The sequence below is a fragment of the Mesoplodon densirostris genome, chromosome 4 (genome assembly GCF_025265405.1).
Source record: "Mesoplodon densirostris isolate mMesDen1 chromosome 4, mMesDen1 primary haplotype, whole genome shotgun sequence".
Classification (NCBI taxonomy): domain Eukaryota; kingdom Metazoa; phylum Chordata; class Mammalia; order Artiodactyla; family Ziphiidae; genus Mesoplodon; species Mesoplodon densirostris.
Genome location: NC_082664.1, coordinates 179,898,723 through 180,031,076, shown reverse-complemented (window position 1 = coordinate 180,031,076; position 132,354 = coordinate 179,898,723). Strand labels below are relative to the sequence as shown.

The following is a 132,354-nucleotide window of genomic DNA, read 5'->3' as shown; positions in this document are numbered from 1 at the left end:
TGTCCAGGAGAAATGGTGGGTGAAGTGTAGAAAACTGCACCCAGATAAACTGAGCAGCACAGGAACACACAAAACACATGCAGGAATAGGCAGAATGCACACGCGTGCACACCTCACACCACCAGCGCCCCCAGCTCACCCAGGTCTGGTGTCACAACCTGCCCTCTGACACCAGCAGGCCCTCCGCCCACCTTCACAGTCAATCCACAAATACAACCCTTCCCACACCCACTCCCATAGGCATGCCTCAGGTCTTTTTCAAGGTAAAGTGCCATATTTATTGTAATATTCATGTATCTAGAAACCGTTTAACATGTAAAACAGTTAATACTATTTATATTAGATTTTTGGGGTTTTTTTGGCCACGCTGCACGGCCTGCAGGATCTTAGTTCCCCAACCAGGGATCGAACCCGTGGTCCCCTGCAGTGGAAGGTCAGAGTTCAAACCACTGGACCACCAGGGATATCCCTATATTAGGTTCTTATCTTTACTCTTTAGTATGTCATTGCTGAACTTTTGGAATGTTGTGCCTCTAACCAGTTTTCCCCACAAAACCTAAGGCTTTTTTATTTTGCAGTTATGCACAGCACAGTGATTTTTAGAGCACATACGTGAAAGACAGCAGAATTCCCTGTATTCTATTATGAGCTCCAGGTCACCAAAATTACAACCATTCAAGTCCAATATACAGGAGTTATCTGCTAGACAACGTTAAGGTTGCCCTTGAATTGATTTTAAACATTATGTCTAGAATTTTACATTTCTCAGACAATAGCTCTTGTTGTAAATACCCAGAAAAAAAATGAGTTATACACAGCATTTGATTAATAAGCTGTGAATTACTAGATAAAAAGAATATTTAGAAATATGACTTTCAAAACATACTACACACAGTAATTTAGATCATGCTAGTCAATTTTAATTTAATGACGCTTACCTCTTCGTCAAAAATGGAAAATAATACTTCAAAGTTTTGAATCTCAAAGCGTTTTTGACAAAACTGTTAAAAACAAATATGTTTTATGCCTAAACTCAGCTCCTTTAGCTATTAATCTATCCTTCTCTGCTTAATTTTTGAGAACAATTTCCCTGACCATTGTGAATTATAACATACATAAAACAAACATTTAGTATAAACTGGACACTTACCCAATGTTAATGTTCCCCACTGAAAGCATAAACAGAGTCATGTTGCAAATAAAATAAAATGTGGGGGTGTTTTTTGCTTTTCAAATAGGTCCACAGAGTTAAATATATACAAGGGCTGGAAAAGAGTTAAAATAAACACAGAACTTTGCTCCTATCATGCTAAAAACCTTAAAGAAATTCTCTTTCAAATAAACGAAAGGCATGCAGAGACAAAATATTCCTTAGTTTAATGGAGTTAAACAACAGCACAATAATTTAACTTGCAGCCTAATATAGTTCCATTCCAGATACTAGAAGTCTTCCTATTTAAAATGCATATTTAAGTTAACCTGAAAGGAATCCACTGGCCTACCTGCTCCTCCTCCAAGTAAATTACCATTTGGCAACCATGAATGAAATTAAACTATCCTGATGTTTTGATATTAAATCATTTCACTAGGACCAATTTGAATCTAAGTAATCTTTTAAAAATAAAAAAACATTAACTGTACAAACACAAAATTGATTTTTACTATGACATAAAATAAAGAACTTTCTTTTGTTTGCTTGTTTCTCTGTTTTGCTAAAACTCAACCAGTATTCACTCCCAGAATTATTCTTGAAAAAATTAGCATGAGACAGCAAAAAAGATTCTGAAAAGTCAGTGACGAAAGTCTGCACGGGGCCCCGCGAGCTGAGGTGTCTGCCCAGCCATTTTGCACCAGGAAATCGGGTCTGAAGTACCGGTGCGGGACCTCTGCATGCGGAACCCTAGGAGCACGTGAAATTAGACGAAGCACAAAGGAAAAAAAGGAGTTGCCAGGCTGCCACATGCTAAAGAAGAGGATGTGTCACCCATACCTGCCGCTGGAATTTCTCCCCTGGCAGAGAAATAATCTCTACTAAAGCGGCAGAGAGGGGGAAAGATGGCGGAAGAGTAAGACGCGGAGCTCACCTTCCTCCCCACAGATACACCAGAAATACATCTACACGAGGAACAACTCCTACAGAACAACTACTGAACGCTGGCAGAAGACCACAGACCTCCCAAAAGGCAAGACACTCCCCCACGTACCTGGGTAGGGCAAAAGATAAAAGAATAAACAGAGACAAAAGGATAGGGACGGGGACTGCACCAGTGGGAGGGAGCCGTGAAGGAGGAAAGGTTTCCACACACTAGGAGCCCCTTCGCGGGCGAAGACTGCGGGTGGCGGAGGGGGAAGCTTCGGAGCCACGGAGGAGAGCGCAGCCACAGGGGTGCGGAGGGCAAAGCGGAGAGATTCCCGCACAGAGGATCGGGGCCGACCGTCACTCACCAGCCCGAGAGGCTCGTCTGCTCACCCGCCGGGGTGGGCGGAGCTGGGAGCTGAGGCTCGGGCTTTGGTCGGAGCGCAGGGAGGGGACTGGGGTTGGCGGCGTGAACACAGCCTGAAGGGGCTAGTGCGCCACGGCTGGCCGGGAGGGAGTCCGGGAAAAGTCTGGAGCTGCCGAAGAGGCAAGAGACTTCTTACCTCTTTGTTTCCTGGTGCGCGAGGAGAGGGGATTAAGAGCGCCCCTTAAGGGAGCTACAGAGACGGCCGCGAGCCGCGGGTATCAGCGCGGACCCCAGAGACGGGCTTGGGACGCTAAGGCTGCTGCTGCCGCCACCAAGAAGCCTGTGTGCGAGCACAGGTCACTCTCCACACGTCTCTTCCGGAGCCTGTGCAGCCCGCCACTGCCAGGGTCCCGGGATCCAGGGACAACTTCCCCGGGAGAAAGCAGGGCGGCCTCAGGCTGGTGCAACGTCACGCCGGCCTCTGACGTCGCCCCGGCATGAGTGAGCCAGAGCCCCGGAAGTAGCTGCTCCTTTAACGTCGCTCAGCTCATTTAACCCCGCCCTGTCTGAGCGAAGAACAGACGCCCTCCAGCAACCTACACGCAGAGGCGGGACCAAATCCAAAACTGAGCCCTGGGAGCTGTGCGAACAAAGAGAAAGGGAAATCTCTCTCAGCAGCCTCAGGAGCAGCGGATTAAAGCTCCACAATCAACTTGATGTACCTGCATCTGTGGAATACCTGAATAGACAACGAATCATCCCAAATTGAGGAGGTGGACTTTGAGAGCAAGATTTATTATTTTTTCCCCATTTCCTCTTTTTGTGAGTGTGTATGTGTATGCTTCTGTGTGAGATATTTATTCTGAGCCGTGTGAATGAAAGGCTCTTGGTGCTGCAGCCAGGAGTCAGTGCTGTGCCTCTGAGGTTGGAGAGCCAAGTTCAGGACACTGGTCCACAAGAGACCTCCCAGCTCCACATAATATAAAACAGCAAAAATCTCCCAGAGATCTCCATCTCAACACCAACACCGAGCTTCACTCAACGACCTGCAAGCTACAGTGCTGGACACCCTATGCCAAACAACTAGCAAGACAGGAACACAACCCCACCCATTAGCAGAGAGGCTGCCTAAAATCATAGTAAGTCCACAGACACCCCAAGACACACCACCAAACGTGGACCTGCCCACCAGAAAGACAAGATCCGGACTCATCCACCAGAACACAGGCACTAGTCCCCTCCACCAGGAAGCCTACACAACCCACTGAACCAACATTAGCCACTGGGGACAGACAGCAAAAACAATGGGAACTACGAACCTGCAGCCTGCAAAAACGAGACCCCAAACACAGTAAGATAAGCAAAATGAGAAAACAGAAAAACACACAGCAGATGAAGGAGCAAGATAAAAACCCACCAGACCTAACAAATGAAGAGGAAATAGACAGTCTACCTGAAAAAGAATTCAGAATAATGATAGTAAAGATGATCCAAGATCTTGGATATAGAGAAAAAGCAAGAAGCATTTAACAAGGACCTAGAAGAACTAAAGATGAAACAACTAAAGATGAAATACGATGAACTAAAGATGAAACAAGCAACGATGAACAACACAATAAATGAAATTAAAAATACTCTAGAAGGGATCAATAGCAGAATAACTGAGGCAGAAGAACAGATAAGTGACCTGGAAGATAAAATAGTGGAAATAACTACTGCAGAGCAGAATAAACAAAAAAGAATGAAAAGAACTGAGGACAGTCTCAGAGGCCTCTGGGAAAACATGAGAGAGTTCAGCACCACCAAACCAGCTTTACAACAAATGCTAAAGGATCTTCTCTAGGTAAGAAACACAAGAGAAGGAAAAGACCTATAATAACAAACCCAAAACAATTAAGAAAATGGGAATAGGAACATACATATCAATAATTACCTTAAATGTAAATGGATTAAACCAAAAGACACAGACTGGCTGAATGGATACAAAAACAAGACCCATATATATGCTGTCTACAAGAGACCCACTTCAGACCTAGAGACACATACAGACTGAAAGTGAGGGGATGGAAAAAGATATTCCATACAAATGGAAAACAAAAGAAAGCTGGAGTAGCAATTCTCATATCAGACAAAATAGACTTTAAAATAAAGACTATTAGAAGAGACAAAGAAGGACACTACATAATGATCAAGGGATTGATCCAAGAAGATATAACAATTGTAAATATTTATGCACCCAACACAAGAGCACCTCCATACATAAGGCAAATACTAACAGCCATAAAAGGGGAAATCGACAGTAATACATTCATAGTAGGGGACTTTAACACCCCACTTTCATCAATGGACAGATCATCCAAAATGCAAATAAATAAGGAAACACAAGCTTTAAATGATACATTAAACAAGATGGACTTAATTGATATTTATAGGACATTCCATCCAAAAACAACAGAATACACGTTTTTCTCAAGTGCTCATGGAACATTCTCCAGGATAGATCATATCTTGGGTCACAAATCAAGCCTTGGTAAATATAGGAAAATTGAAATTGTATCAAGTATCTTTTCCGACCACAATGCTATGAGACTAGATATCAATTACAGGAAAAGAGCTGCAAAAAATACAAACACATGGAGGCTAAACAATACACTACTTAATAACAAAGTGACCACTGAAGAAATCAAAGGGGAAATTAAAAAATACCTAGAAACAAATGACAATGGAGACACGACGACCCAAAACCTATGGGATGCAGCAAAAGCAGTTCTAAGAGGGAAGTTTATAGCAATACAATCCCACCTTAAGAAACAGGAAACATCTCGAATAAACAACCTAACCTTGCACCTAAAGCAATTAGAGAAAGAAGAACAAAAACATCCCAAAGTTAGCAGAAGGAAAGAAATCATAAAAATCAGATCAGAAATAAAAAGAAATGAAGGAAATGATAGCAAAGATCAATAAAACTAAAAGCTGGTTCTTTGAGAAGATAAACAAAATTGATAAACCATTAGCCAGACTCATCAAGAAAAAAAGGGAGAAGACTCAAATCAATAGAATTAGAAATGAAAAAGGAGAAGTAACAACTGACAATGCAGAAACACAAAAGATCATGAGAGATGACTACAAGCAACTCTATGCCAATAAAATGGACAACCTGGAAGAAATGGACAAATTCTTAGAAATGCACAACCTGCCAAGACTGAATCAGGAAGAAACAGAAAATATGCACAGACCAATCACAAGCACTGAAATTGAAACTGTGATTAAAAATCTTCCAACAAACTAAAGCCCAGGACCAGATGGCTTCACAGGCGAATTCTATCAAACATTTAGAGAAGAGCTAACACCTATCCTTCTCAAACTCTTCCAAAATATAGCAGAGGGAGGAACACTCCCAAACTCATTCTACGAGGCCACCATCACCCTGATACCAAAATCAGACAAAGATGTCACAAAGAAGAAAACTACAGGCCAATATCACTGATGAACATAGATGCAAAAATCCTCAATAAAATACTAGCAAACAGAATCCTACAGCACATTAAGAGGATCATACACCATGATCAAGTGGGGTTTATTCCAGGAATGCAAGGATTCTTCAATATATGCAAATCAATCAATGTGATAACCATATTAACAAACTGAAGGAGAAAAACCATATGGTCATCTCAATAGACACAGAGACAGCTTTCGACAAAATTCAATACCCATTTATGATAAAAACCCTCCAGAAAGTAGGCATAGAGGGAATTTTCCTCAACATAATAAAGGCCATATATGACAAACCCACAGCCTACATCGTCCTCAATGGTGAAAAACTGAAAGCATTTCCACTAAGATCAGGAACAAGACAAGGTTGCCCACTCTCACCACTCTTATTCAACATAGTTTTGGAAGTTTTACCCACAACAATCAGAGAAGAAAAGGAAATAAAAGGAATTCAAATTGGAAAAGAAGAAGTAAAGCTGTCACTGTTTGCAGATGACATGATACTATACATAGAGAACCCTAAAGATGCTACCAGAAAACTACTAGAGCTAATCAATGAATTTGGTAAAGTAGCAGGATACAAAATTAATGCACAGAAATCTCTGGCATTCCTATACACTATAATGAAAAATCTGAAAGTGAAATCAAGAAAACACTCCCATTTACCATTGCAACAAAGGGAATAAAATATTTAGGAATAAACCTACCTAAGGAGACAAAAGACCTGTATGCAGAAAATTATAAGACACTGATGAAAGAAATTAAAGATGATACAAATAGATGGAGAGATATACCATGTTCTTGGATTGGAAGAATCAACGCTGTGAAAATGACTCTACTACCCAAAGCAATCTACAGATTCAATGCAATCCCTATCAAACTACCAATGGCATTTTTCACAGAACTAGAACAAAAAATTTCACAATTTGTATGGAAACACAAAAGACCCCGAATAGCCAAAGCAATCTTGAGAACGAAAAACAGAGCTGGAGGAATCAGTCTCCTTGACTTCAGACTATACTACAAAGCTACAGTAATCAAGACAGTATGGTACTGGCACAAAAACAGAAATATAGATCAATGGAACAGGATAGAAAGCCCAGATATAAGCCCACGCACATTTGGTCACCTTATCTTTGATAAAGGAGGCAGGAATGTACAGTGGAGAAAGGACAGCCTCTTCAATAAGTGGTGCTGGGAAAACTCGACAGGTACATGTAAAAGTATGAGATTAGATCACTCCCTAACACCATACACAAAAATAAACTCAAAATGGATTTAAGACCTAAATGTAAGGCCAGAAACTATCAAACTCTTAGAGGAAAACATAGGCAGAACACTCTATGACATAAATCACAGCAAGATCCTTTTTGACCCACATCCTAGAGAAGTGGAAATAAAAACAAAAATAAACAAATGGGACCTAATGAAACTGCAAAGCTTTTGCAAAGCAAAGGAAACCATAAACAAGACCAAAAGACAACCCTCAGAATGGGACAAAATATTTGCAAATGAAGCAACTGACAAAGGATTAATCTCCAAAATTTACAAGCAGCTCATGCAGCTCAATAACAAAAAACAAACAACCCAATCCAAAAATGGGCAGAAGACCTAAATAGACATTTCTCCAAAGAAGATATACAGACTGCCAATAAACACATGAAAGAATGCTCAACATCATTAATAATTAGAGAAATGCAAATCAAAACTACAATGAGAAATCATCTCACACCAGTCAGAATGGCTATCATCAAAAAATCTAGAAACTATAAATGCTGGAGAGGGTGTGGAGAAAAGGGGACACTCTTGCACTGCTGGTGGGAATGTGAATTGGTACAGCCACTATGGAGAACAGTATGGAGGTTCCTTAAAAAACTACAAATAGAACTACCATATGACCCAGCAATCCCACTACTGGGCATATACCCTGAGAAAACCATAATTCAAAAAGAGTCATGTACCAAAATGTTCATTGCAGCTCTGTTTACAATAGCCTGGAGATGGAAACAACCTAAGTGTCCATCATCCGATGAATAGATAAAGAAGATGTGGCACATATATACAATGGAATATTACTCAGCCATAAAAAGAAATGAAAGAGCCTCCCTGGTGGCGCAAGTGGTTGAGAGTCCGCCTGCCGATGCAGGGGATACGGGTTCGTGCCCCGGTCTGGGAGGATCCCATATGCCGCGGAGCGGCTGGGCCCGTGAGCCATGGCCGCTGAGCCTGCGCGTCCGGAGCCTGCGCGTCCGGAGCCTGTGCTCCGCGACGGGGGAGGCCACAACAGTGAGAGGCCCGCATACCGCAAAAGGAAAAAAAAAAAAAAAAAAAGAAATGAAATTGAGCTATTTGTAATCAGGTGGATGGACCTAGAGTCTGTCATACAGAGTGAAGTAAGTCAGAAAGAGAAAGACAACTACCGTATGCTAACACATATATATGGAATTTAAGGGAAAAAAATGTCATGAAGAACCTAGGGTAAGACAGGAATAAAGACACAGACTTACTAGAGAATGGACTTGAGCATATGGGGAGGGGAAGGGTAAGCTGTGACAAAGTGAGAGAGTGGCATGGACATATACACACTACCAAACGTAAAATAGATAGTGGGAAGCAGCCACATAGCATAGGGAGATCAGCTCAGTGCTTTGTGACCACCTAGAGGGGTGGGATAGGGAGGGTGGGAGGGAGGGAGACACAAGAGGGAAGAGATATGGGAACATATGTATAACTGATTCACTTTCTTATAAAGCAGAAACTAACACACCATTGTAAAGCAATTATACTCCAATAAAGATGTAAAAAAAAAAAACCTCAGTGACTATTCCTGCTTACAAAGGGAGAATATGACACAACCAATAATAACAATTGGAAATTTTGTCTTTTCCCCCCTTCTGAAAAAGCTTATCTACCTTATTGAATACTTGATATAAGCCTTTTAAATCAGATTCAGCATAAACTAATTTAGGAAAGAATTTTCTTTAATGCCAGCAGGGTATGTAATTTCCTAAAGTGCAAAGAAGAAAACTAAAAAATATATATTTTACCCTTGGAATTTTTTTATATAACTATATAAAATAACAGACACATGTAACTGATTGACATATAAGAAAAAAGTTGACTAGCAAAAAAAACTTTAATAGCTAATGTTTGTGTATTAATATTAATAACTTGTAACAATGTATAACGCCATTTTTCTAGGCCAAATATTTGTGATGTAAAAAAATGCCGTTGCTGATTGTGTACCTTATTCGGAATATCAGAAAAAGACTCACTCGGCCAGCCTCAAAGATGGAAACTGCTACTTTCCATAGTTCTCTAACATTTCAGGTAATCTGCTTACTTAGTAAATAAAAGAGCCAAAGGATGGCAAGTATAGTATGTTGGCTTCATCATCATTTTCACGTCAATAAACCCAACTCTGCCTACAAGAACATCAAAAACGGTAAAATTTCATATAGTCCAATGCTACCTCTCTCCTTTAGCTTGAAGCAAGATATGAAAACAGTATATGCTTCAGAGTCGTAATTATTTAATTTTTCCCCCAATGAAAGTGAAAGTACTATCAAATGAAAGTGCAGATGTTCCTGGTGGGGTCACTCAAACATCAACAAAAGGCTCAGGAGTTTACTAATGGACATCAGGTATCCCCAGATTACTCACAGGGAGTATACTGTTATGACCATGAGCTGGAAACATGTTCCCGAGTTTCAGTACCTTTTCCTTCTCTGAGCCATGAGGTAACTGCAGTGGCACAGATGAGTTATTCAGGCTGAATGGCAGGAAGGCTGAGGATCTGAAGCACAGAATTTCTGCAAGCTTCAAAGGATCATGTAACAGTTACACTAACACTACCATTTATAAATAAGTAGAAGGCCCCAGAGATTCATGGAACTGCCCAGGATCACATATCTAGCAAGATATTCTTTTGAGAAAAGATATATCTGGGTTAAAATCTAAATTCCTAGGGCAATGAACTGAAATTTCCACTTCATAGCAGAATAGAACTCCAATAAACTCCCATAACATAATTTAGTTCTTATTCTTTTTCTCAACCAAAAGTATTACCACATCCTTTGCAAAAAAACCCCATGTGGTCAAAACGGATACATTTTACAATGCAAATACTGAAATCTTTCGTTTTATCCTGTGCCGTCTGACATTTATAGAAATGGACTTGTTATAATGAAGCTTCTTTGGTAATTATTAAATGAATTTACCTGTATTCTTCACTACAACTTCTTCAGTCATGTTTCAGAACTAAGTGTTATCATTGTATTTTTAAATTACAGAATATCAAAGATATTAAATTGAAACTTTTTTTTCTCTGAGGGAAAAGGAACAAAATCCAAAACCAGTATATAGGTATTTTTTGTGTGTTTTTAGTTCTGAGGAAAATAATCATACCGTATGGACGTTTCACATTTGGCATCTTAAATGCCTAACATAATATTACACATAATTAATGAAAAACATTCTCAATTGTTTACATCTTTTTAAAGTAACAAGATATGTAATTATCCTGCACTTAAGAAACTTCATATATCCTGCCACAGAAACAATGGATTCCAAACATTTATTCTATTTTCTTTAAAGCCATTAACCAACTGAAATAATGTAAGGGCTTAAACAAGCTATTTCACAACCTGATAATGTACATTATTGTAACTTGCATGTGTTTCTAACTTGACTGTGGGTATAAATTTTAGTTGGCCTGATTCCAATTTGGCAACCAATTTGAGGTAAATAAGTAAAAACTAGAACTTTTAAAAAGAAAGGATTTCCCTTCCTCTGAAGTGATTTCAATATCTTAATAGAAGATATGACTAAAAGGTAAAAAGAAGAAGTCTTTTTAAACAAACATGCCAAAATGTACACATCCCAAAACAAAGTCCTGTAATTGTAGATGACATTTCTAAAATACCTAAAAGCCATCCAGAGTGAATCAGGTACATGAACAAGCTTGAGAAAAGCTCATTTGGGTTTGAATGGTGGAGAAGGGGAGCCAATTATTGTTTTCAAGGGCACAAATTTTCTTCAGGTGCTCTGAATGCAATTTGAAAGGAAGAACACAAAACTGTCCTGAGCCATGGTAGCATCAATGGCCTGAGCACACGGTCTCTTATACAGAATAACCATACTTTAGGCTAACAATGTTCATTTATATGTACAGTTTTCTGATACGAGCTTGAAAAATTTAGATTCATCCCCTGTAACCATAAGTCACATAGTTCTGACTGCAATTTGGGGGGATTAATTAATAATAAAGAGTACTATAATGAGAACAGTGCATCAAGTTAATTAAATAACATCATAAAGAAAGAAGAGATAAATCCAGAATGTGGGACGCACTATGAGACAACTGGTGTAGACCTTTAAAAGGCAGGGAAAAAAAGAAGAGATCAATCCAGATTAATAGAGAATAAATGGACATTAAAAATGTGATATATTTCCTGGATTTTTAAAAAAACTGTCCCTATAAAACAGTTTGGGGATGTTTGGTAAGAAAAATATTACAGAATTACTGTTAATTTTCTTAGATGTGACAAAGGTTTAGGTTATGAAGGAATATGTACTTATCCTTACAAAATACATGATGAAATGCTTAGGTGTATAGTTTAGTGCAAAGTCTGTAACTTTGTCTATTCACACAATAAAGAATATGTGCATATGCACATACAGACACACCTGTGCACAAACATGGATACACACACACACACGTATATATAAACATACATAAAGAGATAAAGCAAATGTGACAAAATGTTAATGATTAGTCAATCAGGACGAAGTGTACTCGGATGTTCAATATATTATTTCAATCTTTCTGTAAGTCTGAAAATTCTCAACATAAGAGTTGCTGGGAAAAGCACCACCTGTAGTATCAGATACTGACTTCAAAGGGCCAACTTAGTAACATCGTACTCCCCTCTGCTTAATCTTAACCTCTAAAACAGTGGTCTCCAAATGGGGCATATACATCCTAGGGCACAGACTAAATGAACCAGAGATACGGGAAGAAAATGTTAGAATTTCTATTAATAATTTATCTCTTGCCCTGTAAGATTTCTATTTTTGGTGTGTTTCATAATGTACTATATGTATTACTACAGTAGAACTTCTATAATTTGTAAATACATAGACACATTTTGAGGCCATAAACTCAAAAGATATTTGTTACTGATGAGGGCAGATCAACGAATTTGTATATACTCTTTTCTAAAATAGACATAACTTTTTTTTTTAAGTCTCTGAACATCAAACGATTATTAGAACCAGTTGCTTTCGCGTTTATACAAGGGCTTACCGACACAATAATTTAATCTGCAATCTTTATCAGAAACTCTTGACTCTAAAAGAAGCAGGAAACAGAGAATAATGGCCGAGGGAAGTATTAACATAAAGCTAGGGAGTTGAAAAATCAACAAAGAACAAACAGTATGACCACAAGTTATCACCAATAAAATGTTAGGTTTTGTTCAATAAGGAAACCTAATATTTTAAACACTGGAATTTAAAATGCTCTAGAATATTATAAGGAAAAAATATTGCTGAAGCTACAAAACTTCAGGGAAAAAAATTACTAAGTATTATAATTTCAAAGGAAGACCACACTAAAAAAGAATACATAAAACTCAAGGCAGGGCCTCCCTGGTGGCGCAGTGGTTGAGAGTCCGCCTGCCGATGCAGGGGACGCGGGTTCGTGCCCCGATCCCGGAGGATCCCACATGCCGCGGAGCGGCTGGGCCCGCGAGCCATGGCCGCGGGGCCTGTGTGTCCGGAGCCTGTGCTCCGCAACGGGAGAGGCCACAGCAGTGAGAGGCCCGCGTACAGCAAAAAAAAAAAAAAAAAAAAAAAAACCTCAAGGCAGCTTTGCTTAAAAACCAGGGGGGCATGTAATTATAAACAGCATAGAAAATAATCTAGATATTTGACTAGAACACTTAATCGAACCATGATTCTAAAATAAAAGATAACTGAACATAAGGTCTTTGAGAAAATATTTAGGTAAGTTTCTTTTATGTATTTATTCTAAAGGGTACAAGGATTCATTGACAATGAAAAAAATTTTTTTAATTAGAAAATGATGAGTGAAGAATTTAAACTATAATTTTGTTATTAAATATTTAAAGAGTTATATAACAGGATGGTATATAATTGTTAATATAATCAGTAAGATGAGAAAAAGAAAACAGTAATTTTAATGTATTAAAGAAATAAAAATTTGACCAATTATACCAATGGACCTCATTTTAGAACATAATTATATAGTTTTTGCAGTCACATGGTTTATCATATAGGACACTAATTTATCTTGTATAAACTTGAAGCTTGGGACTAAAGCTAGTTTCATGCTGAATTATACACATGTCATATATGAAAATTGTATCTATCAGAAAAGAATGTTAGGGGGCTATTAAGCATTCTAATTACAAAAATTAAGAGGTATAGAAACAAGGTCCAGAAGTTTTTAATATAAAGAAGGGAATCTCTGGGCACAGGAAAAGGTTCATCACTGAGTAGGAGAGACAGGTTAACGGTGAAGCAGGACCAGGGAGTTAGAAAAGACTGTAAAATCATGGTAAGGACATACTACATATTATTCTTACTAGGTAGGTTTAGGGCACTGATATATTGTCCATCCAACTGACTGTGGGGTTTGTTGGCTACTCAAGCTAGATAGTATATAACTGGGCTGAATTTTTCCATTCAAATGTCACTGGCTTATGGATACACAAACTTTATAAAGGAAATAAACGGAGAAGTAAAATTTGCTTCACAGAAATTCATATTATAGTTAGTTCTTTTTATAAATAATCCTATTCCCTTTAAAAAGGGACAGCTATCTTTTAAAGAAAGATTTTACGGAAGTGCAACACATACACTGGTTGCAGAACAAAATCACTGTGCTCCTAACTGGTCCTTTCCTATTTCCGTCCTTGCCATGTCATCTGAAAGATGGAAAATACAGTGGTTCCTTTTCAGTGGAATTTTTTCCGTCTGCTATTTTTATACCTAATAAGTGAAAACTGCAAACTAATATAGTATCAGTTTTAAGTATTCACCATTTAAATCTTTATAAAGGTAAAGAAACTTGCATATGCATTGTAATAAGGGTAGTCTTTTTTCATTTCACCATTCTTTGACTTTTACAGGGCAAAGTACATACTAGAGAATATATCATTAATTTTACATCATGAAACATATCAAAATAAAATGGGAAAAATGATACATGTGCCATTGGTAAATAGGAATTCATCAAAAGACAAAGAGAAAAATACAATATGACTTGAGACGAAGGGTATCACTTAAACTCGAGTATTCAAATTGGAATGAGAAAGAGTACAATGTTTTGACAATGTTCCTCAAAAAACAACGTATTAAAAAAATTTTAATGTAAAGTTTGAATTCAAATTTTAAAATTACTATTTGAGGGCAACGTACTCTAAACTCAGGAAAACACAACACTGGGTGAAACACCCTAAGTTGAAGATGAAGATTTAAATTCGAAGCTACCTTGCCAAAGATGGAATCATTTGTCAAAAAAGAAAGCAAGTACCTGATCATAATAGTCTCAGAAAATATAAATGAAATCTTCATTTATGGTGTGACACCTGTTACTAAATCCATGCATGTACTACGATGCTCAACTCAATTTTTCAGTTGTTTAAATAACAGCACAAAACTAGGGAAATTATAAATATTTAAGGAGATTAAAATGTCAGTAGAAAACGTATTACATATGGATTAAAAGAAAAGCACTCGGGCTTCCCTGGTGGCGCAGTGGTTGAGAGTCCGCCTGCTGATGCAGGGGACACGGGTTCGTGCCCTGGTCTGGGAAGATCCCACATGCCGCGGAGCGGCTGGGCCCGTGAGCCATGGCCGCTGAGCCTGCGCGTCCGGAGCCTGTGCTCTGCAACGGGAGAGGCCACAACAGTGAGAGGCCCGCGTACCGCAAAAAAAAAAAAAAAAAAAAAAAAGAAAAGCACTCATTCAAACTACTCCTGAATAAGAAGCCAAAATAATTCCATTTAGAACTTTAGAAGAGAGAGAGCAGCCCATAAATCCAGTTTGAAAGACAAGAATAAATAAACAAACTGTTAAGCAGAGCCAGGAATCTAGATGACTTTGAAACATCCACTTACATCCATTTTAATGAAGAACTGAAGGATACACTGTATTAAAGACATATCTAAAAGACTAGCAGTGGAATAAGACCGATGAATCAAATTTTGTTAGAGCCTAACTAATTACAAGAGACTGAAAATGTAGTGTAATTCATGTTTTCTTTCCAGTTTCACAGCTTCTACCCACTGCCTCTATCTTTGGTGTCACTGCCACCAATAAACACAGTATATAGCTTAGAAACCTAATTACTATCTTCAACTAGGAAAAAGTAAATTAACATTATTTCTTTAAAAGTAAGATATAAAGAATGTGGTCCAGCTTAATTTTGTCTCATGGTCCCACAGGATGCTGAGCTATCATGCCAAAATGTAAAAGTTTAAAAGGGAACATCATCATTTCCTATAAATGCACCAAAAATTTAGCTACTGTACGCTGGTGTGATGACAGCTAGTAGTATACAGAGGCCACACAACAACATAACATACGTGTGTTCAGCGCACAATTACTCCAAGGAAGTTTCGGTTTAATGGGAAACTGAAACACAGACAACATAATGCCTTCATGTACATATGCTACAGCGTTGTTCTCTTGCAGTTCAAAAGGACAGTGTAATTCTCTTAAATTTACACAAAACATTATGAAACATGGTAGTTGCTCATGATTAAAATAAAACAGCAATGTCAATTAAGTTAACAGTGTTAAATATATTCACATGATCACCACCGTGGTTCAAAGTGGCCGTGAGTGAGGTTACACTGCGATCTATGCACACATCTGCCACAACGGTGCTTGCCAGTTTGACTTTCTGCAGACCAGGTAATTTTAAGAGACAAATAATCTTACACTGATTCTTCCATATTACGAAAGGAATTAGATGCTGTAAGTAGTTTCATTCCTCTGGGGGAGGGGGAGGGGAGGACCTCTAAAAAGTCAGTGCAAATTGAAGAGAGGTCACCCTTCTTGAATACTGGAACTTGCTGACCAAGATACGATTCCTATAAGCTGAGGATAAACAAATCTTAAGATATCAAAGAATCTCATGACATGGTCGTCGGCGTTTAGCAGGCATTTGCCACAAAGAGGCATCCCAGCCCTACAGCAGGGCCTTCGGAGAGTGTGGCTGCTGGGGCGGAGGCGGTTGGGGCAGCGCTGATGTGAAAGTATAGTTCGGCACCTGGGACAGGCTGCTCCCTGCGTTCTGGTATATGGTGACGTCGGGGGCGGCGGCGGCGGCAGGAGGAGGACTGTACACTGAAGCCTGGCTGGGATACGTGCCTCCTTGAACGGACGTGCCCATGGTGCTGTGCAGGGGAAAGAACACTCGGTTAGATCAATACTGATTTACCCAGCCGTTTAGAGATGAACAGGAAAGCTGTTCATGAAACAGTTACTCATTCATGCAACGCATTCAATAAATACTTAGTAAATAGCTATAACGTGCCAAACACTGTTATTTGAGGCACTGGGATATCATCAAGAAAGAAGGGGGAGAGGCTTCCCTGGTGGCGCAGTGGTTGAGAGTCCGCCTGCCGATGCAGGGTACACGGGTTCGTGCCACAGTCCGGGAAGATCTCACATGCCGCGGAGCGTGGCCGCTGAGCCCGCGCATCCGGAGCCTGTGCTCCGCAACGGGAGAGGCCACAGCAGTGAGAGGCCCGCGTACCGCAAAAAAAAAAAAAAAAAAAAAAGTTGTACCATCCACCCAGCTGTTCAAGGGTTAAACCCCAGCAGTTCTCTCATATCTCTGCTCCGCACTCTCTCCCCGCCATGTCACCCACAGGCAATCACTGGCTCATCTCTACATAACCCTTTCTCACCCCTGTCTTATAGTTATAGACACTCATCATCTCTTGCCTAATATACTAGCCGCCCAGCTCCTAATCTCGTCCCTATGAATCCATCAACACTATCACCACCTGAAACTCTTTACGGGCTTTCCCAGACAAGACCCAAGCTCCTTAACACGGTACCTCAGACCATCCATTATCCTTGTCAGTAAGTCCAAGCGTCTCTCTCACTTCTCCCCCCAGGGACTTTATCCCTTTAGTAACACTGCACCACTGGTAATGCCCAACAAGCACCGCGCGTTTTCACTGCTCCCCATTTCACCCATTCCATGGGTACCATGCATTTCACAGCATGTCAAGTAAACAAAAGCATGAGAACCACGTCTTTGTTCATGACAGACAATCATTCTTACTTTTTCCTCCAGTCTTAAGAGCATATTTTTCTTGGAAATCTTCCCTGAACCCTGAGGCTCCTCAAGCACTCTGCATATACCTTTATTTGTAATTTGTGTTGTAACAACATTCTTTGTGTGTGTTTGCCTCCATTACCCCTAAGAACCTTGAGGCTCAAAAACTCCAAATCAGGGCCTCCCTGGTGGCGCAGTGGTTGAGAGTCCACCTGCCGATGCAGGGGATACGGGTTCGTGCCCCGGTCTGGGAGGATCCCATATGCCGCGGAGCGGCTGGGCCCGTGAGCCATGGCCGCTGGGCCTGCGCATCCGGAGCCTGTGCTCCGCAACGGGAGAGGCCACAACAGTGAGAGGCCCGCATACCGCAAAAAAAGGAAAAAAAATAAAAAAAAATAAAAAAACTCCAAATCAATGGTCAACTAATATCTGCCAAGGGAGCCAAGAATACTCAATGGGGAAAGGATGGTCTCCTCAACAAACGGTGTTGGGAGAACTGGATAACCACATGCAGAGGAATGAAAAAGGTCCCCTGTCTTACACCACACACAAAAATGAACTTGAAATGGAATAAAAACTTAAATTTAAGACCTGAAACTGTAAAACTCCTAGAAGAAAAGACAGGGGGGAAAGGTTGTTGAGACTGGTCTCGGCTGCGATTTTCTGAATATACAGCAAAAACACAAGCAACAAAAGCAAAAATCAGTAAGTGGGACTACATCAAACTAAAACACTTCTGCACAGCAAAGAAAACCATCAACAAAACGAAAAGGCAACCTATGAGATAGGAGAAAATATTTGCAAATCACATTATCTGATAAGGAGTAAATATCCAAAATACATAAAGAACTCATACAATTCAATGGCAAAAAACCTAACAATCCATTGCTTAAATAAATCATCACTTTGCTTTCTTGACCTCCCTCTCTGTCTCTGAATTCTTTCTGCCACAAGAACCTACCCTGGGAACCATCCTTGTTGGAACCATCCAGGAGAATTCAAGAGGACCTTCAAGATAGCGGAGGAGTAAGATGTGGAGGTCACCTTCCTCCACACAAATACATCAGAAATACACCTACATGTGAAACAACTCCTACAGAACACCTAGTGAACGCTGGTAGAAGACCTCAGACTTCCCAAAAGGCAACCAACTCCCCACATACCTGGGTAGGGCAAAAGAAAAAAGAAAAAACAGAGACAAAAGAATAGGGACAGGACCTGCCCCGCTGGGAGGGAGCTGTGAAGGAAGAAAAGTTTCCACACATTAGGAAGCCCCTTCTCTGGTGGAGATGGGGGGTGGGGAGGGAGGAAGCTCTGGAGCCACAGAGGAGAGTGCAGCCACAGGGGTGCAGAGGGCAAAGCAGAGAGATTCCTGCACAGAGGATCGGTGCCAACCAGCACTCACCAGTCCGAGAGGCTTGTCTGCTCGGCCGCTGGGGCGGGCGGGGCTGGGAGCTGAGGCTCGGGCTTCGGTCGGAGCGCAGGGAGAGGACTGGGGTTGGCGGTGTGACACAGCATGAAGGGGGTTAGTGTGCCACGGCTGGCCGGGAGGGAGTCCGGGAAAAAGTCTGGACCTGCCGAAGAGGCAAGAGACTTTTGCTTCCCTCTTTGTTTCCTGGTGCGTGAGGAGAGGGGATTCAAAGCGCTGCTTAAAGGAGGCTCCAGAGACGGGCGCGAGGCGCGGCTGAAAGCGCGGACCCCAGAGACGGGCGTGGGACGCTGGGGCTGCTGCTGCCGCCACCAAGAAGCCTGTGTGCGAGCACAGGTCACTATCCACACCTCCCTTCCGGGGACCCTGTGCAGCCCGCCACTGCCAGGGTCCTGTGATCCAGGGACAACTTTCCTGGGAGAACACACGGCGCGCCTCAGGCTGGTGCAACGTCACACCGGCCTCTGCTGCCGCAGGCTTGCCCCGCATCTGCACCCCTCCCTCCTCCCAGCCTGAGTGAGCCAGAGCCCCGGAAGCAGCTGCTCCTTTAACCCCGTCCTGGCTGGGCAGGGAACAGACGCCCTCAGGAGACCTACAGACAGAGGTGGGGCCACATCCAAAGCTGAACCCCGGGGGCTGTGCTAACGAAGAAGAGAAAGGGAAATCTCTCCCAGCAGCCTCAGGAGCAGCAGACTAAATCTCCACGATCAACCTGATGTACCCTGCATCTGTGGAATACCTGAATAGACAACGAATCATCTCAAAATTGAGGCAATGGACTTTGGGAGAAACTGCAGGCTTGGGGTTTGCTGTATGTGACTGACTAGTTTCTGATTTATATGTTTATCTTAGTTTAGTTTTTAGTGCTTCTTATCATTGGTGGATTTGTTTATTGGTTTGGTTGCTCTCTTCCTTTTTTTTATTACTTTATTTCTTTAATTTTTTTATTTTAATAACTTTATTTATTGTAATTTTTTTTCCTTCTTTCTTTTTTTTCTCCCTTTTCTTGTGAGCCATGTGGCTGACAGGATCTTGGTGCTCCAGCGGGTGTCAAGCCTGAGCCTCTGAGGTGGGAGAGCCAAGTTCAGGACATTGGTCCCCCAGAGACCTCCTGGCCCCACGTCATATCAACCGGTGAGAGCTCTCCCAGAGATCTCCATCTCAACGCTAAGACCCAGATCCACACAACGACCAGCAAGCTCCAGTGCTGGACACCCCTATGCCAAACAACTAGCAAGACAGGAACACAACCCCACCCATTAGCAGAGAGGATGCCTAAAATCATACTGAGTTCACAGACACCCCAAAACACACCACCGGATGCGGTCCTCCCCACCAGAAAGACAATACCAGCCTCATCCAGCAGAACACAGGCACCAGTCCCCTCCACCAGGAAGCCTACACAAGCCACTGAACCAACCTTACCCACTGGGGGCAGACACCAAAAACGATGGGAACTATGAACCTGCAGCCTGTGAAAAGGAGACCCCAAACACAGTAAGCTAAGCAAAATGGGAAGACAGAGAAACATGCAGCAGATGAAGGAGCAAGGTATAAACCCAACCAGACCAAACAAATGAAGAGGAAGTAGGCAGTCTACCTGAAAAAGAATTCAGAGTAATGATAGTAAAGATGATCCAAAATCTTGGAAATAGAATGGAGAAAGTACAAGAAACGTTTAACAAGGATCTAGGAGAACGAAAGAGCAAAAAATGATGAATAACACAATAAATGAAATGAAAAATTCTCTAGAAGGAATCAATAGCAGAAAAACTGAGGCAGAAGAATGGAAAAGTGACCTGGAAGATAAATAACACTACCACAGAGCAGAATAAAGAAAATAACACTACCACAGAGCAGAATAAAGAAAAAAGACTGAAAAGAATTGAGGACAGTCTCAGAGACCTTTGGGACAACATTACATGCACCAACATTCAAATTATAGGGGTCCAAAAAGAAGAAGAGAAAAAGAAAGGGACTTAGAAAATATTTGAAAACAATATAGTTGAAAACTTCCGTAATATGGGAGAGTAAATAGTCAATCAAGTCTAGGAAGTGCAGAGAGTCCCATACAGGATAAATCCAAGGAGAAACACACCAAGATACATATTAATGAAACTATCAAAAATTAAATACAAAGAAAAAATATTAAAAGCAGCAAGGGAAAAACAACAACATACAAGGGAATCCGCATAAGGTTAACAGCTGATCTTTCAGCAGAAACTCTGCAAGCCAGAAGGGAGTGGCAGGACATATTTACAGTGATAAAAGGGAAAAACCTACAACTAAGATTACTCTACCCAGAAAGGATCTCATTCAGATTCGACAGAGAAATTACAACCTTTCCAGACAAGCAAAAGAAGAGAATTCAGCACCACCAAACCAGCTTTAAAACAAATCTAAAGGAACTTCTCTAGGCAGGAAACACAAGAGAAGTAAAAGACCTACAATAACAAATCCAAAACAATTAAGAAAACGGTAATACGAAGGAAACATATCGATAATTACCTTAAATGTAAATGGATTACATACTCCAACCAAAAGACATAGACTGGCTGAATGGATCCAAAAACAAGACCCGTATATATGCTGTCTACAAGAGACCCACTTCAGATCTAGGGACACATACAGACTGAAAGTGAGGGGATGGAAAAAGGTATTCCATGCAAATGGAAATCAAAAGAAAGCTGCAGCAGCAATTCTCATATCAGACAAAATAGATTTTAAAATAAAGACTATTACAAGAGACAAAGAAGGACACTACATAATGATCAAGTGATCAATCCAAGAAGAATATATAACAATTGTAAATATTTATGCACCCAACATAGGAGCATCTCAATACATAAGGCAAATGCTAACAGCCATAAAAGGGGAAATTGACAGTAACACAATCATAGTAGAGGACTTTAACACCCCACTTTCACTAATGGACAGATCAAACAAAATGAAAATAAATAAGGAAACACAAGCTTTAAATGATACATTAAACAAGATGGACTTAATTGATATTTATAGGACATTCCATCCAATAACTAACAGAATACACTTTCTTCTCAAATGCTCACAGAACATTCTCCAGGATAGATCATAGCTTGGGTCACAAATCAAGCCTTGGTAAATTTAAGAAAAGTGAAATCGTATCAAGGATCATTTCCGCCCACAATGCTATGAGACTAGATATCAATTACAGGAAAAAATCTGTAAAAAATACAAACACATGGAGGCTAAACAATACACTACTAAATAACCAAGAAAACACTGAAAAAAATCAAAGAGGAAATCAAAATATACCTAGAAACAAATGATAATGAAAACACGATGGCCAAAAACCTATGGGATGCAGCAAAAGCAGTTCTAAGAGGGATATTTATAGCAATACAATCCTACCTCAAGAAACAAGAAACATCTCAAATAAACAATCTAACCTTACACCTAAAGCAATTAGAAAAGAAGAACGAAAAAAACCCAAAGTTAGCAGAAGGAAAGAAATCACAAAGATCAGATCAGAAAAAAATGTAAAACAAATGAAGAAAACGATAGCAAAGATCAATAAAACTAAAAGCTGGCTTTTGAGAAGATAAACAAAATTGATAAACCATTAGCCAGACTCACCAAGATAAAAGGGAGAAGACTCAAATCAACAGAATTAGAAATGAAAAAGGAGAAGTAACAAGTGGCACTGCAGAAATAGAAAGGATTATGAGAGCTTACTGCAAGCAACTATATGCCAATAAAACAGACAACCTGGAAGAAATAGACAAATTCTTAGAAAAGCACAACCTTCCGAGACTGAGCCAGGAAAAAAGAGAAAATATAAGCAAACCGATTACAAGCACTGAAATTGAAACTGTGATTAAAAATCTTCCAACAAACTAAAGCCCAGGACCAGATGGCTTCACAGGCGAATTCTATCAAACATTTAGAGAACAGCTAACAGCTATCCTTCTCAAACTCTTCCAAAACATAGCAGAGGGAGGAACATTCCCAAACTCATTCTACGAGACCACCATCACCCTGATACCAAAATCAGACAAAGATGTCAAAAATAAAGAAAACGATAGGCCAATATCACTGATGAACATAGATGTGAAAATCCTCAACAAAATACTAGCAAACAGAATCCAGCAGCACATTAAAAGGATCATACACCATGATCAAGTGGGGTTTATCCCAGGAATGCAAGGGTTCTTCAATAAATGCAAATCAATCAATGTGATACACCATATTAACAAACTGAAGGATAGAAACCATATGATCATTTCAATAGATGCAGAAAAAGCTTTCGACAAAATGCAATACCCATTTATGATAAAAACTCTCCAGAGAGTAGGCATATAGGGAACGTACCTCAACATAATAAAGGCATATATGACAAACCCACAGTTAACATCGTTCTCAGTGGTGAAACACTGAAACCATTTCCACTAAGATTAGGAACAAGACAAGGTTGCCCACTCTCACCACTATTATTCAACACAGTTTTGGAAGTTTTAGCCACAGCAATCAGAGAAGAAAAAGAAATAAAAGGAATACAAACTGGAAAAGAAGAAGTAAAACTGTCACTGTTTTCAGATCAGATGATAGTATACATAGAGAATCCTAAAGATGCTACCCGAAAACTACTAGAGCTAATAAGTGAATTTGGTAGAATAGCAGAATACAAAATTAATGCACAGAAATCTCTTGCAGTGCTATACACTAATGATGAAAAATCTGAAAAGGAAATTAAGGAAACACTCCCATTTACCACTGCAACAAAAAGAATATAATACCTAGGAATAATCCTACCTAAGTAGACAAAAGACCTGTACTCAGAAAACCATAAGACATTGATGAAAGAAATTAAAGATGATACAAAAAGATGGAGAGATATAGCATGTTCTTGGATTGGAAGAATCAACATTGTGAAAATGACTATACTACCCAATGCAATCTACAGATTCAATGTAATCCCTATCAAACTACCACTGGCATTTTTCACAGAACTAGAACAAAAATTTCACAATTTGTATGGAAGCACAAATGACCCCAAATAGCCAAAGCAATCTTGAGAAAGAAAAACGGAGCTGGAGAAATCAGGCTCCCCGACTTCAAACTATACTGCAAAGCTACAGTAATCAAGGCAGTATGGTACTGGCTCAAAAACAGAAATATAGATCAATGGAACAGGATAGAAAGCCCAGAGATAAATCCATGCACATATGGTCACCCTATCTTTGATAAAGGAGGCAAAAATATACAATGGAGAAAAGACAGCCTCTTCAATCAGTGGTGCTGGGAAAACTGGACAGCTACATGTAAAAGAATGAAATTAGAACACTCCCTAACACCATACACAAAAATAAACTCGAAATGGATTAAAGACCTAAATATAAGGCCGGAGACTACAAGACTCTTAGAGGAAAACACAGGCAGGACACTGACATAAATCATAACAAGATCCTTTTTGACCCACCTCCTAGAGAAATGGAAATAAAAATAAAAATAAACAAATGGGACCTAATGAAACTGAAAAGCTTCTGCACAGGAAAGGAAACCATAACCAAGACAAAAAGACAACCCTCAGAATGGGAGAAAATATTTGCCAATGAAGCAACTGACAAAGAATTAATCTCTAAAATATACAAGCAGCTCATGCAGCTAAATATCAAAAAAACAAACAACCCAATCCAAAAATGGGCAGAAGACCTAAATAGACATTTCTCCAAAGAAGATATACAGATTGCCAACAAACACATGAAAGGATGCGCAACATCACTAATCATTAGAGAAATGCAAATCAAAACTACAATGAGGTATCACCTCACACCCGTCAGAATGGCCGTCATCAAAAAGTCTACAAACAATAAATGCTGGAGAGGGTGTGCAGAAAAGGCAACCCTCTTGCACTGTTGGTGGGAATGTAAATTGATACAGCCACTATGGAGAACAGTATGGAGGTTCCTTAGAAAACTAAAAATAGAATTACCATATGATCCAGCAATCTCACTCCTGGGAATATACTCTGAGAAAACCATAATTCAAAAACAGTCATGTATCACAATGTTCATTGCAGCACTATTTACAATAGCCAGGACATGGAACCAACCTAAGTGTCCATTGACAAATGAATGAATAAAGAAGATGTGGGACATATATACAATGGAATATTGCTCAGCCATAAAAAGAAACGAAATTGAGTTATTTGTAGTGAGGTGGATGGACCTAGAGTCTGTCATACAGAGTGAAGTCAGAAAGAGAAAAACAAATACCATATGCTAACACATATATGTGGAACCCTGAAAAAAAAAAAGGTTCTGAAGAACCTAGGGGCAGGACAGGAATAAAGATGCAGACGTAGTGAATAGACTTGAGGACACGGGGAGGGGGAAGGGTAAGCTGGGACGAAGTGAGAGAGTGGCATGGACATATATACACTACCAAATGTAAAACAGATAGCTAGTGGGAAGCAGCCGCATAGCACGGGATATCAGCTCGGTGCTTTGTGACCACCTAGAGGGGTGGAATAGGGAGGGTGGGAGGGAGATACAACAGGGAGGGGATATGGGGATAGATGCATACGTATAGCGGATTCACTTTGTTATACAGCAGCAACTAACATAACAATGTAAAGCAATTATACTCCAATAAAGAAAAAACCTAACAACCTGATTAAAAAAAGGGCAGAGGACCTGAATAAACATTTTTCCAAAGAAGACATACAAATGGCCAACAGGCACATGAAAAGGCGCTCAACATCACTATCCACCAGAAAAAGAAAATGAAAACCACACAGTATCATGTCACATCTGTTGGACTGGCTATGATCAAAAACACCAGAAGTAAGGACTGCTGGCAAAGATGTAGAGAAAAGAGAACACCTATGCAGTGTTGGTACAGTCAGTATGGAAAACAGTATGGAGGTTCCTCAAAAAATTAAAAATAAGAGTTACTATATGATCCAGCAATGCTGCTTCTGGGCATATATCCAAATGAACTGAAATCAGGACCTCAAAGAGATATCTGCATTCCTATGTTCACTGCAGCATTACTCACAATAGCCAAGAAACAGGAAAAGTTAAGGGTCCATCAAGGGATAAATGGGTAAAGAAGGTGTGAAGCAGAGATGGAGATACACACACACATGAATAGTATTCAGCCGTGAGAAAGAAGGAAACCTTGCCCCTGCGACAGAGAAGGACAAATACCGTATGATCTCACTTGTACCTACAACGTCAAACTCAGACACAGAAAACGTGTGTTTAACAGATGTAAAATGAAATAACTGACAAGTAAGTACCTAGCTTTGGTCACCTTAGTATCATCGTGGCCACCATCACTCAGGTAGGTCTAGAAAACTGTATCAGTACCACCTTCCCCAGTTATCAGTAATATCACCCTAGGGTGACAGAAGTCTGGAAAAGTGACCACGCTAAAACGAAAATTCTATGTAAAAGAATAAGAAATTGCCTCCTAGATACAAACTGAGGGACATGAAAAAAACCTGCCTACCAAAAACGGGGGGAAAAATTCCTCCTTGACCTCGATTTGCAGTTAGAAAGCTTGAGTAAAACATGCCGTACACCTCTATCAAGTACACTTCCACCCCCAGTTCTCACTCCTTCCAATTTTGTGAGCCGACGTTTGTTTTGCCATCAGTTTTCTCATTCAAAAACACACACATGCACACTTACACACACAACTGTTCCCAATATATCTTTTTAAAAATTGCCTCAAAGCCTGTGTGAAGCCTTTTCAAGGAATTGAAACATTTATCTCACCGGCCTAACACAGCCCTTGAAATTACCATCAAAACATTTACTTATCAAATATTTACTGAGTTCCTACCAGGTGTAAAACTCTGTGCTACATAGTGTGGCTCTAAAGGTGAAAGACGCCGCTCCAGCTCTCAAGATATGAGAGTTTAGTGGAGGTAAAGAGGACAACACGATGACACGACGTGCTGGGGGCCTGAGACAGCGTCAGAGGAGGAACAGTGCCGGCGAGGTGGGAGGGCAGGACAAGCTTCTACCAAAGACGAAGCTAAGCGAAGACCTGAAGAAGAGCAGCGATTAGCCCAGTGAAGAGGGCTAAACGTTTCAAGGAAACGCTCTGTAAAAAGCACCTACTGAAATGTACTTGTGTTTCTGGAGAGGTGACATTTACAGCTACAGCACGTCAGTAGCCAGGCCCTAGAACACAGCGCGGGGCCTGCACGGGGGTCTCGCAGCCAAATGGCAGAAGAGGACAGAGCAGCCCCCAGCAACCAGCGACAAGGTGCTCTGGCTCTACAGCACGTCATGGTTTAAGAACCTCCCAACAGAGGATCTCACTTACAAGGATAATTCCTCAAGGCTCTGAATTAAGAATGGATCCCAAGGAATCTTCAGTAATGAGACATCCAGTGCAGTATGTGACATGGTAACAGAGGACTAGCTGGGACAGAGGCTGCACTTCTGGCTAATACTAAAGTATCTGAGAGGTTCCTATATAGACGACTCGAGTACACTGGCTAGCTTCTCAGCAATACCAACCTCTACTCACTTTATCTAATTTTAAAGCAGCATGTTACTTTCCTAATAGTTGCTCCCTATCTATTTCTATGTAAGGGTATTCGCTTTTTTTTTTTTTTTTTTTTTGCGGTATGCAGGCCTCTCACTGTTGTGGCCTCTCCCGTTGCGGAGCACAGGCTCTGGACGCGCAGGCTCAGCGGCTATGGCTCACGGGCCCAGCTGCTCCACGGCACGTGGTATCTTCCCAGACCAGGGCACGAACCCGTGTCCCCTGCATCGGCAGGCGGACTCTCAACCACTGCGCCACCAGGGAAGCCTGGGTATTCGCTTTTTACCAAACTGAGACTTAAAAAAAAAAAAGAAGAAAAGAAAAGAAAAAGAAGTCCTTAGACAAACAGAGTTAGACCTAACGTTTTTCCTAAGCTATATAACCCAGTAGGGAGCGCTGTTTTCTTGTTGCTGCTGTTTGATGCCTGTAACAGGCTTCCGCATCACCATCCGTCTTAAGGTCACTTCAGAATACGAGAAGTGACCACAAAATCATGTTTGACAATCCCCAAGCATCCCTAGAGTGTGACTCTTTGGAGGATGAACAGTACAATAGTAAGGGCAATATAGGAGCATTCTGGGCAATTCCAACATTGATGGAAAGGTCCCTAGAAATCCCTGTACCACCAAGAAACTTCTGTTGTGAGTCAGAACATCATGACCTCTGGAGTTACACACTACTGAATTCTTAAGCCTACCCATTCGATTCAAAGTGATGACTTCAGCTTAGATGCCCACTGAAGTAGAAAAGGCATTTATAAATTATGAATAATATAATGTATAAATATAATCATTTACATGATAGGGGCATTCTAAGTAAATGACCAGAACAATGGGCCTGTCATTTCATATTCAGCTACTTGCCCCGTGAACCACAGGGGCGTACAGCTTCTTGTACTGTCTCTTTTCATGTGGTTTATCATGCTGTGAGATATACTAAATTCCCACACGGGGTAAAAAGAAGGGAATATTTGTCTTTAAGAGACAGCCCAGAACTATAAATTCTAAAATAATAACCACAGGAACATTCAGCTTTTATGTGACATTTGTGTAAAGCATTAAATTATAGTTACCAAAATAAATTTAAGTTACATTGAAGTTCTTAACAAATATTATCACAGACTCAGATAAAAACAAAAGAAATCATGATAGGAAGGAATATAAAAAACACAAAGCTAAAACCAGAATGCAGCAGTTCAAGGACTCAGCAGGACAGAGGACTGGCACGCTGGCTAAGACTGCAGCCCTGCAGGGGGTCCTACAGAACCCACCTGCCACCACAGACGGGGCTGACCGTCTGGCATCAGTGATGACACCTACCCTGGATTTTTTTTTTTTTTGCGGTACGCAGGCCTCTCACTGTCGTGGCCTCTCCCGTTGCGGAGCACAGGCTCCAGACGCGCAGGCTCAGCGGCCATGGCTCACGGGCCCAGCCACTCCGTGGCATGTGGGATCCTCCCAGACCGGGGCACGAACCCGCGTCCCCGGCATCCGCAGGCGGACTCTTAACCACTGCGCCACCAGGGAAGCCCTACCCTGGATTTTTCTTATCCATTTTTTATGATTACAGACAACCAAGGGCACCTGAGAGTTCTAACAGCGCTAAACACAAACAAGAGCCAATGATCACATTACTTGGGGTAGGAAGCCTGAGCCTGCTGACTGGGAAGGGCGGGGCTGGCAGGCAGCACGGCTCCTTGGCTGAGAGAAGACAGCTGCTCGGGGGGAAGGCTGTAGCTCGGGGGCTGGCTCAGCTGTGCGCTCCCTGCGACCAGGTAAGCACCGCTTTGAGGAGGGCCCGGGTACACCTAGGACAGTCAGAGACAAAACACATTAGGGCCCCTCGGATTTCAACAGGCATGCGTTCACTGACAAAAGCACAACAATTACATCTCTGAAATGGTTTTCTGAGTTCCTTCTGGTGACAGGCATTTTATTTTATTTTTTTATGTAGATTTTATTTATTTATTTATTTTTAATTGGGGTACAGTTGCTTTACGACAGGCGTTTTAAAAAGTGCTTTTCAGTGAAGTGGGCTTCTGATGATTTTTGTTTTCAGGGAAACATTAGCTAAACTCATGTCTGTCTCCATACAGAAGCAGTAAAGAAACTTACCTTGAAATTTTATACTAATATAATCCCTCTTACTACGTTGATACTGTATCTCCCTAAAAGGAACCCTCAAATGCTGAAGAAGTGTCTTTGAATTCACTGCATTACAGCAGCAGTCTGCATTTGTTTCTAGGCATCTACACGGAGATATATCTCCAAAGTTACAGCTTACTGAACATAGAGCAAGCTATCCTCCTAAAGCAAGGTCAGCAGACTTCTTTGTCCAGGGCCCAGACAGTAAACGGGGCGGGCTTTGTGGGCCATGTGCGCTCTGTTGAAACTACTGGGCTCTGCCCATAGAGAAAGCAGCCAGCAACGATGGAGAGAAGAATGAGAACGGCTGTGTTCCAGTAAAAATTTATTTTAAAAAAGAGGTGGGAGGCTGGACTTTGCCCTTGGGCCACTGTTTGCGTACCCCTGCACCTAAAAACTATACTTGTTGTAAGCTAAAGAGATTAGTCTTAAGTGTCCCCCGAATCTTAAACACACAGAATATTCTAATTTTCTGTAGTATATCCGTTAGATCCTTCCGTTTCACATGTTTGAAAACAGAACTCCACTGTCCAGAGAGTGAGACTTGTAGCAGCTGTTAGCACAGTAACACACTCATCAGGAAACAAAACAACAATCATCTGAAGGCTGTGTTAAGCCACATGAGACTCACTACACACAGAATCCAAAAGGTCTTCATTATGGACGCGGCTAGTCCAGTCCTCACAAATACAATTGTTTGAACTTTGCAAACTGAACGTGAAGGGTTTCTCTTCGCCTGCTGGCTCACACTGTCATCGAGACTCATGGGTAGGTGTCATCCAGCCCCACGTTTCTCAGGCCTGGCTGCTCTTCTCCAGGGTGCTGGCCCCTCACTCCAGAAGTGGACTGCGTCCAAAAAAAATTCATCTGCACAAAGCTTATGCTACCCTATGTGGATAAAATGCTGTGTCTGGCTAACTACTCCCTATACCCTGAACTTAGTGAGTTTGTGGGAAATGGGCTCTTGAAATAGTTGCTGGGCATGACGAGAGGAAAAAGGGCTCTCTGTTGCATTATACACGTTCTCATGTAAAGGAATGGAAAAAATCCAGATTAAAGAAAGTCACTATAAAACTGAAAATGGTAGATACTCAAAAGAATTTAGTAATAATTAGGAATTTTACTCAGACAGACAAAAATTGTAGTTCTTAACCAGATAATTAGATATGAAGCTTTAAAAATATACAGATGTTTGGGCCTCATGCCTGGATTCAATAGGTCTGGGTAGAGTCAAAGTATCTGTTTTTTGTTTTTTTTTAAAGCTTGACAGTGATTGATGTGCACCTCTGCAGAAAAATAATATTTTAGAACAAGAACTATTAGCTAGCATACTACACATTGTATTTGTCAAGTGAAAAAAATCTTTTTAACTTTATTTTTACTCCAAACATCACTTTTAGAAAGTTTCACGTTTTACAAAAACACAGCTATTCCAAATAATCTCAAATATATTTGAGAATTTAAAATGAAATACTTGCATTTTTAAAAGCTTACCTGAGAACCAGAAACACCAGATGACTGAATATAATACTGCTGATTCTGTAATTTTGCATACATGGAATACATTGGATCTTCATTCATTAACTTGGTATACAAGGACAGGGCCTCCATCACTTTAACATTGAGTTCTGAGAGTTCTGAATGTTTTCTGAAATATTATACAATAATGTGACACATAACTGCTATTTAAATGATATAATGTTCTAAATAACAAGATGCATCAAAATAGCAAAAATGGCAAAGAGTGGTATAAGTAGACATTATTAAAAATTTAACCTTGTAACGAAAAAAAAAATCCTATAGTTTAGCTCCAAGGCAACCAAAACTGTTTCAGATTTAGGTGCTGTGCTGGAAGGACTCTAGCTTATTGTACTTGACTTTACCTCAAAATATCCAGGTTTCCCTCATTAATAACAGATGGGTCATGTGTGGGCCCTGATGATGCCACTTACAGCAAATACGATTATAATAGTTAACACTTATTTTTAAAACAGACTAACATAGTGAAAGTCAAATAAACCCTCACTTAAAAGCGGGAGTGGGGGCAGATGGGTCTAATTTTAATTCCCACATGAAGTAGAAAACAAGTGAATGAGAACTGGCATATCTTTAAAATGAAAATAAAATAAAATACAAGGCAGCTCTATTCCAATATGCAGTTTAGAGAGATCTGTGGGGAAGAAGGTACACAATACAGATGGAGCGCATGTTCTTTTACCTGTCAATATCTTCCAGCTTCTCATCAATGAGAGGTCCCATCTGGTGACACATGGCTAAGATGACCAGATTTAAAGAAATATAAGAAAATGCAGCAAAAGAAAGCAACTCTCTGATGGATATTCATGTAGTTTAAGGAATAAAAGATCTAATTTGGAATAATAAAAATTCTATTAATTAATCTTAGCCCACAGAATCCAAGACTGACTTTCCTAGCTATTTATAAAATCAATACTTTAGATTGATTGTATTGATCTCAGAAATTTTTAATACCAATTTTCATTTTACAACATTTTAAACGTTGAATAAAATATTTAATTTGGGTAGAAAAGTATAAGAATTTGAGTTCTACCCAAGGTTTAATTAAACTGCATATAAACGTGAGACTGGTCACAGAAGAGTCAGAAATGTTAAAATTGTTTATATCATTTTCAATTTTATTTAAATATAAAACCACTCTGTAACAGAACACTATATTTAATCCTAATTATTCTTTATTTGCAAGGGAAATGGAAAACAAAGTTTACCTTCAAGATGAAGTAACTCTGGAAGATCTGGTTGATCATCACTGGGATCTGTACTTTGCAACATCTGTAGCAATTGGTCCATTTTATCCTACAGGAATTAAACAGTTACTATAAAAAGTAACAAACCATTATGCAACAATACCTTCTCACTTCATTAGTTAGATAGTGGCTAATCCTGTAATGCACAGATATGAAGACTTCAATTTCGCTTCTATGTATTTACTGTCCGTGTATTCTCTTTACTATCATGTGAAGTCAGAGCCCTTTTGAAACGGCTACCAGAAATTCTCCTAGATGAGAAGAAATAGAGCAACATTTAAACTTACAGCATGTGAATTCTTTAATCTCTTAAGTCATGCGAGTGGACTTCTGGGTCACTTTGTTTAGGGGCAGCTGTAGTCTTGCCATGCTGACAGGTGTAACCTCTCTCTCAAGCTGGCAGTACTTGTGACTAACAGCTCCGTTACTACTTCTCTACCAGGGAGAATACAGCAGCTGTTTCAGTTAAGGCACAGCTCAGCTCTGGTACAGCTGTTCTTCTAAGTAGCACCAGAAGGATTTAGTCTACATTCTCTTTCCACCAATGCTTCACTTTGTCATCAAAAAAAGGAGGAAGATTTGTGGCTTCTCTATTCTCCTATGTGAAAGGCTGGAAGGCATCTCAAAGCAATGACTCAGATCTATTTCAGAATCTTTTGCTGTAAGACCAACAGAACTAATGAAGGCATCATTACATAAATACATTTATACATTATATTAGCAGAGATGTATCTATACGTAAGTTTTAAAAAAACAAAATATAGATCTCATGTACCAAAGAATATTACTGTAATAATTACAAACTTTTCTCCATTCATGGTTTTTACATGGTTATGCTACTAAGTATAGTTACTTAGGTAAATAATTTAAAGACTACCAATTCTAAGCAAAGTAGTTATTTATACCAAAACAAAACTCTATACTCTGTACAGAAGGATAACCGTTTGAGAGATGAATTAATCACTAGAGAGTGAAAATGACACATGTATATTAAAACACTCTTCTGAAGTCAAAAGAATTCCGTATTTAGAAATGGGTATTATTTTTCAACGTAAAAGATTCACAATTTTCATTTTAAGTAGTCTAAAAAAGAAGGCACATGTCAGAAAAGTTTGCCTACAGCCAAAAAAAGAGGGGGAGGGGAGTAAAATGAGAGTGAGAGTCAACTAACACATGGATAACTTCTCTTCTCTTTGTTTACAGAATTCTACAACCTATTTGAAATCATCTACTATCAGAGAAATGAGGTTTCTAGATAGACCGCTAGCATGCATTTTCCGATGGAATGCTATAGCCAAACCTAACTTTCCCTGACTCCAGTACATTCTCTGGGGGCTCTCAGCACAGCTTCTACAACCTGTTTTGCTAAAACAGCGCTCTTCAAACTTTCTGCTTCTGGATCCCCTAAAAAAAGGCTAAAAACCTACAAATCCCCTCACATAGTTTAAAGATGACATCTCATTTTTCATCATTACAAAGAATTTAATTTCCAGAGCATTTAAAAATAAAAGTCACACACGACCTAGAGGGGTGGGATGGGGAGGGTGGGAGGGAGGCTCAAGAGGGAGGAGATACGGGAATATATGTATATGTATAGCTGATTCGCTTTGTTGTACAGCAGAAACTAACATAACACTGTAAAGCAATTATAATCTGATAAAGATGTAAAAAAAAGTCACACATTCTTTTGAATATACCCAAAAAGTCTCATTATAATAGTGTTTGTAATAGCAAAAACAACACAAAGAAATGAAAACAACCTAACCGTCCAACAACAGAATAATGAAGTCATGATAACTCCATTCTATGGAATATTAAGCAGGAATTAAAATAATGAGGTACAACTATAAGTACTGACATGGTAAGAATGGGACTAGGGAGGAACTTTCCAGGGGAATCTTTGCTTCGTCTGTATTGTTTGAAGTTGTATAACAACAAAACACATGCATTAATCAAGTACTGATTTTTTTTAAATAAGAGAAGAAAACCATTGCAACTTCAGTAGTGAAAGCATGATGCTCTCAGGCAGGAAATCACTCACTTCATCAATGTAGGCTTGTTCCGGCTCTGGTTCTATCGTTTCTACCTGAACATCGTCACTAAATTGTACCGTCTTCTTCTCCGTTTTAACTGTAAAACATGTAACATTTATCGTTTCCTTATAAATTTAAAATTTTAGTTAAAAGCACTTTAAGGAGAGAACTTGGATTTTTCTTGTATTCCCTTCAATCTGAGAAACTCAGTTTAAGGGAAAATTCGGTTGCAGATTTAGGCAACCATGACAGAACATGACATTATGAAATTCTGTGAAGACTTCTTAATTTTTTCTTCTAAAGATTTTATGTTTTCCATAACAGATACTTCACTAAAAATAAGAACTATATTTCTGGAACAAAGATTAATCACCTATTACATATGAGAGTTTAGTAAACTGCTTAACAGAAAGCAAAGTTTTACAATGGCATAAGTGAATTCTGCTATTGAAAATAAATCCTCTTTTCAAATTACCAGTCCTTTCAAAGAAAAATCTCCCCTTTTCCACAGGCCACGCTCTTTCAATGTAATGAATTGGGAAGTTAGCTATATATTCCCCTCACGCCACTCAGTCTTTTTTTTTTTTTAACTAAGGGAATGACATCCAGGCCAGTGGAGAGCTTTACAAGTGGCCTTGGCAGGGATCTGAATTTTCCACTAAATCAGTCTGTATTTTTTAGTTACATTATTCTTGCAATTGAAAAGGTGGTTATTAAGGGATCTGCAAACCAGAAGCACGTATTTCTCCTGCTCAACAAAGCAATCTTTAAAAAGATTCAATGTAACATTAACCAGCAGATATAAGGTTATGATTAACATAGTAATTAATCTTACCCAAAGTAATACTGAGAAACACATCCAGCTTTAAAGGAATGAACTTCCTTTTTGGATTTTTTCATCCTGATATCAATGTAGTCAATCAGTATTCATAAAAATTAAGAATCAGGGGGATGGGAAAGGGGCAGAATTAAGGAAGGGAAATAATGTTAATTAAACTATTAAATATGCTTAATGGAATATTGCATTTCCCCCAATGAATCTCCAATACAATCCTATGAGATATGCCCATCTTGTAAATGAGGTTAGCAGTGGCTTAGAAAGATTAAAAACGCTTGCGTAGGAGAAAGCTAATAAATGGCAAAGCCTGGATTTGAATGCCAATCATTCTAGCTCTATTAGCCCACACTACTGGAATCTGGCCTGTGATTTTACTCTGAGAACAAGAAGTCATATCACTTATGTATTCTATGCTATAGAATATAAATGGAAAATAGTTTAATTTCCAATATAAGGAATATATTCATCCCACACAAGTCACCATAAAGTAAAATTCTACATACAAAACCAGTTTCAGCTGATTTCACTTTCCCATGGAAGAAAAGGAGCCATATGCTATACATATTTTTGCTTTTTATATCTTGAGCTATTAACAAGGAGAAAGCTGGGACAGCACTGCATTGGCTGCTGCCCATAAGAAAACACATGGTAGACTTCACATCCTAACAGCTGACCATGCACAAGTTTGCAGTGCTTTTTCTCTCAGGGACGAATACTATTACTTTGTATGTATGTGTATGTTTGTGTGTATAGTATGTGTATGTGTGTATAAATAATATTTTACACACACACACAGATGTGTTTATGCATATACATATATAAAGTACAGTGCTTGCACGAAATCTTACTGCCTCTCCAAAACGAAAACAAGCTAAGTAGGTCAGGCACTTCTAATGGACACATTCAGTGAAATGAGCTTCTGTTTCCTCATAAAGAACGATGCTACAGGGATCTTGCTAACACTCATTTTCCAAGCTTGAGAACTGTAACTGCACTGTATAAGCTCTGATGCTCTGGTTTCTCTTTTACATGGTCCAGAGTGAAACACATGAAAATAACTAGAATATTCATTTTAAGGCTACATTTCTAGGTAATGGGGAAAATAAGATGAGATGGCTACTTTATCTGAGATCTTGGATCTCCTCCTGGATGGAAGTCCAAGACAATTCCATCCTTTCCAACAGCTATTTCAAGATTAAAAAAAAAAAAAAAAACCCAAACCCCCAAATCAAGCAAAATCCCCCCCCACCATCAGCCCAGATTAAAAAGTTAGCACATTATGCACTGCCAACTAAACAAGGTTCCACAGGACGTTTTCTGAGTTTACCAAAGAGAACTTTATTAAAGGAATGGGTATCACAATCTGTCTCTATAAAAGTGACACAAGACATCCCAACAATAATTAGGAGAGGGCATTACTTTACCAAAGATCTGTAACATCTAGTCTGTTATTAAAGCCCTCTCTTGAAAGAGAAGCATTTTTATGTTTTCAAAGAAAAGTGTATCTTTACTGTTAATACACAGGCACTTACTCTTCATTTATTGTATAAACATTTATATAGTCTGTATTCTGGATAAGATTCAGTACCAAGAACTGTTGGAAATAAAAAGACAACTGAGACAAAGATCTTTTCTTAAAATTCCTGTAAACTAAAAATGACCAAAGCAGATCGTGATTTATAACTTTCTTTGATCTCTTCTACCTGGCATTATAGAAAGATGAAATATTTTGCCAAGATAACTGTAGCTTACCAACTTACATACAAAAAAACTCTTAAAATTCCAACCATTTCAGTCGCTACAGAAATCTTTCTAGATTAGAACATATTTCTGTTTCCTTAAAAAGAGGAAGGTTGTGACTTAATCTTGATGCCACAAACTCATCATTATGAAGATTCATTACAGTATTGCCTAGAAATACAGTGAACTGCCTACCAACATTTCGATAGACTATTGGCAGTTACATGTCCTGCAATGATTACGCCTGCCAGTAATATCACTTTTCCTCCTTCACCCCACTTTCTAGTCTGTTTCTCCTAGTCAGCAAAGGTTTGAAACTCAAAAAATTATTGACATGATTTGTTATGGCTCCTTCTGAATATCTGACATGGTGGCTTAGGAAAGCCATTAAGTTGCTAAGAGGCCACTGCTTCCAAATTTGGGGCTGGACACTAGTGAAATGAGCTAACCTTTAAATAGGAAGAACTCTCTATAAGGTTACACTGCATTTGTCACCCTTTGATCAACTGATGATACCAAAAATACATAATGCATAAATTCTATAACACTTCTTAATCTGCATTTTTACAATGACATATATATATATATACATACATACATATATATATGTGTATATATATATGTATATATATATGTTTTTTTTTTCCTTAAAGAAAAGTCCATAGTCTGTCTTAAGATAATCTTGGTAGACAGATGATTTCAATTCTTAGATGATTAGATGACTCCTCATAAATAATCTGACTGGGGAGCTGCATTTTTAATAAACACCTTGGAGGCACTAACTTTTGAGTCTCTGCTCCAGAAGGCTGAATTTTAGAGAGAATTGTGGATTATCTTACATTGACAGGCTGGAAAATACTTACTCATTTCTGGTTCAGCAGTGAGATCCGCAGTCACAAAATTAGAGGGGAATAACCCCATGCCTTGATGGGTTTCACCCTTCCACCAGTTGGGGTCACTAAGAGAAAAAAGAAAGAATGCTTTACTATAACAAAGAATTTTTATTTCTATGTATCTTTACCTTTTATAGTGTTTAACCTATATTATTACCAGATCTGAAGCTCACAACAGTCCAATGGAGGAAGTGAATGTATCATGATTACAAATTAGAGATGAGGCCTCAGAGAAGATAAGATACTATTAAACACACAGTTCTTTCTCATATTCTGGAAGGCTGGCGAACGCTTCGAGGATCTAGTACAAGGCTCTGAACTCTCTCCCTCAACCAGAGGTCCCCACACTTGAAAACTGTCAACTTCGAATGGTTCATAGGCTCCCACGTGAGAATCCTTTATAATAAGATAGATGGTAGGCTCTGAATCCAGACCTCCATTCCTAATCAGTGCTCTTTCTAGCACACATTAGGAAACTTTCCCCCCCACAAGAGAACACACATGACAGTAACACGATTTACAGCACAAAATGTTCACAAGGAACACACTCCCGGGTGCGCACCCATGCTAACCACTGGATCCCCAGCACCTAGGATAAGGAAAGCTAGCAAGTGCTCAATAAATACTTTTTGAATGAATGAATGATCAAGGTTTTGTGCAACTTCCAGCTAACCGGCTCAAACTTTACTTCATTTTCTTCCATTCAAGAAAACATATTAGTATGTAAGGGTGATACTATAAGAATAATCTTAAATGTATTTGAATTGATCTTTAAAAACCACATGCAGGGACTTCCCTGATGGCACAGTGGATAAGACTCCATGCTCCCAATGCAGGGGGCCCAGGTTCAATCCCTGGTCAGGGAACTAGATTCCACACGCATGCCACAACCAAGAGTTCACACACCGCAACTATGGAACCCATGTGCTGCAACTAAGAAGGCCTGGAGCCACAACTAAGGAGCCCAGGTGCTGCAACTAAGGAGCCAGTGAGCCACATTGAGGAGCCCACCTGCTGCAACTAAGACCCGGTGCGACCAAATAAATAAATCCATAAATATTAAAACGAAACAAACAAAAAAACCTAGTGCATTTATCTGACCTCAAAAATAAAGATTTAGGCTTCCCTGGTGGCGCAGCGGTTAAGAATCCACCTGCCAAGGCAGGGGAGACAGGTTCGAGCCCTGGTCTGGGAAGATCCCACATGCTGCAGAGCAACTAAGCCCGTGCGCCACAAGTACTGAGCCCGCGTGCCACAATTACTGAAGCCTGCGCACCTAGAGCCCGTGCTCCACAACAAGAGAAGCCACCGCAATGAGAAGCCCGCGTACTGCAACGAAGAGCAGTCCCTGCTCGCCACAACTAGAGAAAGCCCGCATGCAGCAACAAAGACCCAATGCAGCCAAAAATAAATAAATTAAATAAATTAAAATTTATTTAAAAAAAAAACTGCCAGGTCAGCTCTCCCTTTAAAAAAAATAAAGATTTAAAAAAAAAACACTTGCAAATTTTAGCACTTCATTATGAGTAATAATCATCAGTAACAACTAATTTTCAAGTAAACATAAAGCTGTAGTAAAAAAACAGATGCACTGTATCACCTCCCCTATGATATAATGTATATAACACCATGTAAAATGAATTTGTTCCACACTGATATACTATTCTGTGCAAATAAATTAATTCAATATATTATGTATTTCTTATAAATTCCATATATATACATATATATATATATATTTGGTGTATTTTCTAAAACCTTAACCTTTTTTTTTTTTTTTTACTAATTTAACAATCTATAAGATGGAACCAAAAATGAATAGAGTAAACTAGGCCTCCAAGACATATAAAACCCATTTAAATGATAGATGAGGAAAAATTAAGCTACAAAATACGAATCCAGACAGTATGACACAAGCAAAGCAACGGACTGTCCTACAGAAAAACTACCTGCGTCAGTATTTGATTTTATTACGTTTGATAAGGCATTCAGCAAGAATAATATGAAACACAGAATATGTTATATATTTTCAAATGAATGTTCAACTTAATAGTAACCATCACCTGTCATCAAGAACTGTAATAATTTCTCCAGCTTTAAAAGTAAGTTCGTTATCTTCAGCAGCTTCAAAGTCGTATATAGCGCGAACTTTCCGGCCTTCGTGTTGGTGGTTAGTTAAGAGATTAGATGTGCTTGGATACAAACTGGAAAGGGTGGTTGACTGCTGCCTTTGTTCCTTCAGCGACAACTCAATGGCTGGAAAATAATGGGTTTAAAAAGACCCAAAATGTTAATATACCCAGCAATCCTAAGAGGTACAAAAATATATCTGAAGGTAAAAAGTATTCTTTTTCTATCCTGATATAATATATTGAACAAAAATAATGTCATCAACTTTATTCATTCATTCACACTGAGAGCTTAAAAAATAAATAAACTAAAAAAAAAAAAAACTGAACAGCATGATGACTATTTTTACTGAACAGGTACAATTTTAAATATTCTGGGTAATAAAAAGATATAAACTCAAATCAATTTTGTTTAATTTAGCTGCAGATATTTTATATTTTCTTTCATCTTTTCAATGTATTTCTATAGCTTAAGTTTACCAAATAATAATCAAAATCACTTGGGAAGTCCAAAGTCCCAAGCTTGAGTCCTTCACTGGGGGCTTACTAAATAGGAGTCTCAAAGGTAGTATCTGAGAACCTACATTTTATTGTTCCAAAGGTCATTCTTAGGTAATCAGTCTAAGAACTGGAATTTGGAAATAACTACAGTAAAGTCTCACCTAACAAATCCCCCAAAATAGATTTCAAATGTGTCTGCTCTATCTCCTCCCCTAATGGAGGCCATCACCATGTGTCACACAGGCTCTGTAACATAATCTTAATAAATTGACTACCCTGCTTTCAGTGCAACACATAAGCCCGTCTTCCCTTCCATCTCTGTTCTAGATGAATAGAAGACCAGATGGGAAAATAAAACTTTAAAATTATCATAGAAAAATATCTTTCAGGATCCTGGGGGAGAGGAAAATATCTTAAGACATTAAAAAAAACCCCAAAATCATAAAAGAAAAGCAAAAATTTGGACTACATGAAAATTTAAAACTTGTTTAATAAAACATGCCATTATCAAAGTTTAAATTGTAAGCCAAAACCCAAGAGTAGATATATATAACAGATATAACAGGCAAAAGATTAATATCCAAAATAAAGATGTTCTATACATCATTATTAGAAAAAAATAGAGAGACAATCAGAACAGCTAATAAATGTACAAAAAAGGACTGAACCTCACTAGTGATCAAGAAAATAAAAATTAAAAACAATTAGGTATCATTTCAAACCCATCAGATTCACAAAAATTAAACTCTGACAATAGCAAATGTCATGAGACTAAAAAGAATAAGTGAATAATAAAAGCTTTCATACACTGCTGATGGAAAGGAAATACTGCAACTATTTAGCAAAGTTAAAGATGTACCTACTCCATAAGCCAACAATACCACAAAACAAAATCTCAAGGATACTCAGTGCAGCTTACTTGTTAATAGTAAAAAAAAATCAGAAAACCCAGCTGTCCATCAGTAGGAGGATAAATTACAGCAGATATTTATTAGTTCACTGGAATATTACACAGCAGTTAAAACAGATGAACTTGATATACATGTCTTATTACAAACGGATCTCAAACATATTGTTGCATGAAAAATCAAGTTGTAGATGATACCTAGAGTACACTATTTATGAAAAAGAATTTGTTGGACACAAAAAAGTATTTGGTATTGTTTATGGACACATAGATGGTGTAGTAAAAACATTATAGAAACATAGACTGAACGGACATACATGATAGCAGTTGCCTCGGAAGAGGAGAGGAAAAAAGTGACACTGAAGAGAGGAACAAAGGAGAACAAGTAGATTTCAACTTTGGCTGTGAACTCCTATTTCTTTTATTTTTAAATATCTTGGGGGAAAATAAACATCAAGTAAGAGACCTATCTTCTTTCCACGATCAGGGACTTAAAAATGTACCTTTCGCTAAATCTTCTTCTTCTTTTTTGTTAGCCACAGTACCAGGATCCTTGGCTACCAGAGCTGGGCTTGCTTTTGCTTGTTCTGCAGCCTAACACACAAAAAAGGAAAATGATATTTGAAAGTTGTTCTCAAATTTTCCTACCCCGAACTAATCTAAGAACTCACAAGACCCTTCCCATCAATCCACCACAGACTTCTGAACAAGAAAGAAATCTGAACCTGAGCATCTTCCTCAGGAGCCAGAGAACAGGTAGAACTGGAGAAGACAGACTGAGAGCGTTTGTTTTCTTAGGGTTAACGGCCTAGCCACACTCTCCCAGGTTTGTGTGAAGAGGTTAAACTAGAAGCAGACACTATGTAAACCAGAGAAGACAGACTAGAGGAGATTTCAACAAAATGGGGTTGAGAGTGGGAAGGAGATGACTACTTTAAAAACAAGCAGTTAAAAAAATTTTTAAATATCTATTCAAGAATTTTACTGTTTCCTTCCAGATCAAAAGTCAGGATGTTATCTTTAGGAATCCAGATTGATATACAGTAATACAAATGCTCATAAAATTATACTATCTTTGGGCTTCCCTGGTGGCACAGTGGTTGAGAGTCCACCTGCCGATGCAGCGGACGCGGGTTCGTGCCCCGGCCGGGAAGATCCCACATGCCGCGGAGCAGCTGGGCCCGTGAGCCATGGCCGCTGAGCCTGTGCGTCCGGAGCCTGTGCTCCGCAACGGGAGAGGCCGCAACAGTGAGAGGCCCGCGTACCGCAAAAAAAAAAAAAAAAAAAAAAAAATTATACTATTTTCTAAACCAAAATACTAGCAGTTAATTTTGACAATATATTACTGTCCCTCTTAAACATATTTTGTATATAAGGTAGTGTACAAGTAAATAAATACATACATTGATTCACACTTACAGAATTACAAGCTTCTAAAGTCTTAATGGCTACTGAGTTTTTGTGTGGCCATGGAGGCCAATCAGACTCCAGCCTCATTTTTCAACCATTCTATCAGTTACCAGAAATTGTTGGCACACACACACACGCGCGCGCGCTATGACACACGTTTGCTTCTACTCATGATGTCCTCCCCTCTGGCTCACTGTACTCCATCCACATTGTTTCCTAGTGAGATTCAACCCACCAGTCAGTGAACAGCTGAAAGTCACTTTCTCAGTGAAACGTTCCTAAACCCTCTCATTAAGCCTTCCCTCCTCTGTGCCCCTCTGGTAACACTTTTAAACAAGGTATTATATGCTTCAGGTAGTTAAGGACAGTTAAGGACGCAAGCTGGGGAATCAGGCTAATGGGGAGTCAGGCTAATGCGGTTCAAACCCCAGATGCACCACCTTCGAACGCATGAACCCTGAGCGCCTAAAAGCCTCCTTTTGCCTCAAGTTCCTCATCTACGAAATGAGGACAACAATGGCCCACACACCACAGGCCGTCGTGAGGATTAAATTCGCACACGTAGCTTCCAAAATCAGATGCAATGAGAGCCATTCAGAGTATATAACGTTGTCTCCTGGGCTTTAAAATGTATGCAGAGGTGATATACGCCATACATGTGGTAACTGCAGCACAAAGGATGCTGAAGTAGAGAGTAAATAAACTCTCTACAGTTGCAAGGCTTCTACATTTTACGTGAAATAATTCGCTATTAACTCAAAACAGACTGTGACAAGTTACAAATGTATACTAAATTCCCAAAGCCATCAATTAAGAAAAATGAAATTCTAAAAAATATTCAAATTACCAAATGCACAGCACTTAGATCACTGCCCAGTACATAGTAACAGGCAATAAATCTCAGCTCCTATTATAATTCTCTGCTTACATGTCTGTCTCCATAACCAGGCTGCATGTTCCTTGAGGGTATATGGGGCTAAATGTTACAAGAGATCATAAATGATTGTTGAGTAAATGAAAGGCAAAATATTCAACATTATAGTAAATACCGTGCTACAGTCTTCACTTAATATATTTATAACGTCAAACAAATACACAAGGCATTTATTTTTAGAAAAGCTGATTAGAAGAGAGCTTTTCTATTCAATGAAGAGAACTTCAAGCACTGTCAATCTGACCCACCTCTAGTTGTAATCTTCCTTAAATAAAAATGTTTTAATCATCATACACTTCTGAAAATTGAATGTATGCTTCATCAGAGGCAATCTTTATCATTATATATGAATTTTTTTTCACAATTTGTGAACTTCACAAAATAGACATATTGATCTTTTGTGGTCTGAGAAGGGATCTCTACTGGTCAAGAAGGAAGTGCAGAAACAAGCTATATTAAGCCCTACATTCCTGAACTGCTCTCTTTTCAAAGTTCCTTTCTATCATCAGGTTCCAAGTATAGCAACGCTACTTGTCTGATTAACCAGTCAAACACAGTAGCAGTGCCAGCATCACTTCGACCTCAGTGTCCAAAGTCAGTGCTAAGAGAACCACAGCAGCAAGAGTTAGGTGACTCAAGTATCACTTTTCTTAATATTTTTATATTATTTTCTTCTGTTCTTGGATGAAAAAATATACTTTAAAAAATTCTCGTTTCCAGAAACCTTTTTAAAAATATGCTAACAAAGGTCTAGTCTGATTAAAATGTAGTAACAGCTTAAGCAGCTAAGTGACTGTAAGATTTGGAGGGACTTCTGCAGTTGATCCCAGATGATAGATTTTTTTTTTAATTAAACGTGAAGCTCTTTACAAACATGGTTTTCAACGAAAACCTCTTCAGAAACTACTATTAAAAAAATCACCATTCTACCTCATCATAGGTTACTTTATACGCATTTTACATATTTCTTGTGGTTGAAAGACAGCAACTATAACAAAATGAGCTTTCACATATTTTATAAGATCTAGATGAAGAAAAGAAAAGTAACTCTTCACTTTACTATTGCTGATCTACACCCTGAGTCTTCTGAACCGGAGAGCAGTCTCACATCTACACCAGTTAGTACGTAAACGCTCTTGCCAGTGTTCACTCCACTTCTTGTCCTTCGAAGCCTAGTCCGGACAGACACATATCTACTAACCTCAATATCAAACGGAAGGCAGGATGGTGTAGTGGAAGGAACACTGGACTGAGAGTCAGGAGGCCTGTGTCCTAGTTCCAGCTCTGTCAACTACTAGCTGTGGCCCTGGGCAAGTCACTTAACCATTCTGGGTCTCAGTATCCTCATCTGTAAAATGAGGGGATTAGATTAGAGGATCACTGGAGTTGTTCCCACAACTATCTGAGATTCTAGGTTAACCAAACAAAGCTACGTATCAAACGGATCATTAACTCTTCTTCCTTCTCTTACAGGCACAAGTTGCTTTGTGGACTGAAATGCAGTTTTCACTTGCACTGAAAGCTGTCCTCAAGAGTAGTGCTGCTCAAAACAGGGGGTCTTGTTAAAATGGAGACAATGAATCCACTGCTTGGAGGCACATTTCCACCCGTGAATGAGATGTTACAGTTCTCAAAAGCTTCCAGGTGGTGATGATGATGGCCAACCAGCCACACTGTAAGTAACAAGCTCCAGAACAGGTTCTCAGAATACAGAACCTGACATTCCACTAAGCAACTACACTCTTTGGTTCTCCATAGTGAGTCTACTCTTCGATAATTAAACATTGCTTCTATTGTCAAGGATGTCTTATTATAAGATATCTTGGATTATTCTACATAAAATTATTCCTTAATTATACAGATTTAGAAATTATTCTGAGGTAGTAAAAATGAGCTATCAATTATGAATGACTACTTATCAAAGATGTAATTTATCATTGTAAAACTATTCATGAGCCAAATTTTTTCAAGTAAGAAGAAAAATATCCTCTCCTTCCTTTATCTCCAAAATATATTTCTAGGTTTTCACATCTCAAGAGTACCTAGATAAATTAGAAATGCCTTGGGAAGAAAGTCTAGATATGTCTGGATGAATCACTTCATAATTCCCTTGAAATGGTCAAAACGCTGAATGTGAGCCCTCTACAACTAAGAGTTTTCTGCTCATGCTTTCACATCACTCATTATATTCTACCCCAAGCCATACAGTGGGGAAAGACAGTGCAGTAAGTTACCACACACTTTAAGCCTACTTAGTTAGCTGGGCATCCTAAAGGATGGTTACTGGAATAGAAAAGGAATAAAAGAGATAATCTTCCATTTTTTTTCCTATATGACATAAATTAGAGATTGAGCTCATTACATAAATAATTTTTTTAAAGGCAAGTTAAGCCTTTCAGTCAATCATATTTATTAAGAAAAAGAAAGAAGACACTTATGTGCTGGTCAGCTCTTAAGGGGAACTTCTCTTCCCAATGACCCCCTTTTATCTCCCTACCATTTTTTAATACAGGTGCTCATAAATTTCATAATCCAAAGAACCTCTAAACACATCCTTAAATTTTAAGGAAACCTGATTTTTGAGCTGTCATTCTTTGTAGATAAAATTACAGCACGAAGAGCATTTAACAAGAATGTCAGTATCACCTAATAAAGCAATTTCATCTGTATTATTAAAATTATATTAAAAATTTTTTAATTGCAAAAAGGTTAAATGAATTCATTAATAAAGAAGGAGAAACAGTGGGGAAATAGAAGTTGGAACACATTAACATTCCACTATATTTTTCTGGCAACTTTATATGCAAGATTATTATTATTAACAAAAATTCCTCTGGAGTATTAAAAACTGGGTTTGGAGGAAGAAAAGAAAAACTCAAATAAACATGGTTACTTCAGAGAAATGAACTGTAGCACACACACAAATTTATATAAAATACCTGAGAGCCAATAGCTGGAAACGTAACACCTTGTTCCTTAAGGTTCTTAATCATTGCTGATATTAGACTAAGCTGTGGATCATTCTTAAATTCATCCGTCCATTCAACCATAAGAGCCTTTAATTTTTCACACACTTTAGGATGACCCTTAAAAATAGAGAAAAAAAATTAATAAAAAAGCACTAATTTCCTGGCAAATGATTCAATACAGATACCGTAAATATAAAACTTATAAAGTGTTGCAGATCTCTTTTTAAATCATAAATTATCCCTAGCTATAGATGACACATAAGAAAATACAGATGGTTACTAGAAATAAACTAGTTTTATTTCCACACTATGAAAAAAAATAGATGATACCATCATATACCTCATAACATATTAAAACATTAGATATATAGTAACTTATTCTGGAGGTCAGAAAGACAGGACTTTTCAGAGTATTTTGCAACTAAGCAAGTGCTGTCTATGAGGAAGACATAGAAAAGTTTGTTTTCTTTTTTGCAGACCAATGAAAAATAAGTTGGAAAGAGAGAATAAATAGTACAATTCCTTTATTCCTAATTCCTGACCTTTAATGTGCATGGCTGTGTTTTTACCCAGTTACTTAATTATCTGAGGCCTGGCATGAGGTCTACTATATGCCGATATTCCTGCAAACTTCATTTCTTCAAAATAACATTTCCCCCTTAAGTAGAAAACCAATATGTTCACTGTAAAATATTTGAAAAATAAAGAGTTCTTTCTCCTATACGCAACTGTTTGCTTTTTAAAGTTGTTCACATTACTAAATACCGAGTACAAATCTTCAATTAAGGAAAATATTACATTAGAATCTCTTCATAAACAGTTGTACATTTTGATGGACATTCAGGACATCAAAAGAATGGTAAATAATTAGCGCAAACTACCTAAATATAACTGAATAACTGAATAAAGCAGAACAGGAAAAAATTATCACATAACCATGTTCTAAAAGGAGGACAGAATTTTAAATTCTTATTTATGTACTATTTCCTACTAAAATCTGGAAATACTCATTTTTTCCAAAAAAACATGAAGCATTTTCCCTTTTAACACTTAAAACATTTTTATATATAATTATCCCCCCCAAAAAGGCCAGAAATAATTACCTTTAGAATGCATGAATTTTTACTGAGAAAACTCACATATTACTTAGTAAATTAAAATTTTTAAATTCCTTAAATTGCTGGATTTGAATTTTTAACTCTACATTCAGTTAAGTAGATGACCTCTGTGACTAAAAAAAAAAAATCGTTATAAAAACTGTGCCTAAAGTAAACTGGTATCTCTTAATCAGAGAAATACACATATTTTTCATCAGAAGAAAGGAATGGTGAAGAAAAGATGTTAAATATATTCTAATTTGGCTTGACCAAAACCAAATCTCCAAGTTATATAAATGTGTAGTCTCTTCAGCAAAACCTAACATGGACTTACACATGGGATAGACATAGCCTTGAAAGAGTTAAAAAAAAAAAAAAAGCACAGACTAGTCCTTTGTGATTTAAAATGTGAAGAACTGAACAATAAAATATATGAAGAAAGAAGACAGTGTTAATTCATTTCTAGAAATAATGTGCCTTACCTTGTTTAATACGTTGCTTACTTCACTAGCAAAATCTCTTGAACATACTTCTAAGTGAAAAATTTTGCCACAATTTGATACACACGCTCCTAGAAGCTAAAAGTATAAAACAGGGAGTTAAAAGGGCTCAATTTCGGTAGACAATTTTGTGGTAGATCTTGAAATGAAACCACTCACAGTCAGAGCCTGCATGGCAACATGAGGATCTTTATGGTTCACCCTCCTCATAATAGACCGAAGACAATCTTTAGGTCTAAAAAATGAGAAATGTAACAATTAGTAGTACATTCTACTTTTTTCCCCCTTAACTATAAAAGTCAATAGACTATGATACAAAAGGGAGAATATGGTAGAGAAGTTTAATTCTTCCTAATGACACAATTGAAAAACTGTACACTAAAAAGTTCCTTTAAATTTTTCAAACAAAATTAACAGGCTCTCTTCCTTAACGATCATAGATAAGGCATTTTGGGCTAATTCTAGATGGAAAGTTTTGAAAATAAAATGACAGACCAAGACTTCCACTTCCAGTCACGATGGAATAACTGGAACCAGACTTACACTCCTGTTGTAAATAATTAGAAAACTGGAAAAATATATTTAAAATACATTTGGCACATTAGGCCACAGGTAGCACTGAATGATGATCTCTAAGAAAGAACACAAATTAGATAAACAGACATCTGCCTCAACTTTCTACCCAGGGGCACTTTCCAGGTACCGAAATAGGCTTTCTGTCTAAAGGCAGTTTCTGGATCTCAGCACAGAGAAGCTGATCCCAGGAAGATGGTGGTGATCTCACTGAGTTGAGGGGACAGAAATCAGAATTCCGGCAGGCTGTGGGAGCTAGAATGTGCAGGACAGAGTCGAGGAGCTATATGAAGAAAGAGTGCTAGATACCTGCATGGGGTCCACTGAGGTCTGCTGCCCACCAGGCTGGACAAAAAGTGACTGAGAGCTCTACGCTGAAGGGTTCCCAAAGCTCACACAGCTGTCAGAGCTCATACCAAAGTGAACAGTCCTTGCAGCAGAGCATTTAGGCCTTGGTGATGCGGCTACACCATCCCAAAAGACTATCCTAAATCCATCCAATAACAACTTAAAAAACAAGCCACAGAAGAATAAAATTGATCCAGACGTAACCTCTAACAGAATCAAGTCCAATATTCTTTAACAGGAGTATGACAAAACCTGGCATTCAACAATATAAAATTCATAATACTAAGCATTCAATCAAAAATTACCAGATGTGACACGAAGCAGGAAGAAGTGACACTTAACTAGGAGAAAACTCAGTCAAATGAAAATGTGGAAATTATTTAATAAGCTATTTTAAGTATGTTCTAGGATGTACAAGGAATCATCAACATAGCAAAGGAAAGAAGTGGTATACAAAAAAGAACCCGATAAAACTTCCAGAGAAGAAAAATATATAAAATGAACTAATTAAATAATTAACTAATTGGATGAAATTAACCTGATAGAAATAGAAGGACTTATCTAATAAGGGATTAATATCCAGAATATATAAAGGGGTCCTACCTCTCAACAACAAAAAAATGATAATCCAATTCAAAAATGGGCCAAAGACTCAAACAGACATTTCTCCAAAGAAGATATATAAATGGCCAGAAAGCACATGAAAAACCACTCAGCATCATTAGGGAGCAGCACATGAAATCACAGTGAGACACAATTTCACATTAAAAAGGAAGAGGCAACCAGCTGGGGATGTGGGGAAATGGGAACCCTTATGCATAGCGGTGCCCACCGCGATGCGAAACGAAACAACATAGCCACTGTGGACAAGTCTGACAGCTTCTCACAAAGTCAGACATAAAACTGCCCTGTGACCCAGGAACTCCACCACTATGTGCTGAATACGCACATAAAAGAACTGAAAGCAGGGACTGAAGCAGACATCTGTACATCTATGCTCAGAGCAGCATTATTCACAACAGCCAAATCTCCACCAGCAGATGAACGGATAAACAAAATACAATGGAATACTATTCAGCCTAAAAGAACGAAATTCTGACACATGCTACATGGGTGGACCTTGAAGACATACTTAGTGAAATAAGCCAGACACAAAAGGAGAAATATTATATGGCTCCACTTATACGTGGTACTCAAAACAGGCAAATTCATGGAGATACAAAGTAGAATAGAAGTCACCAGTGGCTAAGAGAAGGGGGAAGTGGACAGTTACTATTTAACTGCATACATACAGAGCTTCCATTTGGGATGGAAGTTACGGAAATGGACAGTTGGACACACACAAACAAAAGAAAAAACAGTATCAAGTGATCTGAACAACACTGAGTCCTGGGAAAATTGGCCAGTAACAATAATTGTCCTAAAAAATTTCTTTAAGAATTGAAAATGCAATTACTAATGATAAACAGAAAAAAGTCATTTTTAATAGGGAGATATTAGAATAAAAAATAAAATTTCTGTTTCTAAGGCTGTTTCACTGCCTGTTGGGAAGCCTTCCACCTAAAGAGCATGGAAAAAAGAGGGGGAAAAATTGTATTTATGGGATACCTATTATATGTCAAGCAGTCAACTCATGATTCTGCAGCTCTTATTCTACTGATTTTGTATTAAAAGTATCTAAAAGCAGCATCATTAGACTGAAGAAATAATATAACATTATTTAGATTTTTCCTTTTTTACAGTTGGACTTATTTTAGGAGCCAGAATCTGTGACCTCATGCTAATTTTTGCAGTTGTGAAAAGCATGTTGACAAACACAAAATTATCATTTCAAAGCACTGGCAGAGGCCAAATTATCTAAATACCAAAATTAAAATCATTTAAAAATAATGATCCAAAGATGATTCAGCTCAGTGAATAAAACATTTTAGAAAATAATCCTCAATACTTGCTTTACCACCAAATTTTAAATGAAATTTCTGACGTATTGTTCATAAACCACACTTTTTTTTTTTTTTTTAAAGAAAGAAGTCTAAACTGTGGTGACTTTTGGAAAAGAGGATGGAGAAAGAGGCTTTGAAATGGAACTTTTTACTTTTTATTTCACTCATTTCTATACTGTTGAAATGTTTAACCACAGCCAATTTTAAAAACCAAGGCAAGGACATGTCTGGAACCAAAGCAAAGTTGGCTATTGCATCCATAAAAAGGATAATGCCCAAAAAAGCCAACTAGAATGTTTATAAGTCCTGACGAACACTTTATGTATGCCAACAAAGCAATATCTTTTTAGGTATAATAAGCTAAAAAAAAAATCCCTTCAGAACTGTGTATAAAACTGGCACTATTAAACAACAGAAGTGACCCACAAAAATCTAATATTTAACGACCTCATTCTGTTCCGTGTTTTTTTCAATTCAGCTTTTCAGTATTTCCACAAAACGATAAGTAAAATACAGAAGTGAAAGTATATTTATATACATTTCATTATAAATCTTACAATTCAACAAAAAATTATAGCTAAAATATTCTTTTTAAAAAGGTTTAAGAGTTATAATTGAATTTAAAGTAGGTGTCCTATGGCTATTATCCTCTCAATGACAATGAAAATGGACTACAAATATAGTGTCTGTATAATTTATCATCTATACGAGTACCCCTTTGAGAGTGAAAGGGGGTACTAACCAGGCGTAATACAAGAACAGCAGGCACAGAGTGAAACTATCCAAGAGAAATGGGATGCATGATCACCCCAGCCAAAACTATGTTCATCCAAACATTATCTTTTTATGCATAGATCTTGGACACATACTTCATACACGAGCGAGAAAAAAAGGCAGTACTTCTGTCTAGTTGTGGCTTCTACTGTCTTTTCCTTGAATCCTAGACCAGACAAGAAAACAGGCTTTTCATGAATGGACACAGCTGACTCGGCACATGTCAGCTCTGATGAACTAAAGCATCAAAGTCAGTTTCATTATTCACAACATTACTCCAGGCCACCTCAATACACTGTACTGTGGGCTTCCACGAAAAGAAAGCTTTAGGAGGGGGCTCTTCTCCACTAGACCCTCTCACTCCAGCTCCCCTCTCTCCACACCACTCTCCCTCTTTCAGGTTCTATGTCTTCAACATGGCCGATGCTCAAGAAGAAGTCATTGAGCTAAATGGGAAAGACACGAATTTTCACTGTTGTACAATAATTAGTATTTAGAATAACTGAATAATCGTCATTATAAAGCTCTATTTGTTACCAACTTCTGCATCTTCCGCTGAGTTTGCTTTCTATGTGGAAAATGTACACGCACTCGCAAAATCTATTTCTGAAAAATTATGTGAGGAGGGGAAAATGCACAGTAAGTAGTGCTGGGAGGAGCACAGGATGTGAGGAAAGGGGCTGTTGATACATACTAATGAAGCATTTTGTAAAATTACCTGCTAAGATAAAATCTGCATGTGCATTTAGAGGAGTCTACCAACAGTTTCCACCACCAACCTTTTGTGAAGGGTAGTCAAGTCCGGATCTCTCTCAAAACCCTTCCCAAAACTCCATTTTGGTATTTTAAAACATTTTGTAAGACTCACCCTCTCTCTGCCTTATCTTGAGATGGGAAAACAAAAAGATAGGCGAGGTCAAGGATACAGACAAGAACAAGGAAAGAACTCTCTCTCACCCTTCCCAGTTTTCCAACCCCAAAATAGCTCTCTTGACTTACTATGTGATAAATGACCATACCACAAATCACACCACTGTAAAATGTAATGGAACTGTACTGTTTCCTGAGTTTCCAAAGTAAGGATAATAAGGCAAAAATGGCAGTTAATCCATTTTCTGTGATTAGGGAGTTACTGCTGCAGAACATATTCTGCCATCTCTCAAATATGCTCAATACAGGCAATTTCTCCTCAATTACTGAAGCAAAACTGTTATGTTGAGCACCAGGTGAAGAAGATGGCTTGCATATTCAGGGCCATGTTGTTTAAAACATGTATACTCTGAGCAAGAGTCATCCTCAGTGCAGGGAGATATACACACTCTGTAAGAGAAATGGGAACTGGAATTTAGGACAGCACGTAGAGCTCACTCAATGGACAGAAGAACAAGTTTTGAAGAAAAACAAAATTGAGGGGGCTGCGAAAGAATACAGTTAAGTTCAGTAAGTTAAACATGCATAGGACGTAGCTCAGATCTAGAGTTAAGAGGACCAAAGAAAACTAAAACTAATTTTGCATTCCTACAGTTCTCTTTTCAAAGAAAAATGAAATTTCAAATCTCTTTGAATAGCCCTGAGTACATTTCCAAAACTGTCACCACATTATTTATAAATGTCTATCTACTTGTAGGTATGTTGTTGTACAGTTATGACAGATAGATAGCTCAGCATTCATCTCTAGTCACCAGTTAGTGAGATTACCTGAAAAGGTCTTTCCATTAATATATAAGGAGAAAGCCAAAAATATTCAATGATTTTGTTGGATAAAGGAGTCAAAATTTGTGAGATCTTATGCTTTCTATAAGTTTTTTAAAGTCTCTTATTTAAAAATATGTCTCATCTCTACATCTTAATTGAAAAGTACTTTTGTATTATAAAGATAACAGGTTAAACTGTGATGAGATTTTATATGCTTGAGGAAATTATTACTATTGAAAAGGCAGTGAATTCAAATACTACTTATTGCACCTATTACTAAACTAATGATTTTAGATCAATCAACTTTTCAAAAAGAGGATACCACCTCTTTATTATCCCCCTCATGGGGGCTGACAGAAGAACAATAGGACATTTTCTTTAAAGTATTGTAAATATAAAAGAAAAGCAATATAAAAAAAAGTAACAGAAATAACAGTGTATAGCACAGTTCATGAATGTGCTTGCACGGTTAACCTCTCATCACCTTTGAGGCAGGACTGGAAAGGTACAAAGATACTAACAGTATGTTTCTAAATAGGGGCAGAAAAATTCTTGCAGTGTAAGACTATCTGGCATATCACATCTCTGGTCCCAGCCTAATCAATGTCAGTAGTAACCTCCTGTCATTGTGACAACCAAAACCATCCCTAACAGAGCAACACCACTGGGCTGAGAACTACTGCTAGACAAAAGCAGCACTGTGATTCAGTAGAAAAAGATTTGAGGCTTGACAGACCTCATCTGTAAAAGGGGACTTTAATGCTTCCTGTTCAGTATGTTATTACATTACTCCCAGAATCATGCCAGGGACTTAGAGACACTCAATGTTAGCTCTAGAAAGCACAAACATATTCTTCTATCAAGTTACTTTTACAACGTTAGCTTTCAAAGCTATTTTAGAGTGATTCAAACTTTACGTTTTCTTTTTACATGCTATAAAAAGTGCTTTACTACAACTTACAATTCAAGGATATATGTAACTGTATTGTGGAGGGGGGAGGGGATACGTGTCTGCATAACTTTTATAGGTCTTAGTACCCAGCAGGCGCACACTAAAAGATATGGGACCTCAAATCTCTGCTGAACAAAGTAAAAAAAATTTTTAATTAACAAAGAATATAAACCCTCCTTGAACACTAAAGGGAGTCTAATATAGAGCGTGGCTTTCAAAAGCATAAAGGCTTTACATTAACTATAAAAGAAGTTTAATATTATAAAATGCAAAAGAAATCAGAGCTGAAATGAATCATAACTGTATATTCAATGGCATATTCAAAGTGCATATTTGGTTCATAATATACATTACGTAAAACACAGTCTACAGTGCACAAGGGGGAAAAGGGCAAAACACTGAATACAAATATCAAATTCTGATTCTGAGCTTGTTAAATAGGTATTTCTTATGAGATAGCTGATGGAACATGAATATAGTCTACAAATTATGTTATTTGGCTATTTAAAGAACAAGTTCACGTGCCTGAAGGACTTCATCAGAAAAGGAGGTAAACTTCTACATACTAAATATTGAGGGTTAATGGAAGTATAGATAACAGTCACTGAATACTTAAACTTAGTATGATATTTTGAGTTTCCCAGATCATATAAAACTGGAGTATATTTCAGTCAAACAGAACACAATGTAATATAACATATGGGAGAGAGAGGAATCACTAAAAACTTAATAAAATTGGTATGTCTTGACTCATGATTTAAAAAAAATTTTTTTAATATTTATTTATTTTTTGGCTGCACCGGGTCTCAGCTGTAGCACGAGGGATCTTTCGCTGTGGCACGTGGGCTCTTCGTTGCAGTGTGCAGGCTTCTGAAAAGGCTATACATACTATATGATCCTAATTGTATGACATTTTGGAAAAGGCAAAATTATAGAAATAGTAAAAAAAAATAAAGAAATTAATGGTTGTCAGGGGTTCAGAGAGAGAAAGGAGAGGGATGAATGGGGGGAGCACAGGACATTTTAAGGATGGTGAAACTACTCTGTGTGATACTGTAATAATGGATACGTCATTATGGGCTTGTCAAAACCCACAAAACTGTATAATATAGAGTGAGTCTTAATGTAAACTATAGACGTTAGTTAATAATAATGTATCAATATTGGTTCATTACTTGTAACATATACCACACTAATGCAAGATGTTAATAACAGGGGAAACTGCATATAAGGGGTGGGAGTGGGTTATGGAATTCTTCGTACTATCTGCTCAATTTTTTTCTAAACCTAAAATTGTATTTTTAAAAAAACAGTCTATTAATTATAAAACAAAAAATGAAAGAAACATGAGATAATTCTACTAAAACCCTGGAGAAGGAAAGTCTTGTATAACTCAAAATTCTAAACACCATAAGACTGATAAATTCATCTATATAAAAATCAAAAATTTCTAAATGGAAAAACAACAAAACAAAGTCAAAAAAATAATGGAAGGAATTCCCTGGTGGTCCAGTGGTTAGGACTTGGTGCTTTCACTGCCAGGGCCTGGATTCGATCCCTGGTCGGGAACTAAGATCCCACAAGCCGTGCGGCGCAGCCAAAAAAAAACAAAAAATAATGGAAAAATATACGCAATTCATAAAACAGACAAGATATGTCCCTAACACATCAAGGACTCCTAGAAATGAGGAAAGGATAGATACAGACAGTTCACAGAAGAGGAAGCACAAACAGCTCTTAAATACAGAAAAAGATGTTCATCCCAGAAAACGGTAAGAATGTACCTTTGGCTCTGGAAGACCACCCACCTCAAGCCTCTTCACCTTTATGGAAAAGGGTCAAAGGGAGCCCCGACCACTCCTTCCCAGGACTCCAAGGTTCCTTCTGCAGAAGTCAAGACCAAGTCTTGGGCACCCAACTTTCTCTACGATCCAATAATTGAGAACTTGAGAACATATGCCTGTTATTCTTGTTTAGACAAGTCCCTACAAGAAGCTCCAGACTATCCTCTCCATCATTAAACAGCTCTGCATATCCATTACTCCCCAGCTTCTGAAATCTTTCCACTGGACCCTCTAGAAGTCACAGCCCATGATCAACAAAAGGCCCTACCCCTGGTCCTTTTGCTCTACAGAAAACTGGCTCTCCATGGAAGATAACACTTCTCCTGCAGCCACCTCAAGTGGTAGCTTTCTGTCTTCCCACGGCTCTTGTACCTCCTAAATGAAGGGTCCTCTTTGCTCCCTTTGCTACTTCAAAACCATTCTCCCTCCCTCTTTCCTAAAACAGCCCAGTTCAGATCTTCTCATTTAAAAAACCTCACTGCCCCCTCATCTTTCAATGATTTTAACTCCTGGCTCTCTGCCACTCTCTCTAATGTTACTTCTGTCTTAACAGAAGTGATGCTTCCAACACCATTGGCTTTTTGACTCCACCTTATTATTAACTGTCAAGGTCTACAAACTCCATTTCAGGCATTCCAACTATCATCTTCCATTTCTCTAACCCACTCACTCTCTTTATACCCAGCTCTGTGCTTGCTCAGGGTGGCTCACCTCTGCTGCAGCTAGCCCGTACCTTTCAAGTTATTAGAAAGCGCCAAGTGTCCTCTACCCTGCAGCATTCACGTGAAAGCTGTTCCCTCTGCCTGGGACCTCTGCTTGCAGCTCTTCGCTTCTTCTCAACTTTAAAATCATAGCATAAATGTTATCCCTCATGCCTGTGCTTCCCTGAAAAACCTAAGTAGGTCTCCCTTTTATTCTCCACTGAAGCCCTGGGCTCACTATCTTCTTAGACCATTACCTGTTTATTTCTATCTTCCACTGGCCAACTGTTACCATAGCTGATGACAAAGGCTGTACCTGCTTTATTCACCACTCTAGACCCAAAGCATGATACCCAGCCAGTACTCACTGTTTGTCAAATAAAAGAAAAAACGGGGCTTCCCTGGTGGCGCAGTGGTTGGGAGTCCGTCTGCCGATGCAGGGGACGCGGGTTCGTGCCCCAGTCCGGGAGGATCCCACGTGCCGCGGAGCGGCTGGGCCCATGGGCCATGACCGCTGAGCCTGCGTGTCTGGAGCCTGTGCTCCGCGGCGGGAGAGGCCACAGCAGTGAGAGGTCCGCGTACCGCAGACGAAAAAAAAAAAAAAGAAAAAAAAAGACTGATACAAAAAGAATGAAATGAACTGAAGTAATTCTGTGACATAAAGAAAGTGAAAGAGACCGGGAAATCAAGATCACGCTTTACAAAAAAGCCTTTAATTTTATTCCTGCTATAACTCTTCCCCTAGTTTAAATGACATTAAAAAAAATCCTAAATACGAATCAGATTCTCACTTGTTAACTAGAAAAAACTAGAGTACCTACAGCTGTTGTGATGATTAAATAAAATGTTTATAAGGCACTTAAACAAGACCTGGCAGATAATAAGCAGTCAATAAATGTTGGCTATTATCCTTAAAAGAACACTTAAAAGACTTTAAAACCTAAGGCCAGTAAATGGAGGGTATGATGATTACAAAACACACGTTGGAAGAAATCTTTTTCTAGATCTGATGCTGCCCTTCCAACTTGAAGAAGTCTAGGCCAGAGATTACTTTTCCCTTAAAAAATCAGGACATATTCTATCAACCTCCAGCTAAAGGTCAGAAGTAGTCAAAGCCCGGGTCCAGGACAAGACAACATAAAGCCAATGAAAAATATTTTTAACAAACTCTTTCCCAAAGGCTTATATTTATATTTTTCACAAAATATCAGTAATGACTATCATTTTCTCCTTCTAATTCTGTACAAATAAATCAAAGACTTACTATCCAAATAGATCCCTTATCCAAGTAAAGAAAAAAGTTTATCACGTTGTCCACTCTCAGTCAACTATATTTTTGTCTAAAGCTAAACAAAGACAGTTAAGACATAAAATAATAGCACAAATTAATCTGGATGTCAATTACAGAGTTTTAATTTTAAGTTTTTATTGTGGATAATCAACACCTACCCTCACATCTATTTTTTATATATGAAATTATAATCAAATCAATCAAAACTAATAGACAAAAGCTATTTATTATGGGAAGCTATGTATTATGTTAAAGAAAACTGCTACTATTATTCTGAAAGTTCTCTTGATTCTGAACAAACAGAGACTTTTCAGTCCATCATATGACATCACTGGCTAAGCATTTTTCAGTACTTAGACATTGGAACTGCACACTAAAAATCACATGAATATCTTTGGAAATCAGAAAAAAAAATTCAGAATTTTTTTCAAAGTTTTAAGTCCAGCATATTCAAACATTTCAGGCCGACAGGATATATTAGGGAATTAAGTAATTACAAATGCAGAATAGTGTATAATATGCTTATTGTCTATTACGGCAGGGAAAAGATACTCGTATTTGTGTAAAGAAAGAATGGAAAGGTACAAAAGAAAGAAAAGTGGTTACCTATAGAGGATGGGGGAGGGAAACAGGGACAGAAGTTAGACTTGTCAATGTTCATCTTTTTAAACTGTTTTAAATTTTGAGCCATGTGAGTATCTATTTTTGAAACAAAAAAGTACATATTTCATAAGCATAAGTATTTCTTTAAATCAACAAACATAAATACACACATATGTGTGGCTCAAAGAACAGTAAGATTTTTTTAAAGAGGAAGAATTAAAGAGGGTTTTTCGAAATACTGCTGGAACCATGTTTCTGGGTCACAGTTCTCTGACCAAATGAAATTTCACAATTGGCTCTTCATTTCCCCTTAAAAATTGAGAATATTTCCCAAACAACCATAACTCCAAAACAGATGACTCAAAAAAAAGAAAGGAAGGAAGGAAGGAAGGAATTTTTTTTAAAGGGCCAAAAGGATTTTCAAATATTATTTTCTTAGGGAAGAAAGACTTTAATATAAGTTACTTTATGCACTAAATAATTCTACAATATATTGCTGGTTACAAATCATTTTGTTTAAAAAAGAATCTTACTGAAATAGAAATGCTTTTCTTAAAGTTCCCTCAACCATCCCTAAATCCGTCCTCTTAAATAGATCTGTACATTTTATAAAATTACAGATTAATACCATATGGCAATGTTTAAAAAAAAAAAAAATCTAGACTGCTGCCTAGTATACAAATAACCTGATGAACTGCATTCCAGTCCATAACATGCCTCTACTTCAACCTGCCCTATCTACATTTGCCTCAGGAAAACTCATGTCCCCTTTTCCCTCTCACACCAATGACATGTCTCAATCTTTTCTAAAGCACACCAGGTACCTAGAATACTTCACTGACAACCTACAATACCGGTTCAATATTCTCATGCTACCATCAGCAACCCATACTAAACATATGTATCTGGACTCCTAGACAACATAAACCAGATTTCCATAAGTTTTCCATATAACTAATTATGAAATGATTTTAAAAATTAAAACCAAACTGTAAGTGGTTACCAAGTTCTGGGGAAGGGGGAAGTGGTAAGTTGTTTAACAGGCAGAGCTCACTTGGGGATGATGAAAAGATCTGGAGATGGATAGTGGTGATGATCCCACAACAATGTGAATGTGCTGAATGCCACAAACTTGGCTCAAAGAAAATGTTTTCATGTATAATAATGCACTTGCCTTTATAATAATGCAGTCATAAAATATTTTTATTACTTTTTTATGGGGAAAGGGAACCAGGAAGACAAAAGTGCTGATGGCCCATGAAAGTCAAAATGTGGCCCTGATGCTTATTTCCTACTATGAAATCATCAAGGTACAGCAAGAAAGTGAAAATAGTGAAAATACAACTGGATATGTATGTAAAACATTATTTTTAAAGAGAAATCACACACATAAGCAAATTTTGTGGGTTTGATTTTTTTTAAACCCTAGTAATAGTAGAATGGCATCTCAATTATTACACAGTCCTTTTCAAACAATTCTTTATTAACAAGAGCTATAAAGAGATATCACATTTCCATAAACAAACAAATAAATGCTTGAAAATTAACTTAATGAGAATTTAAAGGAACTAGAGAGCAAGTATTAAGGAAGAAAAAATAAGTGAAAGAGAAAAAAGGAAAAGAAGGGAAGAGGAAAGGAAAAAATATTGATTAAAACCAAACAGAACTACCTCTCATTATTTAAATTAGCAAAGCTGAAAACACTTCCTAAGTAAATTCATAGATTTAGCATAATGTCAATTAAAATCTCTAAAGTATAATGAAATACTAAGGAAAAATACTGAGAGAGAATATGTTGTCTAAAGTACATTTGAAAAAATTAAAGAATGAGGATGGGGCTTCCCTAGTGGCGCAGTGGTTGAGATTCCGCCTGCCAATGCAGGGGACACAGGTTCATGCCCCGGTCCAGGAAGATCCCACATGCCGCGGAGCAGCTAGGCCCGTGAGCCGTGGCCGCTGAGCCTGCGCGTCCGGACCTGTGCTCTGCAATGGGAGAGGCCGTAACAGTGAGAGGCCCACGTACCGCAAAAAAAAAAAGAATGAGGATGTATCTAAACCTACTGATACTAGATAACAACAAAAGGCAAGTAGAAAACAATTACTTAAAGCTATAAATTAGTACGTTTTAAGTACACAAGGACAACATGGATGGAAACTTGAAGGCATTATGCTAAGTGAAATCAGTCAGACAGAGGAAGACAAATACTGTATGATCTCACTTATATATGGAATCTAATAAAATCAAACTCATAGAAACAGAGAACAAACTGGTGGTTGTCAGACGGGCAGAGGGGTGGTCAAAATGAATAAAATGGGTCAAAAGGTACAAACTTCCAGTTATAAGTAAGTTCTGAGGCTGTAATGTACAGCATGGAGAGTACAGTTACAACACTTTGTTGCACATTTGAAAGTTGCTGAGAGAGTAGATCTGAACAGTTCTCATCACAGGAAAAGACAGGAAAAAAATAACAGATTATCATTTCTGGTATAATAATGTTAACATGAAGAAAAACAAATTGATCTCTTTAAAGCTCCATGACACATCATACAGTATTTTTAGGTGGGTTACAACTTTATTTTTTAAGTAGAAAAATATGGAATATTTCTAGCAATGAAAGGGAGTTTGTCCTTTCATTTCAAGCAATTAATCAAATTATTATAAAAAGTATCTACAAAATGAAGACTACCAAACTAAAGATAAAAAGAAAACTGATGGAGTGAAAAGAGAGAGGAGGGACTTTGCAACTGGAATGCTAGATAAAAGTTTTATCTCCAAAATACACAGGGATGGAGCTAGGTCGATACCTAGTCCTCAACAGACAAACTGTCACAAAATATCATTTTAATCAAAAAGAGGCAGGTTTGACATAAATACACTACTATGTGTAAAACTGATGGCTAGTGGGAACCTGCAGTAGAGCACAGGAAGCTCAGGTCGGTGCTTTGTGATGACCTAGATGGGCAGGATGGGAGAGAGGTCCAAGAGGGAGGGGATATATGTATACATAAAGCCGATTCACTTCATTGTACAGCAGAAACTAACACAACATTGTAAAGCCATTAAAAAAAAAAAAAAAAGGCAGAGGTGTACCCACTTAACCATGCACCAGATACTATTATAAACACTTTATATATATTAACTAATCTAACACTTACAACAAGCCCCCTATAAAAAGATATTATTTTTATTCTCTTGTAGCAAACTAGAAAAGGAAGTTACTATTTACCCACCATGACACAGCTAAGCAGTCAGAGCCCAGATCTGAACCCAGGCAGTCTCACTCCAGAGGCCATGCTCTCAGCCACTAAGCTATTTGCTTTCCTCTGCACAACAAAAATTCATAGACCTTTCATCCTACAAATCTAAGTCTACTAGATGTATATAAATTACTATTATACAAGGCAAAACACAAATAAGAATGGTTTTGATAGAGTGCTTTGAGGATTCAGGTTTTCGGTAATGATTTTCAGTACTAGGGATAAGGAAAGCCTTCGTGGAAGAAATAATATCCATAGTGGGTCTGGAAGGATATGAGACACAGAGATAGGAGATGGGAGAAGAGAATATTCAACACTGAAGGAACACAATGACCAAAAGCATTACAATAAAGTGGAAAAGCACTGGCAGCTCAAATATTTGAGTTGAAAAGAACAGTAACTACAAAAGAAGTAAATGAAAAATAAATGATTCAGAAGGCCTAAGGAGGTTACTAGACTTAACTCAGTATGGAAGACAGGGGAGTAACATGGTCAGAGTTGTCATATGGCCACCGGCTATAAGAACCGGACAGAAAAGAGATGGAAACAGAAGGAAACGCCAGAAGGTTAATTCACTAGGCTAGGCGTGGTTAAGGATGGCTCAAGTAAAGTGGGGCCAATAGTCGTAGAGAAGAAGGAACAGACACGTAACACACAGTAACTACTCAAACATCAACTAAATTAAGGAACTAACCAGGCCAGAAAGGATGGAAAAACAACAAAGGGGATGGCAGAGGCCACAATCTTGGGAACCTGCCAGAGGGAGCACATTACGGACTAAAAAGGGCTTGAGTGATGGGGTGGAAAGGACTTAAAGACAAACTGCCCCGCCTGGTTTGACCAAGTTCAAGAACTTAACTAAGGAGACTCTATGACATCAATATCGTGAGAGATATTATGGAGGCGTGCTGACAGAAGTTAGTAAAAAGCTAAATGCAGAGGAGAGTCTGAGGTTTTAGGTGTGAATGAAAGAATAACCTTGTCATTAACAGAGACAGGGGACAAAGGAGGGAATGTAGGTTTAAAGCAAAAGGAGACATGAGTTCAGGATTCTGGATGTGAGGCCGCAGCTCATGTAGTGTGATGTTCAGAAATTATGCTGCATCCCCAATATTAGTGCTTGAGTTAGGGATTCAGAGCTAAAACTACAGATGTCACATAAAGAAATTTGAAAGCTGGGAGATTTCGAAAGAAAAAGTATCAGGTAAAAAAATGGATCAAAGAAAGTTTAAGGAACTATCTCTATTTAGAAGGGAAGGAAGAAAAGCCAGAGAAGGCACCGTCAGAGAGTTAAGATTACCACCAGAAGAATCAAGCAGGATCCAGCAGTGCTCCCAAACGTTCTTCACGTTAAGTACGTAAATAAGACAATATTTGTGTGGCACAAAGGGGTAAATGTGGCTACTAATAACTGGACGTTATTAGCCCAGGAATGAAGGAAACCATTACTCTGTACACCAGTAAATCCCCTTGCGGCACTGTAGAGAAAGCCCTGTATTACCAAAAAGTCTGTATGCCAGAAAGTTTACAATTCTATTTCCCTAAAACTGTCTCTCTTTCAATAGTCACTGATTAGTTGGGTCGAATGGGCACATGTGACAAAGAAGAAAAGAACACAGAAATAACCAAAAAACTTGGTACTTGAGAAATCACTGATGACTTTAAAAATCAGTGGGAATGGAAACAACCTAAATATCCATCAACAGATGAATGGATAAAGAAGATTTGGGGAATACACACACACACACACACACACACACACACACAATGGAACACCACTCAGCCATAAAAAAGAATGAAATAACGCCATTTGCAGCAACATGGATGGACCTAGAGATTATCATACTAAGCGAATCAGAAAGAGAAAGACAAATATCATATGATATCACTTATATGTGGAATCTAAAATACAACACTAATTAACATATCTACGAAACAGAAACAGACTCACAGACATAGAGAACAGACTTGAGGTTGCCAAGGGTGGGTGGGGGGAGGGAAGGACTAGGAGTTAGGGATGAGCAGATGTAAACTATTACATTTAGAATGGATAAACAACAAGGTCCTACTGTAGAGCACAGGGAACTATAGTCAATATCCTCTGATAAACCACAATGGTAAAGAATAGGAAAACGAATGTATGTATAACTGAATCACTTTGCTGTACAGCAGGAATTAACACAACATTGTAAATCAACTATACTTCAATAAAATTCTTTTAAAAAATCAGTGGGAAAAGTTAGATTTCAGAAGGCAATTATGGACAAGGGAGAATAATTAAAGTATCAACATTGTTACCAGTCATGTTGCCCCTCCTGGTTACAGGGAGTAACCTAAATGGGATGATCCCTCAAATCTCACTAGCAAAAACATTCTCTTTTTAAACTAAATTGTGATTGTAATATGCTTTACCTTCTAACTCTTGTTTCATTCATGTTAATAAACAGGAAGAATAAATAAAAATCCTCTGAAACTTTGCAACACTTACCCAGTGCGAGACTGACCGACTTTATCACAAATATCCAAAATGAGACCCCAATCTTCAGCAGTATTCATCTCACTGGTTGCTTTCTCTGTATATTATAAAAAGAAATCACAGACACATTATTTTTAAAAATCTTTAAGAGGTAAATGATCGCATTCAAATTACCAAACTAATATAATCAAATATCAACAAATCACAATAGTTGTCAACACCTGGTTAATGAAATAGTTAAGTCCATCTTTAAAAGGAGGTAGGGCACCTTCATTACCTATCATAATTATTTGCCCCATTTATACTTCATTTGTTTGTTACTTAGTATCAAAAAAAATAGGCCACTGATTTTTTGTTATAAAAATACACCCGCAGGCGCACACACACAGGCATGAGTACAAATCTATCCCTTTCTGCACACAGAAAGACTAAAATAAGGAATACTTTCATTCAAATAATTATTAGCTTTACTCGCCAGCAAAGGAGCATGACTAGGCACAGATCTCTATCAAAATGTTTCAGGTAATTAAATTAATTAACTATCTAGTTTTGCTGATTCTGTTGTTTCGGGAGGGGGGAGGCGGTGTTGAGCAAAAGAAAACCAAGCTTTAACTGAATATTTTCCCTTAAATAAAAACTTGACAAGTTGAAAACAACAACAGAGGTATGGCAGATTGAACCAAATCACTTAATTTAGATCCCTTTCTTAATTACAATAAAGGGACTTTTTTCTTCTTTAACACAAACACACAAGGATAAGGAAAACATGAGAAGCAATAACAGTAATATCTCAAAAGCTATAGGACAACACTGATACATGGTAAACTACTTAGGAGACCCAAGAAAGGTGAATCCTGTATTGGCAGTAAGAAAAAAAGGCTTAAGGACCAGCTCGGTGCTTTACGACAACCTAGAGGGGTGGGATAGGGAGGGTGAGAGGGAGGCTCAAGATGGAGGGGATATGGGGATATATGTATGCATATGGCTGATTCACTCTAACACAGTATTGTAAAGCAATTATACTCCAGTAAAGATCTATTAAATAAATAAATATTTTTAAAAAAAGAACCAGTCTGTTGAATCCTCAGAAAATTCAAGTACTCATAGCAGAAAGAATGTCTGCAATTGAGAATGAAGAAGAAAAAGAGGACCTCCAAGTTAGCAAAATCGGTTAATGCTGTTTGAAATGTAGGTAGTCCCTACTTTGCTTCCTTACAGGCTCTAGCAATCACCTCTCCCCCTCGGAGCAAATGAGTGATGGTTTACTTTCCACAGGTAAAGCAAATTTCTTTTCTAGAAAAGGAGATACCAGGTATAGTTGAGACTTAGGCACCAAAAATAAGCAATTCCTTCCGTTTTCCAGTCCAGCATGTAAGGAGCTTGGAAGTATTCACTTCATCCTAACAAGTAAAACAGTAAACAAAGTGAAAAGTCAACAACTCTCCTTAGATGCCTCAGCAGTGAGGTCACAGGGCAAACTGCTGCCCCCAAAATGAGACAAATAGATAGGTGGATACACAGAATCACAACTTAGCAGAGCAGAAGCCCGTGAGCAGAAACATCTCCAGGAACCAGTACCAGGGCACAAAAATCTAAACTGAAACTGACAAACTGCCAGAGGAGAAGTGTGCACAAGTCTGAGAGTTAAAACTCCAGAGAAGCCTAGGCTTAGGGGAGCCCCCACGCTTTTGTGAGCTTTTTTTCTTTAATAAATGTATTTGTTTTATTCATTTATTTTTGGCTGCGTTGGGTCTTCGTTGCTGCGCACGGGCTTTCTCTAGTTGCCACGAGCAGGGGCTACTCTTCGTTGCTGTGCGTGGGCTTCTCATTGTGGTGGCCTCTCTTGTTGCAGAGCACAGCCTCCAGGCGTGCAGGCTTCAGTAGTTGTGGCACACAGGCTCAGTAGTTGTGGCTCGCAGGCTCTAGAGTGCAGGCTCAGTAGTTGTGGTTTAGTTGCTCCACAGCAGGTGGGATCTTCCTGGTCCAGGGCTCAAACCCATGTTCCCTACACTGGAAGGTGGATTCTTAACCACTGCACTACCAGGGAAGCCCTTTTGTGAGTTCTACTTCCATGGGTTCTCCCAAGTTCTCAAGGTGAATATCACAGAAAATTTCTCCTATTCTTCCAGCAGGGGGAGAGAAACTGATCATTTTGAAACACACCAGAGTATTTATTCTCTTCTTAACAAGGCCTACTCTCAAGAGAAATAATTTTACCAGCCCCTATCTAACTAGAGTTTTATCAAAGATTAACCCACCTGGGGGAAGGGAAATCCCAACGCTAGCCTGCTTTAGCCTTCTACATGGGAGAAGGGGAATATCCAACTCCAGCCCACTGTAGCCATCCCGTCCCAACATAAGGGAGAGCAGCACATGAAAATTCACTCCCCGGGGCAGAGGCTCACTGAGCCCTAATCACAGGACTATCAGTACCTGATCCTCACACCACTAAAGGCTGGTGTCCCTTCATCTAGTTCATCGTCTCCAGCTTCCAGCAAGCCACACTCTATAATGCAAAGACCACTGTTGGAAGAGACCAGACTAGCATCAGAACCAGACTCAGACATGACAAGGATGTTGGAATTATCAGACCAGAAATTTTAAAGACTATGATTAATATGCTAATAAGATCTCTAATGGAAAAAGGAGGTAACATGCAAGAACAGATAGACAATGTAAGCAGAGATATGGAAATTCTAAAAAAGAATCAAAAAGAAATACTGGAGGGCTTCCCTGGTGGCGCAGTGGTTGAGAGTCTGCCTGTCGATGCAGGGGACACGGGTTCGTGCCCCGGTCTGGGAGGATCCCACATGCTGCCGAACGGCTGGGCCCGTGAGCCATGGCCGCTGAGCCTGTGTGTCCGGAGCCTGTACTCCGCAATGGGAGAGGCCACAACAGTGAGAGGCCCGTGTATGCAAAAAAACAAAACAAAACAAAAAGAAATACTGGAGATCAAAAATAGTATAACAGAAACGAGTATCTCTGATGGCCTCATCAGCAGTCTGGACACGGCTGAGGCAAGAATCTCTGAGCCTGAGGATATGTCAATAGAAATTTCCAAAACTGAAAAGCAAAGAGAAAAAATGACTGGCAGGGGGGAGAAAAACTGGAACAGATTATCCAAGAATGTGGGAAACTATAAAAGCTGTAACAAAGGCATAATTGGAATACCAGAGAAGAAGGAGAAAAAGAAATGGAAGAAATATTTGAAGCAAGTATGACTCAAATTAATTAATTTCCCCAAATTAATGTCAGACACCAAACCACAGGTCCAGGAAGCTCCAGGAACACCAAGCAGAATAATTATCAAACAAACCAACCTCTACACCTAGGCATATCACACCCAAACTGCAGAAAATCAAAGATAAAGAAAAAATTAAAAAGAAGCCAGCAGAAAAAAATACCTTTCCTATTCAGAAATAAACATAATGATTACACCTGACATCTCAGAAACCATGCAAACAAGGAGAGAATGGAATCAAACAGTGTGGAGAGAATGGAATCAAACAGCATTGAGAGAAAATAACCACCAACCTAGGATTATATACCCTGTGAAATTATTCACAAGGAAAGGAGAAATAAAGACTTTCTCATACTAAGAAACATTGAGGGAACCCATTGATAGCAGAGTAGCTTTGCAAGAAATGTTTTCAAAAGTTCTCCAAGGAGAGGATATAGGAGACATGTATACACGTGTGTGTGTACGCATTTGTATGTGTGTGCAGGCGTGTGTATAAGTGAAATGAATCACAGCAAGGACACCAGGAACAAAAGAGAGAAATTAGGAATAGTTTGCTACTAGAAGGTGAGTTGTACTACCAGTGAAGTGGTACAATGTTATTTCAAAGTGGACTTGGACTAGTTGTAAATGTATATTGTAAACTCTGAAAGGAGAAAAAAAAGTATAACTGATATGCTAAAAAAAGAGAGAAAATGGAATCATATAAAATGCTCAGTTAAAACCACAAAAGGCAGGGGGTAAAGTATAAGAAACAGGAACAAAGAAAAAGGGCTACAACTAGAAAATTGTAACAGACATGGTAGATATTAATTCAACAATATCAATAATCACTTTAAATGTTAATGGTCTAAATACAGACAGAGATTGTCAGAGTGATCAAAAGATGAAATCCAATTATATATGTCATCTACAAGAACCCACTTTAAATATAAAGATACACATAGATTAAAAATAAAGGGATGGAGAAAGATATACCATGCTAACACTAATCACAAGGAAGTGGGAGTAGCTATATTTCTGACAGAGCCAACCCTGGAGCAAGGAAAATTATCAGGGACAGAGGCATTGCATAATAGTAAAGGGGTCAATTCTCAGAGAAGACAACAATCCTTAACATGCATGTGCCTAACTACAAACTGTCAAAATAACTGAAATAAAAAGTAATGGAACTGCAAAGAGAAACAGATGAAGCCACTATTATAGATGGAGACTTCAACACCTCTCTGTCAGAAATGGACAGTTCCAGTAGACAGAAAATCAGTTTAAGGACATAGTTGAACTCAACACCACCATCAATCAATTGGATATAGTCAACATCCGTAGACTATTTCATCCACCAACAGCAGAATACATTCTGCTCAAGCTCACCTGGAACATAACAAAACATACCATATTCTGGGCCATAAAACACACCATAACAAATTTAAAAAACTAGAAATCATACAATGTCTGCTCACAGGCTACAATGGAATTAAACTAGAAATCATTAACCAAAAGAGCTGGGAAATCCCCAAATATGTGAAGATTAAATGACACACACTTGTAAATAATACACAGGTCAAAAAATGGAGAAATATTAAAATATTACGAATTAAACAAAAATGAAAGTACAACCTATCAAAATTTGTGGGAGGCATTTGATATCAATGCGTAGTGGGAAATCTGAATTTATACATCAGAAAAGACAATCTAAAATCTCTACCATAAACTTCCCCCTTAGGAAACTAGAAGAGGAAATTAAATCCAAAGTAAGCAAAAGGAAAAAATTTAGAGAAGAAATCAATGAAATTGAAAACAGAAAAGAGAGAAAAATCAGTACAACCAAAAATTGGTTGTTTGGAAAGATCAATGAAATTGATAGACAGGGTAACCAAAAAAAAAAAAAATGAGAGAGAAAACACAAATTATTAACATCAGAAATGAAAGAGGGGACCTCACTACAGAGTTCATGGACAGAAAAAGGATATTAAATGAATACTACTATGGGTGAATCATGGGAGCCTCCAATTTACAGCCAGTCAGTCAGAAGCACAGGTAACATCCTGGACTGGCACCTGAAGTGGGGAGTGAAGATAGTCTTGTACGACTGAGCCCTTAACCTGTGGAACCTGATACTCTCCCTAGGTAGATAGATAGTGCCAGAATTGAGCTAAATATGTGGGACATCTAGTCAGTGTTCACTGAAAACTGAAAAACTTCTTGGTCCTGTTGAATAAAAACACATAGTAATTAACAACAACTCTATGCCCACAAATTTGATAACCTAGGAAAAAATGGGCCAAGTCCTCAAAAAACACATTTGCCAAATCACAAACAAGAAAAGGTAGACAATCTGTATAGGCCTATATCCATTAAAGAAACTGAATGAGTAATTAGTAACCTTAGAATAGAAAGCACCAGGCACAGATAGGTTAATGGTGCATTCTACCAAATACTTAAGTAAGAAATTATACCAATTCTCTACGATCTCATCTAGAAGATAGAAGCAGAGGAAATATTTCGTAACTCATTCTATGAGGACAGTATTACCTTAGTACTAAAACCAAAGACATTGGTGGAAAAGAAAACTACAGTCCAATATCTCTCATGAAAATATCAATAGATGCAAAAATCCTCAACAAAATACTAGCAAATCCAACGCAGAAGAAAGCAACTTAGAACAAGAGCCTATGTAAGAGGGAAAAAAACTTCAGAAAACAACTGTTATCTTCTAAAACAAAAACTGTACCAAAGCAGAAGGTAACCTGTCTTGACTGGAGCACTGTCATGCCAAGAACAGATATGTTAAAAGACAGCATCTCCAAGATTTTCACTAATATTTACATGTTTTTTAACCTGAGGTGGTTTGGGGGTAGAAAGCCTGATCCATGGCAAGATTCTTACCTATAATGATAGGTCTTGGTGATGAGATAACGAAATTCCTGATCCCCTATTCCCCTCAATGCCTTGCTACCTCGTTCAACAGGCAACACTTACTTCCCCATTGTGACTCATTACTGAGAGCTGAAGGTCAGTCATAGCCAGTTTAAAAGCAGAAACTACAGAACAGCCAACTCGGTCCAAATTCTTTGTAGGTTGGCAATACCTGAGACATATCACGGTCCCAAGGGATATAGCAACACCTGCCAGTTAGTCACTGCCATGGAGAACTACCCATAGAATAAATAATAAGGCGGCAGTGGGTGATAACCAATGGGTAGTGGCAGATAGGGTACCTATGTCCAATTACCCTACCATTTTCTAAAAGCAGATTATTCACACAAATTAATTCCTGTTAAGAATTAACACAAATGTCCAAAACATCTGAGATCATGGTAAGGTGACTTCTTTGCAGGAAATTACAAAAGCTGGACAGATATGCAACAAAATGGAATAAGTGTCTAGTCTAGGCCAGACCCTATCTGAAGTAGCTCAGACTCTAAAAATGGAAAATGAAACCAACAGATAGAGACCTGAGTATATATAGAAAAAAATATCACAAAAAAATTACAAAGCCTAAAGCAAATTGAAAAAAGGTAAACACCTGGGAGGAGAGAGAGAATGAGTATCAGGAAAGCATTCTTAATATATTTAGAAACTAAGACAGAGGAGAACAGGATTAATAATAAACTCTTATTTCTATTTAAGTGAATACAGTAAAGTTATGAAAACAGAAGAGAAATATAAAGAAGAATGTAGGCTGGCTGAAATAGAGACTACTTTGTGAAAGGCAGGAAGCACTCTAAGACCCAAAATACAAAATGAGGCATCTGTATTAATTCAAGAAACACCAGAAAGCCTAGAAAATCTTGAGCAAGGAAACAATCTGATGAAAGCTGGACTTTTAAGAAAAAAATGAATCTACTGCCAATATGTAAAAATGGTTCGGAAGAGGGAAAAGAAGAAAATATAATGAGAAACTTAACATTACTCTGGAAACTAAATGGGTTACTTTGAAAGCAAATGTTTAAATGCTGTTTAATTTGTTCTCACCGGCAGGTATGCCAAGAGGATAACTGAGTCAAACTGACCTTCAGGCTTCCGTAATTGTAAATCCCTTGAAAATAACAATTTCTATGTTGGGTAATTATTTCAATATTCATGCTTTCGGCCTAAATGCTCAATAAATAAGAAATCTAATCATGTAACTGCAATATGAATCTATAAAAGTCATAGAAACATAGACCTTTAATAGCATCTACTTCAATGGTTTTCAAATTTTACTTTTCAATGCAGAAACCCTCTACAATGTAATTCTGATGCTGACTACCCAGAGTTAGCACACACTTCACAGGTTGAGGGCACAGAACTCCCCAAGTCTGCCCTCACTTCAGACACAGAAACAAGCTCTGGGGTTTCCAGCCACATGCACTTCTGAACAACTGGCTACAAATTCAGGGGTTTCCACTATCCCCTCAGGTTCGATAATTCACAGAACTCAGAAAAGCACTTATAATTACAGTTTTATTATAAAAGATACAAATGACAACCAGCCAATGAAGAGAGATGCATGGCGCCAGGCCTGGGAGGATCTCAAATGCAAAGCTTCTGTGCCCTCAGGACTCACCATCCTCCGGGCACATCAGTGTGTATCACCAACCAGGAAGCTCAACAGAGGTTTGGTGTCCAGAGTTTTTATTGGGGTTTCATTATGAAGGTATGGTTGATTGAATGATTGGCCACCTCCTAGAACTCAACCTCCAGGCCTCCTCCCCATTTCTGGAGGTCTAGCTGATATCCTGTGACTCAAAGCCCCAGCCTCTTATCACAAGGTTAGTCTTTTTGGAGCCACCAGCCCCCATGCTGAGTCATCTCTCTAGCATAAACCAAGGTATTGTCCCAGGAACCCACCATGAGTTGGGTTAAGTGATAAGATGCTCCTATCACTCAGGAAATTCCAACAATTTAGAGGTTCCCTTCCAGAAAACAGGGACAAAGATTAGTAAAATTCTTTATTATTCAACAATCTCTTTTATACAAAAAATTTGTCTTAAAGGAAACCAATATGTGAAGTAAATTCAAGTGGAATTGCTCTAATGGAGGAATCCCAGAGCCCTACCCCATAAACGCCCAATACCTTTGAAGGCCAAGAAGACTGAGCGAGTCATGCTGAACAATATCCTCCAGTCTAACACTTACAGTCCACAGATTCAGCGTCCACAGGTCAAAAATAGTCAGAAAAAAAATTCCAAAAACTTCCAAAACGCAAAACTTGAATTTGCTGTGTGTGGGCAACTATTCACATAGCATTTACATTGTACTTACAATTATTTACATAGCATTTACATTTTATTAGGGGTTACAAGTATTCTAGAGATGATTTAAAGTATATGGGAGGGGTGGGGACTTCCCTGGTGGTGCAGTGGTTAAAAATCCACCTGCCAATGCAGGGGACATGGGTTCGAGCCCTGGTCCGGGAAGATCCCACATGTCGCGGAGCAAATAAGCCCATGCGCCACAACTACTGAGCCTGCGCTCGAGAGCCCGCGAGCCACACTACTGAAGCCTGCGTGCCTAGAGCTCGTGCTCCACAACAAGAGAAGCCACCGCAATGAGAAGCCCGCGCACTGCAATGAAGAGTAGCCCCTGCTCGCCACAACTATAGAAAGCCCACACGCAGCAACAAAGACACAATGCAGCCAAAAATAAAAAATAAATTAAAAAATTTAAAAAAAGTATATGAGAGGGGAATTCCCTGGCAGTCCAGCGGTTAGGACTCCGTGCTTCTGCTGCAGGGGCCGCGGGTTTGATCCGTGGTCGGGGAACTAAGATCCCACATGCTGCGACACAGCCTAAATAAATAAATAAATAAAATAAAGTTTTTAAAAAAAGTATATTTGAGGATGTACCTAGGTTATATGAAAACATTATGCCATTTTATATAAGACACTTGAACATCTGCAGTTTTGGTGTCCACGGGAGTCCTGCAGATATTGAGGGATGACTGTACTTCATCTTAGAAAAAGGAAAGCAAGTTATCACTTTGATCTGGTAGCGCACTTAATTCATCATCCTCACTGACTGGTAGCCAAGAAGATTTTTAAAAGCTTAGTGCATTTTTTATTTTTATTTATTTATTTATTTATTTTTTGCGGTATGCGGGCCTCTCACTGTTGTGGCCTCTCCCATTGCGGGGCACAGGCTCCGGACGCGCAGGCTCAGCGGCCATGGCTCACGGACCCAGCCGCTCTGCGGCATGTGGGATCCTCCCGGACCGGGGCATGAACCCGTGTCTCCTGCATCGGCAGGTGGGCTCTCAACCACTGTGCCACCAGGGAAGCCCTTAGTGCATTTTTTAAAAAGAACACACTTAAATCTTAAAACCTATCACTCTGTTTAAAAATAGTTAAGCTTATTAAAACTTAACTTATTAGAAAGTAAATAGTTAACTAGAAATGACAAGCTTATGTCTGTTAAAATACAAATTGCTTATTATCCTAACTAAGGATGATCTGAATTAAGGCACACCCAGGAGAGTCTGGTACAGTCATTAACAGATATTATGCTAAACATTCTCCTGTGCACAAATAGGATCAGGCTCTGACTCAAACTTATATACACAGATCAGAAATGCAACCCGGGGCTTCCCTGGTGGCACAGTGGTTGAGAGTCCGCCTGCCGATGCAGGGGACACGGGTTCGTGCCCCGGTCCGGGAAGATCCCACATGCCGTGGAGCAGCTGGTCCCGTGAGCCATGGCCGCTGAGCCCGCGTGTCTGGAGCCTGTGCTCCGCAACGGGAGAGGCCACGGCAGTGAGAGGCCCGCGTATCGCAAAAAAAAAAAAAAAAAAGAAAGAAATGCAACCCATTTCAGAATGCTAAACTTGTTCACATTATTTATTGATGTTGCCTCAAGACCAAGAGCCATAGCACCGTTCTTCCACATTGTAAAACAACAAGTATGTTTTAAATCAGAACAATATAAACTACCGGTAGCAGCTCAACATGGCTTTGTGAATAGCAAATGAATTCAAAACTATTTATTGTCTAAGACAAAAACAAGGTATGTGGGAAAATAATACACACCTGCTTCTAAAGAATTCGAAGCTTCATAATGATCTTACTTTATCCTCAGATTATCCTTTTCCTTATACCCAAAAAGAGGTGATTGAGAAATTTGCCTAGCAGTACCCAGAAAAATCACACACTGAGCCTCATTTGAACTTCAGTAGTCTTCTCAATGGATTGAAGCACTTTTTTCTGATAAGCAGCTACTTTTGATTTTCTCAAAATTTATGACTGCCAAAGATTTGGAGAGGTAAGAAATGCTGAGAGGATGACTGCCCATCACATTCAGGCTATAGGAAAAAGACTGTCATTCAATCAGTTTGGAGACATAAAAGTTCATCCAAAATGGCCAATGGAAAAAGCAAGGCCTAAAGAAATTACCCTCTTTTTGAGACAGGAATCAATTTTTCAAAAAAGTTTGTTTCACCAAATATCCCTATCCGTCCTGACCACTGGAAATTCCATTGGAAGAGCAATCTGAAGCTCTTCTAACCAGAAAGGGAAGTAGGTGTCAAAGGAACAGCATGAAAGCATCTCAGAAAAGAGCACAAAATAGAAATGAAAATCTAGAAGCATTAGAAAGAATAGCTGGGCCTCCCTGGTGGCGCAAGTGGTTGAGAGTCCACCTGCCGATGCAGGGGATACGGGTTCGTGCCCCGGTCTGGGAGGATCCCATATGCCGCGGAGCGGCTGGGCCCGTGAGCCATGGCCGCTGAGCCTGCGCGTCCAGAGCCTGTGCTCCGCAACGGGGAAGGCCACAACAGTGAGAGGCCCGCATACCGCAAAAAAAAAAAAAAAAAAAAAAAAAAAAAAAAAAAGAAAGAATAGCTTACAGGAGAAGTAAAATAGGAACAGAAGAAACAATGAGCACAAAATTTCTTAACCCAGTGGATATAAGACCTTTAACAGACCTGTATTCTAGATTTTTACATTTTTCTCCTGAGTATGTTTTTACAGTAACTGATTCCAGCCCTTAGAATCTGAGTAGCCTCTAAAGGCTCCGAACAGACTACATCGCAGGTACTGGGCTAAGTGCTTTACGAGCATCATCTCCTAAAACAACCTTAATGGGGACTAATGAAGAGAAAGGTATGGCAGCTTAGAGGATCCACAGATGAAAAAGCCGTGGTGTAAAACCAACAAGGAAATATGCTTGAGGAAAAGAGCGGAGACTGAAGAGGTAAAAAAAGGAGCCACAGGCTACAAGGTCTTACATGCTATGTTGAAAAGTTCAAATTCCTGCGAAAAGCTGTAGATTCACTAAACTATTTTAATCAGAGGAGCCATATGATTACATTTACATTTTAGAAATATCAGCGTCACCTGGAAAATGACTGGGGACAGGCTGGAGGCAGGGATAACAGAGTTACCGGACTCTCCTGAGAGCAAGCTAAACTTGCTGGGCAGTGGCGAGGAGAACAGAAAGGAGGGGAGGCCTGAACGGACGGACAGATGAATGGACTCAAGAGCTATCAGGAGAAGACGCACACAGACTAGGGCAGCAGCAGAATCCCGCAGGGCACGTTCAGGGCGGCTGGGACACAGTAGACAGTATGTATTTGCCGTGGGGCGTAGAAAATTACAACTCCAGGATTTGAGAGTGACGCCCAGGCTCCTGACATACCTGACTAAGTAAACTGAAGTACCAGTCACGAGGACAGAGGAAACGTGAACTGGAGAAGAGAGATCTGAATATGAGTTTGAGCATGCTGAATTGGAGTATTCAACTCCAGTAAAGAGTTAGAACGTCCTGTGTTTTTTACGTGTTCCTCATAGCAACTCCTTGAGGTAGATATTTTTATCCCTATTCACACACGTGGAAAGTAAACTCAGAGGGGTTCTGTACTTGCCTATGTCCATATTTTGCCCACTTACTAAGAGCAAATGCTGCACCTGCAATTTAAACCCAAAGCCCAAGCAAGGTTTTTCCATCACACCAGGGCTTCCCTGGTGGCACAGTGGTTGAGAGTCCGCCTGCCGATGCAGGGGACCTGGGTTCGTGCCCCGGTCCGGGAAGATCCCACATGCCGCGGAGTGGCTGGGCCCGTGAGCCATGGCCGCTGGGCCTGTGCGTCCGGAGCCTGTGCTCCGCAACGGGAGAGGCCACAACAGTGAGAGGTCTGCGTACCGCAAACAACAACAACAACAACAACAAAGACATGATGATTTGGTCGAGGCAGGGTAATGATTCAAAGATGCCTCTTTGGTTTCAAATCAAGATAAGTAGAACATTATAAAATAACCGCATAATGAAGGAAGAACTAGACTGGAAAGATAAGTTCAGTTTTCTGATAAACTGATTTTTTAGGTGATATTAGAACACCAAACAGATATGCAAGACCGGAGAGATCGCAAGATATAAATAACTGATACTTATGGAGTGTTTACTACGTACCAGGCACTGTCCCTGAAGTACTAGGAATAGAAATGAAACGTTCTTGTCATTATGGAGTTTACATTCTACACAGGCGGCAATCAATCAACCAACCAATCAATCAATGTGAGGTAGTTGAGTACTATAAAGAAACAAAATGGAACAAGGACACAGAGGGTAAGGATGGATATTTTTTACAGAAGGTAATCAGGGAAAGCCTCTCTTAGAAACTCTTCTGAACAGAGTCTTGAATGATGTGATGGACATCAAGACCTTCAAATACCTGGGGGAAAAATAGCCTAGGCAAAGAAAACAGCACAATATAGATACAGAGGCAGGAATGAGCTTGGCATATTCAGACCCAAGAAGCTTAGAATGAGAGAGAGTGGAGACTGTCATCATATTAGAGACATAGGAAAGGCCAGACTATGGGCCACACTAAGGAACTTGCCTTTCCCTGTAAGTGGGACGGGAAGCTCCTGGAAGGTTCTGAGCAGGCAAATGACAGTACCTAAGGTTTTTAAAAGATCACTGACCTTTGTAAATGAGAACTGATTGTAAGGGGCAAGAGTAGTAGCAAAGAAGCCTGCTAGAAATCTCCTGCCACAGTCTATGAAAGAGAACGATAGCTGGAGTAAGATTATAGTGATGTGACAAGGAGAAGTGATGAGATTCTGGATATATTTTTAAAGTAGAGCCAGAAGATCTTGCTGATAGCATGGATATGAAGCGTGAAGGAAAAAGAAGAATCAGTGATGACTCCTAGACATTAGAGATGAGTGACAGTAAATATCAACGGTGCCATCTACTGAAATAGGCAAGGATGAAGGAATGAGCAGGTTTGGGGAAGAAACCAAAAACTATTATTATCTCTAGATCCCATATTAAAGATAAGGAAACGGAGGCACAGAATATCTAAGAAACTAACCCAAAGTCACACTGCTGGTAAGCAGCAAACCTGGTAATTGAGTTCAGGCAGTGTAGCTCCAGAGTCTGAATTCTTAGTGCAAAGCTAAATTGCCTCCTAAGACTCCAAGGGGAAAAAAAGTCTCAAAAAAGAAGTTCTAGAACTGAACATTTGGAAGTCACAAAACGGAGAAGCCAAAAAGACTAAAAAAGAGCTAAGCAGAAAATCAGAAAAAGTTTGGTGTCCTGGAAACCAAGTGAATAAAGTACATCAAAGAGGAATGCTAAGAGATCAACAAAGAAATGAACTAGGAATTGACCGATGGACTCTGAAATAGAAGCTTGATGGAATGAGTTATCTTCATAATTTATAACATCCAAAATGAGATTCATGTATTCAGTAAGTGTTTACTAAATGTTTATTAGTGCCAGAGACTGGTCTACGTGTTAGGGATACAGTAGTGAACAAACCAAACAAAAATGCCTGTCCTCATGAAGCTCACATTCTAATAACATATTTAGGCGCTTCTTCAAAGGAAAAGTGATCACCAGTATTTTATCTCTTTATATGAAATGTTACGTGGTATAAATCAGTATGTAAATTTCCGATTTACCATTTCAGTTTATTGATGAATAAAGCTAAAGGCAATTAATTTTGAAGTAGTAAAAATATATGCTAATGTTAAGTGATAAATATATCAAGTGAGTTAGTGGGAGTACTTTAATATCACTGACATACTCACTGATGGACAAAGTAAGAAGAAATATTGTTAAATGTATTCTACATACTATATTCTGCATGCTATACAAGTGAAAAATTTTAAATAGGAGTCTATTGGACTCTGTCCAAGGATGATTTGCTGGGGTCTCCGGCAGGTCTTCTTAGATAAACTTTCACGATATTTTGATACATGGATCATGAGGAGAGAATTGATCCAAACACTAAAACCTAACTTTAAGAAGTAAGCTTTTCTGGGAGTTCCCTGGCAGTCCAGTGGTTAAGACTCCACGCTTTCACTACGGAGGGTGCATGCAGGTTCAATGGGGTACTAAGATCCCGCAAGCCACACAGCAGTGTGGCCAAAAACAAACAAACAAAAGCAAAACAAACACAAACAAAAAGTAAGCTTTTCTCGAGCAAAACCATGTTCCTACACTCAAGAAGCTTACCGTCTATAGGCTCAATGGACACGTTCTCAATTCAACAAACTTTTATTAAGCACCTACTCTGTGGCAACCAATAAAAGAGTTCAGGGGCTTAATACAAGATATAACTATCTTTAATGCGAAATAATTTGGTAAAGACAAAAAGTGTCGCAGGAGTTTTGAAAAGGGTGGAGATTACAGTGGGCTAGAGTAGTGTTTCTTAACTGGAAACTATTTTGTGCCCCCAGGGGACATCTAGCTATGTCTGGAGATGTTTTAAATCATAACTGGCGTTTCGGTGGGGAGAGGTGCCACTGGCATCTAATGGGGAGAGGTCAGGGATGCTGCTAAACACCCTACATTGCAGAGGACAGACGCCCTCGACAAAGACATTTATTTGGTCCGAACCATCCGTGGTGTCGCTAGTAAGAAACCCTAGGTTAGAGTAATCAGGAAATGATTCAGGTATGAGTTGGATTCTGAGTTGACTTTTAATCATAAGTAGGTGAAGAAAGGTAGAAGAAATAACACAAGCAAAAGTATAAAAGCATGAAGGAGCCTGTGTCTGAACTGGGTGGTGTAGTTACTGGGAAAGGTGTGACATTAAGAATCCAATGGAAATGTGGGTTCAAAAGGCAACAGGATACAAAGGTGATTGGGTAGTTGGAAGCTAGATTACATACGAACATGAAAACTAGATCAAGGTGCTGGAAACAGAAGAAGAAGGTATTAAGAAATTGTTTTATTTTAAGCATTTGCCCTGGAAATTAATGTGGTAAGTTATAAACCTGCTTGAGAGCAGCAGCATGCTGCTTATCCATCACTCTCTTATGTCACTGAGCAGTGTCCTGTAAATAGTGTGTGCTAAGTGCTTATTAAATTAAATGTAATTTCCCAAGTATTTATTTATTAACTATTACTAGTCATCTCTAAAGTTCCATCCACTGCTAAGATTCAGGACATTCATTTAAACTGGAACTGAAGAAAGCTATCATTTAGTCGGTGCCCACCATATAAAGGCACTGTAGGAGGCCCCTCTACACATACTATTCCACTGAACCACAAACAGAATGTGTTTTCCCTCTCTTTAAAGACGAGGACGTTGGGACTCAAAGGGCTTCAGTAACTTGCCCATGATTCCACTCTGAGCTAGGCAGCGGCAGGGATGGGATTGAACCTTTTTCTAGTCTTAACCCAAACCTTCAAGCTTCAGTGGCAGGCTGTAAGTTAGAGTTAAAAAAGAAGATTCAAACCTTTTATCATTAACATATACAAAGACATGAAAAGCACCTCCATTAGGGTGTCCTTATTCTTCTTTACTCTAGCAATTAGGCACGGTATTTAACTTGCTTTCACTCCACACGCGTGTGCCCCAAATGCTAGGAGCATTCAAATCACCCCAAAAGTCTCTCCCCGAAAGCTCAAACTCCTGTAATTATTACCCTCAGACCAGGAAAACACACACACACACACACACACACACACACAGACAAACTAACCTGTTGAATTGGTATGATCAGTTCTTAAAACCGATGATTCAGAAAACCAAAAATAGACCATTTCAAATTCAGAACAAATTAGCATTTTCGGATCCCAGGTCCTCTTCCACACTTAAAGTACTGAGACCTACCCAAGGAAGGCAGCCCAGTGTCTCCGGCCCTCAACGACGTCTACACTGTTGCCAAGTACTCCATCTTCATCACTCTCTCCCAAGATCTCTGACAGTCCACCCTGAACCAGAAGCTCTGTCCTGCCGCTACAGTTCTATCACAGATTTTAAAGTCCCCTAAGGAAGCCAACCTAAAACATTCCCCTAGTTCCAGACGTCTGACTGTGTCCCGGGAAACACTCTATCATAGGACTTATCATCGTACACTAGCGGAGACTCCCTAGCTCTCGACTGTGTCCTCCCAGAAGCACCGTCCCAGCACCAGCTCCCGCCCCAGCTGTTCCTCCGCGGCCTTCGACACCCACCTCTCCAGCAGTTCTTTCGGAACCCACAGCCCCAGCTCGAGGCCCGTTTCCCAAGCTCTCACAGTCCCCCTACTTTCCAAGAGGATGCGCCGAGCCCCCAACCTCCTCCAAACTCTTACAGAAAGAGCCTCAGGGAAGGGGCAGGACTCGCCCGGCCCGGGGGTCCAGACCGTCCGCCGGGAGCGGGCAGAGCGGGCTCGCGGTCCGCCGGGGGTGGAAAGGGGGCGGCAGAAGCACCTACCGACGTCCTGATCGAAGGGATTGGTGGCAAAGAGAGGCATCTCCACTGCGTGCTGAGGTGTCCGCAGGGACTCCCCCTCGACACCGCGGGAGTCAGCGTACGACCGAGGAAAGAAGGTTCCTCAGGCAAAAACAGCGACCGAGACGGACCCCCCGGGGTCCGCGACAGCTCCTCCTCTCACCAACCCCCAGCTACCGCGGCGGCGGCAGCAGCGACTGGAGCGGAGGAACCGCGAAGGCCCCCCGCGCGGAGCCTGTCGGGAATCTGGGCGCCCTCGGCGCCGCCTGCCCAGAACCTGCCCGGAACCTGCCCCGCCCAAACCGGCCCCACCCCAGCGCCCCCTCCGCCCGGCCCCGCTTTGATTAGCCACACGGGAGAGTGGCCGTGATGCCTGCGCTTCCTGCTTTGGCCTTGGTCGTGAGCCTCCGGAGGACGGGGTCCTCCGGGCGCGCCGAAGCCGACTAGCGAGCCCAGGAGTGAATCAGAGGCTGAGTAGAAAGAAAAGGGGTCGAGGCTGGGGAGAGGGGAGACCCCTTTCTCCCACCCGTTCCGTCGGTTGTCACAACTTTGTGGTCCCTGGAGAGGGGGATGGAAGCCCCGTCACTCGGGGGCATCTAAGTAAAAGGGCTGTGAGTTCAATTCTCTGCCTGCGCTGACGAGGAACTTGCTCGGTGAAGTCATGTGAGCGGGGCGGCTTGGCCAGAGTCCCCACGAGGGGTGTGTCGGGCGCGCGGCTGCTCGCGGCGGCTGAGGCTTTGCTGGCACCTTCCCGAGAGGCCCCGAACGCCCGCTTCGGAGGCTCGGTCAAAAGCACTTCTGGCTGGGCGTTGGCACCTGCTGACTGACTGTGCACTCACTAAGCGATTACGGTGATGGGCAAAGCAGTGGCACAGCCCCAGAAGCCTGCGATACCCGCCCCCCCGCCCCAAACCGAGCAAAAAGAGAAAACTGAAACATGGAGCGAGCGATTGACTAGTGATTCGTAATAACTGAAACTATTTCGTCATTTTATTTATAACTTTACAAAAAATTATATCCTGTAGAAATGTTAAGCAGCATCTTCTAGAGATTTTTGCATCCCTCTTGGAAGGAACTTAGAGCATCTTGCATGTAAGTTGAAGTTATGTAAGTCTACCAAAATTAGAGCACCTCCCAATGTAGCATGTAAACGTTTACAGCGTGTGGACAACAGGATTGGTATGGTGGAATACGAGGAGGGCTTAGAAACATCCATTAAGAATGAAGTCCCATTTCTAAAAGTGAAAAATGACGATTAGAGGAGCATTTAGATACGTGTTTGTCATTGAGACAAAGATGAAAAAGAGGGATGTGGGGAATCGTACACTCACAATGCTGGATGAAATTATTACAGTCTCCCTACGAGAAGTATCTGGAAGTATGTAACACAAGCTTTTAAAACCGTGAATACCTTTGGACCCAACAATTCTACTTTTTTCAATTTATCCTAAAGACGTTCTTTAAGAACGTGAACAAATATATTCATGGCAACCTTGTTTATAGTATCAGAGCATTGTTAAACACGAAAATGCCCGACATTAGGGATTGGACACACTACTTCCCTCTTGGTGCCTCAGTTTCCTCATCGGTATGAAACAGGAGTAATAATCAGGTTGTGAGGATCAAATGGATTCACACAAACGAAGCCCTTAGGTGCCCAGCATACAGCAAGCGCTAAATAAGTGTAAGTAATCGTTTTAACTAGTATTGGTTCAGTAAATCATAGTACACACAATGTAAAAACTCCCCGGCTATTAAAGGTGATAATATAGATCTATATTTACATAGATAGACATCTAAATACGTAAGTTTGTAAAAGCAGCTTACAAAACCATATGAGATTACAAAATACCCCCAACTTTTAAATTCTGAGAGGAAATAGGTGAGAATGTTACGATTATCTCTGAATGGTAAGGTTTGTGATATTTTGCTCTTTAGGCACTTTATATTTTCCAGATATTTTAGTGATAATTCTATATGTCTTTCAAGAGCAGAAACAAAGTTAACACAGCAATGTAAAAAATGTGGTACATTAATGCCACCGGTTCTTAACATTTTAAGGAGCCAGTACCAAAACTTGCTTGTGTTTCATTATGATGAGTAGACAGTTCTTCCAAAACATCACTCTTGATATGGGAAACAGAGCATTCTCTCTCAAAAACCGGTTCTTGATTACTGGGCTGACAGAAACAGGTGTCTACCTGTTCCCGGGCATTAGTGTCTGGGGAGCATTATCATAACCGCCGTGTATCAGAGCCAAATATTTATGAAGATGCATTTGGATGTGCTTTGTGCTTCACTGAATAATTCTGTGGCCAGCGATAAGCCAGTGATCAAGTTGTTCAAGCCTTGATCATCAATATGTGAGCACTGGAAATAGTGAAGTAATAACACAGCTATTAGTCTTGATAGTATTATCTATGTATTCTGACCTAGAAGAATGGTTATAGCTCTTTGGGGCTTTTATCATTAATATGCTATAAAGAATAAACATTTTTAATATTATTTAACATAAAACCAAATAGAAAAAGTGCAAGTGGTTTGCATTTTGAGGTTAGCATTCCATTATTATCCCTTGAAACATTAAAACTACATGAGTTTCACTTTTAGTTTTACCATAGTTTTTAAAACGTTGTAGAGGCACTTTCAAGTGTTTCTGTAATATGTGTTTATGAAATTCCATGGTTAATTTTAAAATGTTAAATCCCTTTTTTTTTGTTTGTTTGACTTTGAAAATTCTTCTGTCTTTAAAAACAAGACAGCAACATGCAAGTGGAGTTACTCCAGGAAAAAACTATAATTCTAAGGTTTAGGAAAATAAATATCCTAGGAATGTTACTAACACTACTTTAGTTCACACTCTTATCATCCTTTGGATGAATTATTACATTCATCTCCTACTGTTTTTCTCTTTTCCTACTGCTATGGACTGAATCGTGTCCCCACAGAATTCATATGTTGAAGTCCTAACCCCATAACGTGATGACATTTAGAAATGGAGCCTTTGGTAGATAATTAGGTAATTAGGTTTATATGAGGACATGAGGTTGGGGCCCTCATGGTGGGATTAGTGCCATTATAAGAATAGACACCAGAGACCTTCCTTTTTCTCTTCTCTCTGCCATGTGAGGACACAATGAAAAGGCACCTGTATCTGCAAGCCAGGAAGAGAGAGCTCCCCAGAACCTAACCATGCTGGCACCCTGATCTCAGACTCCAGCCTCTAGAACGGTAAAAATTAAATAAATTTGTGTTGTTTAAGCCACCCAGTCTATGGTATTTTCTCATGGCAGCTGAGTTAATACATCTACCTGTCTCCAAACCATTCTCCGCACCCCTGCTGGAATGATTTTTCTAAAACACAAATCTGATTATGTTATTCCTTTAAAATTCTCATATGGTTCTTCAGTCACTCAGTCGTTTAATAAATATTTATTAACTCCTTATGTGTACGAAGTACCATACTAGATGATGGAAATATCATAGGGATAAAATCTCTTTTATGGAGTATAGCTTATGGGAAATACAGTCATTAAATAATTAAATTCTAATTCCTTAGCATTATTACATCCTTACAGAACTGGCCCCTGAAAATCTTTTTTTAATTTTATTTATTTATTTATTTATTTGTTTATTTATTTTTGGCCACACTGAGTGGCATGTGGATCGAACCCATGCCCCCTGCAGGAAGCGCAGAGTCTTAATCACTGGACTGCCAGGGAAGTCCCTCATTTTTTTAAAGTCTTTTTTCAGCCCCTCTACTTTAGTCGTTCTGATGCCCCCATACTTTCCATGTCTTCAAAGAAGCAATTCGTTCTGCCTTTCCTGCTCCGATTCCATACCCTCTCTAAACTTCCACTCAATTCCAATTCCCAAAAGCCTTTCCTAACTCAGCACCTGACCTGTACTAGGCATGTAATAAGTATTTGTTAGTTGATTATTGGCCGTTTCTATCATAGCACTTAATGGTATTATATTTGTTCCGAGTGTCTTTTACTACATAAAAACCACCCAACCGTAGCGACTTAGGACAACAATAATCATTTCCTTTGCTTTCAAATCAAAAAAGTGGACAGAGCTCTGCAGGCGCAGCTTGACTTTCTTCCACACAGTGTCAGCAGGGGTGGCTCAAGGCTGGGATGACTTTACACCTGGGGCTGCAGTCATTCGAAAGCTTGCACACTTACCTGTCTGGCCACTGATACTGGCAGTCAGCGGGGTCACTGGGGCTGCAGCCCAGAACACCTACAGGGAACCTCCTATGTGTCAGAATATCAGGCTGCGCATTGCAAGAGGCAGGAAGAGAAAACCTCCAGTTTCTAAGACCTGAGCTAGGAGGTGGGCACAGCAGGGTTTCAGTCATATTCTACTGGACAAGCTGTGGCAGCATCTGCACTGAGGGGGGAAGGAAATAAAATCCAACCTTCGAGGGAGGGAGAATAAAAGAATTTGGGGCCATAGTTGAAAGCTGCCACACTATTAGAACTTTTTACTTGTTTGTATAGCATTGGTCTGTGACTCTCTTATCTTGATATTTCCAGACTTTCCACTAAGTGTTCCATAAATATCTGTTAAATGTAGTAATAAAATATGTCACGATTAAATTGGCACACTTCTGTTACCAGCCATGAGAGAGTAACAGGATCTGGACTTACCTTTCATCCTAACCAAGAGAAAACTGGATAAAGTATATGAAACAACTGATTTCAGACCTCAACCAATAGACTGGGATCCCAAGGAGAAAGGGAACAAGCAGTGAGCCCTATGATTGCCACAGCTTTCTGTCCAGGGTCAGTTTCTGGACTGTGCCACAGGGTGGGGAAACCCCAAAATTACCAAAAGGGATAATAAATGACATTTTACAATGATAAAGGCATAAATTCACCAAGAAGACATAATAATATCAATTGGGTATCAACGTAAAGACAGAACTGGAAAAAAAGGAAGCAAGATTTACAGAACTGATAGGAGAAATAGATACATCCATAGTTTTGTTAGCGGTTTTAATACTCCTCTCTCAGGTAAAGATAGAACAAATAGAAAATCAGTAATTAGAAGACTCGAAGAACTCTCTCAACCAACTTGATCAAATTGACGTTTATGATGGCCTACCCAAATTCTGCAAGATAACATTCTTGCCAAGTAGACACAGAACAGTAACAAAGATAGACAATATGGGCTTCCCTGGTGGCGCAGTGGTTGGGAGTCCGCCTGCCGATGCAGGGGACACGGGTTCGTGCCCCGGTCCGGGAAGATCCCACATGACGCGGAGCGGCTGGGCCCATGAGCCATGACCGCTGAGCCTGCGCGTCCGGAGCCTGTGAGAGGAGGGAGAGGCCACAACAGTGAGAGGCCCACGTACCGCAAAAAAAAAAAAAGATAGATAATATGCAGGGCCTTATAATGACTCAAAATAATTTAAAGGATAAAATTAAATAGATTTTGTTCCTTGACTAAAACAATTAACTTAGAAAGATAACAGAAAGATATCTGAAAAATTTCAATTTATGTAAAGATTAAACAGAACAGTTCCAAATAACCTTTGTGTCAAAGAAAAATCAAAATATTTTGAACTGGATGAAAGTGAAAACAAATCAAAATTTGTGAGATGCAGTTAAAGTGATGCTTAGAGGAATAGTTTAAGCATTAGATATTAGAAAAGAAACATCTAATATCAATGAGCTAAGCTTCTACCTTACGAAGATAGAGAAAGAACTCAAGTAGAAAAGAAATAATAAAGATAAAACCAGAAATCAGTGAAATAAAACACAAATGATAGAGAAAATCAATAAAACCAAAATTTAATCTTTTTAAAAAATCAATAAAATTGATAGCACTCTACCTAGATCAAAAGACAAAGAGGAAACACATAAACTGCCAGTATCAGGAATTAAAGAAGCAACATGACTATAGATCCTATAATTAAGACATTGCAGAAATTAAATAATATTAAACCAAAACATTCATAAAGAAACATTCTTTTAAAAACCATTACACCAATAAATTTGACAATATAGGCAAAAGGGGAAAAAATCCTTGAAAGATGTAAATGATCACAACTGGGTCAAGAAGAAACAGAAAACCTGAAAACATATATATATATATATATATATATATATATATATTATCAATAACAAATTAAATTCTTAGTTACACTCCACAAAAATCTCTAGACCCATGAATTCAATAGTTAATTCTATCAAACTTGTAAGGAAGAAATAATATCAAACATCTATAAAATCTTTTAGAAAATACCTCAGTGGGGAACAATTTCTTAATTATTTTATGAGGCCGACATTACCCTGACACTAAAATCAAACAAAGACATTATAACAAAGCATTAAACAATATCCCTCATTAATAGAAATAATAATCCTTTAAAAAAGAAATTTACAGGACTATAAAGAGAATACATCATGACTAAGGAGAGAGTATCCCAGGAATATAAAGTTACTTTAGCATTTGAAAAGTCAATCAATGCAGTTGACAATACTAACAGAATGTAAGAGAAAAATCATATGAAAATCTCAATAGGTACCGAAAAATACATTTGACATAATTCAAAAGCGTTTGTGATAAAAACAACAAACTAAGAATAGAAGAAACATTTCTCAACCTGACAAAAGGCATCTTCAAAAAACTTAGACCTAACATCGCACTCAGTGGTGAAAGAGAATGAGTTTTCTATAAAAAGAAGCCATACAAGAATGCCCATTTTCACACTACTACTTAATATTATAATGATGGTCTTAGTGCTAAAGTCAAGATAAAGCATTAGAGCAATATAGGTTTCAGACTTTGCCTTTGGCCAAGGTGGAATAACAGAGACTGGATTTATTTTCTTGCTGGAAACAAGAGAAAAAACAGACAAAATATATGAACAACAGTTGTCAGTGACCCTGGACATCAGGCAGAAAAGAGAGTTATCCCTGAGAGGTGGGACACAAAGTGAGCCTTATTATTGCCCTTGTTTACTGCCTGGATAGAGTTTCCAGGCCATGGCATAGAGCTCAGTCTCCTTGAGATGAGAAAACAAGAGCTGCAGGTCCAGAGGGGCCAAGGCGGTTACGGTTGACAGGGCCGAGCACTGGAGACATGCTGGAACCCAAAAATATGCATCACCTGACAAGATAAAATACACAACGTCTGACGTCTAATCAAAAATTACCAGGCTATCGACAAGAAACCTATTTTAAATACACGACTATGTCATGTTATATAAACATATACCATGCTAACACTAACCAAAAGAAAACTTGAACAGTTATATTCATGCCAGACAAAGTGGGTTTCAGATCAAAGACTATTACCAGAAATAGAGAACATCACTTTTTAATGAAAAGAGAGTCAAACAATCAAGAGAATATGAGAAAACTATATAGTTTTGCATATAGTGACAACTTCAAAGAACATAAAACAAAAACTGATAGAACTTCAAGGAAAAATAGACAACTCCATGATTATAGTTGGAAATTTCAACTCCCCTGTCTCAATAGTGATAGAAGTCAGTAAGGCTGTAGAAGCTTGAATAAAACTATCAACCAGCTTGTCTTAATTGAAACTGATAGAACACTACATCTGATGAAAGCTGATTACGTATTCTTTTTAAGTGCACATGACATACTTATCAAGATAGAGAATATTCCAGGCCATAAAACAAATCTCAATAAATTTAAAAGGATTCAAGTCATACAAAGTATGTTTTCTGAGTACAATAGAATTAAATTAAAAATAAATTACAGAAGAATATTTAAAAGTCCCCAAATATTTGGAAACTAAGTAACACTTCTAAATAACCCATTGGTCAGAGGAGAAATAAAAATGAAAAATAAGAAGCATTGTGAATGCAATGATATTGAAAATACAACATATCAGAATTTATGGGAAGCAGTTATAGCAGTATTTAGAGGGATATTTATAATATAGCATATATACTGGAAAAAAAGGTTTCAAATCAATTGTCTCAGCTTTTGTTTTAAGAATCTAGAAAAAATTGCAAATGAAACCCAAAGAAAGCAGAAGAATGGAAGCAGTAAACATCAGAGAGGAAAGCAATGAAAAAGGAAACAGAAAAACAATAGAGGAAAATAAAAGGCAATAAATAAAATTGATAAAACTGTAGTCAGACTGATGAGGGAAAAAAGAGAGAAAAGGTACAAATTACAAATTTCAGGAATGAGAGAAGTGACATCACTACAGATGCTACAGATATTAAAAAGATAATAAGGGAGTATTATGGCCAACTCTATAACTATAAATTAGATAACTTAAAGGAAATGGCAAATTCCTTCAACTGCACAAACTACTAAAGCTCAGGACAGAAATAGTTAACTTGAATAGCTCTATTTCTATTAAAGAAATGTAATTTCTTGTTGAAATCCTTTAACAAAATTAACTTTGAGTCTAGACGGATTCACTGGAGATGACCACGGGGCATGAGGAAATTGGGAAGGGATGGGTTGATGGTATATCTTCATTATTTTGATAGTGGTGGTAGTAGTTTCATGGATATATATACGTCAATACTTATCAAATTGTACATTTTAAATATGTACAGATTAGTTTATGTCAATTATACCTCAATAAAGCTGTTTAAAAATCACCAGCAAGAATATCCTTTACAACAATTTATAGTTTTGATGAAACATTTTTAGACAATCACTTAAAAATATGAGTGAAGGTAAACATGTTTGAAAACCACACCCTCAGGTCATTCCCCAGCAAGATTGCCCCACCTCCCCAGGCTCTCCTAATAAATAATTCTAAAACAACTGCTTCTTCTGACTAACATGGTTTAACATGTTTTTTTTGAGCAGGTCGGACCAATCTGTAAAATGCAAGGGTCTATAAATAGCCTTTTCACAACAGAAGATAGTTTTATAATAAATATAAACTCCCTTGATTTATTATAGCTCAACTCTTGACTTCCACTTTTGACCCCTTATTATAAAGATTATATATCTTCTTTAACCTAATAACTGCTAATGACTGGGTAACTGGATTAGCAACACTCAACAGTTGGTGAGGGTTTATGGTGATTCTGCTGACTCAGTTTGCACCTGGTGTACCATGAAGGATCTTTGCAAATGAAGACGTCACCAAGGAATCTGCTCCTCCCCAGCATTTACCATTCAAAGACTTTTCAGAGGCTTCCGGGCATGTTAAAATAAGCCACAGATTTTCAAAACAGATGACTCCAATTATGAAGGTAGCTCAAAGTTTCTGGGCACAGTGAAAAATGAATGTGCTTACTGTAAGGAAATATATAAGAAGGAAAAAGGCAGCTTCATTCTAAAGTTCCCTTGCTATATCTGTGCCTATGTAGCAAATGTTCCCCAAAGGAGCACTTAAAATACTACTTTTTATATTGTGTTTAGTCTAACATAATTAATGTTTATAATAGCATATGTGTATCTTTCATTTCGTTTTCATTATCAATTTTGTAAGGTATGAAATTGTTCTTCGAGAATGAATTTCTTACTTATAATAATATGACTATAGAACAGAAGGATTTTACTTACAAAGGTTGGACTTTCAACTTTCTGCCTAGAGCCACATTTGTAGGATTGATTCTGTTTTAGAGGAGATGCTAGTAAGCTCTAGGTAATGACATCACTGTGCCTCAGTTTTCACATCAATAAAAAATTAAATTAATTCCAACATTCCTCCCAAAATACAGTGCTCAATTTATCATTTTCTAGATTAGTACCTCTGTGTTTAGAGGTTTCTCACTCTTAACATTTCAGTTCTCGTTCTCTTTGTATTTGCTTTCAGTTGTACTTCCCTTACTCACTTCAGCTGCATTTTATAAATACTCTTGAATCTACCAGCTTTCTTCTATCTCATATTCATTCCTATTGTGATACTTAGAAATAGAAAAACTGGTTAAAATTTTTAATTGCTTTTTTCTCTTCAGTTACTGACATCAATTCCCATTAATGATATCACTGTTCTTATCCTGTTGAAATAACCACATCAAGCCTAGTTAAGTTTTATCACCATATGCTAAAAACACGCATTACATATCACATTATATCACTAACATCACGGTCACTAACACTGTCACCAACACAAATCATTAACTCTGATTTCAAGATTTGTTTTAAAGCTATGATAATCAAGACAGTATGGTACTGGTATAAAGACAGACAAATCAATCAATGGAACAAAATAGACATTTGAGAAATACATCCATACATATATGGACATCTGATTTTTGACAAACATACAAAGGCAATTCAGCAGAGAAAGGATAGGTTTTCAACAAATAGTACTGGAACACTTGGATATCTCTAAGCAAAAATATGTATTTCAATCTATATTTCACACTATATACAAAAATTAACTCAAAGTGGATTATAGGCCTGAATGTAGAACTCCAAACTATTAATCTTCCACGAGAAAACTGGACAAAATATTTTGTGACCTCGGGTTAGGCAAGAGTTTTAGATATGACATCAAAGACATAATCCAAAAAAAAATTAGTAAATAGGACTTCATCAAAACAAAAGCAACTCACAAACTGGGAGAAAATATGTGCCCATGATATATCTGATAAAGGACTTGTATCCAGAATATATAAAGTACTCTCGAAACAATAAGAACACGATTGTACCACTAAGAAAATGGGCAAGAGATCTGAATAGTCTCTAAGGCAAAGAAAATACACAATTGACAAACAAGCACATGAAAAGAAGGTCAGCCCGTTAGTCATTAGGGAAATGACAATTCAAACCACAATGCGATAGCACAACACAGCAATTAGAAAACATTAATATAAAATTTCAAAGACGGACCATACCAAGTGTTGGCCAGGATGCAGAGCCACTGAACGTCTCTTACATGGCTGGTGGGAATGTAAAATGGTACAACCCCTTTGGAAAACACTTTGGCAGTTTCTTTTCTTTTTATTTATTTATTTTTAAAATTTATTTATTTATTTATTTATTTGTGGCTGTGCTGGGTCTTTGTTTCTGTGCAAGGGCTTTCTCTAGTTGCGGCAAGCGGGGGCCCCTCTTCATCGCGGTGCGCGGGCCTCTCACTATCACGGCCTCTCTTGTTGGGAGCACAGGCTCCAGACACGCAGGCTCAGTCGTTGTGGCTCACGGGCCTAGTTGCTCCACGGCACGTGGGATCTTCCTGGACCAGGGCTCGAACCCGTGTCCCCTGCATTGGCACGTGGATACTTAACCAGTGCACCACCAGGGAAGCCCATTTTGGCAGTTTCTTAAAAAGTTAGGCATATACCAACCATGCAAGCCAGTCATTCCACTCCTAAGTATTTACCTAAGAAAAATGAAAGCATAGATCTGAACAAAGACTTGTCAACGAATGTTCATAGATGCTTTATTTGTAACTGGAAAAAAACCCAAATATCTAAGCATGAGTAGATAAATTATGTGGTGAATGTATAAACAAACTGTGGTATATCCATACAATAGAATACTTCCCAGCAATAAAAGAGTGAATTACTGATACACAACATGGATGAATCTCTAATTTATAATTTGTGATTCATAATTCAGCTACATAAGTCGTAGAACACAGAGCAAGATGAAAATATGGGTTCCCTTGTTCATATATTATTAAGAATTTCAAAACAGTGACAATAGAGCATTAAACCAAGTGTCAGGCCCTTTTAAGCACAGGATCCTGTGGGACTACACCAGTTGCAAGCCCATGAAGCTGGACCTTCTCAAAATAATTATCCTGAGTGAAGGAAGCCAGACAAAAAGAGTATACAATGTATGATTTCATTTGTATAAAATTATTGAAAATGTAGACTCATTTAAAGTGATGGAAAACTGATCAGTGGTTGCCTGGAGACCACATGGGGTGGGGTGGGGTAGGAGGAGGGATTAAAAGGAGCAGAGGGAAACTCTCTGGGATGACGTCCGCGTTCACTATCCTGATTGTGGTGAAGGTTTCACGGATGATACATATGCCAAGGCTTATTAAATTGCACCTGTTGAATACATGCACTTTACTGTATGTCAATTATACCTCAATAAAGGTATTAAATATTGCAAAACATTAATTGGCCTTTGAGAAGGATTTTTTAAAAATACAGTTCATGGGGCTTCCCTGGTGGCACAGTGGTTGAGAGTCCGCCTGCTGATGCAGGGGACACGGGTTCGTGCCCCAGTCCGGGAGGATCCCACATGCCGCCGAGCAGCTGGGCCCGGGGACCATGGCTGCTGAGCCTGCACGTCCGGAGCCTGTGCTCCGCAACAGGAGAGGCCACAGCAGTGAGAGGCCTGCGTACCGCAAAAAAATAAAATAAAATAAAATAAAAATACAGTTCATGATCACTGGTATGCAAATCTTCCCCACAGCCAAAACACACACAAGTGTGTTAAGTAAAAGCAGAAGACAATATATAATTAGATGCTAAAATGAATGACACATTATCAGTACAAACTAATTCTGTGGAAGAATAAGGATCCAGTATGAGCTGAAGCAATCAGGGAAAGCCTTTTGAAAACATAGGTATTGAATGTAGCCTTGAAGAGTGAATGAGACTTACACAAACAGGAAAGGGAAAATAGCAGTTTGGGTAGGGAGAAAAGAATGGAAGTTTGGATTAAAAGTTAGCCAGATCAGTTTACAGACAATGAAGAGACCTTCTTAGCTGGGTCAGAGTATTTTGGTGACGGGCACTTCATAAGAGAGAAATGTTCGATTGGCTCCCCTGCGTTCAGGTTATAGTAGACACCTCTGAAGCCAAGCTAACGAATCTATTTTTACCCTAAAGACAAGGGCTAATGTGTAGATTGATAAAAGATGTTTTGAAAAGTGAAACAATGTTATATGTAGAAAGCTATTCCAAATCTTTTTTGCTTTGGGGACACCTTGCTTTCAAGCAGGCTCCCACCTCAACTTTCTTTTCCCTGCCTCAAAATACCTCCATCTCCACTTCCTTTATGCCTGTCTGAGAAAGAAGGGTCCTTTTTCTTTTTGAAACCTAATTCCTCCATCTATGTTCTTAATCGCTAACCCTCTCAAAACCACAGGGATCTTGCTTCATGAAATAGCCTATTTCACATAGACAATCAGCCTCTGCATATCTTATGACACCCTTTGCTTCAACAAATAAGCAAATGAAACCCTTTTGGGGGGGACTCTGCTGTGTCTCAAGATATTTCCTTATTCATTCCCCTCTTCATGCTGAAGTTGACCGGCAACCTATCTCTGGGCTTTATCATTTCTCTCTCAGACTGAAACTCACATTTCCTGCATCCCTCATGCCTTCTGCATTCAGTACACTGCTGCCAGATTAACCTTGGGAAAGAGGCTTCTTCAGTATGATTTTCCTTCTCTCAAGTCTTCAGAAATTCACTCCTGCCTTTTAAAATAGAGTGGTTCTCAATGTGTTTCTAGTCTCGCCTGATACTTTTAAGATTTAGTCAAAGTGCACAACTCACTTAACCTCAAGCTTCTTTGTTTTTCCCACCCCCATGTTCATGGTGAGCCCTCAGCCTGCAAGATCCTCCTGCAATCTGTCTGTTGGAATCAGACTCATTCTTCAAGTATTCAAAAGTGATTTTCTGAGCCCCCAGACAAGTTATTCCCATAGCACTCCGCGATTCACTTTTCAAATTTCTTTTACTCTGCATTTGATGATAGAATACGGACTTTGGTGTCAGGAAGAACATCAGAATCTCTACTTATTAGCTTCTGACCTCGGGCAAGTTTCTTAATCCCTCCAGAGTTCAACTGCCTCATTTGAAAATATGGATAATAATACCTATCTGTAAAGATTGTTGTATGGATTAAATCAGTGGAAGTGCCTGGCATATGAAAGGTGGTATGTTTCTGACATTATCTTGGAATACATTTATTTGTGTGAGTTTCTTATCCACTAAAAAGCACTGTAGGTCTTTTGAGGACAGGCCCCATTTTACATTCATTTTGGTACCCCCTATTGGTACGTAGTACACAGTAAATTATTTACTTTTTAAAGGGACAGTTTTAGAAGTCTGTTGGCATGTAATTTAATCTTAGGATATTTCAAAGTTTTTTCCCCAAAATGTTATATTCAACTTTGTTAAAAAATATAGCCACTCTGGGGCTTCCCTGGTGGCGCAGTGGTTGAGAGTCCGCTTGCCGATGGAGGGGACACGGGTTCGTGCCCCAGTCTGGAAAGATCCCACATGCCGCGGAGCGGCTGGGCCCGTGAGCCATGGCCACTGAGCCTGCGCGTCTGGAGCCTGTGCTCCGCAACGAGAGAGGCCACAGCAGTGAGACGCCTGCGTACCACAAAAAAAAAAAAAAAAAAAAAAAATGTATATATATATATATATATATATATACATAGCCACTCTGAAAATGTTACATCTCATGTCATATTCAGTGTTTTAAAGAAATAATTGGAGGAGAAACTATTAACTGTAATATACAAACCCATTCTGACACAGAATTTGGGTTTTATGCTAAACATATCAATATTGTAAATTTTACACTTTAAAATATTTATTATGCATGACACTAAACTTGACTCTAAGTAATAAGTTATATACATAAAATGCATCTGCTTTATGTGTTTAGTGTGATGAGTTTTGACAGATGTATACACCTGTGTAACACCACAATCAACAAATAGAACACTTACGTTATTCCAAAAGGATTCCTGTGTCTATTCCCAGTCTGTTCTCTTTGCACACATCCCCAGCACCAGGCAACAACTTTCCTGTTTCTTGTCACTGTATATTAGATTTTCCTTTTCTAGTTTCATATAAATGAAATCATATACTATGTAATCTATCTGCTTTTGCTCAGCAGATAGAGTTTATTAGATTCATTCATGTTGCATGTTCAGTAGTTTTTTCCTTTTCATTGCTGAGTCATATTCCATTGTATGAACATACTACCATTTGTTTATCCATTCACATGTTGATGGACATGGATTATTTTCAGTTTGGGGCAAGTATGAATAAAACTGCTATGAACGTTGGTGTCCAAGTCTTTGTACGGACCTATTTTCATTCTCTTGGTTAAATACCTAGGAATGAAGTTACTGGGTCATATGGTAAACAAGTGTATGTTGATCTTTTTAAGAAATTGCCAAATTTTTTTCCAAAGTAGTATTCTCTTTAGCCATGTATGAGAATGCCAATTGCTCCACATCCTTGCCAACATTTAAAAATATTAGATGTAGTGATGTCTCATTGTGGGTTTAATTTGCATTTCCCTAATGACTAAAAAGATTGAGCATCTTTCCATGTACTATTATTTCCATATCTTCTTTGTGACGTGTCTATTCAAATTTTTTGCTCGTTTTAAAAAAATTGTTATATTATTGAGTTATAAGAATTCTTTATATATTCTGGATACAAGTTCCTTGTTAGATTCATGTATTGTGAATATTTTCACTTTTTTAATGGTGTCTTTGGGAAAACAGAAGTTTTACATTTTGATGAAGTTCCATCTGCCTTTACTTTTATGATAAATGCTTTTTTCTAGGTCATTGTATCTAAGAAATCTTTGCCTTCCCCAAGGTCACAAAGATTCTGCTGTTTTCTTCTAGAAGTTTTAGAGTTTTAGCTTTTATATTTAGGTCTATGATCCGTATCAAATTAATACTTGTCTATAGTGTAAGGTAAGGATCAAGTTTCTTTTTTTTTTCTTTTAATGTGGCTATCTAGTTGTTTCAGCACCTTTTGTTGAAAAGACTTAAACTTCGCATCTTTGTTGAAAACCAGTTGACCATATGTATGGGGGTCTGGACTCGATTCACTGATCTATATGTCTATCCTTATGTCTACCCCACTGTCCTGTAAACTATAGTTTTATACTGTTGAAAACAGATATGTATGTGTTCCAACTTCATTCTTACTACACATTTCTGTATCAATTTTAGAGTTATCTTGTCAAATTAAAAAATATTCTGCTGGGATTTGGAGAGAACTGACAGTTGAACAACTTGAGTCTTCCAATTCACGAACATAGAATAGCTATTTACTTAGGTCTTCACTTTCTCTTGACAGTGATTTATAGTGTTCAGTGTACAGGTCTTGCACGTTTTGTTAAATTTATCCCTCTGTATTTCATGGTTTGGGATGCTGATAAGCATTAGATAGTTTTACTCTAAATTTCAATTTCCAGTTGTTCATTTCTAGAATGTATGAAAGGATTGATTTTTTGTTACATTGGCCTTGTATCCTGCAACTAGTTCCAGTAGCTTTTTGTGGAGTCATTAGGCTTTTCTAATAACACAATGCTGTCACTTGCAAATAGTTGTACTTCTTTTTCCAATGTAAAAGCCTTTAAAAACAGAACTACTGTTTTAGTTTTCATGAAATTTGAACAGTTTTCAGCCAGTATTCCTTCCCCAGGCACACCTCAGACTTCCCCATCTCCCATTGTTAATATACTCCTCAAAATTATCTCAGTTTCTCAGATCAGGCTGGTAGTGCCGTCTGGGGGAGGAGCCCAGAGCCCAGATCAGGATCCGCGTGGACCAGGTCCATCTTTCGTCTCTGTGGTCTTTCGGGGGTGGTCTCCAGCCCAGGGCCAGGCTCAGGTTCCCGGAGGACGACCTAACAAGTAGATCGCTTCCCTTGTTCCGCGCAGAATTTCTTTCACTGGATCACCAGAGATCCGAGTTGCCCGAATGGCGCTCACACACTGATTTGGGGTGACTCAGACTGTTTCAGGCCTGTAAGTGGTTTACATGGATGATTTCACTTAAATCTCACAACAACCCCACGAGGTAGGTTTTAAAATTATTCCCACTGAGGAAATCGAGGCATAGAGAGATTTAGTTGCCCGAGTTCACACAGCTAATAAGACTGGTGGAGCCTGGAATATGGGGCTTGAATTCCAGTCATCTGACTCCAGAGCCTGCCTTCTTAACTGTGTGCTTTAAGGGGAAAGAGAAAAGAACTGTTAGGAGAAAGCATGTGTGTCTGGAAGAAGATTTTTAAAAAAGGAGACACAGAGTTTATAACAGTGGGATACTACGTTTCTTGAGGGAAGGGCTCCTGCTAGCTTTCCATCCGTAGGTTGCCTCTGTCTGCGCAAACTTTTCTCCTTTGGTATCTTGTCACGTCCTATTTCCTCCAGTTTCCCTCTAACATCCAGCATCCCGCGCTGCAGCGCAATGAACGCCCACGGAACACTGGCTCCAGTGGAATCCACGCAGGTGGGGCACTCCTATTCCACCCCCCGCCCCATGCCTGCTCCACTGGCTGGGAAAAGTTAAACAGGGTGAAAAGTGGGCGCTTCCTCCCCAGAAGCTCTGAAGAATGAGTCTTTGGCGGGAGGATCCCAGGGCCTCTGTCCACCTCCAGAAACAATCTTACAGAAGTCTGGGCGGGGCAGGGCCACGCCAAGTCCAGGTGCGTTTTGGCTCAAGGCACTAACTAGCAAGGCACCCGTCGTCTGCGCCGAGACGCTCCGGCCGTCTCCAAGAGGAGACTCCCCCAGCTGGCGAGGCGGATGGGTTTCCCCGGGAGCAGAGCTTGAGCTCGCACCCAGAGCTCGCACCCAGGGGCTCCCGGGACCCCCGCGCGCCCCCGAGCCCCGGACCGGCGGCCGGGTCGGCGCGCGGCGCGCGCTCCTGCGGGCCGGGGGCGGGGCGGTGGCCCGGGACGCCCTCTCCTCCCCCTGCGGGCGGCCGGGCTGGTGGCGCCGAGGCTCCTGCGCGCGGCAGATGGGGCGCCTGACGGAGGCGGCGGCGGCGGGCGGCGGCGCTTCAACGGCGCGCTCGGCCGAGCCCCCTCCCGCTCCCCTGGCCCTCTCGTCCACGTCCCCCGGCTGCGCGGCCACCATGGCGTCCAGCGAGGAGGACGGCACCAACGGCGGCGCCTCGGAGGCTGGCGAGGAGAGGGAGACCGCGGGCAAGAGGAGGCGCCGGGGCTTGCTGGCCACCGCCTGGCTCACCTTCTACAACATTGCCATGACTGCGGGGTACGTGCGCCCTGAGGGGCCCTCCCCGCGCCGCCGCCCCTTGGCGTTCCGCGCTCCGGGCGCCGGCGGGCCGGGGGGCGCGCCCGGGGGCGGGGTGGTCGCGGCGCCGGGGCGGCGCGCGGCGCGGGGAGGGGGCGCGCGGAGGCCGTGGGGGAGGGGCGTTGCCGCCGCCGCCGGGCTTGAATGGAGCGTGGTCGGGGGGGCAGGGGCGCCGTGGCCCTGCTCGCTGGGCATTGCCTAATACGGTGCACGGCGTGCGCGGCGGCCGCGGGGCGCGGGCCGGAGGTTAAGTATAGACCCGGGCAGGAATGCGGGGCCGCCCCGCCGGGGAGGCGGCTCAGGCCCGGCCGCCGCGGGCGCCGCTGCTGCTGCAGCTGGAGAAACGCCGGGGTCCCGCCACTCCGGAGCCCGGAGCCGTCCGGCTGGGGGCCCAGACCCGCGTCCTCGGCCGCCGGCCCCTGGAGTGCGTGTCCTCGTGCAGCCGATGGCTGGGCAGAGTGTTCCTAACTGTTCGTGTCGCTACGGGTTTTTTTGCTGTTGTTGTTTTGTTTTGTTTTTTAAGTAATAGTGCTCCCGAGAGCTTCTTACTTGGGACGGTTTTCAAAAAACCCTGCCGGATCGGAGCATAGCACTCGTGTCCAGCATCTTGTTGGCTCCATGACTGATACCCTGTACTTTTATTTGTGGCTTTGAGTACGACTTACAAGTTAAGGTTACACAATGACTGTCTCTCTGCAAAGAGCTGTCACAGTGACTTGTGTCGACCGCTTTTCAAAACCGGCTGGGAAAATGCTCTTGCGTTTCTCAATGGCATTGCCGTTTAAAAAAGTTATTTTCCCGTTATCACATGAAGTATTATTAATCTATACAAATCTGGTGAAACGTTTAATACCTTTAACTTTCTCTAGGGCTTATAGAAAAATGTGATTGATAAAGATTTAATAAATGATTTGACACAGTACTGAGTACTTAATGTGCTTAATACCAAATACAGTTAATGAAAATATTGGTATCTATTGAGGATTCACTGTGCGCTAGGCACTGTGTCGGTCACTCTAGGTGTAGTATGTCATTTCTGGTCCTCTGCAGTCCTGTGAGGGGTGCCTTATATTACATTTGATAGACTAGGAAACGGAGGCACAAATAGGTGAAGTAACTTGCTCAAGTTCCCCAAACCAGCAAGTGTCAGACTTGGATTTCGGCACAGTCTGAGTCCAGAGCCGTGCTACTTCTTTCCACTTTACTAAATTTTATAATCTTGAAAGGGAAAACTAATAGAGTCAAAGCTACTGGAGAACAATGGAGTACCCACTGTGTGCTGCAGCCTTTAGATACCCTGGAGGCTGAAAATATCCTCTCTCCTCTGTGCTGGTCTCATCCAGTTAATAAACACTTCGGGGACGCCTACCATTTATTAACTGGTCTTGTCCCTTTCCTTTCCAGGCCACTCTCCCTTTTGAAGGCCGAGTTACCTTTTCAAAAAATGAAAGTCAGTGCATAACTCCAGTTTAAAGCCTTCGGTGACCCCCCCATTGCCTCCACTGTTGTGGAAGGGATTTAGGCTGTCTGTCGTTCAAGGCCCTTTGCAATATCTCCCTGATTTCCTCGTTCCAGTTTTATTGCTTTTGAAATCTCCTGTAACTCACTGTGCCCTCAAACACCATGAAGTTTTATTTTCATGGCTCTCTCCATTTTTGCTCAGGCTGTTCATCCTTTGGGTAATAATTCCCGTGTTTCTGCTGTGACTTCTAGCCAAGACACCTCTGAAGTTTTCTGGGTCTCTTACCCGACCTGAAGCAGAATTAAATGTTCTCTCAGCTGTGTTCTCACACTTCATTCCTAACCTTCCTCCCTGGCTCAGCAAATGACTGCTTCCCCAAAACTTGTTTGTCTCCCTGCCTATGTTGAGAAGGTCCCTTGCCATTCTTATCTCTGTTTAAAGGCAAGGGGAACGGAAATGGAATAATCCATATAATTAACTCTTTGGAGGCTTTCTAAAGGCGTTGAGGTTTGAAGAAGGGATAGGATTTGCATATGTAGAGGGTAGATATTCCAAGTGAGATTAATCCTGGAAATAGGCATGAGATGCAGGAAAGCCTCCCGATTTAATTGGACGGTTGGGGCAGAGGGGTGAACGAGTTGGTGAAGTTGTGGTGTTGGAAGCGGGACACACACGTGTGCATTTAGTGGTTTGGATAGCAAGAGGCTCTTTGGTGTTCGTTTTCTTTTCGCTTCCCCCCCCCAGCCTTACTGAGTTGTAATTGACATGGAACACTGTAAGTTTAAGGTGTACAGTGTGATTATTTGGTATACGTATGTATTGCAAAATGATTTGCACCATAAGATTAGTTAACACATCACCTCCCATAGTTACCATGTTTATTTTGGGAATAAAAACATTTAAGATTCACTCTCTTAGCAACTTTTTTTTGTGTGTATTGAAGTAGAGTTGATTTCCAATGTTGTGCGAATCTCTGCTGTACAGCAAAGTGACTCAGTTATGCACATATAGACGTTGTCTTTTTTTTTTTTTCTTTTTGCGGTATGCGGGCCTCTCACTGTTGTGGCCTCTCCCGTTGCGGAGCACAGGCTCCGGACGCACAGGCCCAGCGGCCACGGCTCACGGGCCCAGCCGCTCCGCGGCATATGGGATCCTCCCAGACCGGGGCACGAACCCGTATCCCCTGCATCGGCAGGCGGACTCTCAACCACTGCGCCACCAGGGAGGCCCGACGTTGTCTTTTTATACTCTTTTCCATGACGGTTTATCACAGGGTATTGAATAGAGTTCCCTGTTCTACACAGTAGGACCCTGTTGTTTATCCATCCTCTATATATACTAGTTTACATCTGCTAATGCAAAGGTTCTTTTTGTTCATTTGCTTGTTCTGTTTTTCTCTTTTAGCAGAACTTTGGAGGGTTTATTAATTTTTTTGTAATAGTTTTGAAAACAATCAAAATAATATTTAAGAAATAAAATTTTACATAAATGTAGAAAAGAACTTGCCTGATTCTATAAGCTTAGCATGGCCTTTCCTTTTTCCTTGTTATCGCTCATGTGAGTTACTTCCTTCAGAGTTTTACTCAAATCTCCATTCTCAGGGAGGCCTTCGTGGCTATCTTCATTCAAATAGCAACCGCACACAAACACTCCTTATCCCCGTTGCCTGCTTAATTTTTCTCTATCGTACTTATTACCGTATAACTGTACAATGAATTTTACTGATTTGTCCTGTTGCTTATTGTCTGCGTCATCCTATAACAGTGTCAGCTCCGTGAAGCACTCAAGAAATATTTGTTGAGTGAATGAATGCACATGATAGGCTATTGTAGTTAACAGTATCTGCTGTGTAGGATATTCTGTTTTCACTCACTGTTTCACCAAATATTTCTATGTAGTTTTCATAATTACACTCTTTCATGGTAACATAAGAGGGAATAGAGTTAAGGTACAGTAATGGACTAAACCATGCCTCTAATGATGTTTTGCTTTAATTTGTTTCTCTTGAATTAGTTGTTTAGGATGAATTCCTGGAGTAGAACTACAGGATGTAATTAATTTAATTAAGTAATAATGTAATTTAAAGGATGTGAGGATTTTTATTGTACTTGCTCACAACAGATGCTTGACTAGGAAAGTGAGCATTTCTCTCTCTCTCTCTCTCTTTATTTTTTTGCTTTGCTACAAACACTTTTGAAGCTCGCATGTGTTAGTGCATTATCCTAGGTCAAGTGAGAGACAAAAGCTAAATATTTTAGGCCCTGTCCTTGTAGAAGTGCTACCTGGGGCATTTGTAGATTGCACTAAAAGACAGGATGAAGTAAGTGTTCCGCAGAGGTGTCAAGTCCGACAGGTAGGGAGGATCAGAGAAAGCTTTGGTGCGGGGTGGGGGGTGGGGGGTGGCGGGGACCATCGCATTCCAGTTGAGCGGCAGGGATGAGGAAAGAGCAGGAGTTAGGGAACAACTCATGCTGACATGCGGTTGGGGTGACAACAAGCGGGCCTGCAGTGTAGGCTGGGAAAGGAAGATGGATGGGGAGCCTGGCTCACTGCACAGGCCTTACATACCTCGCTAACATGCTTGGATTTTAACCTGTAAACAGTACAGGAAGGTGTTCATTGAAGGTTATGTTTTCACTCCTTTTTAGCTGGGTGACCTCAGGAAAGTTCCATAACCTCTCTGACCCTGGGTTTTCTCATCTGTCAAGGGAGCAAAACAACTGCTTTGCTAGATTATTACAAGGAATTAAGAAATAGTGGCTATGAAGTGGTCGGCAGGGTGCTGGACACACAGTGGGTGTTTAGAAAGGATAATTCCTACCCCTAGTGGTGAATTTAAAAATGCACGTCATGCAGAAACTATTTAAGATACCCTCACAGTGTACGTAGTCTGCGCTAGCAGATCACCAAACCCAAGGTTCAGGCACGTACGTTTCTTGAAGTGTTGAGTAATAGACATATATTTGATTCCCGAGGTAGGTGGATCCAGGTATGAACCTACCACAACTTGTTTATCCTTCATCTATGGAAGGACATTTGGGTTCTTTGCAGTTTGGGGCTATGACAGATGACGTGGTGAGCATTTGTATGCAGGTCTTGTGTGGACACACGCTTTCATTGTCCTTGGGTAAATACCTATGAGTAGAATGGCTGGGGCACAGGGTAGTCACATTGCTGATTTCTTATGAAACTGCCAAACTGTTTTTTCAGAGTGGTTGTGCAGTACATCCCCACGGGCAGTGAATGAGCTTTCCGGTTGCCACACATCCTCATCGGCATTTGGTGTGGTCAGTTGTCATAATTTTATACCTTCTAAGTGGTGTATTGTGTTACTGTGATTTTAATTTGCATTTCCCTAGTGACTAATGACGCTGAGCATCTTTTCATGGGTTTACTTACCAGTTGTGTACCTTTTTGTGGTATAAGGTCTGTTTAAATCTTTTGCCCATTTTTAATGGGTTTGTTGTTTGATTTTCAGCTATTGAATTTTGAAAGTTCTTTATATAGTCTGGATACAAATCCTTTATCAGATATGTGATTTGTAAATATTTTCTATCAGGTATGGCTTGCTTTTTCATTCTCTTCACAATGTCTCTCAAAGAGCAGAAGGTCCAAAAGGTCCTAATCTTACCGAAGTCCAGTTTATCTGTTTTTTTTTTTCTTTTATGAACCTTTCAGCTTAACTCTGTTGGCATGAGAGCCTTATGTGTGATAAATTGAAACACGTGTTGGCTACTAAATGAGTCTGCATGTAGTCTAGGAAAGGAAGTTTAGAGTTGTCAGTGAACACCACACGCAAGTATGGATTGTATGAACGTCAGAGATCATCTCCGGTACAAGCCTCCAAATGATTACTTTGAAGGAGGTTTAAAGAAGAAGCGATAAAATCAGAACATCATCATTTCTCAGTAACTGCCGAAATAATGGATCTGGACAATGATCATCAGCGCTAACATCACAAAGAAGAGGGACAGCCAGAAACTTGGGGCTCCCTGGGGAAGTACACAACACAAGGGAGAAATTAACCTTGAACGTGAATCTGTCTGATCAGTCCTTTAGAACTAACTACAAACTCACAGGAAATATAGGGGCCAGAAGAACATAATAAATGACATGGGGGTATCCAGTTAGCAAAACCCAGACTGAGGGTAACTCTGCAGGAACCACTCAGGATCTTCAAGAGATAAATTTCACGAGAAAGAGGGGAGGAGAGATGAGGATGGATGGAAGGAGGTGAAACCTATAGATTTAAAAGAGTCATAAAACACATAGCAACTAATTGCAATGTATGAATCTTATTTCAATCATGATTTTAAAAAATTACAAGACAGTTAAGGAAATTTGTATCTTGACTCTAAGTTTTGTGATTGAAGAAGTTATTGTTCAATTCTTCATGTGGGATAGTGGTGTTTTGGTTATGTTTATGAAAAATAAACCTTTTAGAGATACATAATTAAGCATTTATGAATCATATTATAGGATGTATGAGATTTGATTCACAATAATCAGGGAGGAAGGCTTGTGGGGAAAGAAGTGAATAGAGGTTGGGATGAAACAGGATTGTTAATAAGATGATACTGGTTGAAACAGGGCAGTGGGCAAATGGGGGTTCATCGTACCACTCATTCTCTATACCTTTGTATATGTTTGAAGTTGTTTGTAAAAAACTTTTTAAAGCAGTGTTGAAATTAAGAAAAAAAAGGAGTATAGGTGTAGATAACCAAGCTCTTCAAAAAGCAGGTGGTCTCCAAGAAGTCTGAGGAGAAAAAGAAGCACCAGAAGGCAGCTAGAAGAAAGAGCTCCACCTTCAATAAGATTTTTCAGGGTAATTGTAGCCATAGTGGCATGAGAAGAAGGCATTTAGTGAGTGTTAGAAGGTGTTTAGGAAGTTATGCCGCATCTCTTTCATTGCTGCAGTGTTCTGTCTCCACTTAGTAACTTAAGATTTCCTTGAGACCAGAGCTATGTCCTGTTTATCCCTAATTCCCCAGCACCTAGCACAGTACCTGTCCTGTATTGATCCTGAGAATGAACAAATAAATGAATTAAGCAAGTAAGAAACCTTCTACATGTGGAACACATGTTTATATTTTCCAAAGAGAGTGTTTTGTCAAGGACTGAAAGTGTATTTGGGTTCATATTTAGGCAATCATTAGCTCTGGCATATTTAAAAAAAAAAAAAACTGTCCAAAAAAGAATTCCTAATTGTAGACACTCCGGTTGCTTTGGGAAATTTTTCAAATTACAGTTACTAAACTGACGGATATAGGAAGCCCAACGTTAGCTGAATGTAGGGCCCTCAAGAGAGACTTTGATTCTCACCCTTTGTGATTGGAGCGGGGGGGGGGGGGGACTTAGGAAGTGAGCACGGGTTAGTTCAGATGAGTTCCTGGCCATATTTACCAAAAAACAGATGAGAGGTTAGCATAGATAGTTCCATGGTCCTTTCTAACCCCAGAGTGTTAATTTCTTTTATTTCCAACAGCTTAGTGGTGATAGTATTGTTTTACTGTACTAATTGGTACAATACTGCCACCTATGGGACAACAGTAAAATTTGTTATACTGTTAAAATGCATGGAGTTTTATATGCCTTTAAAAATGTAGAAAACTTGCCATCTAAATTAATCTTTTGATGAATTCTTTGGTAGGTTAACAGTTAGCTCTTAAATCGGTCTTTGGTAAGAATCTGATTTGGATTTGCCTAAAAGAAAAGACAAGTATATGGGAAAATGTGAATGAAAACATTAAGCTTTTTGTTTTCTTGTTAGAAGTAGTGTAAGGACTTGGAATTGAGGATAATGAAATCAGAACATTTTAAACCTGGAAGGTACCTAAAACATTATCCAGATTAGCGCACTCAGATTAGCCCAGCACAGGGTTGAGTGTTGGCTCTACTGCGGGATGGAACCGTGAGGTGAATCCAGTAAAAGCCATGGTGCAGTGGAAAGCGAAGAGCGCTGAGGGTTAGGAGACCTCCACCATTAACTTACCTACTCTGAGCCTTAGGGTAAGTCGCAAGATATCTCTGCATGGTGATTGTTTCGTATAAAACAGTGGCTTTCAAACTTTCTTGATAGCGTACTACTATCAGTTAAGATATTTGAGCATAACATTCTGTATAACTTTAAAAATTACTTATAATTTAAATACATGAATTATTATGATTAGCTAATCTCCCAAGGCACAGTATATGCTTAGAGCCAGACTAGTACAGCAGAGTAGTTCAAGAGTAAAGACTGTGAGATGAGTGGTGAGTTGAGGTCCCAGCTGACTGGCTATAGGGCCCTTTCTGCCAATTTCCACAGCAGTGAAATAGGATAGTAGTAGTCGCTATTATTGGGGTTATTGTGAGGATGAAATGTTAATATATTAAATATGCATATAAGACAGTGTCTGGGACACTGAAAGCACTCTGAAAGTGTAATTATCATTATCATCGTTGTTATTATCCCTCATACTTCTACATTTCAAAGGTCTTTGTGATAGTTTCCGGCACTTGCCTGACTTCTTGTCATATCTCACTAAAGGTCATTGTTTTTAACCTCATTGTGTGCTGAGGAGGAGATTCCCGGGGCTGAAGTGCCTCTCTGCCATTTTCTTGCTGTTTGACTGAGTCTGCATTTTCACCCCGCTCAGTCGGTCGTTTCTTTGCAGGCACCTTTAAGCCATTTGTCTATTTTATTGAGTGCTCTTTAATTAAAAAGTTAAGGGCTTCCCTGGTGGCGCAGTGGTTGAGAGTCTGCCTGCCGATGCAGGGGACATGGGTTCGTGCCCCGGTCCGGGAAGATCCCACATGCCGCGGAGCAGCTGGGCCCGTGAGCCATGGCCGCTGAGCCTGCGCGTCCGGAGCCTGTGCTCTGCAACGGGAGAGGCCACAACAGTGAGAGGCCCGCGTACCGGGAAGAAAAAAAGTTAAAACTGTATAAAATTATTATAAATTTTATAGTTCATAAATCCATTTAACTAGACACTTTGGAGACCACTGTTTTCAAAAGCCTGGGGTAGCTATTCATTTCCATGGGTGTATTATTAAGGATTTTAAAAAGTCACAGGTGATGCAACTTTTTAAAACTTCAGAGTGCTTTTGTAATTACAATGGAAACTGGAAAAAAAAATTACCTCTCATCAGTGACTCTTGGAGGTTGAGTACCCGGGTGACAAAACTGGTCTCCCCAGGTGTAGCTTGTATTTTTAAGTGCCATTAATTCACAGCAACTATATTTAATGTACAAGTGTAAGTTAAAAGGGGGGAGGGGGCATATGTATGTTTTCTTTTTCGAAGACAAACTTCTTTTTCAGTTGAAGTATAGTTGATTCAGGTGTGCAACACAGAGATTCAGTATTTTTATAGAATATACTCTATTTGAAGTTACTAGGGAACAATGGCTATATTTCCCTGTGCTGTACAATATATCCTAGTTGCTTATTTGTTTTATACATACTAGTTTGTATCTCTTAACCCCCTACTCCTGTCTTGCCCCTCCCCCCTGCTCTCTCCCCCTTGGTAACCACTAGTTTTAAAACACACTGTTTAAAAGCAGGCTTATGTCTGACCTTCTATGTGTGTCCCTTCTGTGGCACCACAATTGTTTTTATTTAGAGAAAATTATAAAAATGTTAATTAATGATTCTTATTCATTTACCTATAAATGAATAAGAACTCATTTATTCTTATTCATTTTTTTACCTATAATTACATATAAATATATACTATATATTTGTATAAAATACATATTTATACACACACAGCTTTTTACCTCAAATTTTTATATAATTATTAAATGCTTTATAATAACTTCATTTTTGGTACAGAAACCTATTCCTTCAGTCCGTCAGTTTATCTGCTGAGACCAAAAATACAATGCAAATTGTTTGACATTTGTATGTAGTTGATCTCGAATATGTTCTCTTTATTCCCTTGAAGAGTCAATGTAAAAACGATGTTCGTCATTTCTTCCTGTGGGTTTTAAAAATAGAATAATGAACTGAGAACATAATAACACATACATGTTATTACTGTATAAATTATGGCATTTCTTTACAGGATTCAGTGGAATTCGTTGTGATAGAATTTTATAAAATGCTTTTATTTTCTCTAGGTGGCTGGTACTAGCTATTGCCATGGTACGTTTTTATATGGAAAAAGGAACACACAAAGGTTTATATAAAAGTATTCAGAAGACACTTAAATTTTTCCAGACATTTGCCTTGCTTGAGGTAAGTTTTCAACGACGCTGTTTTTCTATCACTGCCATATTTATTTGAAAATATATCAGTTGAGCAAAATCAGTCTTATTTTGCTGATTATTTACTCCCTACAGATGCATTTAAACCCAACGATGACAGGAATTTATTTTATGTTGTATGCTATTGACATGTGATTTTTGTGTGTGTTTGCTTACAGATAGTCCACTGTTTAATTGGTGAGTTTTTTATTTAATTTTTATGTTTGGCATAGATTGCATTTAGGGCAGTGGTTGACTTGTTTTTTTCTTTAAGGAATTGTACCTACTTCTGTGCTTGTGGCTGGGGTCCAAGTGAGTTCAAGAATCTTTATGGTGTGGCTCGTTACTCACAGTATAAAACCAGTAAGTGACACAACACTTCGTCTACTTGAGCCTGCAGGAAAGCTTTCTTATTAATAGGAATCCAAAATATTAACTGTATTTCAGGAAGCAGAACCCTTGGCCAAAGAAAGGTTGGGTTTGGATGTAAGTGTGATTGTACATTGACTTAGTGCGTTCATAGAATGGCTTTGAAACACCAGCAAAACCAAAAATTGGCATTTTTATAGCCATATAAATTGGGGTTTTCCAATTAAAAAAATTTTTTTTATTTTAGGCTGCGTTGGGTCTTCGTTGCTGTGCGCGGGCTTTCTCTAGTTGGGGCGAGCGGGGGCTACTCTTTGTTGTGCACGGGCTTCTCATTGCAGTGGCTTCTCTTGTTGCGGAGCACGGGCTCTAGAAGCGCAGGCTTCAGTAGTTGTGGCGCATGGGCTCAGTAGTTGTGGCTCGCAGGCTCTAGAGCACAGGCTCAGTAGTTGTGGCACACGGGCTTAGTTGCTCCGTGGCATGTGGGATCTTCCCGGACCAGGGCTGCAACCCGTGTCCCCTGCATTGGCAGGCAATTCTTAACCACTGCACCAACAGGGAAGTCCCTATCCACTCTTTTTTTTAAGATTCTTTTCCCATATAGGCCATTACAGAGTATTGGGTAGAGTTCCCTGTGCTATACAGTAGATCCTTATTAGTTATCTATTTTATATATAGTGGTATGAATGTGTCCATCCCAGTCTTCCAATTTATCCCTTCTGCCTCTGCCTCTTTTTTATCCTACAGAAAACCTCTTCCTTGATTTTACTATTTAATCTTCTCCAACAGTCGTATCCCATGGGCATGTTTCCACCCATCTTTAATTAATTCACCCAGCATGTATTGAGTGCATTCTATACCCCTGGCACTGTGCTTACTTTGGGATTTACAGAAATGAATAAGTCAGTCTCAGCTGTCAGGGGTACTGACCATTGGGGAGTAGGGGGCAGCCCTACAGATGTTGAATCATTCAACAAGTATGAATTACACGTGTATTCTGTTCCTGACACTGTGCCGGGAATCTGGCTATTTATAATACACATATGGTTCCCACCTCATGGAGCCTGGAATTGGGAGAGATGGTATACAAATTGTTGCAGAAATAATTGTTTGATTATACTAGTGTTAGTGCTTTGAAACAAGAGGCCAGTGTGGATTGCAGTAACCGGCAGACTTGGCCTGACTTAGGGAGTGAAGGAAGGCTTCCCCGAGGAAGGAGTGTATCAACCGAGTGCTGTAGATATACAAGAGTTTGGCAGACAAATCCTGATAGAAATTGGCAAGTGTTATAATACAGACATGAATACAGTACTGTGAGAACAAGGAAGGGGGGAACACGTAACTGCTCAGGGTGAGAGGAGGGGTTTGGGACAAGTTTTCCAGAGGCCGTGGAGGTTAGCTGGATCTTAAAGGTGAGAAAGGGTTTTCCATGGGAAGTATTGATAAAGGAAGGAGCATTCAGGGACTTCCCTGGTGGCGCAGTGGTTAAGAATCCGCCTGCCAATGCAGGGGACACGGGTTCGAGCCCTGGTCTGGGAAGATCCCACATGCCGCGGAGCAACTAAGCCCGTGCGCTGCAACTACTGAGCCCGCGGGCCACAACTACCGAGCCTGCGCTCTGGAGCCCGCGGGCCACAACTACTGAAAGCCCACATACCTAGAGCCTGTGCTCTGCAATGAGAGAGGCCACCGCGATGAGAAGCCTGCGCACCGCAACGAAGACCCAATGCAGCCAAAAATAAATAAATAAATTTATAAGAAATGAAAAGGGAGGAGCATTCTATTGATAATTAGAGGGAATGGCGTGTGTTAAGACACATTCAGAGCATATTCTGGAAATAATACAAAGTTTTGTGTCCCCAGAGAGAGCTGGGGGTGGGGTTGAGTCGTTGCACAAGAAGTCGAGATTTCTGAGCTGCAGCTGTAAAGATCCTTGAACATCATGCTCAGGTGGGAGGGTTTTACCCTTTCCTCCTGTTAAGCAGTGGGGAAGCCATGAAGCTTTTGAATCCCAGGACTAGCACCTTCCAATTTTGTTTCTGTTGGTTTGCTTCTGTGTTTTGCTTTTGAGAGAAAACGTCCACCTCTGAAGTGGAGACTGCGTAGGGGGCTGTGACAGCATTCTGCACGAGAGGTGATCAGGTCCTCAATTGACACCATGGTAGCAGGGCTGCAGCGAGTGGGCAGATTCGGGAGTTAGTGCCGCAGTAGGATGGGTGCGATTTGACGACCAATAGAAAGTCCAAGGGTCAGATTGTTCCCAGGCTGGTTTTGAGGGGCTGATGTTGTCCTGGGATGGTTGAGTTGTTGGCTGGAGTGAAGGGTGAGACAGAGAACCCAATAGAAATTTGACCATTCCTGTGCTTAGAGCACATTTAAATCGCGTGTTTGCAAAGACTTATTAATGGTGACTGCCTTGCGTTTTCTGTATTGCATCTGTGTAACCCTAGCTCTCCGTGATAATAAAAAGCACATACTAAATAATAAACAGAAAATATCTTCGTGGAGAAAGAAGTTCAAGGTTCAACAACACTGTGGCTTTCCCTGTAATTCTGCAGATCCAGAATGAGGAGAGTGTGGTGCTTTTTCTGGTCGCGTGGACGGTGACAGAGATCACTCGCTATTCCTTCTACACGTTCAGTCTTCTCGACCAGTTGCCATACTTCGTTAAATGGGCCAGGTGGCGATGATGTCTTGCAGTTTAGTGGCTCTCGGTCCTGCACATGCGTGTTTTGTGTGCTGAGCTAACACAGAGAATTAAAATGTGTCTTAGCCCTGTGTTGCCAGGAGGCTGCTGTTTTTGAAATGAGCAGTGTTATAACTTGCATTCTAAAGGCTTAATTTAATGACCAGGCAACAGTCATATTAACATATATCTTGAGTGAAAGCAACGCCAGACAAACTGCATTAATGTCCTTAGCCTCTGAATCGGTCATTCATTTTTCCTTGAAAGCAAAATATACATCTTTGGAATTACATTAAATCAACTCTTGGCCAAAAATATGGCATTTTGTTTGATTGACTTAAATTTTTTTTTGACAGCTCACAAAGTTTTTATTCTACAAAACAAAGTTAGAAAAATAAGCTAAAACACTAAAAATAAACTTTTAAAATAGGCAAGCTTTAGTAACAAAATGCATATTAAAGAAATTATTTGAAACTTCCAGTGCGTAGAAATTATTTTAACACGACAGACTTTCATTGAATTAAATACATACTGTTCTTGCTAAAAGTGGCCCTTACATCAATCAGTTATTGATTTAAATTACTTTAATATTCAACCTAGTATCCACAAGTTTTAGTATCTTATATATACAATGTTAACTTTTCTGTGTGTGTATAAAGTAGCAGAGACAGATATTTTAAAAAGTCACCCTTAGGGCTTCCCTGGTGGTGCAGTGGTTGAGAGTCCGCCTGCCGATGCAGGGGACACGGGTTCGTGCCCCGGTCCGGGAAGATCCCACATGCTGCAGAGCGGCTGGGCCCGTGAGCCATGGCCGCTGAGCCTGCGCGTCCGGAGCCTGTGCTCCGCAACATGAGAGGCCACAACAGTGAGACGCCCGCGTACAGCAAAAAAAAAAAAAAAAAAAAAAAAAAAAAAAGTCACCCTTAGAGACTTCCCTGGCGGTCCAGTGGTTAAGACTCCTTGCTTCCATTGCAGGGGGCACAGGTTCGATCCCCAGTCAGGGAACTCAGGGGACTAAGATCCTACATGCCGCATGGCACGGCCAGATCAACAAACAAACAAACAAACAAACAAGTCACCCTTATTTGAAATTGTATTATTTGTTATGAGGACAAAATTTATATTTCAAGGGTTCTAAACATAGCCCTCCCAAAGCAACAGTTTTCAAAGCAGAAGATGTTGTGTCCTTTTTAAAGTATGCGTTCTTTGAGCAGCTGGTATTTTACAAAGTTATTATAAAAACAACTTATTATTTGTGCCCTTTGGAGAACAAATCACAAACCAGCATAGATTTGTTCATTTCATTCTCCATGTTGCACTTAGAGTCGAAATAACAATAATAAAAATAACATATGCTGTGTACCTGAGGTGCAAGTGTGAGTGCAACAAAATCTCTGTCCTCTCAAGATGGAGGGGACAGAAAATACAACAACTAACAGGTGTGAGAAATGCCAGGTGGTAAGAAATGCAGGGGGGCAGTTGGGTTAAGAAACGTCTATCCCATATATGTCTATGTAGATAGGTAAATTAGATAGATAGATAGATATGGTAGATAAGATAGATAAGATGGGTAGATAGATAGATGGATAGGTATCCCACATAGGTAGAATACAAGAATTCGACAGTATTTTCATTCGTTAAATTTTTTATTAAGCTACAAAAGTAATATGCTTTCATTGGGAAAAAATCTCAAATAGTTTTTTTTTATAGTGTTTATTTTTACTTGTTGACAGTTTGCTTTATTTATTTTTGTCTGTGTTGGGTCTTCGTTTCTGTGCGAGGGCTTTCTCTAGTTGTGCCGAGCGGGGGCCACTCTTCATCGCGGTGCGCGGGCCTCTCACTATCGCGGCCTCTCTTGTTGCGGAGCACAGGCTCCAGACGCGCAGGCTCAGTAATTTTGGCTCACGGGCCCAGCTGCTCCGCGGCATGTGGGATCTTCCCAGACCGGGGCACGAACCCGTGTCCCCTGCATCGGCAGGCAGACTCTCAACCACTGCGCCACCAGGGAAGCCCCTCAAATAGTTTTAATATATAGAATAAACATGGAAAGTTCCTGTTTGTACTCCTACCTGAGCCCCACTCCCTTTCCTTGGAGAGAGAAAGTTGGGAGTTTACCATCAGACTTTTTCTTAATAACAGCAACGTGAATACACAGATGTGAGTTTTTAAAAACATAAATAGGGTGACATGATACTTGATTTTTGTTTATATATTGGAGATCTTTTTTTTAAATCAGTACAGGTCCATTTAGATCTAGCTCTCTAACTCTTTTTTTTTTTGCGGTACTCGGGCCTCTCACTGCTGCGGCCTCTCCCGCTGCAGAGCACAGGCTCCGGACGCGTAGGCTCAGCGGCCATGGCTCACGGGCCCAGCCGCCACCACGGCCTGTGGGATCTTCCCGGACCGGGGCACGAACCCGTGTCCCCTGCATCGGCAGGCGGACTCTCAACCACTGCGCCACCAGGGAAGCCCTCTCTAACTCTTAATGCTGCATAATATTCCATAGTATGACTGACTCAGTTCTATATTGCTAGAATTTAGATTATTCCCAGTTTTCTAATGCTATAAATACTGCTTTGTGATATTAAAAACAATGCAATGTCCATATTTCCATTATTTTTTAAAACTCTGATATTTGTATTAATCCATAGCTAGCTTATAAAGATAATTCATAACTAATGTCAGAGTTGTTTTTGCTCCCCTTATACAAAAAACCTAACACTTTTTATTAAGTAATTACTTCTTTTTTAATAACTCATACATGTTCAAATATAATAAATTAGTATATATAAATAACCTAAAAGAATAAAAACCTTTTAAATTGTCTATATTCCCCCTACAAAGGATTATCACTCTTAATTATACTATATACCCTTTCAAACGTTTTTATATTCTCTAGCTCTTTTTTAGATACTTGTGGCTTACCATTTTGAATATGACAAAATACTTCAAAATTATAGCTTGAGCTTAAATGTTTCGTCTGTCATAAGAAGGTTGCACTACTGTTTATAAGCGTTTGGCAAGATTGCAAGATTGGCAGTTTGGAATGTAGCTGGATTCTAATCCCAGAATGCATCTCATGCCATTTTGAATGACCTCAGTCTTTCAGACTTCTAGCACCTTTGAAAATACTAATTCATTATATAGTCTCTTTTTATTTGCTGTATATAAAATTTGTTTGTGGGAGATAATGGTCTTTAATGCTTTGCCCACCTTTTAGAATGCATTTGCATGTCTTGAATTTCTGGAAAAGTTCCAAACTCTACCATGCATGTTTAAAATTGCTGTTAGCAATCCTTTGTCAATTGCCTTAATGTTAAACAGGTTACTATAAAATCTTTCAACTTTGAAATGCACATGTTAACATAACACATCACGTCAGTTAAGCATAATCGTGAATAATTATGTTTCATGTCAAAAATCTTAAAGATTCCAACCAGCTATATATTTGCCAACCCTGTTAAATAACCTAAAATAACATTTATATTTATGTTCCAGTGTTGAAACTATTCTCAAGTAAAGCTTAAAAATGGCTTATTTATACAGTTGCCCTACTGTGATGGTTTGAATATATTTTGATTCTATTTATCTGTCAGACATGTTCCTAGAAAAACCCACTGAATAGATAAATGCATAATGTTATGTTTTCATATTGATTTCCATTTTAATTTCAAAAATGCTGTCCCTTCAAAAAATTTTTTGATGACAATTAGGAATCTGTAAGGAAACATCATATCTCTTTCTAAATAAGTAGTTAAATCTGTCATGCTGCCGTCAGAACTTAGAGAGTTGGTGACATAGAGCCTTTTTAAAGTGCAAGTAAAGTCAAATAAAGTGTGTAATTTTTTCCCATTTCATTAAAAATAATCACGTCTTTAAGCCTTTAACCTAGTTTATACTTAGTGTGATTTTTTTCTAGTTAAAGAACAATCTTACCCCCCCAAAATCATCTGAGAGTCACATAAAGTTAAAAAAAAATTTAAGAGGTTTGAATGTCTTACTTAAGAAGGGAATATAAAATGCTCAGCTATGTACTTTTAAATTGAGGTAGGAAATTGAGGTTGGAAAAAATTGATTTAAATAATACACACATAACTACACAAGGCTGGTGAGGAAGCAGGTGGCATGCACAAGGCAAGGAGGGGACACAGAGGGACAGTAGAAGGATCATTTTCTTTCTTTACCAGTTCATCTATTTTGACAAATAATTCTTCCCCCCTCTCTTCTCTCTTGTCCTTGCATATCCTTGGCACATAGGAATAAGGAGACTCTTAAGAAATGTCATTACCTTGGGCACTTGAGGCTGTCCTGCAGGTCCACCAGTGGACACTTGTGCAGTGTTCCTCTAACTGTAGGCGGAAGTGATGCTGGGCCCACTCTGTGCTAGAGGATGCTCCGCAATCCAAATGAACAAACTGTGACTTGGATTTTGACTAGAACTCTCTCAGCTCTCTTTTAAGCAAGCTGACTATTCCTTTAATGTGCAAATTCAGGAAACGACCTGTCTTTCTTGTTTTGTCATGAAAGCAGTTTTAGACAGTATGTTCCTTAGTAGTTACAGATGCTTCAGGTGGCTTTATCAGTTTTCTAAGATAGTCATTCTTTTAATTAGTAACCACAATGCGTTTTCCAGATGTCTCCAAACAAGGACTTTGGCAATTTCAAGATTTAGATATAAAATTAGGATCCTAACTGGTCTTTTTTAAAAACACAGCATTTGATCAACAAATGACTAGCTGCAAGGAAAAATAAATCAGTATGATTCCAGGTGTCAAAGCAGTTACTTTTGCAATGCCTTACAATGCTTACATTTACTTTACAATACACTATAATAGTTATAATACTTGTATACTTTATCATACTTAAAAAACTGCATCAATCAGTCACTGACTTTAAAATGTATTGTTATTTCAGTCCTGTAAAGTAAGTTGACTTCTTACTTTATTAAGATTTTGCCACTTAAAATGGAAACTACTATAAGAAAAAAAAAACGATGGTAATAAAATTAATAAGCAAATGATTAAACTGAAAAAAATTAACCTTGTTATGTGAGGTTAATATAAGTATGTATAGAAAGGAGAATTTTTAAGCTTAAATAAATTAGTAGCAAAAGAATCATGATATAAAATCCAGTAATTATTCTAGAAAATAATAGTCAGGTTTTTGTTTCTCCAGATATAATTTTTTTATCATCTTATATCCTGTTGGAGTTGCTGGTGAACTTCTTACAATATACTCTGCCTTACCATATGTGAAGAAAACAGGAATGCTCTCAATAAGACTTCCCAATAAATACAATGTCTCTTTTGACTACTATTATTTTCTTCTTATAACCATGGCCTCGTATATACCATGTAAGTATGTCTCTATTAGTATTATACTTTGATTTAACATATGCTGTGAAAGTTTTTCAAAAGATGTCATAAAATGCCAAATAATGTCTTAAAAATACATCAAAACCTCTGTTCAGTGCCACGTGTATTCATAATTTGAAATAACTGAAGGGTGAGTTGTGAGAAAAAAAGGTAAGTAAATTAACACACAAATGATTGCCTTCTCAAAACCACTTAAAAATAAGCTTAGTATGATTTATGTTTTTAAAGAAAAGATAGGGGCTTCCCTGGTGGCACAGTGGTTGAGAGTCCGCCTGCCGATGCAGGGGACACGGGTTTGTGCCCCGGTCTGGGAGGATCCCGCATGCCGCGGAGCGGCTGGGCCTGTGAGCCATGGCCGCTGAGACTGCGCGTCCGGAGCCTGTGCTCTGCAACGGGAGAGGCCACAACAGCGAGAGGCCCGCTTACTGCAAAAAAAAAAAAAAAGAAAGAAAAGGTAAAGCCTGCAGTGAACTCTTTGAAAGCATTTAGAATTATGTATCTGAACATGAACATTTTATCCAAGAAAATCTGAGGTCATTTCTATTCATTAAGCGCATACTTGGAAAGATCATCCAGGAGTACTTGTTAGTCTTATGTGTGTTGCCCTGTGTACTAGAAAATAATTAAAAAGCTGCTTTTCTTTAAATATTTTGAATAACTCAGTCTTTCCACTAATTTCTCCTCGCCTTTCAATAGTTGCAATGAATTGTTGAGACTCTATTCATTTCATTTAAATACAAAGTGATATATTTTTAGGTCAGATTTTGATAATCACTAGCAGGAAATATGAAGATAAAGCAAAGCTGTTGTTTCCCCTCCTCAATAAAGTTAGAGACTCTGGGGTCAGTGCGGGGGAAAAGAGAAATGAGAAATGTTTATAGAATCTAAAATCGACATTGACGCAATATGAAATATTTCATCTAAAGAGGATGAACATAAAATTTGGCCACCTCCTTGGGACCTCCAACTTTTAAGCTTTTCCAAAATCAAAATTGCCTTGGTGGTCATATAGTGATTTTGTTCCCCTCATCTTCTCCCATCTCAGCCTGACTCTCCTCCGATTATCCACCAGGGCCAGTTCAGGAGGGCTCGGGGATGGCATGCCTATGACACTTGTTTCTCCCCCTGCTTTGCGCAACATCTAGTGAATGTTGGAGGTCTGGAGCGGAGCCAGACCTGTCCTATCATAGTTACAGGTTCAGGTCTTGGGTTGCCTTTTTTCCTCACAGCCACTGAGGCATCTCTGTGGAAACCCAGGGCCCAAGAGATCATGGTTTGAAACCATCAAACCAGTAACTTGTGACGGTGCATTTTCAGGTGTCCTGTGAAGACCAGCCTTTGCCAGTAGCTGCTTCTCAGTTTAGGAGGATGTCAGGTACCTGAGAGCCCCACCTGCTGGAGGATCAGCCAGCCAGGGGGGGGGTTTCCACCTGATTATTAGTATTAGTAGTAATAGCAACTAATTATACTTTGCTTATTAAATCCTTTGCTAATTACAAGTATAAAAGTACATTTTGAGCACTTAGTGCTCAAAAGAAGTCCTTTCAGTTCTCATTTATCAGTGAGGCCATTAGAGATTAGAGAGGTTAAGTGAATTGCTTTAAAAATCGCTCAGCTAGTAAATAAGATCAAGGTTTGAACTCAAGCCTGTACTTCTACTAAACTACTCAAGGTGTTATAGAAGTATTTGCAAAAATTGGTCAGTTAGCTTTAAGTCTATATGGCCTGAGTATATTTAGGCCCTTAGGTATAATATGATGGTTACATTAATGAAGGTTGGATACCTAAATAAAAAAATAAAATCTTTTATGCATTTTGGCTCCATTTGAGCTAAGTTCAAAAAGTAGTTACCCACAGTTGCCTAAGCAAAATATTCAAAGCTTGTTTTGTCATTAGGTTCATTAGTTTTGGCTATTCTGTTCATCATTTTCAGAGATATTTGTATACTTGTATTGTTTGTAGCTGATGTTAATTTGTTCATGCACCAACATTTACCCTATAATTTAAAGTACTGGTTCAAATTGGCTCAAAATAATTCTCCAAATTTGACAGAATGGATGGCTATTTGTCTAACTGACCTAATACATATATATTTGTGTGTGTGTACCAGACTACCCTTATGCCCAGCCAAGAGGGGCTTTTGCTCTGGGCCCAGTTTTAGATAGAGGGCCGTGTCCTGGCTCACTGCTGGTCACCACTCCACACAGGACCCCCTTCCTTCAGATCACATCCTGGAAACCCGGGACCATATAATTTGCAACCCAGATGGCACTGAGCGCGCACCTAGACTGCATAGCTCTCTTCCCCAGTCTGTTCTCCTGTGGGTTATAGCACCATTACCTGTGTACACATCCCTGAGATCAGGGGGCAGCTGTTTGTGAGGGGGGTGGATGTAGCTGGGCTGTGTGGCCTTGGACATCCACACAGATGTTCACGAGACCCCTCATGGTATAGGACAGCTGATGGAATGGAGAGATGGGGCCAGGTGGGGCAGCTTTCCTTGTGCAGCACTGTTCTGGCACGGTGTTCTGAAGAGTTATAGAATTCTAAATTCAAACATGGCCTTCCAGGTCATTATGAAGATATATTTATCAAAATATTTAAGTTTGCTGAAAAGACTGACAGTTGATGGCATTAAAATATTTAGGCATATGGTATGTGGCCCTCCATTTGTTCGCTTACCCTGAGCCCTGTAAATATTAGGGGGGTAGTACAACTGTATATGATGTGCTTGCTTTCAAAGTCCGCCATGTTTAAGAGGTTTCAAGTATAAAAAATTTCCAATCATAGCTTACCTTCTCTGTTTTCTTTTTTCAATTAAGTGTTTCCACAACTCTACTTTCATATGTTACGTCAGAGAAGAAAGGTGCTTCACGGAGAGGTGATTGTCGAAAAGGATGATTAAATGATCCCTACAACAAGGTGCTTTTTCCAGAATAACCAGGATTACTTGAGTCCAAGTTTTAATAATAAGAATAAACAGCTTCATGAAATATTGCGGATTGTGTTATTTCTTAAACTATAACTTGGGACACGTGGTATTTGCCAATATTTGTCTTCAGATTGTGCCAGGTCCGTTTTCTCCAAGAACTATGCAAGTATTTATTATCAACTCTTGGGTAGGTGATGATCATAAAAAAAATAATTGGGTGTATTACCTGGAAAAAAAAAAACTTTTGTTAGTTTTTAAACTAAAAATAAGTTTTACTATTTTTTTTGCAACATATGTTCAAAGCTTTTGAAATCAATACTTAGAAATTAGCTTAATGATTTAACATTATGATGCCTGCCAGTGATATTTACATGATATTTATAAATGAAACTAAATACAGAATTATAATAACTGTTAATAATGTATTAGCATTTCTTGAACCCAAGGTCTATTTCTCTCAAGTTATAAGGTAGCATTTTTGATTAATAACAATTTTTGGAAACATAGACATGGTTTGCTGTGGTAAATCTTTTGATCTAGATAAAGAGGTCATATAAAAAGCCCAAAATATTCAAGTAGGTGTCACAGTTGGAAAATATTCTTTGGAAATATGTTTAGGCCACTGAAATTATACTCTTAAGCAAGTTTATTTTTATTTGAATTAACTACTCAAGGTCAAGCTTTTCAATTGTAAGGATTTTAAAGGATTAGAAAGAATGTATGTATATACTTGGCCTCACTTGTAAAACAACATAATAACATTGAATCTGATGGTAACACTGTGTCTGTTATATTCAGAACTCTGGCTGAAAAAGGCTACTCTATACCGTGGAATCATTTAATAAAAAATCATCTTGTGACAATCCCTTTGTGGTACTTAGGTAACAAAAAGTTTTAGGGTATGATCTGAAATAGACTCATTTTATTCTGAATTCCATTGAATAGCAAAAATCTTATGGTAAAGCTTCTGTCCACGGGTTGAATAGAAAGATACACTGAAGATAATCTAATAATGCTTTAGTTCTAAAAATGTTTTAATTCTTAAAAATGTCCTTAAAAAATTTCCCCCTTATATTAAGGTATGCTGCTTTCCTGGCCTGTTTTAGAGACACTATTAAATGTGTGACTTTAAAAGAAAAGGAACTTTTGGCCTGCTATAGATATGTAGGTGTCATTGTGGCTTTAGTTATTCTGTATGCTTTGCATTTACAATCAGCATGTAACTTTACACTTTTCAGAATTGCTTGTTTTGGGTTACTACCTCCTTTTGAAATGATTTCGTGTGGAGATTTGTAGTGCAGAATAGTTTTGCAAACTTACATTTTAGATAACTTGATTTTTAAAAAGGTGCTATTTCTCTTATTATGTTACATTTTAATATTTCCTTTGCAGGATTAGGTTACTAATTCTCAAAAACGCTGATGTTCATTCTGCGCTTACATGGCTTTGATCGTTTTCATCTTGAATTTTTATACCGAAGAAATTTTCAGGGACTTTTTCCTTTTGGTAACATAGTATAAGAAGCTCACATATTTATCTTGTTAGTTGCCCGTCTTATGAAAAATATTTGCAATCCTTTTCCTAAAATTTGCATTAATTCAACTTGTACTCCCTACCAGCAGCTGTAATACTTTTTTTTCCCCTTAAGTGGTGGAATATCTTGAAGTAAGAATTGTGATCAACTTTAATAAAAATGAAATATGTCGAACTATTTAGGGACTATATTAATATACTCAGTGCATGCCTAAACTTTAGACTTAGTTTATCTTTTTTTTTTTAAGAAGATGTTGGGGGTAGGAGTTTATTAATTTATTTTTGCTGTATTGGGTCTTCGTTTCTGCGCGAGGGCTTTCTCTAGTTGTGGCGAGCAGGGGCCGCTCTTCATCGCGGTACGCGGGCCTCTCACTATCGCGGCCTCTCTTGTTGCGGAGCACAGGCTCCAGACACGCAGGCTCAGTAGTTGTGGCTCATGGGCCTAGCTGCTCCACGGCATGTGGGATCCTCCCAGACCAGGGCTCAAACCCGTGTCCCCTGCATTAGCAGGCAGATTCTCAACCACTGCGCCACCAGGGAAGCCCCTAGATTTAGTTTATCTTCAGGATCTTTTATTTCAACAAATTCTAAGCCATCTTTTGTGTAGAAAATAAAGTGCTTAAATGGTAGTTTGATTTTAAAAAGAGAGTATTTGAAAGTCCTTTGCACTTGTCTGCTGTGACAACATTTTCTTTTGAAAATCTCCCCAAAACGTTCCTTTGAGTAGGCAAGTCAGGCTTGAATCAAATAGACCTTGAGGGCTTCCCTGGTGGTGCAGTGGTTAAAGAATCTGCCTGCCAATGCAGGGGACACGGGTTCGAGCCCTGGTCCAGGAAGATCCCACATGCCGCAGAGCAGCTAAACTCGTGCGCCACATCTACTGAGCCTGAGCTCTAGAGCCTGCGAGCCACAACTACTGAAGCCCGCATGCCTGGAGCCTGTGCTCCGCAATAAGAGAAGCCACCACAGTGAGAAGCCCACGCACTGCAACGAAGAGTAGCCCCCGTTCGACGCAACTAGAGAAAGCCTGCGCACAGCAACGAAGACCCAATACCCTGTAATGCCTATATGGGAAAAGAATCTAAAAAAGTGGATATATGTGTATGTATAACTGCATCACTTTGCTGTACACCTGAAACTAACACAACACTGTAAATCAACTATACTCCAATAGAAAAATAAAAATACAGTTTATTTTTTGACTTAAGATAGTGTCTTACTCCTATATTTTTAAATGCAGTTGTTCTTAAATCCACTTAACACTTTGTGGGTTTTAGTTTCTAGGATAAAGACTAGAAAAAAGGGTTTCAGATCACAGCTTTTATAAGAGTGATCCTAGGACCCTGGAGTCCCTCCCTTGGAGGCTTTGCATCAGTGGCTGTAGGGCTGAGGAATCTACATTTCTAGCAAGGTGCTGGGTAGTTTGATGCAGGCAGTTGAGTCTCCACCACCCCTTTAAGAAACACTGCCACAGAGAAATATCATGGGGCGGAGGGAGGTGACTTCTTACAAATGCTGTATTTCGTGTACTTAATATAACAGAAAAAATCAGCATTCCATGTTCTGTTGTCTCTAACCAAAATGAACACCATAGCTTTAAGTTTATACAAATGAAAAACTCGATATTTGCATCGGGTGAGGTAGTAAGACATTTTGTATGTGCTCTTTAAAGCATATGTTATTTTATAGCCATGTAATTGATCTCTCCATTCATTTAAGTAATGTAGGGCAATAAGACAGAGAACAGTAGTAAAATCCAGAGTAGTCATCAGGTTTTCTTCTTGTACTGAATTTAATGATATGAAATAAATGGACATCATAGTTTTAGTAGTTAAAAACTATGCTAGGGCTTCCCTGGTGGCGCAATGGTTGAGAGTCCGCCTGCCGATGCAGGGGACATGGGTTCGTGCCCCAGTCCGGGAGGATCCCACATGCCGCGGAGCGGCTGGGCCCGTGAGCCATGGCCGCTGAGCCTGCGCGTCCGGAGCCTGTGCTCTGCAACGGGAGAGGCCACAACAGTGAGAGGCCCGTGTACCGAAAAAAAAAAAAAGAAAAAGAAAAAAACTATGCTAAATGATTTTAGTTCAATAGTATTGTTCATTGAACAGAACTTCTAGTCTTTTCTTTTTTGGTCAATAACCTAAACACACACACACATGCCTCTTAGGAATATATTCAGGATTGTGAAAAACATGTATGTTCCTGTTTTTGAGAAATATGCACAACAAAGTAATTATAATTTGCCTGAGTGATTTATGACTTAATCATCAGTTGACTAAAATAGATTTGTGGCTAGATGAGTATGCTCAGAAGCTAGTTTTATTGAGTATACGCTAACTGAACTTTATTAAAACCTTTACAACAAATTAATCTTAAGAACTGAGGAAATGGAAAGATTAATTTACATTAAATGTACCCAAGAAGAAAAAAATGACTTAGTTTTCAGCTGGGAGAATGTTGATATTTGAGCATCAAATTTTTTTTTCAAAGCTACAACTTTGTGACTTGTATGCATAAGCATTTGCTCTAAGATTAGGTATTACTTTTTTGTTTCAGTTCCAAAATCAACATATATGAGATAATTTATATAGAAACTGATTTTGTAGCATTAAAAATGTATCACATTTTAGGGGCTTCCCTAGTGGCGCAGTGGTTAAGAATCCGCCTGCCAATGCAGGGGACATGGGTTCGAGCCCTGGTCCGGGAAGATCCCACATGCCGCAGAGCAACTGGGCCCTTGCACTACAACTACTGAGCCTGTGCTCTAGAGCCTGCGAGCCACAACTACTGAGCCCAAGTACCACAGCTACTGAGCCCGTGTGCCTAGAGCTCGTGCTCCGCAACAAGAGAAGCCACTGCAGTGAGAAGCCCATGCACCGCAATGAAGAGTAGCCCCCGCTCTCCGCAACTAGAGAAAGCCCGTGTACAGCCACGAAGACCCAGTACAGCCAAAAATAAAAACAAATAAATAAATTTTTGAAAAATGTATCATATTTTAAAAATGGAAATTAAAATTTCAGAAAGTTCAAAATTTGAGATTTTTTTTTTTTTTGCAGAAGAGTTGATACCATCTGTACTAGGTAGTATGAACTAACAGTGTGATAGCAAAAGTTAGGTATGAGCATAGCTAGCGAAAAAGGCCTTTAAAAACAGGTTTTAAAAATGTTGGTTATTTCACAGGCTGTACATGTTCATAGTTACGAAGCATTTTTGGCTCTGAAAAATTCCTAATTATTATTATGCTTATGGAATTATCTGCTTTATGTAAATGCATTCCGATAGTTTTTGAAGAAGTGTTTAAAAATATTTTAGATGCATATGTACCTTGTGAACACTCGAGTTTGCTTATTTTATTTTTTAATTTAAAAAATTTCAATTAATTTTTTATTGAAGTATAGTTGATTTACAATGTGTTAGTTTCAGGTGTATAGCACAGTGATTCAGATATATATATATATCTTTGTCAGATTCTTTTCCCTTATAGTTTATTACAAAGTACTGAGTATAGTTCCCTGTGCTATACAATAGGTCCTTGTTGGTTATTTTATATATAATAGCGGAGTTTGCTTTTTTTTTTCTTTTTCTTCTTTTTTTTTTTTTGCGGTACACGGGCCTCTCACCGCTGTGGCCTCTCCCGTTGCAGAGCACAGGCTCTGGAGGCGCAGGCTCAGCGGCCATGGCTCACGGGCCCAGCCGCTTTGCGGCATGTGGGATCTTCCTGAACCGGGACACGAACCCATGTCCCCTGCATCGGCAGGCGGACTCTCAACCACTGCACCACCAGGGAAGCCCGGAGTTTGCTTATTTTAAAATATGTGTTTCATTCAGTAAACATTAAAAGAAGAAAAGAAATCATTGTCACATTTATTTTAAACTTATGAAATTAAGGCTGAGTTGTTTTAGTACTAATTCTAGTCTTGTAGTGAATGAAATGGATTAATTTAAAGCTGTAAATATTTCTTTAGGGGTAAAATGTACATAGATTTATTTCTTGGCAAATATTAACAAAATAAAATTATAAACAATACTGTAGGTTATTTTTATTAGATTCTGATGGCAGGTGTTTTGAAATTCATCAGCCACATTCAGTGAAAGAATGGTGACACTTGTAACGGTTAAGAACTGGGACCTGGGGGCTTCCCTGGTGGCGCAGTGGTTGAGAGTCCACCTGCCGATGCAGGGGACACGGGTTCGTGCCCCGGCCCGGGAAGATCCCACATGCCGCGAAGCGGCTGGGCCCGTGAGCCATGGCCGCTGAGCCTGCGTGTCCGGAGCCTGTGCTCCACAACGGGAGAGGCCACGACAGTGAGAGGCCCGCGTACCGCAAAAAAAAAAAAAAAAAAAACGCCTTACCCTACAAGATGAAATAGGAAAAATCCATTATGATCTAATTTTGCTTATTTTTTCCCCTTGTAAGGGCAGGCCTCTGTTAGAAATGGTGTTTTGGGGGGCCATTTATGCACCTAGAGAGGAAAAAGCCACCTAGGTTCTAAAATCTCTTACCTTTGTGTAGGTGGTCTAGAAATCCTTTAGTGGGACAAACAGAATTTTAATCTAGAAATAGCCATATGGTAGAAGATTTTCTTTTTTCTTAAAGAATATGATTTAAAAATCGAGTTCCCTCCATGTAAAAATCCCCAAGATATTTTGCTAATGTGGGAAAAAGCAAGGGGGTGGACTAGTGTGTGTAAGGTGCATGTTTTGTTTAAAAAGTGGGAAGACATCATATATATTTATATGTATATATGGAAACTGTAGAAAGATATTTAATAAAATACAGATGGTTTTTACCCATTGGCGACAGAGATGGGGGTGGAACTGGCCAGATGTGGAAAAAACCTGAGAGGAGACTTCTTGCTGGTGACAATTTTAAACTTTCTAGTTTCTGAGCCGTGTGAAAGTATTACCCATGTATTTTTTTTTTTTAACAGGGAGTGGTCAGTAGTGAAATGCAGCAGGAATTTCAGTAAGGCTAGAATGGCAAGTGTCTATCGTGTTTCCCAATGATTTGTTAAATTATGAACTTTACTAGAACAGATTCGTGGGTATGTGAGTGGCTGAAGCAAGACTGCGTGCAGTGAATTGAAATGTGGATGAGAAGCATTTTTATTGTACATTACTGAGTGAAGAAACCACCCCAGGACTTCCCTGGCAGTCCAGTGGTTAGGACTAAGCACTTTCACTGCCGAGGGCCCAGGTTCAGTCCCTGATCAGGGAACTGAGATCCAGCAAGGCTTGCAGCATGGCCAAAAAAGAAAAAAAAAAAAAAAAAGAAAGAAACCACCCAAACATAGTGGCTTAAAACAAGTCATTTTACCCTCTCACCAGCCTGAGTTGACTGGGCTCAGCTGGGCAGTTTCTTTACTCTTTACTCCATGTGACGTCAGCTGAGGCTGGAGTCACCTGGGGACTCAACTGGGTCAGAGCATCCATGATGACTGGCACGCGTGGCTGTCACCTGGGAGCTGAGCTGGGGCTCTTAACTGGCTTTCCTGGGTACGGACTTTCTGTCTGGCCTTGGCTTCTCCAGGGTAGCTGGGTGCAGAGAGGCTGTGTACCCAGAGCAAGGAGGGGAAGCTGTCTTCATAAAAGTGAGACTGAGAACTGGTCCAGCACCACTTGCAGCCCATTCTGTTGTTCAGGCAGACCTAGGCCCAGCCCAGAGTCAAGGGGAGGGGACATGAAGCCACCTCCTAATGGGGAGAGTGACAAATCATTTATGTCCATCTTTAAGCAGTCACAGGAAGCCTTTGCCAGAAATTAATTACAACTGAAACGTCCCCTGCACAACTCATATTAAAAAAAAGTCCTAGCTGAGAGAATTACAAACTTATTTGAAGAAAATTTTAAGATTATGACTAACAAAAAATCTGCATGCCCTACCCCCTGTGGAACAAGGAGGAATGTAACAGGCAACTTAGTCCAAAATGTTTGGGTAGCTTGAAAAATTGTGTTTAGTGAGTTTTGCTTTGGAATAATGCCCTCTGCTTACCTTGACGGAAACAATAAACCATCACAGGCAATCTGCTTGTGCATTTCTCTCAGAGTATGGATAATATCCTCTACATTACCTATGTGAAGAGCATTAAAGATTTTTTTCCAAATCCTAGTGCTAGGAAATCTTTACTTTCTTTGAAGAACTGATACGATTGTTTCTTATAGTCAATGCGAAACTGATTATAAAGACCATCCGAAAAATTTACAGGTCAAATTTAATAATACTGTAGTGTACGACCTGCATAAATTTGTGTTAACTACACCTTAGTGATGATTTTCTATACTAGCTAGATGTTCCATGAGGTGAATTGCTATCTATTTCTACTTTTCCAGTTTAATGTATGGTCCTTATAAATCTTCTAAAATCTTTTGTAAAATAAAATAGAGAGAACATGAATGAATAAAGGAAACAATGACAAAAACATTGTTGTGTGGATATAGATAAGACATCTTAAATTTATACCCTTATGACTGAAAGCCAGAGTTTGTTTCGTAGGAAGGCTAGAACAGAAGAACATTGAGTCTCTAAGCATCTGAAGAAATCTCAGAGGAATTAGAAAGGGGATGCTGCAGGTCCCAAAGATACTTCATCTCTCAAAAACTCTTGGTTAGAGCTACCCTGTTCTTTAAATTGAGAAAAAGAGGGATTTTCTTAATCCAATACCTAGTACCTACAAAGAGTCTACAGCAGACATCATACTGAAGGGTGATCTTCAAGTGTTTTCCTTCTTGTAACAGGACACGTATGTCCGCTATTACGTTTTCCATTCAGCTTTGTTCTGGAGGTCCTGCCTAGTAGAATAAGGGGAGTAAAAGTATGAGGAAGAAGGAAACAAAGCTGTCGGTCTTCACCGATGATACTGCAGAAATTAAAGCAGCCAGTGAAGTATTCCTGGTTATCAGGAACAGAGGAGAAAGAGAGCTGGGAAAAAGATCGCAGAACTAAAAAATGTAAGTGACAAAACAAAAGGTGACATACTGGCTTGTAATGGAGGCTTGTAGTCATCCCCCAAATCTGTTCTCTTTTATGGTAATTGAACCCTTGACTTACAACTTGCCACTGAGAATAAGGGTATTCCCCAGGGTCTCTTACAGCTAGGTGCGCCTGTGTGACTAAGTTCTAGTCACACTAGCGTGTGATGAGAAGTGGCACATGCGACTTCCAGTAAGCATGCTTTTACTGCAACGTGGACGCAGTGGCAGCCATCCGTTTGGGGGCGCGATGCATCTCGGGACTCCCTAGGAATAGCAGAGCAATAGGAAGAAGGAACATGGATCTCTCCCATCATGGAGCAGCCATAGGGCCGCTGGATACAGCTGTGCATTGGACATGACATTAGTGGGTACACATCGCAGAGACCACAGTGTGAATGTGACCCCATAGAGCGGTGCAACAGACATCAGGAAAAATGAGTATCCTGCACAACCATACGCAGTATCCCAGCGTCACCCGCCCCAGGTAGGGCTACCCCGAGCAGTTAAGTCTTGGGAAGCTTACACCTGGACTATTTCAAATACTGTTACTTTGGATCTCTGCTACAGCTGCTGAATCTCCGCTACAGTTCATACAAGATTCTAAATCGGGAATAGGGTGTAGTGTCCTTTAGCAAAGAAAGGAAGTCAGAGTAGTAGCCAAGGGGCAAGATGAATTTCACATTTGCTGAGTGAATGCTCTGTGCAAAGATCTATGGTAAGAGCTGGTGGAAGGTACGTGAAGGACAGTTCCTGCCCTCTAGGAACCTAAAGTCTAGTGAGGAAAAGCCCATCTATAAACTTCAGTAACTTTCGGGAATATAACCCTCAAGGAATTTATAATCTAGTGAAGAAAAATATATCTATACCAGTAATTTTAATACATGGCAGTGAAGTGCGGCTCTGAGGCAGCGATCGAGTAGGAAAAGACATTTATACCAATAATATTAAGTGGGTACTGGTGGCATCCCTGATGTTAAGCAGAGGATAACTAGCTTGCCCCAAGTTTCCAAGTCACAGCATTCATCAGTTTTCCCTTCAGATAGCCTTAAGTTATGAGACACAGTACGAATTTTTCTATTTCAGTGCCCTAAGACATCTGGCTTTCTGCAGCACGTAAGCGGTTTACCTAGTGTATTTTAAAGAATTCTTCTTAGTAAAAGAAAGAGAAAAAAATCAATATTTTTTTTATTTGATGAAAACATGGTTGGCCTCAAAGGAAAAAAAACATCTAATTTATTTTATAGTGGTGTCTAAATGTTACCCCAGAGAGGCTTATATTTATGGAGAGTATCAATATGACCTTTAAGAAACTTACATTATTTTGGTGGTGCTGTTCTAAACAGACTATGATAATAATAATCTCCAATAAAAGAAAATGAATTTGAAAAATAACGTGTGTGTGTACTGGTTATGTGTGGGTGGGGACCAACCACAAGTTCTGCAAGTCTTTTCTCAATATTAAGACTGTTGTTGCTGCAGTAGCAATTTGCTGTTTCAGCCCACCATGCATATTTATTAAGAACCTATTCTGAGCAGTGCCCTGCTGGGCACTGTGGAAATGTGGTTAATAAAACAAATTCTGCATTCTCATACAGTAGGCCACTGCCCAAAAGGAGGTATAGAAACACATACTCATAAATAACCAATACAGAGTACTAGGTAGAGGCCCAAGGAAGTGCGAGTATGTTGGGGAGGAAACTTTTGTATTAAAAAATTGATTTACAGAAAGGGGTGGTAGGTGGAATTTGCCTCTCAGGGTCGGGTTTGCTGGCCCTGTTCTGGAAGAGAGACTACAGGTGAGGATCTTCTCTTTTGGATGACAAAGGACAACCTTAGGTCGGATCCTTTTCTTCCCTGGGTAGCTCAGTTTGTTCTTCTAAGACAGTATGTCCCCTTAGAGTACATTCCCAGCCTAAAAGTCATCGCCATGGGAATATGGGCTGTGATCATCTGTTACAGCTATTTTGGTCCATGAAAAAGGGGTCATGAAATCTTATTTCTTTGCCTGTATTAGAGATATGGTAAGGAAAGAGTCCATGGTCTCGTTCTCCAGCTGTTGGCCAGTCTGGCAGGAGGCTCGCTCGTCAGCATCTCAGAGTCTAAGAGCAAATCTTTACCCACATTTCTATGTACCAGGGAAAAGATGAATTCTTACTGGGTGAAGCTTAAAGGACTTCATTGGAATGATGGGCATTAAGGATTGGAAACATTCCAATATGAGAGAAGTGAGTTTGGGGCTGAGGCAGGTTTGGAAAAGAGGGAGGGGTAGTGCAAACCTATAAAACTAAGAGGCCAGAGCATATACAACAGAACCAACAGGCACACGGTGGGCTACGTAATAAGACGCACGGCTAAAAGGGCCGTTGTGTGGATTCTCGCCCCATGGAGAGTCATGGTCTTTATTCAGCAGGCAAAGGCCATCAGATTTTTGAACGTGGTGTTGACAATTCCACCTGTGCTTCCTTATCGTGGGAGGAGCTGGAGGCATCAAAGATCGAAGGCTGGAGACCAATTAGGAGGCTGCTGCCTTATTCCAAGCAAGAAATACTGAGAGACTTGACTGACGGAACATGAGAGAAAAAGCGAAGGTGGATGAGACATTGGAGACCTTGTCAAGAATGAAGCTCCAGGGTTTGGTGCCTGGGGAGAGATGGAAGAGGAAAAAGTACACCCTCAAACAGTCCTCTAAGTTTTAAGCATGTAAGTTATAAATATGATCTTATCATCTAACAGAAAAATAAAACACAGTAAGCATTATTTATATTTCCCCCAAAGATACACATTAATGGAATCTCACATATTGGTAAATGGCAGATCTATTTTCCTCACCTTGCAGTCATCATCAGCATAATATTTTCACTCATAGCTCACAGTTTGTTGCCTTAACCTTCAAAGTATATCCAGAATGCAAACATTTCCTATCTCCACTGCTGATACCATTTTGGGTTTGGCTGCCATTTTCTTTTGCCTGTGTCATTACTGTAGTCTCCTAGCTATGTTCCCCAGTTCATCCCTGGCTCCCCGTCATCTGCTCTTAACACAGCAGTCACTTATCTTTTTATAATTTAATTTTTATTTTATATTGGAGTCTAGTTGATTTACAATGTTGTGTTCGTTTCAGGCGTACAGTAAAGTGGTTCAGTTATACATATACATATACCCATTCTTTTTCAGATTCTTTCCCACCTAGGTTATTAGCAGTTATCTTTAAAACAAAAGGAGGATCACGTCATCCCTCTTCTCCAAATCTTCCAGTCATTCCCCACTTCGCTTAGAGGAAACGCAGACCTTCTAACCACAGCCTACAAGCCCTCCATAACCTGCTGCCGCACTACCACCTTCTGCCTCACTTTCCCTTGCTACTTTGGCCAAATCTGACACCTTGCTGTGCCTGTAAA

The 132,354-nt window shown here is 39.5% G+C and overlaps 2 protein-coding genes across 2 annotated transcripts; one reads left to right on the top strand and one right to left on the bottom strand.

Annotated features, from left to right (window-relative positions):
- Positions 1 to 15,567: 15,567 nt before the first annotated feature.
- STAM (signal transducing adaptor molecule) lies at positions 15,568 to 81,671 on the bottom strand. The gene is made up of 14 exons (XM_060097793.1): positions 81,437 to 81,671; positions 64,581 to 64,665; positions 48,270 to 48,345; positions 48,093 to 48,188; positions 46,484 to 46,630; positions 41,704 to 41,794; positions 39,727 to 39,919; positions 37,634 to 37,728; positions 34,201 to 34,289; positions 32,121 to 32,208; positions 31,595 to 31,649; positions 30,871 to 31,024; positions 28,867 to 29,039; positions 15,568 to 16,366 (listed from the first exon to the last, which is right to left on the bottom strand). The coding sequence occupies exons 1-14, from the start codon at positions 81,474 to 81,476 to the stop codon at positions 16,159 to 16,161; spliced, it is 1,590 nt and encodes a 529-aa protein (XP_059953776.1). The 5' UTR covers positions 81,477 to 81,671; the 3' UTR covers positions 15,568 to 16,158.
- Positions 81,672 to 99,107: 17,436 nt separating this feature from the next.
- Positions 99,108 to 120,512, top strand: HACD1 (3-hydroxyacyl-CoA dehydratase 1). The gene is made up of 7 exons (XM_060095493.1): positions 99,108 to 99,364; positions 108,967 to 109,084; positions 109,272 to 109,290; positions 109,367 to 109,455; positions 112,017 to 112,138; positions 117,320 to 117,498; positions 120,342 to 120,512. Exons 1-7 carry the CDS (start codon positions 99,108 to 99,110, stop codon positions 120,422 to 120,424), a joined length of 867 nt encoding a protein of 288 aa, XP_059951476.1. The 3' UTR covers positions 120,425 to 120,512.
- The last annotated feature ends 11,842 nt before the right edge of the window (positions 120,513 to 132,354 follow it).

Coding starts and splice junctions, on each gene's coding strand:
- HACD1 (XM_060095493.1), top strand. CDS start 99,108: ATGGGGCGCCTGACGGAGGCGGCGGCGGCGGGCGGCGGCGCTTCAACG. Junction 99,365..108,966: donor AACATTGCCATGACTGCGGG/GTACGTGCGCCC, acceptor TATTTTCTCTAG/GTGGCTGGTACTAGCTATTG. Junction 109,456..112,016: donor TTACTCACAGTATAAAACCA/GTAAGTGACACA, acceptor GTAATTCTGCAG/ATCCAGAATGAGGAGAGTGT.
- STAM (XM_060097793.1), bottom strand. CDS start 81,476: ATGCCTCTCTTTGCCACCAATCCCTTCGATCAGGACGTCG. Junction 32,209..34,200: donor AACAAGCCTACATTGATGAA/GTGAGTGATTTC, acceptor TAATTCCTGTAG/GATAAAATGGACCAATTGCT. Junction 29,040..30,870: donor CTGGTGTTTCTGGTTCTCAG/GTAAGCTTTTAA, acceptor TGACTGTCCTAG/GTGTACCCGGGCCCTCCTCA.